At 56.2% G+C, this 109,319-nt stretch overlaps 2 protein-coding genes across 12 annotated transcripts; both read left to right on the forward strand.

Annotated features, from left to right (window-relative positions):
• Window positions 1-1,710: 1,710 nt before the first annotated feature.
• Window positions 1,711-37,232, forward strand: ADGRB2 (adhesion G protein-coupled receptor B2). 9 transcript variants are annotated; one of them, XM_081308361.1, is made up of 30 exons: window positions 1,711-2,169; window positions 8,821-9,634; window positions 20,242-20,325; window positions 20,617-20,781; window positions 21,907-22,071; window positions 22,684-22,848; window positions 22,932-23,099; window positions 23,176-23,277; window positions 23,420-23,526; window positions 24,240-24,434; window positions 24,590-24,658; window positions 24,751-24,859; window positions 25,164-25,497; window positions 25,757-25,862; window positions 26,055-26,098; window positions 26,359-26,485; window positions 26,897-27,000; window positions 27,090-27,192; window positions 27,897-28,047; window positions 28,196-28,265; window positions 28,681-28,747; window positions 28,905-28,990; window positions 29,288-29,386; window positions 31,429-31,600; window positions 31,917-32,012; window positions 32,333-32,372; window positions 33,021-33,640; window positions 35,768-35,803; window positions 36,098-36,196; window positions 36,757-37,232. In XM_081308361.1, the coding sequence occupies exons 2-30, from the start codon at window positions 8,836-8,838 to the stop codon at window positions 36,940-36,942; spliced, it is 4,668 nt and encodes a 1,555-aa protein (XP_081164487.1). In that variant the 5' UTR covers window positions 1,711-2,169; window positions 8,821-8,835; the 3' UTR covers window positions 36,943-37,232. The 9 variants fall into 9 exon arrangements, with proteins under 9 accessions (XP_081164487.1, XP_081164488.1, XP_081164489.1 ...); XM_081308362.1 differs by having other exon boundaries at window positions 36,101-36,196; XM_081308363.1 differs by lacking the exon at window positions 29,288-29,386.
• Window positions 37,233-55,757: 18,525 nt separating this feature from the next.
• Window positions 55,758-105,687, forward strand: COL16A1 (collagen type XVI alpha 1 chain). 3 transcript variants are annotated; one of them, XM_081305136.1, is made up of 72 exons: window positions 55,765-56,053; window positions 57,633-57,739; window positions 59,695-59,769; window positions 59,875-59,992; window positions 60,772-60,895; window positions 61,156-61,422; window positions 62,002-62,082; window positions 62,235-62,360; window positions 63,099-63,152; window positions 63,415-63,441; window positions 63,993-64,028; window positions 65,065-65,091; window positions 66,160-66,222; window positions 66,446-66,487; window positions 66,593-66,637; window positions 66,735-66,770; window positions 67,137-67,199; window positions 67,518-67,562; window positions 67,641-67,736; window positions 67,929-67,967; window positions 68,536-68,580; window positions 68,734-68,769; window positions 69,447-69,557; window positions 69,946-69,981; window positions 70,210-70,245; window positions 70,319-70,429; window positions 70,746-70,781; window positions 72,646-72,681; window positions 72,834-72,878; window positions 73,193-73,324; window positions 74,070-74,105; window positions 74,305-74,412; window positions 74,692-74,814; window positions 74,919-74,972; window positions 75,149-75,190; window positions 75,548-75,583; window positions 75,713-75,766; window positions 75,915-75,983; window positions 78,027-78,080; window positions 78,167-78,193; window positions 78,874-78,933; window positions 79,121-79,168; window positions 79,307-79,360; window positions 82,343-82,396; window positions 82,621-82,653; window positions 85,183-85,299; window positions 85,383-85,424; window positions 85,510-85,596; window positions 86,251-86,295; window positions 87,083-87,127; window positions 88,801-88,854; window positions 89,356-89,409; window positions 89,929-89,982; window positions 91,322-91,366; window positions 91,479-91,532; window positions 91,699-91,734; window positions 92,064-92,126; window positions 93,856-93,927; window positions 94,098-94,151; window positions 94,756-94,800; window positions 94,993-95,037; window positions 95,209-95,262; window positions 95,574-95,627; window positions 97,598-97,648; window positions 97,986-98,075; window positions 99,487-99,522; window positions 102,100-102,144; window positions 102,963-103,151; window positions 103,484-103,550; window positions 104,213-104,389; window positions 104,526-104,603; window positions 105,335-105,687. In XM_081305136.1, the coding sequence occupies exons 2-72, from the start codon at window positions 57,667-57,669 to the stop codon at window positions 105,535-105,537; spliced, it is 4,869 nt and encodes a 1,622-aa protein (XP_081161262.1). In that variant the 5' UTR covers window positions 55,765-56,053; window positions 57,633-57,666; the 3' UTR covers window positions 105,538-105,687. The 3 variants fall into 3 exon arrangements, with proteins under 3 accessions (XP_081161263.1, XP_081161262.1, XP_081161264.1); XM_081305137.1 differs by lacking the exon at window positions 87,083-87,127 and having other exon boundaries at window positions 55,758-56,053; XM_081305138.1 differs by lacking the exon at window positions 79,121-79,168 and having other exon boundaries at window positions 55,766-56,053.
• The last annotated feature ends 3,632 nt before the right edge of the window (window positions 105,688-109,319 follow it).

The raw sequence follows: 109,319 nt of genomic DNA on the forward strand, positions 1-109,319 counted from the left end.
CCTCCTTGAGACCCCAACCCCAGCAACCCTATTGTCTCTCACAGCAAGGAAGGGACCCAGTATCTCCTACTGCACTAGGGTGGTTCCCAACCTGTTTTGCAGCTGACCAGGCCCACCTGGCTCAGCTTTTGTAGTGCAGCTGGGCCTTCAGACCCAGATATGCTGGGGTGTGTTTGAGGGTGCTAGCAAGAACCCAGGAACCTTCCTGCCAGTGCTAGGCCAAGGCACTGTTTTCCCGGGGCTCCCACAGGGAAAGAGAAGATGTCTGCCCAGCCCTCCTCCCTGCTTCCTATAGCTCATAAATTACCTTAAGGTGACAGGTGAGATTCCTTCATCGCCCCTTATTACCTCCTTCCATTATAGTTGATAATCTCTCACAATCGTTCACAACACCTGTCACTGACTGTTGAATGGGGAGGGACAGTGGAAAGGAACCAGGGAGAGTTGTCTGTCCCTTCCTGGTACCGCCCCTGGGGATATGTGAGCTCTTCCATCTTGCCCCAGTCTTGAGGGTGACACAACTCCAGAGATAGTATTGGGAAAAGTGGGGTTGGGATTGGGAGGACCAAGGAGTCTCCTCCCGGCCCAGGATTGGTCCCCTCCTGGCTAGAGAGCCTTCAAGAAGTTTGCCGGGAAACCATCCCACCCTCATTGCAAAGCTGCCCCCTGCTGGCTTCTCAGACCAGAGCCATCAGATTAACCTACTTGTTTTGGCTACCGTGGTGTGTCCCCAGTCAGCCCACCTTCCTGGTGGCATGATGCCCAGGCCACAAACTGCCTGACCAGGGCCCTGAGCCATAGGCCTCTCCTGGGTACTGCCTGAACCATGTGGGCTCAGGCCCCACCCAATGGTTCCTGGGCACCGTGCCAGGATGGGGAAGGGGTGGGTCTGTGCAACTCTGCTGCTTTTACACAAACAGATGCAACATGGGGGCGCCCCTGGCACAGGGAAAGGCACTTGTGGGAATAGATAGGGACTCAGGAAAACATGTAATACACTGCACACGTGTAGCATCCCCGTGCCTAGGGACATGCAACATTGCAGCGTTTACGCCAGAGTATGCACTGAATATGCCACACTGCAGTGTACATATGTGGCTCCTTCGTGAGTTACCCACAGCATTCAGCACACATGTGGCACCTGTAAGCTTGTGCACGTATAGCATCCCACTGCACAGGAACAAGCAACACGCGATCAGAACCAAAGCCTATGTTAAAACACCGTGCATACGTGTAGCATTTGCATGCACCGAACCAAGCAATGTTGCAGTGCACACGTAGGGCACCTGTATGCATATGCAAAGTTCAGGGCACAGGAGCGGCGTCTGCATGCACAAGGACATGCAATATACGATGCACTCGGGGTGGTGGCGCGGGGAGCAAACGCTTCAGCTTCCAGGGCCCAAGAGACCCTTGGCTGCTCTAGATGCCTCTGGCCTGGGGTATCGCTGGAGGGGCCTCGCGGATCGCCTCACTCTGCGGTCCAGGAGGCCACGGGCGGGGCGGGGGCTTACCCGGGGCTTCTCCCGCGCCGGCGCCTGGGGCCCAGGGCGGGGAGGGGGAGGGCGCGCTGGGCTCGGCTGGCGCTGCTCCCCCTTTAACAGGAGGCGGCGCGCGTCGCCCCCGCCCCCCCGCCCCTTCTCCCGCGGCTCCTCGCGCCTGGCCCGGCGCGCGCCCCCTCCCGGGCCCGGCCCGCGCAGGCGCCGCGTCCCGTCTCGGCCGTCACTCGGCCCGGCGCGCGCTGCGGGCAGCGGCCGGAGCGGCCGGAGGAATCCGGTTCGTCGGCGGCGGCAGCGGCGGCGCTCGGAGACCGAAGAGGATGCGGCATGGGTTTTTAGAGCTTGGGGCTGCGGCCGCCGCCCGCGAATAGGAGGCGGCGCGCGGCGCGGGCGGTGCTCGGGGCGGGGGAACGGGGGGCGGCGCGGCGAGGAGGCGGCGGTGGCGGCGGCAGGAGCCCGCGCCCGGCCCGTCGCCCGCCCGCCCGCCCCGCGCTGTTCCACGGCGCCTTTCTGCACCCGCGGCTCCGCGGAGCGGGAGTCCCGGCCCTCCGCGCGGCTGCAGCGAGCTGCCCTGCGCCCGGCCCGGCCCCTGCCTTAGGGATGGCAAACTTGCGCCCCGTGGCCGCCTCCGCCAGCGCCGGCCCCCGCTCCTGCTGCTGACAGCGCCCAGGTGAGTGTTCGGCCCCAGACCCTCACCCGGCCTCGCACCGAACCCTCCCGGCTCGGTACTGAGTTTCCGCACCAGCCCGCACTCGGGGCGCTTTTCTAAACCCATTTCGGCTGAATTCTCCCTCCGCCTGAGAGTCTATTCAACGCTCACCCACCCGTCTTTTTGGGAACTCCCAAGCCTGGGGTCTAGGCCCCCTTCATTTCTGGTGAGTCCTTTTTCTGACCCCCTCCCCCAGCCTGGATCCGACCCTTTTTGGTCTATGTTAAACTCCCTCCCCCCGCCCCGCCTTTAGAATCCTGACCCAGACAGTCCCCACATCGCTGTCTCGAGTCTTTCCCTGTCTCGGCCCCGATCCGGGCAGCGCGCCCCCTCATCTTGATTAGAACCCCTCTCACCAACCTGCAGCTCCACTGTCTTCCCCCTCCAACTCCCCTCCTAGTCTGGATGCCAGACCCTGGTCCTCTCCTCCACTTCATCTCTGCCGAGAGTCGTTCCTGTACCCTGATCATGCTTCCCCTCTATTTCTGTCCCGAGTGCCCCCTCCCCCATATCTGCCCAGAGTCCCTCCTTCCCTCGCCAATCTCTGCTGCAAGTCCCCTCCCCCCCAGCCTGGAATTGGGGCTGTGTCCCCCATGTTTTCCCCAAGACCTTTCCCTCTGGCCGAGATCTCAACTGGACCGGCATTCCTGACTCCCATGTTCATCTTTGGCCGGACCCCTCATCTCTCTTCTCCCAATGCTGGGCAAAGAGCCGGGCACCAGACGCACCCTCTCGCAACCCCGGGGGCCGGCATGATTTGTGGATTGTAGGCTGTGAAGTTGGTGGCCACTCCCGCAGTGGGCTCGGTCGGGGAGAGCACAGCCGCGGGAAGTCCTCCGCGCCGCGGCCGATGCAGAGCGGGCAACCGGGTCTGTTGCCCGCGGGGGGAGGGGCGCCCGGGCCCAGAGATGCTGCCCGCCTGCCCGCCTCGCCAGCTGCCGGCCGGGCCCCTTGGCGTCCTCTGGCGCCCCCTGCCCGCAGCCCAGGACCCGCCGCCCCTTCTCCTCCCGCGGGCAACCCCGGGTTTCCGCAGCCAGAGCATTACAACGGCTGCAGGACTGGCTCTGGGAAGACCCTGGGGGATAAGAGTGGTGGGTAATGCTGGGTATCCCCTGGTGCTAGCGCTGACCAAACACTCCTGAGGTCAGGTTCTATGCTTTGAGGATGGGGAGGGGTGGCGGGTTCATCCCAGCATCAAGTCAGGAGCCCCTTGAACGTCAAGCACAGACCGGCTGGACTGGCCCCTGGCTTCAGGACTGTCTGGATGGGCTTGTGTGGGCTTAAACAGGGGTCTCCAGGGATATTCTGTCCGTCTACCTCATGACACTCCCCAGGGGTGGCGTAGAGGCAAAGGTGGGCTCTGTCTGATTTGGGCACGAAGTAGGCTTTTGGGGAATCCACCTGACCCTGGGACAGGGTAGGCATCTGGGGAGCGTCCAGAGCTGCACTGCCACAGGGGTGGGAGTCAGTGTGGGCACTGCACAGGGTATGTCCTGGTGAAGGTGGTCAGGAGATGAGTGTCTTCCTCATCTCCCCACCAAGTGTGCTGAGTTAAGGCAAGGGGTCTTCTCCTCTCCTGCCCTGCTTAGCCTGTGTTCCACCTCCCTGATGCTCTCCCCCTGTCATTTTTCAGAAAGGGACTGGTGTTTGTGTGGGGTTGGGATGGGGGTAGGGAGGTTTGCCCCATGGGCACTTCCCTAATACAAAGGACTGTCCTAGCTGGTCTCTGCTCCCTTCTCTACCTCTCAATCCCCATGTCATGAAGCTGAGAAAGTAGTGAGGAACTCCGCTTTTGGTCAGATGGCTGACTTGGGTTCAAAAGCTATGTGACCTGGGCAAGCTATTTAACCTTTCTGAGCCTCAGTTGACCCTCTGTAAAATGGGTCAGTGTTCGCTTTCTCATATACTTGTTGAGAGAATGAAATTAGATTGTTCGTATAGTGTCTGGCACCTATCAATTAATAATGGTAGGTGTGTTGGGCGGTTTGTCTTCACTCCAATCCCCAGGATAATAAAGACAGAAAACACCTTCAGCAACACCCTCCACCCGCTATGAATCCATGGGGCCTGTGACTGTTAGTTACCCATCTCTCCCCAATAGTTCTGCAGCATTCCACTGGATCTCTCTGGCATCAGCTCTGGCCATAGAGGCAACCATGAACACCAGGCCAAGGTCTCTGAGGTCTGGGTTCAAGTGTAAAGGCTGGGAAGGTGGCATCAGTACAGAGAAGAAACCCATCAGGACTCCCAAAGGCCCACTGTGGGAAATCAGCCACTCTGGGGCCAACAGGAGCCTCTACTTCCTCCAAGACGATCAGACACCACCAGGAACTTTGCAGGGCAGTTAGCATCGCAGGTCGCAGTTAGGGAACGACCTGGCCTGAGGGTTCAAGGAGTTTGAAGAGACCTGGCTTTGGCCTGAGTGCACAGTGAACAACCGGCAAGGGAAAAGGAGGGACGGAGGGGGGCGAACCCGTGGCGTTCTGCTCCACTAGAAGTCCTCTGGGCAGTGTGGTCGGACCTGGGTCCCACCGGGGAGTGGCAGCTTCCCAGCCACCCGCCCGCCGGGGCAGCCCTGACACGGGGAACAAAAGCTTTCGGTTCCTGTAGCAACGGCGGCTCCAGCTGCTGCAAAGTTCCGGGGAGGCGGGCGGAGGGCGGCTGAGTCACCGCCCCCTCCCCTGCCTCCCGTGCAGCACCGCCCCCGGGGTCGCGGCCGCCCCTCGTCCCCTCGGTCAGTTTGCCTTTCAAAACCTCCTTAAGGCGTTCAGGACGCCCCCCGCTGGAGTCCCGCTCCTCGTGGCAGGAGGACCCCGAGAGTGGTGTGGAGCGACCCTCGGTGCCAGTCAGGGGCAGAGGGCCGCCCCGAGGGCACCAGCTCCCCGCGGTCCCGCCCACCAGTTCCAAGGCAGGATGGCGGGTGCACGCCTTCCTGCGTGCCACAGCTTCGGGAGAGGAGTCCCTGAGCACCCTGCCCTCCGGTCGGTGCTTGGGCAGGGGACCAGGAGGACCCGAATGGGGGTCCCCGCCTGCGTAGTGGCCCGGGGTCGGCCGGGCAGCAAGAGCACGAGAGGCGGAGGGTGAGTGATGGGCGGGCGAATTGGAGCTGCCAGGTGGATAAACGCGACGGATGTGTGCGTCGCCGTGCCCCTCCCCCGCCCCTCCCCCTTCCCCGCCCGCGGCCGGGGCTTGGGGCTCCCGGCCGCCCAGCATCCCGGTTCACAACTGGCCTGGCAGACCCGAGTCAATCTCGGGGATCCCGGACCCCGAGGCGCCCCTTCCCTGCCTCTTTATGCAACACCCCGCCTCCCGCCCCAGCCTTATCTTGGCCATTTAAAGCTGTTGCGAAGCCTAGGATTCCTTTTTTGGTACAGAAGGGGAATTTAAGGCTGGGCGGGCCTGTGGAGTCTGAGAGGAAGGGGACCCGAGTGTACTTGGACAGAGTGGGATTCTGAGCTTGCTGGGGTTCCTGAACTGGAGGACAGGGTTCTTGAGATTGAGATTGCTGCAGGTAACTCCTCACCCATGTCAGCCCCGAGAGGTCCCAAAGGAGGAGGCCTTTTGACCCTTTCCATCAGCCTCCTCTGACCTCAGGAAGTTCTTCCTTGTAGCTAACTTCCCTGCTTCTCCTCTCTAGCTCTTGTGCCTTGGGTGTTTGTTGTCTTCCTGGGCTCAAAGTTGGCAAAGCCACTGTTAGGGTTCAACCCAATGAGCCTTCCCAGAGGCAGTGACTTGGCCCTCAGCAGGCAAGAGGAGCGCTTCTGTGAGGTTCTGAGAATGGGGGTGGGGCAGGAAGGGAACTCCCTTCTGGGGGTGGCTAGGGGGAGGACTCTGGGCCAGTTGCCCCAGGTCAGGCCCTTGCCACACACACACATCCTGGAGGGTCTTCAGTGAATCAATGGCTGTCTTTGACTCAACTTGGAATTGGATCTTTGTCTTATTTTGAGGGGTGGGAAGAGACATATAAGAAGCCAGCCGAGCACCCCCCACCCCCGCAGCAGGATGAGGGTCACACACACCCAGGGTGAGGTCTCAAAATGCTGGAAGGAGACTGAGTGGATGAGGAGGCTTGGGCAGCGTTTACAGGTGGCTCAGTTCTGGAGAAGCCAGGCGGTGGCTCTGGAGGTGTGGATCTCATGCTTCCTGATGGGTTGGCGGCAGCAGAGGTACCAGGCTTCAGAGACACGGGGAGGGGCAGATCCCACCTGATCCTTAGCTGTCATATGCTGAACCTGTGTGTGTTCACACTTGGGAGTATGTGTACATCTCTCTTTATGTGTGCAGGTGTGTGTCTCTACATTGGCACATGTGTGGGCATTCCTGTGAAGTGTGAGATCACGCATCTGTGGTTTTCACCAATCTGTGTATGTCTGTGTGTGCTCATCCATTACAGCACCTATGAACGCCTGCCTACACACATGCCTGTGCTTGCATGCTTTTGTGTGTGTCTTTAGGGCACAAGGATGTTCAAGCTCACGTCTGCTAAGGTGCGGGTGCAGAGTGGGGGAGGTTCCCTGCCCTCTGGGAGAGGGGAGGTCAGTTATAATGAGCCCCCACCTCTTCTCTGCTGAGCTGTAGCCATGGCCTGAATTTTGCAGCCTGCTTAAAAATAATTGGGGGCAGTGGGGGGGATTGGATGTCACTCATCATCAGCCGCTGGCTTTGCTGGTGCCACAGTATGCTGGGTGGGTTGAACAGTTTGGGACAGGCGTGATGTGGGATAGGGAAGGTCATGGTTCCTCTTTTTTTTAAAGCTCTGATGAGGAGTGTTGGGGAGACCCCAGACTATTCTGGTTGCTGGTGGCCTTTGGAGGAGGGTGGTGCTGTTTCTCCTCAGTGCCCTAAGCTGGCCTCCACCACCCTCCTCCCACCTCCTGCATGGCTGGGGAGGGGCAGGTGCTTGTTTGTGTTTGTGACTGGGCTTAGGCCTGGCTCAGAGGAGCAGCATGTGGGGATCTGGGATCTGGGGCATGGAGGAGTGTCGCGGATGCTGCAGCAAGGGTTGGAATGATAATTGCTGCCCCTCCTTCCTACTGCTTAGAACTGCCAAGGGGAAATCTGTCCCCAGGGAGCAGCTGTGTCTTGGGAAAATCTCCCATACCTGTGTATTATCCTATACCTGCCACTCAGTTCCCAGAGTGCATAGCTTGTCTGTTTGGCTTGAATTGTGAGCAACAAGCAAAGGGAGGGAGCAAGGGACTCCTGGTGGGAGAAATAAGGGCTGGAGCCTCAGGTCCTGGATTCCAGGCCCAACTGGCCCATTCTTGTGTCATCTTGAGCAGGTGGCCTTCCTTCTCCAAGCCTCATCTTTTCTTCTTTGATGTGGAAGAGCTGGGCTCTCGGGACCCATTCAGGGCTCTGAGCTATGCTGTGACTGGGAACAGGGAACTCTGTGGGTCACTTGTGGGGTAGGCCTGGAAATGAGGCAGATTCAGACCTCACTCCAGGCTGCATTTGCCGGTCAGTGGGGAGGAGCCTGGGAGACTGTGGGCAGTGGTTTGGCCTGGCCTGGTGGGTGGGAGGGCACCTGCATCTCTCTCCTGCTCAGCTCCTATCCCCTCTGGCCTGACTGCCCTGGGATAGGGTCCTGGACACCATCCTGAGCCTAGAGTACAGTCCCACAGCTTAGTGCAGCCCCTTTAAGGGAAGGTACAAGTCTATAAACTCTGGTCCCCACTCAGTAGATTGAAGACTATGAGGTGAACCCCAGGGAAATAGCAAAGGATAGGGGTCATGGTAAGCTGGTGGCTTTAACAGGGGTAGCAGTCCTTTGCCAAGCCTTGGAGGATAATCCCATGGAACAGGAGGGGAGGAGAGAGGCTAGAGGGGAATTCCTGTGCCCATTGTGCAGATGAAGAAACTGAGGCTTGCCTGGTCAGTAGGTGGCTGGTTGGACTGTGGCTTAAGCTCAGCATGCCTTTGCGGGATGTCTGTCCTCCATGTTCCAACCAGGAAACCCACAACAGTGACATGCTTGATGTTCACGCTGCCTCCCATGGGCTTGGCTGCGTTGGGCATGGCCCCTGCATATTGGCTAACTCCACCCCTTTCTTCCCACTCAGTGAAGCACGAGTGAGAATGACATCGTTCCGGGAATAACCTTGAATTGCTCTGATTTATAAAAAAGCAAATCGTTGTCAAACATCAGCACTTTGACAATTACTGTTGGATTACGAATGACACTCCTCACAGCTGATCACGACACACTGTGACTGAGAGCAACAGTCATGGGGGATAAAGGTTGGGTGGTGGGGATAGCGCTGGAGCCCAACGTCTGGCCCAGATGCTTGTGGTTGATGAGCTCCATGGGAGGAACCGCAGGATGACAGTGACAACACTAAAGCCTTAGGTGTTAAGATCTGACAAGGTCCCAACATTCTCCTGAGCCCGCCCTCATCTATTTTACTTCACCCTTGTAGGAAACCTGTGAGGTAGGTACTGCCACCACTCCATTCTACAGGTAAGGAAACTGAGGCTCAGAGAGGTCAAGTCCCTTGTCTGAGATCACACAGGTGGACCTGAGTGACTGACCAGATGCCCTCTGTGTTCGATGGCCAGGGAGGTTCAGAGCCGGCTATGTGGGGACCCACTGACCTTTGTCTTTCTCCACAGGGCAAGGGACATAGGATGACCCCAGCCTGTCCCCTCTTACTGTCTGTGATTCTGTCCCTGCGCCTGGCCACCGCCTTCGACCCTGCCCCCAGTGCCTGCTCCGCCCTGGCCTCGGGTGTACTCTACGGGGCCTTCTCGCTGCAGGACCTCTTTCCCACCATCGCCTCGGGCTGCTCCTGGACCCTGGAGAACCCTGACCCCACCAAGTACTCCCTCTACCTGCGCTTCAACCGCCAGGAGCAGGTGTGCGCCCACTTTGCCCCCCGCCTGCTGCCCCTGGACCACTATCTGGTCAACTTTACCTGCCTGCGGCCTAGCCCTGAGGAGGTGGTGGCCCAGGCAGAGTCAGAGGTGGGGCGGCCAGAGGAGGAGGAGGAGGCAGCGGCCGGGTTGGAGCTGTGTGGCGGCTCAGGCCCCTTCACCTTCCTGCACTTCGACAAGAACTTCGTGCAGCTGTGCCTGTCAGCAGAGCCCTCCGAGGCCCCGCGCCTGCTGGCGCCTGCCGCCCTGGCTTTCCGCTTTGTTGAGGTCTTGCTCATCAACAACAACAACTCCAGCCAGTTCACCTGCGGTGTGCTCTGCCGCTGGAGTGAGGAGTGTGGCCGTGCTGCAGGCAGGGCCTGTGGCTTTGCCCAGCCAGGCTGCAGCTGCCCTGGGGAGGCGGGGGCTGGCCCCAGCACGACCACGCCTCCTGGTCCTCCTGCTGCCCACACCCTGTCCAATGCTCTGGTGCCTGGGGGCCCAGCCCCACCTGCCGAGGCCGACTTGCACTCGGGAAGCAGCAATGACCTATTCACCACCGAGATGAGATATGGTGAGTCTGAGCAAGGGCTGATGGGATGGGGTGCCTAGGGTGCGTATAGTGTCTGTTGGTGTTCATCCTGGCAGATCCCAGGCCATTTGTGCAGTCATTCACAGATATCACCTTTGCTCAGCCTTGTCTGGATGTTGGGGTCATCAGAATGGATCAGGGTCAGACCTCAGTCTGGAAGAGTGTGCAGTCTGGGTGGATGAATGGGTACAGATGAGACAGTGCAGTGATATTGGAACCCAGGAAGGGACCCCCTAGCTGGGCAGCCAGGGGCGGCTTCCTAAAGGAAGTGGAGCAGGAACAGAAACCCAAAGGACAAGTGGGAGATGGCAAAGGAGTAGTGAGGGCATTCCAGGCCCCAAGCTCGGAGTGGCCGTGGCAGGCCCTGGCACTGCAAGGTGACAAGTTTGCCTGAAGGCTGGAGTAGGCAGGAGCAGAGACGTACTCCTGCCCACACGGGTCGGTGATTTTTGGCAGTGTCCCAGGGTCAGGGCAGAAGGAAACGAGGAAGAGTGTGCTTGGGTGAAGAGGCCTGAGCTTCCAGGCTGCCTTAGAGGGCTGGGCTGGCTCTGTTCCCAGCATCCCCTCTCCCCTTGTGGGCCCATGTCTTCTGGGATGGAGGCCGCCAGCTGCTGGAACTTCCTGCTGACTGGGCAAAAGCTCTGCAAGCCCTTGAGTCCTGCCTGCTCCCGCACCACCCCAGCTCCTATGGCCATGACCACTGACCTGCTTCCTGAAGCTTCAAAATCCCCAAGCCCCTTGTCTGGATCCTGCATGCCTGCTGAACAGTGCTGGGCTGGGGACTGGTCAGGGGGCCTGGCAGGGAACAGGGGTCAAGGACATGGGGGTGGGAGGGAGGCAAATCTGGGAGCTGGTCCACATAGAGGGTGCCCCTCTCCACCCTGAGCCTCAGTTTCCCCATTTGGATAACAAGTGCTGGTCTACCTGCGAGGGGACACAAGGGTGGAAGTCAGGAGGGGCATCTGGGTTTCATGAGGGGTCAGGGGCTTCATGTGAGGGCTGCAGGGAGGTTTGGAGGGTGTGGCCTGTCCCTATCCCTGCTTTGGAGGCTAGAGCCCTGGAGCTGGGCACTGCTTTTAACTCTTGGCATCAGTTTTTTTGTCTGTAAAATGGGGAGATATCCCTGAATTAGTTAGAGGAGGTGTTATAATGACAGTAGCCTCTCCCAGTGCTTTGGAAGGGGGACTTCTTGGTTACCCCATGAGACATCTGGCATCATGCCCATGAATGGTGAGTGCCCAGTGGCCTTGCTGTAGCCTTTCCCAGGCCAGCTTGGCCTCTTAACAGCAGTCGATGAAGCCGTCCGAGTGACAGCCAGCCTGTGGGCAGGTTACGGGCCCTGGAGGCTGGCCTGGGATTTAGTGCCTGCAGGAAGAAATTGAATTTTGCTTCTTTGTCGAACATCGGTGGAGAGCGCCAGGCATATATCAGGAGGTTTATGGCTCTTCCTGAGTGGCCGCCACTGCCCGTCACTCTTGGGGGCCTTCCCCATTCTGCTTGGCAGAAGGCAGGTTCTTTTGTCTGCCTCTCCCTGTGGTCCACTGGTCCAGTGGTCTGCAGTGGATGAAGCAGGGCTCTGCCCTCATGGGCAGGCACCTCTGGGCAGGCTGCCATGTGGAGCCTGAGCCAGGAGCCGCCAGCTGGGTTTGGTTAAAGCCGGAAGCAGGAGTTGGTTGGAAACTGGGGTACCACGAGGGGTCAGAAGGGCTGGTGGTGGGAAGGGCATCATCAGAGCCTCTGCAGGGACCTTGGGGACTGGAGGTAGATGGAGATTAGCTGGCCGATTGCTCTTGGGCATGAGGCCTGGTGTCATCTCTGAGCAGGGAGCCCTGAGCTGGTGCTCCAAGCTGTTCCCAAGCCTGACCTGTGCTCTTTCCCCATCCTACTTGGCATGTCTCCATGTGGTTGCTCTTAAGGAGGGCTCCTCTCAGGAGTTGGCATGGGACAAAGTGGCATCAGCCGGCATAAGTGACCTCAAATTGCACCCTGGTCCCAAGAGCTGGCTGGCTTAGCCCCTTCCTCTCCCCTGCAAGCAGGAGGCTCTTCTGCTCCGCCACCTCCTCCCTCCTGTCCAACCTTCCTGATGGAGAGACAGCAGGCACATGACTCAGTTTGTTGCCCATGTCAGGGTGTGTCTGCAGGTCTGAGGCATCCTCAGGACCTGGAGAATCCTGTGTTGGTGGTAGTGCCACCTTTGCCAAGCCCTTGGACCCTCTCCACATCCTCCATCCGTGTCTTTTACGAAGCTCCCTGAGAGTGGGCTGGCTGATGGAGCTGCCAGATAGTGAGACTTGTGGGAACGGTGGTGACAGAAAGAACGAGACCTTCACGCTACCCCTCTTCCAGCCAGGGGCAAGGGAGCTGGGTTTACCTACCTGGCACACCTGGGAGCTGCTCAATAGCAAGACCACGGAGGGTGAGCTTGGGTTGGTACTGAAAGAGCAAAGAGGCTGGGGACTACGGGCAGTGACCGAGTGAGGTGCTTGGCCCTCCTCAGAGCTGAGTGCGTTTGACAAGAGGGTACAGGCGCCTGTTAATTTCACGCAAACTGCCTTTGATAGATCTCTTGTTATTTTTGGTGAGTTGAGCCATAAATTTGTGCCATCTTGCTGCCGCAATCTGTTAAGTGTGGGGAGAGGAAGAAAAGGAAGGCAGGCAGGAAGGAGCTCGCGCAGCACTGGCACAGAGGCTGGCTGAGGCTGAGGCTGGAAGGCGGGTCACAGAGGTGGCACCAGCTGCGGAGCCCAGCTCCTGAGGACTGGCCACCAGCCTGTAGTTCCGTTCCAGGCTTGAGGAGGCACCAGCTCCTGGGGATGGCTGTGCTGAATGACACTTGGAGGAAGAGCCCCCATGTGCCTCCCTTTCTTCCTCAGCTGTCCTCTCTGTCCCCTTGGGGCACTCTCCCATCCGTGACTGGGTGCTGCTGGCCCGTCTGCTCCATCATCCAGGTTCTATTCTTGAGGTGTGGCTGTCAGGTGAGCCTGGGGTCTCCTGGGAGGTAAGAGTGGGTTCAGACCCCTACTCTGCCTCTGTTGGTGTGTGACCTGGACAAGGTGCTATTCGCCTTGGGACGTCAGGATCCCCTGTTCTCTGTGCATCATTTCCCTGGTCCAGCGTCCCAGGCCTTCCCAGCTCTGCCAGAGCTCTGCTCAGCCAGATGTTTTAGCCCCATCCTGGACCCAGCCTTCCCTCTACTCTCCTACCCTTCCAACCTGACACTCCTCCTTGTCCCCTGAGCCCCTACTTTCCAGTCTCCTTGCTTTTGCTGGGGCTGTTCCCCACCCTGGAGTGCCCTCTGCCCTTAGTTTTTCAGAATGCCTCATCCTTTAAGCCCAGCTCAACTACTGTCCCCTCCAGGACAGGTTCCATTGCTCCTTTTGGCTAGTCTGGTCTGGTGCAGGAGGTGGGGTCCCCTGCCTATTCAGGGGACAGGCCTGATAGTGAGGAGACAGGCCCCGTCTCAGGACAGGGTGGGGGAGGCCTTGCACATGGTGGCAGCGGTGTTTCCTGGAAGGTTCTATTTGCCCAGGTGTGTGCCACCCGAGCACTGCGTTCTACCTGAGAACGAGCAGTGCGGCTCAGACTCCCCCAGGCCTCTCAGTGGGGACTGAGTTCCAGCCAGTCCTCACACACGTGGTCATGTCTTGATCAGCATGGAGGCACACTTTAAGCCCTGCAGTGCAATGGAGTGACCACTAGTGTACACAGATTTGAAGTGGCCCAGCCCTGGGTTCAATTCCTGACCTCACCATAGCCTTCCTTTGTGTCCACGGGCAAGTTATATTTCACCACCTGTAAAATGGCGATAGTGAGAGGCATTCCGCCATCAGGAATAGTGAATGGAGAGAATTACACGCAGGAGTGTGGGGAGTGCTTAGCACAGTGTCTGGCTGCCCCGGTCTGTCTTCTGTTGCTAATGACACAATACCACAGAATGGGTAAGCTGGAAAGAAAAGAGGTTTTTGGCTCACAGTTCTGTTCCAAGGTCAAGGGCTTACATCTGGTGATGGACATCTGGCTGGCAGAGTCCCTAGGTAGTGCAGGGTATCACATGGCAAGAGACAGGGTGTGCACAGGTATAGAAAGCCACCAAGATTCAATCCTGGGGGCTTCACCCTGATGGCCTTTCCTAACCCAAATCACCTCCTAAAGGCCCCACCTCTGAACACCATAGTGAGATTAAGTTCCCATCCTCTTACAACCTCCCAATGGGGATTGAACATCAACACACAAAGCCTTGGGAGACATGCGAACCCCAGCACTTGGCACGTGGTAGATTCCTGACAAATGGCTGCTGTGTCATCATCATTTAGTGTAATAGGTCCAACAGTGCATGGGCCAGATGTCAAGGGAGGATCAATGGGGGACTGGGCCCCAAAGGGACGAGAAGGCAGTCTACAGGAGGTGACTCTGAGGTGGGTTTTGAGGAATGAATAGGAACTCACTAGCCTGTGACATTTCTCCTTAAATTTAATTACTTTGTAAATTTAACATATTAAAAAGAAATTTCATATCGTTAATGGAAAGAGAATCACTTATCTGAAATAGAAGATAACCAAAGAAGCAACCACAGTGAAAACAAAGAGAGTTATTCAATTTTAGCTGGCTGTTCTTCCTGACTTTCCTTTTGTTAGAAAGAGAAATTCGCACGGGGTGGGGACGTGTGAGAGTCTGGGATTACACAGAGACTTTATCTGTTGTGGGATTGGAAGGATTAGAATCAAGGTGCCTGTATAACAGGTCATCTCAGCTGTGTACCTGAGGGTTTGACGGAGGGGTGGGCACTATTTATTATATCTGGACAACAGGCACAAACCCCACCATCCAGACAGATTAGCCACTTGTCACCCTGATTCAGAGACCTGGGAAGGGGCTAACTTCCCCAGTCTGGATGTGGCGTATCTTCATGGCTCGCGTGTAAGCCGTCCCACGTCCCCCGCCCCAGGCTTCGGGAAGCCTCACTCGGGAGGGCTTAGAGGAGAGGAGACTGCCTGTGCAAGGGTGTGGGGGTACCAAACTTGCCGGTAGGAGCTATAAGAAGACGAGTTGCTGGGTGACATCCCGAGTGCTGGAGACAGGGCCAAAGGCTAGGACTGCCATCTCCAGACACTGGGACCGCATCCTGGTGACCCGGGGCTTGAGGCAGTGAGAGAAAACTGGGCACTGTGGAAGAGGCAGACTGAGTCAGATGGTCCCTGTTCTCCAGGGGCTTCTGGCCACATGGGGGAGGTGGCAGTGACCCAGCCAGTCCTGGTGGGGGGCTGGGGGTAGGTTCATGGCCCGAAGAAGAAGAGTCATTGGAAGGGGACTGGTTTTCTGGCTGGGTGCCTGGTCTCGCAGGGATTCCCAGTTACACTAGACTGCAGTGGGGGAGCCTGGAGATTTCAAAAGCCGCCTCCCTCCCTCTCCCGTGTTTCAGGGGACCGGTTGGTGCCCGCGCAGGGTTCTGTGGCCAGCCTCAGGGAGGATGTGAAGAGCCTTGGGAAGGGAGTGGTGCTTCGTAAATCGCCACGCTCTCTTCCCGTGGAAGTGGTGATTATTGTGGTTATTTTTAACACATTCATGACATGGGAGGCTGAGGGGGCTGGACTGCATGGATTTGGGGGAGCACAGCATGGCAGGTATCTACTGTCCTGCTCAAGTGGCAAAGAGCCTGCACACCCTGCCTGCTGATACCAGCGGTGAGTCGAGGGTGGCTCCTGTTGGCTGGGGTGGAGGAATCCCCAGGAATATCTGGCCACGGATGTCTGTATCATGCCTGGCCGCCCAGAATCTAGGCCCTCTGCGCAAGAGGGGCACTGGAGATGGAGGCCCTCCCTCAGGGAGGAACCCAGGATACGTAGAGCTGTCACAGGAGCCAAACTGGGGACGAGGCCACAGAAGAGGGGGTCAGCATACCCAGACCCCTGTGTGGCTCCAGTCTGCCCTCCCCTGTCCACACGGCCTTGCAGAGTGCCTGGTGCCTGGCAGACAGGGGAGGACAAGGGCTGGAGGGTGGCTGCTGGCTATAGCAGCAGGGAGCCACTGAATGCTCCTCAGCAGGGAAGTCTTGTGGCCAGGCTGGGATCCCAGAGGATCATTTTAGGCCACAGAAGAGATTCAGGCTCACGTGGGAAGAGAGGGGAGCAGATGCACAGAGGAAAAATTAGACACTGTATGAAAGCAGGGTAACGGAGGCAAGGACCAGGGTCCAGTGGGGTGGGAGCTCAAGATGAGCTGCGTCGGTCAGTCAGAGCCGGTCAGGCCTGCAGAGTCAGCAAGCCCACCCCGCCTCTCCCCCATGTGAGACCCTGTGCCTTGTTCCTCCTGAGTGAAATGGCGGCACTGCTTCTCACGAGGACCAGGCGCGTGGTGACTGGCACCTGGAGTTGTTTAATCAATGTTACCTTTACCCAAAACAACAAAAGAGGGCGTCAGGTGTCGAGTAAGGACACGTGTCCCAGGCAGCGGATCCGCGTGGGCCTGGGCCTGGCAGCTGTGGGGATGGCTGATAGATTGCAGGTCTGTGAGCGCCAGGGCCCTGGTCCAGCAAGCCTGCCAAGCAGAGGGGCTGGGTGGGCCACTCAGGGTCCTTGGGTGCTCATACCCTGCTGGGCCCTGCTTGTCCTCCGGGACTCTGCCTGCCTCAGCTCCTCCACAGGCTCATCCCTATCCAGGCGAGTTGCCTGGGGCCTGTGCGTATGTGTGAATGAGTGTTTGTTGCGGCAGATGCCACCTGGCCTTATCTGTCTTCTTTCCCTTGAGGGAGAACTGGCTTTCCCCTCTCGAGGAGTAAATTGCTGGCTTCAGCTGAGGGAGCTGGGGTGGCGGGTCGGGGGAGCCAGCCTGTGTAGGCCTGGATTGTGCCTTCCCCTCTCTGACCCAGCCCCAACGGCTGGGAGAGGGACCCAAACCCTGGGCCTGGGGCAGTTTTCAAGTAGGGTAAATTCTGGAAACCACCAGTCCTACTTCTGGGCATATCGTGGGGCTGATCAGCAAGTGGTTGGGAGTGGAGGATATGAAGGCCACAGGGAGCAGGGCACACCGTGACAGGCAGGTCAGGCTGGTCTCTGGCATGTCCTAGTTCAGTGGGCTGTGGAAGGGGTGACATCTAGATCTGGTGAAGGGCGGGACACCTAACAGGAGCCGAATGAGAGGAGGGTGCCACATGGTCACAGGCTGAACAGTCTCTAGAGCGCCTACTGATAATTGGGTGTCGCCTCAAAGGTGTTCTGGGTGGAGGGCTTGGGGGCCCTACCTGGAGCCTGTCTTAGACTCCCTTCAGTAAAGGCTGGCATGTCAGGCTGTGACGCTCCTCCGCCATGAAGCTTTGTAGGGGAGTCGAAATTACAAATATCCGTTTCTAGTGACCCCTGCTGGGGGGAGCCAGGGGCAGGGCATTCGTTGGTGTTTGTTTATTGACATTTTCTGGGCCAGGCTCTATTCATGAGGTTAGGGAGATGAATCACAGACAGCTTCTCTCAAAGGGCTCATGGTGGGGAGAGGGGGCTACTCAGACAGTCAGAAAATGGAACCAACTGTGACGAAAGGGCAGGTAGAAGGGGCAGCAGGAAGGCTTCATAGAGGTCATCTGAGGTGGGTTTTAAAGGCTGAGTAGGAGTTTTCCAGGCAGAGAAGGTCGGGAACAGAGGTGGAGATTGGAGAGGAGGTGAGGGTCCTACTCTGGACGAGCTGAGTTTGAGGGTTAGGACAGCAGTGGCGCCTGGGCGAGGCTGGGCTGGCCATGGTGACTGGGAGCGTTGGTTCAGAGGGGTGCTTTAAGCTGTGGGGGTGAACATGCAGTGAGAACAGGACAAGTGTGGCTGCCTGCTGTGGGAAGTGGCAGGAAAGTAGACTGGCCCAGGAGACCAGAACAGAGTAGTCTCCATAGAGAGGCGGGAGGGAGCCGGAAGAGTCTGGGAGGTGAGCATCGGAGGGCAGGAAGGGTCGACAGGGTCCAGTGAGAGGAGGCCTGTGAGGTGTCCATGGAAGTCAGCAGTGAGGAGGGCGTTGATGACTCTGTCAAGAGTGGTTTCAGCAGAAAGATGTGGGCAGCAGCCAGACTGCAGAGGATCGACAGGGGAGGTGACATTTGAGCCAGGAAGTGAGTGGCAGGTGAGAAACTGGCGTGCCAGCTGGGGACCACTCACGGGTGGTGGAGGGAAGCCAGCGGACAGTAGTCAGAGGTGGAAGGAGGGTGCAGGGAGGGCCTTCCAGGACGGGGGAGGTTGGGTGGGGTCGTGGGCTGCCATAGGGAAAGGACGGGAGGGAAGCTGAGAGAGGGGACAATGGAGGAGCCCTCCCAAGAAGGTGGATGTGCAGGGGCAGGCCAGGCACAGGTACTGGCCTTTGCAGGGGGTGGGCTGCAGCAGAGCTGGGAGGTGGAGAGGTGGGGCGGGAGATCAGGGCTCCTACTCTGTATGGCATCATGGCTGAGGGAGTGGGAGGAGGGGACTTGAGGGAGGTCACTATGGCTGCAGAGGGGAATGAGGAGGGGACAAAGAAGGAACGAAGCCGAGAAGGGTGGCCGAGAAATCCTGGGCACCCAGAAGACGTGGAGCCCCTGAATCTGTCGCGGTGCCAGTTGGCACAGCTGTAGATCCTTCAGCCAGCCTGGGAGTGGGAGTGGAGGAGGTGGCTTGTCACAGGCTCCAGGCTGGGAACTGCTGAGCAGGCGTGGTAGAAGAGCTGGATGGGGGAACTGAGGAGCTGGCAGGCGTGGCCCGGCACCTTCTCTGTGGTCTGGTAGGGTTCACAGTGAAGCCGGGGGGACCACAGATGCTGTTCTAAAGGAGACCTGGTGACCTGGTGGGGGCAGAGGGGGCTTAGTGAGAAGAGGGGAGATGACAAAGATACACCAATCAATATTCCTGCCTTCTGGGCATTCGCCACATCCAGGGTGTGGGACCAAGCACTTCACAGCCTTCTGTCAGAGGGCCCCTAAGGTGGGGCATTATGAGCACTGGTTTCCAGAGAAGGCAGGGTCAGAGAGGTGAAGAGACTTGCCCAAGGCCACACAGCTGGTTAATGTCCATGCCAGACAGGATCCAGTGTCGCTACCCTGAGGGGTCTGGGTTTCAGGGGGTGGTGGAGAAGTTTCAGGGATGAAGTGGCTCAGGTCCTGGGACTGGTGGTTAAAGTGAAGGGAAAGGCCCTTGATGAGACTGGAAGCAGGGCTAGGGGCCGTCCAGAGCTCCCTGGAGTTTGCTGGAGGGTGGGTGGTCATCCTTCAGGGCTTTCTCTCGGCTGTAGAGCCTGGTCTGAACAGCAGGGGGCAGGAGGAGTCCAGCTCTCTGGGGTCCCTTCAAACTCTGGTGCCCATTCTGTGCGGATCTAATTTTCAGAAACAGGTGAAAAACTGGGGTGGGGAGGGCAGTACCTTCGAGTCTGGGAACAGCATCAGCTGAGTCCTGTCCCGAGGTTCCAATCCCACCTGCCCCACAGTCTACTCGGGCTGGATCTTTCCCCTGCACTCCTGTCTGTCCCTTACCTCCACTCCCTGGTCTGAGGCTGTGTTAGTCATCTTCCCGTTACTGTAACACATACCTGAGATGATCATTGTATAAAGAGGGAAGGCTTATTTTGGCTCACAGTTTTGGAGTTTTGGGGCACAGCACATCCTGGTGGGAGTGTGTGGTGGAGGAAGCCCAGGTGCCTTGTGTCCAAGAAGGAAACAGGAAGAGGAAGGAGCAGGAATCCCATCATCCCCAATTACCTCCTTCTATGCACACCTCTTAAAGTCCCAACAGCACCAAACTGAGTACTAAATTTTTAACACGTGGGCCTTTGGGGGACATTCCAGATCTGAATTTCAGCAGAGAGAGAGGCCTGGAGGAGCCCCTGTTCTGCAGGCTGGGAGAACTTGGTGGTACTGCCAAGACACACAAATCCAGGCCACCTGGAGCTCGGCTGAGGCAGCAGCAGGCTCCTGGAGCACCTGCTGTTTTCCTGGCTGCAGGGGCAATGGGAAGAGGGTCTGTTGGGTATAGGCCCCTGCCTCAGGCCCTTTGGGTCTCAGGGGAGTGGCATTCTGACCTGTGCCTCCAGGTCATGGCCCATTACTGCTCTGGGAGAGACTGGTTCCTGGGCCCAGCCTCAGGCCCAGTGTGAGTTGCAGGTGCAGGGGAGAGTTGCATCAGCCCCTGAAGGGAGAAGGCCTGAGCTTCAGGCTCACTGGACCCTGTGCTCTTTGACAAGTCACTTCCTCTCTGTGGTCCTCAGTTTCCACATCTCTCAGCAGAGATGAGAGTCCCTTCGTCCCACCAAGAGGCTTAAAGGGGATAGGTGTGGGCAAGATTTGACACAGGCACCTCCCCCCACCTCCTTAATCTGGGCAACCACTCTCCTCCAACCTCCCTGTCTGGCTGAGGTGAGAGGTGGATGAGATGATTGTGAGGCTCTGGGTGAGTCTTGGGTGGCCTTCTGAGCTTCAGTTTCTTTATCTGTAAAATGGTGGTGTGGGGAAGGGGGCAGGATATGATGCTCTCTGCATTGCCCGCCATTGGCTCCAGAACCTCAGGCTGAGGACCAGCAAGGCTGCCCTCTCTGTGCCACTGTGGCAGGACCAAGCTGGCTTCTGCTGAGCCCCTGCCACTGCCTCCGTGTTCCAGGTGAGGAGCCGGAAGAGGAACCGAAGGTGAAAACCCAGTGGCCAAGGTCTGCAGATGAGCCTGGGCTATACATGGCGCAGACAGGTAACTCGGGCCCGCCTCCTTTGCTCCTTGGCGGGGCCCGGCTGTGTGGCGTCTGGTGGCATGTGTGCTTGGCGTGTGCCCGTCTGTGTCAATGTCCTGGAGCTCAGTCGCGTCTCTGCCATGTGAGGCCTGTGGGCAGGGCTGGGTTGCCTTCCAAAGAGCCTGCTACTTGGGGTCAGGGTAGGAAGGTCCCTCTGATGCCTGCCCCCATCTTGCTGGTAGTCCCCCAATCCCGTGAAACTGAGTGCCTGGGAGGTACCCCCTGCCGCCGACGCTGTCCCTCTCTCGTAGGCGACCCAGCGGCTGAGGAGTGGTCCCCGTGGAGCGTGTGTTCCCTGACGTGTGGGCAGGGTCTGCAGGTGCGGACCCGCTCCTGCGTGTCCTCCCCCTATGGGACCCTGTGCAGCGGGCCCCTGCGGGAGACCCGGCCCTGCAACAATTCAGCCACCTGCCCAGGTAGGCCCATCCCCCTCCCTTACCCATCTGCCTGCAGGGTTAGGTCCTGCCTGGGACTCAGGCACATGAATCTTCCAAAAATGCTTGATTGCCCCCTCATTCCATTCAACTAACTTGCCTGTCCCCACACCATGCCTTAGGCCCCACATGCTATGCCAGTCCAGTGCAGGGCACTGGGGTCACAGCAGAATCCCACCACACCTGGCTGGGCTCAGTTCTGGGCACCTCCCTCCCTTGATGCCTGCATCCTGGTAGGCAAGGCTCATCCTCACCTGCACTGCCCCCTGTGTCTCCCCAGTCCTGGCCTCGCAGCACCCGCTATACTTACTACCTCCCTGCATTTGCTTATTCAGCCCATCCTGCAGGGACTAAGATGAATGCTACTTTCACTTTAAAATGAGTCCTCTGTGACTGGTCCCTTCTCTCTGGACTCTGCATCCCACTCCCCAGAGAGGTTTCATAGACCCTTAAGCCTTCTTCAGTTGAGCATGTAGTTGTTGAGGAAATGCATGTGCCTGCCTGGGACAGGTGGTGACTGTGAGGGGCAGAGCCCGATAGTCCTGCTCCTTGCTTCCTGATGGAGAGAAGTGGTGCCTGGCTGTGAATTTAGAGTAGGGCTTATTTGGGGAGGGCTCCTGATACTGGGTTGTGGCAGGTGCTTGGGCTGGGGCAAAGCTGTGTCCAGCGTGTGAGCTTTGTGTCGGTGTCCTTGTAGAGGTTCATGTCTATTTGTGTGTCCATGAGGTTGGGGCTGGGAAGGGCACTTCTGTTGCCCCAGGCCTGCCATGTTGGATTCAGGCTGTGATCTGGGGGTGGGGAGGCCCGATGGAGTGGATCTTGGGTCCCTTCCTGAGTTTTCCTGAACTCATGGTTCTTGGGTTGGTCCTGCTCTCCCGAAGTGTCTACTGGGGCTGTCCTGTGTGAGTTGGGACCAGAAGCCTGTGTTCCCTCAAAGGGCGGAGTCCTGGGGCCCTGAGAGCATACCCTGGCAACAAAACCCAGGGCAGAGCCAATAAGGAACTGCCGCTGAGTTGCGGAGCTCCTGATTGGTGGGCGGATGGGCAGGCGCTGGCAGTGGGCGGGGCCAAGGTGCGGCCCAGCCACCAGCCACGTGCTTCCTTGCAGTGCACGGCGTGTGGGAGGAGTGGGGGTCCTGGAGCCTGTGCTCCCGCAGCTGCGGGCGGGGGTCCCGGAGCCGGATGCGGACCTGCGTGCCCCCCCAGCACGGCGGCAAGGCCTGCGAGGGTCCCGAGCTGCAGACTAAGCTCTGCAGTATGGCCGCCTGCCCGGGTCAGTAGCACCCAGGGGCTTCTAGGCAGGCACTGCCCAGCCTGGGGGCGGTGGGGGGGGGGAGGACCCAGGGGAGGCAGTCAGGACCAACACTCTGCGCCTGGGGGCCCTATGAACTTGACCAAGCATGAGGAGACTGGAGAAGTATGCCTGCCAGTGTGGGAGGTGAGCCCCAGTTTCGACTTGGGGTTGGCAGTGTGACCCTATCAAAAGGGAGCTGCTAGCCTCTTCCTCTAAGTCCTGGGCTGCCCTTTTTGATAATAGTACTTTGGTGCCGGTGGCCCGAAGGAATGGGAGAGGACAGACACTAAACTGGGCTTAAGTGTACGCAGAGGTCAGAAGGCACCCATGCCCTCAGCCAGAAGAGCACTCACACTTGGGTGCTGAGTGGAGAGGTGTCCTATGTTCCTGGAGCTTGTGACAGGCAGGCAGGGTGAGGCCCAAGCACCACCTGCTCACTGCAGTCCCCTTCACACACCCTGCTCTAGTGGGTCTGGCCTGGCACAGGTCTGAGTGCCTAGCAGGCTCTACAGTTTCCCAGTGGTACCCTGTCCTCACCAGCCCGCCCATGCTCTGCTCAACGGCCACCCCTGCTTGTGTCTCCCCATGCAGTGGAAGGCCAGTGGCTAGAATGGGGTCCCTGGGGCCCATGCTCCTCGTCCTGTGCCAATGGGACCCAGCAGCGTAGCCGGAAGTGCAGCGTGGCAGGCCCTGCCTGGGCTACATGCACGGGTGCCCTCACGGACACCCGAGAGTGCAGCAACCTTCAGTGTCCGGGTGAGTGCTCAGCGTGAGGGTGGCAGGTGGCAGCTCTGTCCCTGGGGGCTCCTGCAGATTTTCACACTCCCCCTTTCCCACAGCCTCTGATGGCAAGTGGGGGCCATGGAATGCGTGGAGCCTGTGCTCCAAGACGTGTGACACAGGCTGGCAGCGGCGCTTCCGCATGTGCCAGGCCACGGGCTCACAGGGCTATCCCTGTGAGGGCACTGGAGAGGAGGTGAAGCCCTGCAGTGAGAAGAAATGTCCAGGTACCACTGCCTGCACAACCCTGGGGACCTGGGGGCACGTGTGTGAGCCTGGCTGAGCCCCCCACTGTACCCACAGCCTTCCATGAGATGTGCAGGGATGAGTATGTGATGCTGATGACGTGGAAGAAGGCAGCAGCTGGCGAGATCATCTACAACAAGTGTCCCCCCAATGCCTCTGGTAAGGGGGGCAGCTCTCCTTGCAGACCACCCCCCACCCTTCTTGCTACCCACTTCTGGGCCCCCAGCCCCCATCCTAAGGTATGAAGGGAGTGGGTGAGACTTGGCCCCCATCCTCAGCCCTCTGTCTTGTCCCCCTGCAGGGTCTGCCAGCCGCCGCTGTCTCCTCAGTGCCCAGGGTGTGGCATACTGGGGACTGCCCAGCTTTGCTCGCTGCATCTCTCATGAATACCGCTACCTGTATCTGTCAGTGAGTGTGCCCTTCTGGGTCTGGGTGCCAAACATCTGTCACAGAGCCTGGTAGGGAGTGGAGGGAGCTCAAGGCTCACTCATTCCACACGCCTTGGAGTATGCTGTGCCCACTCTGCCTGGCTACACCTCTCCTTGTCTGGCAAACTTCCAACTCAGACCTCAGTGCCTGACTCTCCCTTAGGATGCTCATCTAAGTGTCTGTGTACTCCACTAGACTTGAAGGCAGGGGTGAAGTTGAATTTTTGTGTGTGTCCCCAGTGCCCAACCCAGGGCCTGCCATGGTTAAGGGTGGTATCAGTGAATGTGACCTGTGTGTACGTGTTTCTGGCTGTTTCGGGTATTGGTTGTGTGTGTGTTTTAAGGAGCATGGGTGACAGAGCACACACGCATTGTACTTCAGGATACATGTGACCCCTTTGGGGTAGAAGGTGCCCTGCCCTGTACTGGCTTGTCAGCTTTTATACGCACATCTGAGCACTTTTCTTCTCCAGGTGTTTCTACTACAGTCTTTTTAAAGTGTCTTGGGGATTCTCATTCTCTGGGTCTCTTTCTTGGACTCTGTCTCCACCGGGAGCCCCTTTGAGCCTCTCTGTCTGACCCCACATGCCTCCTCTCCTGGATGCAGGCAGTGGGTGTATGGGAGTGGGATAGGCCAGCGTCTAGTCCCAGCTCCCAGTGCCCCAGTGACAGGGGCTTTCATGTCCCCTGCAGCTTCGAGAGCACCTGGCCAAGGGGCAGCGCATGCTGGCAGGTGAGGGCATGTCACAGGTGGTGCGCAGCTTACAGGAGCTACTGGCCCGGCGCACCTACTATAGTGGGGACCTGCTCTTCTCCGTTGACATTCTGAGGAATGTCACTGACACCTTCAAGAGGGCCACCTATGTGCCCTCAGCTGATGATGTGCAGGTACCACCCTGTACCCCTGAGGGAGGAGGGCTGGGGATGGAGAAGCCTCAAACAGAAGGGGGAGTCAGTACCTTGGCAGGTCTCAAGTGTGGCTGTACTGGGAAGCCCCCGTTCCCCAGGGCCGGGATTCCTGACCCTCATTGTTCTTTCCCCAGCGCTTCTTCCAAGTGGTGAGCTTCATGGTGGATGCAGAGAATAAGGACAAGTGGGACGATGCTCAGCAGGTGAGGGCCCGGCTTCCCGGCTCCCCAGCTCCCCCCCCCAGGTCCAGTCGCCACCTTGGACCTTTACACCTTCAGTGCTCTTCTGTCTCCAGGTGTCCCCTGGCTCTGTGCACTTGCTCCGTGTTGTGGAGGACTTCATTCACCTGGTGGGCGATGCCCTCAAGGCCTTCCAAAGCTCTCTGATTGTCACGGACAATCTGGGTACAAGGAGGCAGGCCGGGGAGGGGATGCTGGGTGTGATAGAACCCAGACCACTGTGGCTGGGAAGGGTTCCCAGGGGCTCTTCCCTTTTTCCTCTCGTTTCTGGGCCCCATCTTTCCCCCGTTTAATCCCATGCTTGTGTCTTTCTCTCTACATTTCTTCCTCTCTCCATCTCCATGTTGTCGATACCAACCTCTGTGTCTGCATCTGCCTTCCCTGGTGTGTGTCTTCCCCATGTCTGCCTCTTCCCCTGGGTCTCTCTGTTCTATCTCTGGTGCTCTCTGCCCACCCTCAACCCCTGCAGTGATCAGCATTCAGCGAGAGCCTGTCTCTGCTGTGTCCAGCGACATCACATTTCCCATGCGGGGCCGACGGGGCATGAAGGACTGGGTACGGCACTCAGAGGACCGCCTCTTCCTGCCCAAGGAGGTGCTCAGCCTCTCCACCCCAGGGAAGCCAGCTGCACCTGGGGCAGCAGGCGGTAGCCCTAGCAGGGGGAGAGGCCCAGGAACAGTGCCCCCAGGCCCAGGCCACTCCCACCAGCGCCTCCTCCCAGCAGACCCTGAAGAATCTTCCTCTTACTTTGTGATCGGTGCTGTGCTCTACCGCACCCTTGGCCTCATCCTGCCACCCCCCAGGTAAGTCCACCTGAGCAGAGAGATCTGCCTGTAGTCCTATGCTCTCAGGAACCCCTTGCTTGGCTCTGTTTCTCAAAAACATCCATGTAGCTTTCAGAGGCTTGGCAGATCCCCAGCTCTAGACCTCACCCCAAATCCTGGGCCCACTGAGCCTCAGGGCTTTCCCTGGTAACCCCTACCCCATCCAAGGCAGCTTCAGAGTTTCTGAATGGGTCTGGGCACCCGCTGGCAGGAGCTGACCTCAGTGCCTGTCCCCCAGGCCTCCACTAGCTGTCACCTCCAGGGTGATGACAGTGACTGTGCGGCCTCCCACCCAACCTCCAGCTGAGCCCCTCATCACAGTGGAGCTCTCCTACATCATCAATGTGAGTAGGGGCCCCAGCAGGGGCCTCAGGTATCCTCCATCATGGGTGGCCAGAGGTCTGGCCGATGGGGAGGTGGTCCGTCCCCAGTGACAGGGAGAACCTCTGCCCTGGGTGGATGGCAGCTGCCATGCCAGGATGGTCAAGGGTGGGAGCTTCCCACCCTGGACTGCATGCATGTCTTCTGCTCCCCAGGGCACCACGGATCCCCATTGCGCCAGCTGGGACTACTCCAAAGTGTGAGTTGGGTGGCAGTCCTGGGTGAGGAAGGGTGCAGCCCCAGAACCCCTCTTCAGAAAGGGTCTCCTGCCTGGAAGGCAAGAAGGTTCCTTGTGCCATCCTTGGTCTGAGGGGTCAAGAGCATATTCTGGGATTCCCTGCTGTCACCTCATGGATGTAGTTTTGCCCTGGATTTCACCTGTCCCTGGGCTATGGCCAGCACTGGGGGCAGGGCTGTGGAGCTGGGCCCAGGGCTCACGCCACCTCTCCCCCACCCAAGAGATGCCAGCTCAGGGGACTGGGACACTGAGAGCTGCCAGACCTTGGAGACCCAGGCAGCCCACACCCGATGTCAGTGTCAGCACCCGTCCACCTTTGCTGTCCTGGCCCAGCCACCGAAGGACCTGGTGAGTGGGGGAGAGGTGCCTGGGCTGGGCAGAGGAGGATGGCCCTGGGCTGCCAGGGGCTCTCTGTGACAGTGCTTGTCAGGAGCCTGGATGATCCTGAATGTGTCTCTGTGCAGGTGCACTTGTGGGATTGCTCACAGAATCCTGTGCCCCTGGGATAGTGCTCAGCCATGACACCTGCCTGGGGGTGTGGCCACGGGCGCCATGTGCGTGTATGTGCACACATGTGTCTGGTTGTATGTGGAAGAACATGGGTGACTGAGTGTAAACATGTCTGCGTGTGGGACTGAGTTTGGACTGTGCACATGTGAGAACAACAGAGCCCGCCTGCACGTGGGTGTGCCAATCTGCACTAGACAGCAAGGCCAGGCGCCCCACTGCTGCCCTCTCTCAGCAACTCATCTCCCACAGACCCTGGAACTGGCGGGGGCCCCTTCAGTCCCCCTGGTGATTGGCTGCGCGGTGTCCTGCATGGCCCTGCTCACGCTGCTGGCCATCTATGCCGCCTTCTGGAGGTAGGTTGAATGTTGTGGGGGGTGGTGGCCAGCCACCCGGCTCGGGCAGGCAGCCAGCGTCTCTGCCTCTGCCCACTGTGCCCTGTCAGGTTCATCAAATCTGAACGCTCCATCATCTTGCTGAACTTCTGTCTGTCCATCCTGGCTTCCAACATTCTGATCCTCGTGGGCCAGTCCCGGGTGCTGAGCAAGGCAGGTGCAGGCTCCAGGGGGTGCAGGGGTGGGTGTCTGCCAGGAATGGGAGGGGGCATGGGGGTGGAGAGCGTCTGCAGGGGAGGGGGAGTGTGTTCCTGTGGATATCCGTCAGGGACGGATATGGGTACAATGCAGCTAGGTGTTGGGGTGTGTGTGTGTGTGTGTGAAGTGGTGTGTGAGCCTACGTGAGGGTGCTGGGGGTGTGTGTGTACTCAGTGATGAGTGTTTATGTACATCAGTGAATGTGTGCGTGAGCTGAATGCCTGGGTGCACGTGTTGGGCGGGTGGCATTGGGCCTCCTCCTGTCTGTGAGGCCTCCTTTGCCACCTACTTGTGGATGACCTGTGCTGACTGTCCCCCATGCCCTGTCCACCTTCTCTGTACTGTGAGGGCCAGGCATGGGGCTTACTTGGCCTTGACATGGCAGGTGCTCTTGTCTGTCCCCAACCTGCCAGCCCAGTCTATGTGGGGGTGGCCTGCCCGCCCGCCTTCCCGGATGCCGAGTGCTGTGTGCATGTCACCAGGCCTGTGTCGTGCTGTGTGTGGGTGCAGGAAGGCGGGGGTGCCTGGCAGGGCTCAGTGGGAGGCGGGGCTCAGGTGGGCGGCTGGCCGCTGCAGCGCCCAGCACAGTGTGGGGAGCCTGGCCCCTCCCGCCCTGGCTGCTGCTCAGGGCCACTCCCTCCTGTTCCCTCTCCCTGCAGGGCGTGTGTACCATGACTGCTGCCTTCCTGCACTTCTTCTTTCTGTCCTCCTTTTGCTGGGTGCTTACTGAGGCCTGGCAGTCCTACCTGGCTGTCATCGGGCGGATGCGCACCCGCCTCGTTCGCAAGCGCTTCCTCTGCCTGGGCTGGGGTGAGCAGGGCCAGTGCTAGACTCTGCTGGTGGGCACTGGGGGCAGGGGAAGCAGAGAGGCTCAGCTCTGACCCAGCCCTCTGAGCACCCAGGTCAGCTGGGCCCTGAGCCCCAGCAGCCATCTCACTGCTGTCCTTCGTTCCCCCAGGTCTGCCTGCCCTGGTGGTGGCCGTGTCTGTGGGCTTCACCCGCACCAAGGGATACGGTACATCCAGCTAGTACGTGGGCCTCCCATGGCAGCTTGGGGTATCGGTGGGTCTTTTGGGGAACAGCCCTGGGCATTAGGCCTTCTCAGGCTGAGACTGTGGCTCATACCTGTTGTGGGTCTTGGGGCGAATTCTTTCCTATCTCTGAGCTTCAGTGACCCCGACTATAACAGGACTTGCTGGGCTTGGACAGTCTCAGAACTCTTGAGCTCAGGGGTTGGCCTTTGTTCATTCCTACGGTAGCCCCAGGGGCTAGGCCTAATGTCCTTGACCTTTGTTGGAAGAGAAGTGGCTCATCTCCCTCTGTCTAGGGCTCAGTCTCCACTGGTGATGTGGGCATAGCAGCCAGGGGGGTTGAGGGTACTAGGGATGGTGAGGGTGGGGAGGGAGCTGCGAGTGTCTGATGCCCTGTTCTTCCCCGTCCCAGCTGCTGGCTCTCCCTGGAGGGTGGCCTGCTATACGCCTTTGTTGGTCCGGCAGCTGTCATTGTCCTGGTATGTGTCCCTTTCGTTGTCCTGGGAGGGATGTGGCCCCAGAGGGTCATCTTGTCACCTGTGCCACCTCCCTGCCCACCGGCTCCCACCAGGGTGCTTCCCTGCCCAGAGGGCAGCTGGTGACCCTGTCTTTCCCGCCCACTCGACTGGGCCCCAGGTGAACATGCTCATCGGGATCATCGTCTTCAACAAGCTCATGGCACGTGATGGCATCTCGGACAAATCCAAGAAGCAGAGGGCCGGGTAAGGGGAGGGTCTCTGCGACTTGGCCTTCCTGGGAAATGTGCAGGGAGGGAGGGCTGAGGGCACTCTTGGAGGTTCAGGGCTTCAGGGTGCCAACTGGGACTCCCCAACCTTGGTGCATCAAGGGTGCAGGCAAGGTGGGCCCCGGAGTGCTCAGCTGCAGCCCCTTGCCCACCCTAACCCAGCTCTCTCTCTCTCATCTGCCCTCCCTCCCTACCCCTCTCGGGGCTCATTTTGCCCCTATCTCCCGGCTTCCCGTGTGTTTCCCCCTTCTCCCATGTCTGTGCCGCCCCCGAGGTCGGAGCGGTGCCCCTGGGCCAGCCTGCTCCTCCCCTGCTCAGCGTGTGGAGCGGTCCCCAGCCCCCTGCTCAGCTCAGCCTCGGCCAGGAACGCCATGTTAGTCGTGCCCCCTGGGGGGCGGTTGGGGTGGGTTGGGGCAAAGGAATGGGGGGGCAGTGCCCATGGTCGGGGGGAGGAGGGACTGTCAGCCCAGTACCCTGGAGAGCTTGCCCTGCCCGCCAGCCGCCACTCAGTCTCTAGGGCTTGGGATGAGGTGGCAGAGGATGATGGGGAGTGACTGTCCTCCCCCAAGGTGCTGGGTTCATTCGCCCACCCTTCCCTCTCACCCCTCCCCCAGTTCTCTCTAGGCCCAGCCATAGACTCCTCCTCCTCACACCGCCAACCTCCAAAGGCTCAGAGAGTCTTGGGCCCTTAGAATTTTTGAGCTATAGAACCTTGGAATTAGAATGATAGAATCTTAGAATAAGACAATCAGAAGCTAAGAATTAGAATGAGTGAATCATAGTCTTATCATCTGTCATAGAATCTGAGACTTAGAATTCCAGAGGCATTGAAATCTCACAATCAGAGACAGAATCATGGAGGTGGACAATTATTTCACCCAGGACATCCCCCCCCCCCCCCCCCCCCGTCCCAAGCAGCTGAGAATCCTAAAATCCTGGCTCCGTAGGAGTGAATCTGCTAGAACCTCAGGGTCAGCCTCCCACCCCGGGCTGGAAATCCAGCTGAGCCTCCCTGACCTGTGAGGTCCAGCTTTATCTCGCACACCCCCAGACGCCCCTGGAGGTGGCTAGTGCCATCACTGTGAAGCTCTGAGGAGCAGAGAGCTCCCTCTTCTTTGGGCTGCCATCTGCCTCTGCCCAAGTCTGCTGAGCCAGCAGTTAGAAGTTTGGCCAAGCTGGATTTGTGTCCCAGCTCTCCTCTCTGCCCAGCTGGGTGCACTCCAGTCTCCTCATCTGTGAATTGGGATACTAGCCCCCAGTTTTGTTTATTGGAGTTGTTTTGATCACAATTTGAAATAATGTATGTAAAGTGTTCAGTGCAGGGCCTGGCAGAGAATTGATGGTTAATCAATGGTAGCTCTTATTACTGTGATTAGACACTCTTGATCTTGGCTTCGCCTCCGGGGGCGACAGAGACCACAGTGCCCGCCCCCTGCTGGGCTGAACAGCCCTGAACCACTCTTTCTAGGACAGGTCTTGGCCCCCTGCCCATATCTCTGCCTTGGCCTTTCTGGCTGTCTCTGCAGAATGGTGCCATACTCTGCCCTGTCTGGAGCTGTGCCTGACTCTCCGTGGGGGGTATTGTGGGTCTCCATGGGCTGAGTGTGGTGGCCCACCCAGTAGGGCAAGGCCGCCCTTCTCTCCGTAGTGGGCTGTAGCAGGTGTGGAGGGCAGACCTGAAGGCCAGGGCCCACCTGCCTTTTTTCTCTGCCTTCCCCAGGCAATGAGGCTGGGGAGATGGAGATTTGGCCCCGACCCCAGCTTTCACCCCCAGCACCAGCTAGGATCCTAGGACTCTGAGCAGCCACTGGGAGCCTGGCAGCTCCTCTGTGGGGAGCTGGGGGACAGCCTCTGCCTCACAGTCCTGGCCCCATCTCCTCCCCAAGGATTTGTGCTCTGGCGTCCCCCCATGCTCTGCCTGTTTAATCTTTCTGTCTGGTGTGTCTGTCTGTCTCGTGCTCTCTCACTGTGGCCGTCTCTCCTGGTCTTTCTTCCTCTCCTCCTCTCCTCAGCCTACCCAGCTGGACTCTGGGGATGTGGCGGGCCCTGTGTATTTTAAAACTCCAGTTGCTTCTGTGCGTTGGTTCTGAATCTCCCTGTGCCTGCGTCTGTCTGCCTCAGCCTCTCTCCCCTGTCCTCTTTCCCTTCCTCAGTCTCTGTCCCCCGACATTGCCTCTGGCTCAGTCCCACTGTGTCTGTGTGTCTGTCCCTCCCCCTCTCCTGTTCCCGCTCTGGCCTGCAGTTCTCTGTTCTGTCTCTCTGGCTCCAGCTCCTCAGCCCGTCTCTTCTTGGGGAAACTATTGAGGTCCTAGAGTTTGAGACCCTGTGGGTCCCTGAGCCCAGTGGAGGCCTAGGCTTCTGCCACCTGTCCCCTGGAGTGTCACTCTGACAGACTCTCTGCCACTGTCCCCTCAGGGCCTCGCTCTGGAGCTCTTGCGTGGTGCTGCCCCTCCTGGCACTCACCTGGATGTCTGCTGTCCTGGCCATGACAGACCGCCGCTCAGTCCTCTTTCAGGCGCTCTTTGCCGTCTTCAACTCCGCGCAGGGCTTCGTCATCACTGCCGTGCACTGCTTCCTGCGCCGAGAGGTGGGCTGAACCGCCCACCCCGTCCGACCGCCATGCCGGGCTCTGGCTTCTCCCTGCTGTGCAGGCCAGGGGAATTGGGGACAGCCCCCTGGGGGTAACTCTTGGTGTGGATGCTGTTAGCCTGGGCAGCCGTGTCCTCAGCCTCCTGGCCAACTGGGGGTCCTTCTCCCCTCTGGCCCAGGCTAAGTGTCCTCACCTTCCCCGAGGCCAGATGCGCATCTTCCCTTTCACACCTGCCTAGGTGCCTGGGGTGGGAGGCACAGCCAGTGGTTGTCAGGGCCCTGTGGCAGGCCCAGCAGGTGCCCTCTGCCCACAGGTCCAGGATGTGGTGAAATGCCAGATGGGCGTGTGTCGGGCCGATGAGAGTGAAGACTCCCCTGACTCCTGTAAGAATGGGCAGTTGCAGATCCTGGTGAGTGAGGAGGCCTGAGCGGTCTCCCTCCTCGTCCTCCTGCCCTGAACTACTTGGTTTCCCTGTCCACGACAAGGAGTGGGCAGAAGCTGGGTTTAAGTCAGGCTCAGCCACTGATAGTGGGGTGGCATTGGACGAGTTCTTCCTCCTTTTGGTTTCCCACCAGTCCCATGGGGCTCTGTTGGGCAGTACAGAGGGGGCGGGGCAGTGCCTCTGGTACACAGACCAAGCAGAGCTGGGCAGGAAGGGGCCTGGGTCCCCTCCCACCTGATGCACCGATCCTCTCTCTGCCCACCTGCTCTTTCCCTCTCGGCCTATAGTCAGATTTTGAAAAGGACGTGGATCTGGCTTGTCAAACAGGTGAGTCTGCTGGGCTAGGGCTGAGGACAGCCCCAGGGATGGGCATAAAGGGAGACCCCACTTCCTGTCTGGGAGGCCCTGATGGGGGCCTGGCTGCTAGAGTCCAAGTTAGACATCAGACAGCTCTAAGTTGGATTCAAGTTTGTGATTGCCACCTATTGTATGCCTTTGGGTCAATACCTTCCCTCTCTGGGCCTCCCCTCGAATCTCTGCACAAGAGACAATGCTGCCTCCCAGGGAAGCCCCAGGACTTGGGGCCTGGTGGCTCAGGGGACATGTGTGCCAGCAGGAGCTGGGCACATACTGGCTGTTACTTTATCACTTCCATGATTCTTACCAGAACCTTTTTTTATTCCTGTTTCCTGGGGAGATGCTGCCCAGGACACAGGGAGAAGCAAGGCTCTGTGACAGACCTGGGGCTGTGGGGTAGAGGTCAGGACATGCGCAGAGCACCGAGGGGGCTGCACCTTGGCGTTGTTTCTTGCCCTGCCTCCCTGTAGGCCTCTGAGCCAGTTGTCTTCTCATCCCTCTGGTGACAGCTTCCTTCCCTGTCCAAGCTTAGGGGCTTGGTACCTGCCCAGCTGGGGCAAGAGCCTCTGGGGCTCCTCCTTCTCAGGACTCACCCCTTCCTCCCACTCCTGCCCCCAGTTCTGTTCAAGGAGGTCAACACTTGCAACCCATCTACCATCACGGGCACACTATCCCGCCTGTCCCTGGATGAGGACGAGGAGCCCAAGTCCTGCCTCGTGGGTCCTGAGGGCGGCCTCAGCTTCTCACCACTGCCTGGGAACATCCTGGTGCCCATGGCAGCCTCACCAGGGCTGGGGGAGCCGCCGCCCCCACAGGAGGCGAACCCTGTGTACATGTGTGGGGAGGGCGGTCTGCGGCAGCTGGACCTTACGTGGCTGCGGCCGGCAGAGCCAGGCTCTGAGGGGGACTACATGGTGCTGCCCCGGCGGACTTTGAGCCTGCAGCCTGGTGGTGGGGGCGGAGGGGGTGAGGATGCCCCCAGGGCCCGGCCTGAGGGGACCCCCCGGCGGGCTGCCAAGGCACTGGCCCACACTGAAGGCTACCCCAGCTTTCTGCCCGTGGACCACTCGGGCCTGGGGCTGGGCCCTGCCTATGGGTCTCTACAGAACCCCTATGGGATGACCTTCCAACCACCACCTCCAACACCCAGCGCCCGACAAGTGCCCGAGCCAGGGGAGCGCAGCCGGACCATGCCCCGCACAGTGCCCGGCTCCACCATGAAGCTGGGTTCCCTGGAGGTGAGGAGCTGTAGGGAAGGGGGAGAGGGGTCTGCCCACTGTGTGCCTGAGGCCAGGCCTAAGTCACAGGCTGCAGTCAGGAAGGGGCATTCCCCTCCCCAGAGCAGTACCTACAGCTGGTCTTTGTGCATTTCTTCCTCTATCTGGCCTCAGGCAGCTCCAGGGAAATCCTGGTGTCTGAATTCTTCCCATGGCTGTGGACTTCGTGCACTGAGGGCACACATCTGGAGTCATTCACTTTTGCTCTAGTACCTACTGGTTAGGATGAGTCCTCCTTCAAGGAGACTGGCTAGGGCCAGGGGCTGTGTTGTTAGGGAAGCTGCAGAGTAGGGCTGAGCCTGGGCCTCCACGTCACGTGGATTCGAGTTCCAGTTCGTGGTCTGCTGATCAGCAATGAGAGATTGAGCACGTGGCTTAATCTCCCAGTGCCTCTGTTTTCTGTGTGTGAAGTGGGGGTAACATTTGAGTCTCTTGGTAGCATAGTTTGGCGGATTGAGTGATGTAAGGCATTTATTTCTGTGTGGAGCAGTAGAAAGTGCCACAAAATTTGGGTTTACTGCTGTTATCATCCCTGAAATCAGCCTCAGGCACTGCCCATGGCCTATGACAAGGGACCCTCTGTTCCCCTCGGTAATCCTGCCAGATATTTCCGTTTGATGGTCCTCCTTTCCTGCAGAGTTTCTGGGACAAGCAATTGGTAGAACTCTAGAATATTCTAGAACTTGTTGGAAGAATGAGAGAATGTGGATAAAGAAAGGGCGTGGAGTCACAGCACAGACGTGATTGACTGCTCACGTTTGGCCTCAGAAATCGCTCCCAGTGCTCTGCACAAAGGGAATTGAGTTAGTGACTAGAGGGGGCTTCAAGTTTAGCTTTTTCCTAAAATGTTTCTTGAACATTTGGTGCCTGCTCCTGCCACAGATGGAAAAAAAAAAAAAAAAAGGGAAAAAGGGAAGGCCTAACTAAGAAAATGTGACAGTGACGTTAGAGAGGGTTGCACTTAGCATTGTGGCAGGTTTGCTCTGTGGACACCTGCCCATGGTTGGGCCACTGTGGGAGGTAGGAATAAATGTGGTAGCAGTTGGAGGGGTCAGCGATGACGTACAGAATTGTGTGGGCAACTACTGCGGTGGGCGGCAGTGGAGGTGGCGTTGTGGGGCAGGGCAGAGAATTCCAAGCGTATTCCACTGGTCGCAGCTGTGTGTGCAGTGCCTCTGAGGCATCAGGGGTCGAGGAGAGGTATCCTGATGTCTCCAGAAGGAGCTGTGGCCAGGAAGGGAGGACACACCTGTGTACAGTAAAGGGCAGTAGAAGGTCCAGGGCAGAGGGCAAGCCTAATGGCAGAGAAACTAGGGTTGGGCATGGAGGCAGAGCAGGCAGCAAAGAATGAAGATTGAGTGATGTCATGAGCCAGTGGTGGTGAGTGTGTCCACCAGGTCAGGACTTGGGAGAGCTAGATCATGGTTTAAGCCTCCCCTGGGAGGGCCTTAAGGCAAGTGGAAAATCTCTTTCCCTCCCTGGGCCTCAATTTCCCTGTTGAACCTGAGAAAGTTGGCCTTGGTCTCTAGAGTTCTAAGACACTCAGGTGTCCTCCTGATTGGCATTGAACATGCGTAGCTTGTCAGGACCTTGAGGAGGTCTTGGGCATGAGGAGTCAGGGAGACAGGGCCTGTTCGGGCAAGAAGAAGCAAGCCCAGATCAGAGGCAGGTTTTCGAAAGCCTGAATCCCTGTTTGCAGGATGAATACAGGGTTCCAGAGAGAGGGGAGCCTATGCCTTACAGAAGGAAAGGGGCAAGATGGGGCAGGAGAGGTGGGGCCTGGGGTACAGAGGACCAGTGTCGGCTCTGTGGGAGGCATTGGAAATCTGCTGCATGTTGACCTGTGTGCGTGCCTCAGCGTGCTCCCTGGGAGTGTCTATCCACGTGTCCTAGCCTGTGTGTGCATGGCAGGCCTCAGCTCCTGTTCCCACAACCCCACCGGCTGCCCCATAAGGATTCCATCTCCTGGGCCTGGGTTGGGGAGGGTACTGTAGCCAGACCCCAGGGACCAGGTTTCCTGTCCCTGAAGTCCTGCCTGCGGTAAAGAGGTCTGCTTTCCTTCATCGTCTCCCTGTTGCTCCCCACCAGCGAAAGAAGTTGCGGTATTCAGACCTGGACTTTGAGGTAAGTGCTGTGTGTGTGTTGGCAGGTGGGTCATCTGTCCCTAAAGGGACCACTCTTAAAGTGGCCAAGCTCCTTTGAAAAGCCTGACCGCCCCCCCCCCCCCAGGATGTCAAGCCTGTAGTTTCTGTGGGATCTTCCCACTATCCTCTCCTGTCCAAGCAGAGCTCTGAGGCAATGGAGAGCCAGCCTTGTCACAGAGGGGCCCAGAGTACTGAGTGGTCTGGGCAGGGGAGACCAAGGTGGGTCCCAGGGCTGCCCCAGGGGAGCATTCCCCTGACGCCCAACGGCTCCTAGAAGGTGATGCACACCCGGAAACGGCACTCAGAACTCTACCACGAGCTCAACCAGAAGTTCCACACTTTCGACCGCTACCGCAGCCAGTCCTCCGCCAAGGTGAGGGCTCCTCAGGGCCAGCTCCTGACTCAAGCGCAGGGCCTGACCTGGTGCGGTGGTCCAGGGGTCAGACCCCAGGGTCCCAGCGGCAGAAGGAGATCCAGAGGGTGTGTCCTCTGGCAGGGTAGCCCGAAGGAACATAGGCAGCGTAAGTCCCCCTGGGCTAGGGGTGGGGTAAGGCCAGCTGAGGGACTCCTGCCCTCCTGCCCTGCTTCGCTGCCTGGCAACCTCAGCCGGCTGCCCTGATGACCTGCCCATGGCATGAGCAAAAGTCCTGGAGCTGCACAAGGGGTGGAAAGGCACCGTGGACAGTGACCATTGACAGGGTCCACCAGGATCAAGAGGGACACGAAGCAGATCAAGGACGTGCTTTTAGGGCGGCCTGAGCACAGGGGTCAGGAGCCCCAGCTCTGGAATCGGGCAAATCTACATTTGAACTATCTTTGACACCTGATCACTCTGTCACTTTGGGCAGTACTGGCTGTCTCTGGGCCACCTCAGTTTATGCTGTGCACCGGGTGAGAAGGCCCTGGCCCATGGCTCTTCTGCTCCCTCGACAGGAAAAGCCCAGCCCCGGGGAGCGTCCCAGCCTGTCCCAACATCGGCGGCATCAGAGCTGGAGCACCTTCAAATCTATGACCCTGGGCTCGCTGCCTCCCAAGCCCCGAGAACGGCTGGCCCTGCACCGGGCAGCAGCCTGGGAGCCCACGGAACCTCCGGATGGTGACTTCCAGACAGAGGTGTGAGTGCCACTCTGGACTGCCCACTGCACAGAAATATATATCTCTATTTTCACACTCCGCTTTGGAACTACCCAGGAGCCAGCGCCCCCTCCCCCTCTCGAGGGCTGGGCAGGAGGCGCAGAGGACTCAGCTGGGCTGGGGGAGCCAGATATGGCGCAGCCTGGGGGCCAGGGCCCCTCCTTGTTTCTCAGAGGCCCCTCAGCCACCAGAGCCCCATCTTCGCCCCGGGCCTGTCTGTCCCTGTCCCGGGCTGGGGAGGGGGGAGGGGAACTTTGTTGAGAATAAACTTCAATCTGTGGACTTGTCTGCTAAGCTGTTTGCTGTCCCCCATCCCCACCCCCGGTGAAGGCCCAGCCCTGGCCCCCACTTTGTTCTTCCATCTCCTTGGTCCGCTTCACTTGGTCTTGGCAGATGGTATGGTGGGTGCAGGTCAGCCCTGGCTGGGCAGGCCTGGCTGGCTCTGACGCTAGCTGCTCACAGCAACCTTGCCAGAAGATTGTAGGTTTTCCATTTTATGTAGAAAAATGATGCCAGAGATGGGAAGTGACTTGCTCAAGGCCACATTCAGAGGCAGAGCTGGGACTTCAGACCCAAGCACTCCAGCCAGGCTCCTTGGGACTTGACTTTCATGGCTGCAGGGTGGCCGCAGGGAGCCGGGTTGTGGTGGAGCCTCGGGGTCAGCCCAGGGCAGGACTTGGAGTAGGTGGGGTTGGCCTGAGAGCTCTCATTTGGGCTGATTTCTAATGACCATTCATTCCCTGGGCATAGCTTTCTCGCCTCTTAGTCCTCCTTGTGTCTTCTGCTTCCAGCTTTAGTCCCTTGTCCACATGGCCCAAGTAGGATCTTTCCAAAATGCAGATATGGTGGGGCCACCGCCCTGCTCAGATGCTTTCTGTGGGTCCTAGAATTAGCCTAGAAGGCCAGACCCTTAGTGACATGGCCCTTGTCTTCTTCCTCTCCTGGCCCACCTCTCACCTCTGTGCCTGGGTGCCCATGCTCCCCTCGGCCTGAACTCCCTCCTGATGAAGACCCTCGTCCCTCCAGGCCCAGCCCCGGCAGCCCTCTCTGTGATGCTGACCCTGAATCCTCTCAGCCCAGCTGTTAGCACTCATTGGGCCCCCACAGCCCTTGGTACAGATGTCACTGCCCTGATCAGAGCGGCTGCCATCTGCGACCAACTGGTTCAGGTGGGCATTCAGCTGGGTCACATGCAGCAGGCATCAGTGACCCAGCTGATCACCTCTACAGAGTGAAATGGAATAAAGCTCTTTGAGCCTTGGTTTTCTCATCTGCAAGACGGGGATAATGGTAATGCCTACCTAGTGTTCCTCACTGGGTATCTGGAGCATGACTCAAGATGACTCTCGTGTGTGCTAGGCAAGGGTTCTGCCAGCTGGGGACGCAGCTCTGTGGTAGGGCCCTTGCCTGGTATGTGTGAGGCTCTGGATTCTAGCCCTAGCACTGGGGTTGGGGGTGGGGAAGGTTGGGAAACCCTTGTTGGGTTCTATTTACTCCTCTGCAGTTAATTATTACCTGCCCCAGCCTCAGGGCTAGTGCAGGTCCCCCTGTGGGGTGCTGTCCGGGGTGCTGAAAATGGCTGATCCTCTCCCAAGAGATGAGGCTAAACTCCAAGACCTACCCAAGGTCAGGTGCAGTCTCTCCTTGCCTTCCAGGCTATGTCATCCTGGGTCCCTGCCTTCACAAGGCCAGCAGGCCCTGAAGGATGTCCAAAAAATGTAATGTAATCCACATACATAATTGAAAATTTCCTAGTAGCCATTTTCTTGTAATTTTTAAAAATTGAAATTAATTTTAATAATATATTTAACCCAATATATTAAAAATATGATCATTTTGACATGTAATCAATATAAAAAATTACCAAGATGGTTTACATTCTTTTTTTGTATTAAGTCCTTGGAATTGAGTGTGTGTGTATGTGTGGGTATGGGTGTGTGTTGTGCAGTCCTAGGTATTGAATGGAGGGCCTTGTACATGCTAGGCCACTGAGCCACATCTCTGGCCCTTTGTGTGCATGTTTTTCTTTTTTTTTTTTTTTTTTTGGTTCTGGGATTGAACCCAGGACACTTAATTACTGAGCCTCATCCCCTGGCCTTCCTATTTTTATTTTGAGACGGGGCCTCACCAAGTTGTTGAGGTTGGCCTTCTAACTTGTGATCCTCCTACCTCAGCCTCCCAAGGAACTGGGATTACAGCTGTGTGCCACCGTGCCTGTCCATGTGTATTTTACACATACAACACAGCTCAATTCTGTCTCATCACATGATGTGTGCTCAGTCCACATGTGGCTGGTGGCTACCGCACTGGACAACACAGCTCTAGGCAGAACAAAGGCAGTGCCTTTGGGCAAGTTCATTCAGTGTCACCTGTGAAAAGGAGGCATCTCTCTACAACCTACCTCACCTGAGTCACAGAGAGGGCCCCAGGGGGGTGATATAGGAAAAGTTCCCCACAGTGACAGCTTGAAGGAGGTCCTAAATCAGTGATCCTGGAACCTAGACAGGTGGACATGGAAGGGGCGTGGGGAAGCAGAGGACAGTCCTGAGGAGTCCTGAAGGCTGATAACAGGCCTGTCTCAGCAGGACTGGGGGAAGGGTATGTTGCCCACCTGACCCCCAACGCCTGCTTCTTCCCTCCCACCTACAGCCCCAGACCCAGGGAGAAGGGGAGCAGATTGGGGCAGGCACTCGAACACACACATTAAAACTCAATTGGGTTTAATTCACTTTCATTAAGCACCAATTAAAAGGAAATTAGGTGACCTGGGTGTCCTCGGAGGACCTGGGGTGGGAAGTTGCTGGCTCCTGCCTCACTGGGCTCATTTCTCTCTGGCTTCCTCATGCCCACCCTGGCAGCCGCCCAGGGGCCCACAGTTGGGATTTTCTAGGGCCAGTGACTAGGACGCCCCCATATTCCTTCCACTCCTCCAAGGCCACCTACTCCAGGAAGACTGCCACCTTCTCAGGCCCTCAAGATACATGCTAAATGTCCAGGCCAGGGGACACTCCACTGAGGATTTTGGCCTTTAAGACCAGTGAGAAGCCAAGGAAGGCTCTGGCGGAGGGTGGGCAGGATGGGATTTCACATCAGAGGGGATCTCGGGTGTGTGAAATGGAGGGGGAGAGCACCGAAGTGAGAGTAGACGCAGCGACCCAAGAGACCATCCAGACCAAGGAGACCTTTGAGGGGTGCTATAGAGGAAGAAGCGGGTGCCAGCCCCAGGGGTGGACTGGGATTAGGTGAAGAAGTCAAGGATAACCCTTGGGCTTCTGTCTAACCCTAACCCTGCCACTGGTTTAGGGGCACAGGAAGAAGACCAACTTTGGGGAGGACAATTAAGAATTGGCCTTGGGGGGGCTGGGGATGTGGCTCAAGCGGTAGCGCACTCGCCTGGCATGCGTGCGGCCCGGGTTCGATCCTCAGCACCACATACAGGCAAGGATGTTGTGTCCGCCGAGAACTAGAAAATAAATATTAAAAATTCTCTCTCTCCTCTCTCACTCTCTCTTTTAAAAAAAAAAGAATTGGCCTTGGGCATATTAACTTTAAGATGTTAAGCAGAAAGTAGGTGGTAGGATACCCAGGGCTGGAACTCAGGAGAGGGCCCAGCTAGAGTCACTGACAGGGCAGGAAGCAAGATTGGAGAGTAGTAGGCTTTTGAGGAAGTGGGAGGTGAAGAAATGAAGGCAGTACAGACAATACTTGAAGTGGAGCTTTGAGAGAGGGAGAGAAAACCCTGGGCCTACTGTAGTAGGTTCTGAAGGTGAATTAGCTGGAAAGGATGTCCTTACCCTGTCCCCAGCATCCTACAAAATGACAAACCAAAAATAACCAGCCCTGCCACCCTGGGAGGCAGGGTCCTGAGACCCAGTAATGGATATCATCACAGAGATTGATTCTACTTATCTGTTGGGCTGTGGGCCAGCCAAAGTTCCTGGATGGGATGCAGGGAGTATTGTGGGGGGTGAAAGGGGTGCTGGAAGGCACTCCACGAAGCCTGACTCCTAAACCTTCAGGGAGGAGACAGTTTTGGACTCCAGGAGGAAGCTTCCCGGCACAGATAGAGGTGCCAGCGCAGTGCCCAGCACCCCCTGCAGCCCTCACCCCAGGCACGGGCAGGGGTGAGCCCGCCCTGCAGGGTTCAGCTTCCCACAGGCCTGCTCCAGGCTGGTATGTCCCCATCTCCTAGGGTGGCACCACTGGGCCCCAGCCATCAATCCAGGCATCCCTAGAGTCAACCAAGAAAGTCAATATTTAATTTGGGCACCATGTTAATGCTATCGATCGCCACCCCCTCCCCCCTGACTTCCTCAGGCTCATTTGTCACTTCCCACTCACTGCACACACTGGGGGTGGGGTAAGGTGCTGAACCCAGTGGAGGCAGAGACAGCTTGGGTTGGAGTTGCCTTGGGGGAACTGGCCGGTGAGTGGGGGTGCTTGCTCCAGCTGCCGCTTCCTGTTTCCCTGCAGAATCACTGATCGGCGGTGCTGGAGGTTCCCCAGCCCTGTCCCTGAGGAGGGCAATGCGGAAGGGGACAGGGGGATCTTTCCTTCCACCTGGGAACAGGGTCTAATTCCCTTCATGTCCATACACAGAGCAGCTATTCCTGGGGATTGAAAGGGTGAGGGAAAGAGGGAGACTCACCTTTCCTAACATAGCACTGGGGGACAGGGGTGAGGACAGTCCCTGAGACCCAGAGCCCATAGGCTGTGCAGGCTCAGGCTTCCTGGGTCCTTCCTTCCTTGGTGCCCAATGTGTTTGTGTGATGCTACAGGACAGGGGGATAGACCTGGATGAGGGTCTATCTTTAGGTCCTGGAGAGGGACCCAGAGGGACCTGGAGGGAGCAGGGAGCTTACAGGCTTGAGCCCAGCTGGGAGCAAAAGGGAGGATGGGGGAAGGGCGGCCCCGGGTGGAGGCTGGGCGTGGCCGAGCGCCACTTTGTTCTTGTCAGCTCCATGCATCAAGCGGTGGGCTGTGCCCCTTGGGCCAACATCCTGTCACTGAGTGGACAGTCAGGGGAACCGTGATCTATAGCACTAGACCACCCAAGGGAAAGATTGAGCCCTGCTTGGAACACCAGCAAGGCAGCAATAGCACAAGTGTACACGCAAAGAAGCAGAAAGGAATCCTGCTTCAGTGAATTTATCCAGACATTTGCAATTGAAAAGCCAAAAAAGTCATTCTTTATTTCATCACATGTGGAAGTATGTGATGCTTCACGGAATAGTGGGATTCCCATTATCAATTATGCATGGAAATGTCAGACTCTTTTAATGGGCACCTACATGTCTTCATCTGGCTCAGATGACCCCATCCTAAGCTGCCCAAGGATCTTCCAAGCCACCCAGGTGACCCATTCTGAGCCATTGAGTCCAGCCTGGCCTTGGTCATTCAGTAAGCACTATCTGTGCTGGGCCTTGGGCCTTAGGCACTGACAACCTGAAACCAAGGAAGACAGAGTCTGTAAAGATACCAAGGTGGAGGAGCTGGGAGAAGAGATTAAACTTCTTTCCCAGAGTCACTAATTGTTCTTTTTGGGGGAGGGGGTACCAAGGATTGAACCCTGGAGTGCTGAACCACTGAACCACCTCCCCAGCCCTATTTTGTATTTTATTTAGAGACAGGGTCTCACCGAGTTGCTTAGTGCCTTGATTTTGCTGAGGCTGGCCTTGAACTTGAAATCCTCCTGCCTTGGCCTCCCAAGCTGCTGGGATTACAGGCTTTCGCCACCATGCACAGCCATGATTGCTCTTTGAATGAAGTTAAGGCTCCTCTCATGGCTCAAAAGGCCAAGCATGATCTGGCTCCTCCCTACCACTCCAAAGTAATCTCCTGCCACTCTTCTGCTCACTGACTGAGCTGCAGATACATGGCCTCCTGTCTGATCTTAAAACTCATTTCATGGTTTCTTCCACCCCAGGGCCTTTGCATTGGCTTTATTCTTTACTTGAAAGACTCTGTCCCAGTTTTCTCCTTCGTTGGCTCTTCCTCTGTTGATTACTGCTCCAATACTCCCCAGAAGAGCCTTGCCTGCCTCTTGTCTTCTTGGAATAATTTGTTTTAATCACATCATCTTAATTTTTCCATTGTAGTGTTTCTCCCGATCTGAAATTATATCACCTATTTCCTGTTTATATATGTCTCCCCGCTGAACTGTGAGCCTCTGAGGACAGAACAGGGTCACATTCACTGACATACATACTGTTGCCTGGCACATGATAGGAACTTAATAGATGCTGCCAAATTAAGGAAGGAAGGAAGGAAGGAAGGAAGGGGAGATATTGGGGGACAGAGGAATGTCCAGGAACCAATTGGTGCTGAGGTTCTGGGCCCCACACCCAGCCCAGAGCAGACTGTATCTGTGTTTATGCCCAGGGTGGGGTGGGAGCCCTTGCCTGTGCAGGCCTGGAAGGGGGAGAGCCCCCAGGACACCAGCCTCAGGGCATGCATATTGCAGAGGCTCATTCCTTGAATATTAACTCACCGCTGGACTGGCAGCCCTGACTGTTTTCTGAATTTTTCACTGTCAGGGCCAATAGCTGACTGGGGATGGGGGTTGGGAAGACAGAATCTGCTTCCAGAAGGCCACATACACTTTTGTGTGCAAGTGTCACACACAGCTCTTTTTCGGCAGGGGCTTGCTCCCAGGTGGCTGTACATGGTGCTGTGTACAGCGGTATTTCTGGGCATGTTCTGCCTCTAACTGGCCTGCAGGGTGCACAGATTGGGTTGGGCTTAACATGCCATCACTTCCGAGCTCAACTGAGAGACAGAAGGGCCCTTAGAGACCATGGACTTTCACTCCCCCATTGTGCAGAGAGGAAAACTAGGTCCAGAAAGGAGAGGAAGCTTGATGTCATATTAGATGCCACGGAGGCTCAGGACTCCAGCTCAGTGAGCAGTGGGTATGTGCGGAGGGAGCCTTTAGCGTGTCCAGTCCTACACCGGGCACTAGGGACTCCCTACACCAGAAAAGCCAACAGACAATGAGCGGGGCTTGGGGTGAGGGAGACAGAGCCTGAGCAGCAGGCTCTGGAGCAGGAGGGGCTCTCTTCTGCCTGGCGGGGAGAGAGGCGGGAAGACAGAGAAGGAAACACTTGCGCTGAGCTTTGAGGACTAATTGAAAGCTCAGCAGGCAGAGAGAGGGGAAAGGGCACTCCAGGCTGAGGGTGCCACATAAGCAAAGGCACAGAGGCATGAAACAACCTGGCAAGTTTGGGGAATTGCAGATAGTGCGGTTGGGCTGGAGAGCAGCGTGCAGGGAGGATGGACCGCAGAGCTGAGACGGTGAGGGGCTGGCTGACATCCCAGCGGGCCCTGGGGGCCACAACAGGGGGTTGGACTTTTATTCTGAGGGCTATAGGGGAACCACGGAAGCAGACAGGTTCTAGAAGAATTTCTATAGCTACCAAGGAAAAGTGCATTCAACAAATACATTTTGAGCACTTATTTTTGTGCCAGGTATCACTCTGGGTCCTCAGGAGACAATCCTGAATGAGGCACACACAGTCTCAGCTCTGAGTTGGAGACGTACACAGACAGGTGCACCAGGTAGGAATCTTGGCAAACGAACAAGAAATACCCTGTTTCTATACTCTCTTTAAACCAGCTCCAGTCTGATTCAACCTAAGCCCTTTCCTACAAGTTGGCAGAAAATTCCAAACTCAATTGTAACTGGGGATACCCCCCCCCCCTTCTTCCATAGGTGTGCAATGACCTAATGGTCCCACCTCATTTAAGTGTGGAGGAGGTGCCTCCTGTCCTGGGTCACAATGCTCACAGAGTCCTAGTCCATGTGGTTCCTTGAGACTCATGACTCAGCTGTTCCCCTGGGGCCTCTGGTACCTTCCCTCCCCACCCACAGCTCCCATCACCGGTCAGGGAGGGCGCCACTCCTCATAGGACCCTCCCTCCTGCCCCCTGTACAGCTAGTTGCCACTCTCCTTTCTCTGTCCTCTTCTCTTTGTCCCTTGGGAACCCCTAGCACAGTCCCTTCCAGAAGGTTAGCTTTTTTTAAAAGTCAGAATGAGCCATCAGACTTCAAGCAGCTTTTGTGTTCAGCCCAGCACAGTTCCCCGAGGCTAGGAAAATCAAAGGCTGTGGCTACCAGCTTGGAAGGGGAGAGGGGAATACAGGGAGGCAAAGCAATTCACATCTCAATAAGTTGTCCTGCCTCTAGAATGACGGTGACTAGAGACCCAGGTGTGCACTGGAGGTGGGGGCATGGGGTTGCTGTAGAAGCTCAGACAAGGGCACCTGACTCCCACTTGGGATCAGGAAAGGCATCCCAAGGAGAGGAGCTTCTGCCCGACTGAGCCCTGAAGATGGTAGGAGTTGAACAGGAAGGGTGTTCCAGGAAGAGACAGGAACTAACACCCTGGTGGGGTGGAATGCAGAAGGAGCCTGTGAGTGACTAGGGGCTGGGTGGTGAAGAGCCAAGATTTGGAGTTATCAGGACCATGTGAAGCCATGGAGATATTTTAATCAAGAGAGCGACACAGCCAGAATTCTGTTTTAGAAACAGGCTTGGCTATGAAGAATGGATGAGGGAGAGAGTAAAATCGGAGGCAGGGAGAGCAGTTGGCAGATGCTTCAGGAACCAGTGGCTGGGATGGAGAAAAGGCAGGTTCTAGAGATATGAGGAGGACTTGAGGCTGGGGACGGGACAGGAGGTGACCTTAGGATGGCGCCGATTTCTATCTGGGGAGAATTCTGGAGTTGGAGCACATTGGACAGGAGGGACATCCAGGGAGAGGAAGGATTACCCGCGCCTCCCCACCTCCATTTCTGCGCTGCGCGATTCCCAAACTTCCCACTAGATGGTGCCGGGAGAACGGGCTCCGCCTCCCATCCTCCACGCATCTCCCGCAGAAGGATGGGCCTTGACTTGGGCCTCCCCAAACGCAGGTTCCTGAACTTGCCACGAGATCATATGTGTTTATCTGCCCTCTCTTCCTAGGAAGTGGTTTCATGGTCCAAGGATTATTAGTAGGGAATCTGATGAGATACCTCTGCCCAAGTGCCACGTGTGCCTCCTGGTGCCCACCTGTCCAAGGTGGTTTCTGCGCTCGGTTCCTCTGGCCTCCAGGACTGCCTAGGTTCTGCAGTTTAGAGGCTTCTAGTAACCGCGTCTTCCCTCCCTCCCTTCAACACGCTCCTTCTCCCTGAATCCACGCGGGGGGATAGGGCCTCCTTCCCTCACGCCTGTCCCACCTCCCTGCATCCATGCCTCTCTGGACCTTGGGATAGGATCGAAGGTTGGCCAGGGTTGGGCGGTAACGCCTAGGAGGCGGGATCTAGATTTCAGTCCGCACCAGGGCTATGGGTGGAGCCCAAAGTGCTTCGGGGGCGTGGCCAATGGGGGCGTGGTCAGGGTAGGCTGCAGGCGGGGGAGACCGCAGGGTGGGGTCGGGATCCCGCGAACCTGGAGGGTCCCTCCTCTCTCCCACCCTGGGCAGTTCGGTCGCCGGAGCCCCGCCCACCTGTCCTGCAGTCCAATAGACAGACACTGACCATCTGGAGGCTCCTTGGCCCCACTTAACAGAGGTCGTTCCTCAGGAGGTTGCGCCCAGCTCTCTGGAGCTGCCGGACCATGCAGGGAGGGAGAACGCGGGACGCACCTCTGGGCCTAAGTCGTACCCCGGGGGCAGGTGATGACAGCCCTGCCCGACGAGCCTCTGCCCTTTTCTAGGTGGACGGCTGGAGGGCATGGAACTTGAAGCCCGAGAGGGAAGAGCTGGTCAGGCGCTTGCGCCCCCACGAGGCCCCCCTTCCCAGCCATTCAGCGCTCCAGCCCCGAGCCGGCTCTAAAAATAGCCCGGGGCGCCGGGACCTGCCCACCCAGGAGCAGGTCAGGGAGGCCTGAGTCACCCAGTCAGGCCTACCCCCGCCCCCCCCCGCCCCCCCGGGAGTGGAGGCCGTCTTGATGGCCGGGCATCACTCCGAGTCTCTTGGCTCGCCTCCGCGCTCTTGGCTGTGCGGTGCCCTCCTCCCAGGCCCGGCGAGCCGGTAGCAGCCACAGCCGGGAAGGATTAGGAGTTCCTTGGCCTGATTTATTTGGTTGTTTTTGTGTGTCTGGCGGGCGGCGCCCCCGCCTGGCGGGACCATCACGTCTGCACCTGCCCTTCCCTAGAGCCTAAGCTCACCAGTGTGTTCTAGGCTTCTGGGTGGAGACCTGGACTGGGACCAAAGGTCCCTACTGGGAGCTTAGAACTTCTGGAGCAAACATCCCTATTCTACAGGTAGAGAACAGAGTTCCGAATTGAGGAAGGGGCCATCACACAGGAGTGTGCTGTGATAGCCCTGAAGTCAAATCGCAGCTCTGCCTCTTGCAGAGAAATGTTAAGAGGGCCACTTGCCTAACTTCTTTAAAAGCCTGTTCTCTCATGATTCCTATTCTTATTTTCAGTACTGGAGATTGAACCCAGGGCACTCTACCACTGAGCTAAGTCCCCAGCCCTTTTTCTTTCAAAACAGGGTCTCACTAAGTTGCTCAGGACAGCCTGGAATTTTCAGTCCTCCTGCCTCATTCTCCCAAATTGCTGGGATTGCAGATATGTGCCACCAACCGAATAAAATGACTTTTTTTTTAAAGAGAGAGAGAGAGAAATTTTAGTATTTATTTATTTATGCCAGCGGACACAACATCTTTGTATGTGGTGCTGAGAATCGAACCTGGGCCACACGCATGCCAGGCGAGCTCGCTACCGCTTGAGCCACATCCCCAGCCCCTAAAATGACTTTTAAAAAAGCATGTTGCAGTCACACCCAGCAAGTTAGTTACCACCTCCAGCACCTCTTTTCCTCACAGTACCAAGCAGGATTAATGAGTGTGGTGTGCGCAGCTCTCCACCTTGCAGCTAAGGTGGTGTGGGGAAACTGGATGGACACGGAACCGCTGGTAAATTGTGAGGGGTACACTAAGCCTCCGTGGGGGGAGAGAAGGGATGGCATCCTAGGCCTCACACAGGTCTGGCTTTACCTCATCCCATTCCCCGTTCCAAGGCCGGGGCATGTTTGGACCATTACAGGTTTAAGACCCTCAGACTTGAGGAATGGAAGGGGCTCAAGCGTTCCCAACTTCAAACTCCCCTAAAATCAAATGCATCTAGACAGACCCTGGCCTTGAACCCAGGTTCTTAATCCTAAAGTCTTACCCCACATCTTCCAACCAGCTTTCCTCTTTTGCCTCAAAATACCAGCATCAGGCCTTTCTGAATGGTCAAGGAGGACAAATATTCCAGCTGGTTTTATTTTTTTACTTATTATCTAGGCCACTCCACAGAAAATTCTATCTTATATCTGTCAGAAACTATATGACATCATCTATGTAAATAGTGAAATGGGGGGGAGGGGGAAATATCAGAGATGAACATGGATGTGAGCTGCAGAGCAAGAGTCTCTGGTAAATTACTAGCCCTCTCAAATGATAATAATTAACATCATTGAGTGTTTCCTGCGGGCTTGGCTCAGTCTTCATGCATTATCTCATTTAATCCTCACTACAATTCCATGTGGTTCGATATCTCCATTTTACAGATATGGAACCTATGGCTCAAAGAGGTAAAGGGAATTGTCCTAAGAGATCAGTGCCAGGAAGTAGCAGAGCTAAGGTCAGACCCTCTCATATCTTTGATTTTATTTTCTGCCTTGGTGAAAAGTTGGGTTTGCACCCTGAACATTCCCTAGCCCCGCTCAGGCAGCCCATCTTGCTAGCCCGGTTGTCAGGCCTCCCTAGCTAAGGCCCAAGGACTGACTCCTGGGAGGAGGTGGGCAGAGCAGCATCCAAAGCTCCACTCCACCCCAAGATCCCAGGATTCTAAGAATTATCAGTTCAACAGTCTGAGGCGCTTGCGTGCAAAGAAGGAATCTGGGGTCCCCTGGCTGCCCCTCTCCTCCCCAAGCCTCACCTGGAGGCTCTTTGGTTTGCATTTCATGAAGGAGATGCTGAGTGTCCCTTTCACTCACATGGCAAGTATTTATAAAGTACCTGGACTCTCCAGGGCTCTTGGAGAAATGGTAGCAAAAGCAGGTCCTTCTGTGCCTTATGATCTGGCAGAGCACCAGAAGCCTGACACACCACTGACCAATAACTGATTATACCCCTCCCTCCTCCAAGCTTCTGCTCAGATCTACCCACTCTGAGAAACTGGTCCCTGCTGCCTTTCCTACCCACAGAGCAAAGACAGTCTCAAAACTAAATGCTGTGGGGAGTTGGGGGCGGAGGGGAGCCAGGCACAGACCGCATGTATTGTGCAGTGAGGGTTAGACACACTCACTGTCTGTCTGGGGTAACTGGCATCTGTTGAGTTCCAGGAATCAAGCTCAGCACTTTACATGTACCCTCTCAGTGACCCTACCACATCCTTGTGAGGAGGGATGAATCCATTTTACCAACAAGAAAATTGAGGCTCACTCCAGGAGATGCAGTAATTTGTCAAAAGTCCACAGCTAGTAAATGGTAAAGATGGATTCAAATTCAGGTATTTCAGGGCTGGAGCCCCCACATTTAGCCACTATGTTATGCTCTTAATTGACTTATTATAAAATTCTATTTGAAATGTTTCTCTTTTTATTGGCTCATTATAATTTTATATAACAGGGGGATTCATTGGTACATATTTGTACATGAACACAATATCACAGTATAACCCTTACTTAATTTTTATAGAATAAACTAAGGTCCAGAAAGGCCTAGGGGTTGACTCAAGGTCACATAGCACAGCAGGACTGACTTGAGTTGGTTGGCAGCCAAAGGGATGCTTGAGTAAGGGTACAAACTATGACAACAAAGCCCTGGGAGGCCAACTCTTGCCCTGACAGATTGAGGTTCTTAGGGGTGGGACCAGGCAGGCCTAGGGGACCTCTATGCAGCCTGTACACCACCCTCACACCTTCTCTAGGAGACCTTGTTCTAAGGAACAGAGGCCCGCCCCAAGGGGTGCCTGAGAAGACCTGGCCTATATCCCACTGTCCCTCCTGTGCTTATTTTGCAATTCAGTGTCTTCTGTGCCCTGCTCTTCTGTGGCCACAGTCAGGAGAAAATGACGTTTTAGTCTTTGCCTTCTGGGAATTTATGTCTGGGGAGGAGACAGTTGGCTGTGCTGCAGGTCCTGGTGTGGGACAGCAGGAGCATTCCCTAGGTGCCAGCACCAGGAAGGGGGCTTTCCCTTTGTCACCATCTCCTTTAATCCCTCAGCAACCCTAAGTGTCAGATAACTGTTAGAAGAAGAGAAGTGACATCCCCAAGTGACAGGGTGAGCAAGAACAGGAGTTGGGATCTGAACCCAGGTACCAGGGTCTACCACTGTGCCTGCTGTGGGTTTCTCAAATGTGCTCCTGGGGCCAGCATCACCTGGGAACTTTGTAGAAAAGTGAACTCTACAAAACCAGAAGCTCTGGAAGGTTCATGAGGCCAATTGGGCTGGGAACTTGCTCAGTGGTTATTTGCCTACCATGCACAAAGCCCTGGGTTCAATCCCCGACACTGCAAAAATAATAATAAAAATAATAAAAGCTGTATTCAGAAGCCCCAGGGATGGGGCCCGACGACCCTCCATGTGTACCAAGTCCTCCCAGTGTAGGAACTACGCCCCTGCCTACAGTACTTGGGAGTCTGTGGGTGACCTGGTTGCTTGAGATCACAAGCCACGGAATGAGGCAGAACTGAGTTCAGATCTCAGCTCCCAGCCCCCGACACTGAGACTCTGATCTTGAATCCTGGCCTTCCTGATGAAGTGGAGGCCACAGTGGCATCTGACCTCCTAGGATTGTTGTGGATTAAATTAGATGGTGAATCTCATCAGACAGAAAGCGTGGCCCAGAGGGGAAGGATTCACCCAGGCACCTTTGTGGGCTCTTTCCCAGACAGTACTCTGTGGACCTGTTCCCAAGTGACCAGTTCAAATCCAGGCTCTGTCTGTGTCCTCTGTGTGACCTTGAGCTGTTTCTTCCTTTCCTGTTTCCTCACCCTGAGAATGGGGATGGCAATAGTGCCTGGGCCTCCCGTGGTTGTCATGAGACTGAATTGAGTGTCTTCATGAATGGTGCCAGCCGGCATTCAGAAGGGCTCCATAAATGCTAGCTGCTGTTATTAAAGGCAGAGCCAAGATCAAACTCGGTGTCCTGAGTCTTCTAATGACTCCCACCCCTGGTCAGAGTATGATTAAGAGTTTAAAGGAGGACACGGAATGTGGGATTCTGTAGAGCCAGAGCTTCCTCTGGGAGCAGTGCAGGGCTTCTTTGCCTTGGAAATACTGACATTGGAGCCAGCAATTCTTCACTGAGAGAGGACTTTCCTGTGCTTGGTAGGATGTCTTCATCCTGGCCTCCACCCTCGAGATGCCAGCACCTCTTTCCTCCTCTGTTGTGACAATCAATAATGTCTCCCGACACTGTCCAGTATCTCCTGGGTTGGGGGGAGTATCGCCTCCCTGTGGAGCACCACAGGGATGGAGTGAGCAGGTGCCCTGCTTTCAGATGCTTTTAACACCAGGCAAGGTGGGTCAAGCTGGGATCCTACAGGGTCAGAGGCCCAGGCTTACACAGTGGGTAGAGGGAAGACTCTTGTGCCTGCCACTTCTCCATAGTCCCTCAGAACAGGTGGCAGAGCCCAGAGGATAACTGAGGTGGGGCCCATGATAACTGGAGTGTCGCCCTCCCCTAGCCTCTCCCCACCCTGGCCATGGCCATGTCCACATCCACGCCCAATAGTGTCTGGCTTCACCTCTCCAGCTGCTCTAGGGTGGTCAAACCTAGCAGGTGCCTAGTAACATGAATGACTTGAAGTAAAATGTGGTAACTGGGCCTGGGTGATGGATGACCATCACTAGGGCTCAGGGTGTCTGTGAGGGGCTTGCCAAGGCCTTATAGGGCAGATGGGGCATGAGCAGGGTGGAGCGCTGGCCCTCCCGCTAGGACCATAAAGCTGCCAGCCAGAGAAGAAAGATGGGTCTCCCTGCCACAGGAACGCGGACAGCTGTGGAGACGTGGTGGCAGTGCTGATTTAGGGCAAGGAGCATGGGAATGAGAGAGAGAGAGAGAGAGAGAGAGAGAGAGAGAGAGAGAGAGAGAGAAATACAGGGCCAGAAAGATGGAGTCCTAAACAGAAACAGAGACATGGGAAGACAGAGATAGGGAGAGATACCACTGAGAGAAGAGTCAGGGTAGAGCTAGATACAAAAGCATAGAGATGGCGGCATGGAAATCAGACATAGAGACAAAGACAGAGACACAGACACAGAAAGTGAAAAAGACAGAGACAGAGAACAGAGACATAAAGAGACAGAGATACAGAGTTGGCGTCCCGGAGCAGAGGGAAACGGGTGTCTGGGTGGGTTCCAGGATCAGTAGGGCATTAGTAATGGTGGCCAGGGTCACTCAGAAGGACAACACACACACACACACACACACACACACACACACACACACACACACACACAGGGTTTCCACCAGAGCCATGTGGTAGGGAGTGACGGGGGCTTCTTGTGCCTAGAGGTCAGGGAAGACCACTCTGAGGAGCTGGCTGAGGAGGGGAGCTCTGGACAGCAAGGAGCCAGCCTGGCAAAGATTGGGGGTCCAACCTAGGTAGAGGGAAAAGCAGGATCAAAAACCCTGAGGCAAAAACAATGTGGTAAATTCAGGGCTGAGAAAGGAAGTGGGGGTGGAGGGGGGAGGCACAGCTTTGGGGGAGAGGTGGTCAATGGGAAGGCAGAGGCCAGATCATAAAGGTCTTGGTGAGGCTGAAGGAAAGGTCTGGGGTTTTATTCTGTGTATACTGAGACCTGGAAACCCCATAGGTAGAGGTCAGGGAGTGTCTCCCTGACTGCAGGGCAGGTGCAGAGCAGTGGTCCCCACCAGTGGGCGGAACAGTTGGGAGCCCCTGCAGTGGGCTGCATCAAAGATGATGGTGACTCCAGCCAGGGTGGTAGCAGCGGAGGTAGGGAGGAGTGCTCGGATGCGTCCTGTGTTTTGGGGTAGAAGTGACAAGATTGGATGGGACTGTTGGGGGAAGGAAGGAGCCAGGCTTAGGTTTTCAGCCTGTGCATCCAAATGAATTATGGTGATACTTACCAGGATGAGGAACCAGGGAGGGACAGATCTATAGAGAGCAATCCATCATGTGTGACACGTCTGTGTGCACACCCGTGTGCACCTATGCCAAATCCTAAGTGTGTGTGTATGCTTGGAGGCCTAGGACCACTGCAGGCCGAGGGCGTGTGGGCCACCTCTGCTTGGATGTATAGGGGCTCCTGGGTCTATCCTGGGACCAGGCCCTACTGGGCTCTTTACTCTCCCCACTGCCCCAGGGTCTGCTGCTGCCAGATGGGGATTCCCAGAGGCCAGTGGGAGTACTTGGGGGGGGGGGGCCTGAGCATTGCCAACATCTGGGCACATTACCCAAGGCCCAGGAGGCCCAGGAGTTCTACCCGGCAGCGTCAGGCAGGCTCCAGGGCAGCTGGTGGCGATTAGCAGCGTTGATTATCTTGTTGCGATGCCATCTGGGGTGAGGGCACTGAGCCTGGCCCCACGGGATACCCCACTTGCTGACTTTCTGGGACTGAATGCATGTAAATGTGTCCACATCGATACATGGACTTACATACACACGTCAGTGTGTGCATGACTGGTGTTCTTGTGGGGACAGAGTCCATGTTGCCACCTGTGTCTGTGTGCACATGTGTTTATATACCACAGGTGTGCAGGGGTCTCTGCTTGCACAGCTGAGTAATTATGCCTGCAGGTAAAATTCTATGTGTATGTGTGCACACGTCTATGTGTACACACGTAGCTGTGTCTGCACATTCAAACACACGCAGTGTTGTATGCATACATTCTGAGAATGAAATGCCTGTCTATGTTTGGATATGTCCAGGGATATATTTCTGTGAGGTCCCCTGGTTCCTACCTATGTCCTTGTGTATCTGTTTAGGAGGGCATATGTTGTGCGTGTGCACACCTATGTGTGAACATGAGTTCTATGGATGCATGTGGAGTGTGCAACCCAAGTGCTGCGAGAGAATGCATCTGGCTGTGTGCACATGGTCAGGGTGAGGAAGGCACGTGGCACATTTTTACATTGCGCTTATGATCCAAGCAGAGGGTGTGTCCCAGGTTTGGCTGTTGTGAGTGCACTTGGGGTGTTATGGGAAGGCATCTGGACTCCCCCTTCTCAGGTTCCTGGGTCCCTGGCTCTGGCTGCTCTGGCCCAGACACCCACTGCTTGGGGCATGAGCAGGGTAGGGGTGGGAGTGGCCAGGATGACACAGGATGGTGTTCAGGCTCAGGGATGGTGGTCTCTGCTGCACCACGGACTAGCTGCATGATCCTGGGCTAGTTACATTGTTCCTCTGCTTCCATTCTCCAACAGCAAGATGGGGTTGAGCATAGACTTTTGCCTCACAGAGTTGCTGTAAAGATGAAGGACAGATGTGGGATTGTTCAAACAGCCTGGCCCATACATTTTCCCCAGTTCTCCTAAGTGCCCAGCCCTGGGCAGTACTGCTGGTGGCTGGGACTGTGCCTGCCCACTCCTCAAGCCAGAGCCACAGAAAGTCCCACCCCCTGCACTTCCTGCCTGCTGAGCTCAGCACTTCCCAGGCCCCACCACTGTCACCACCACATCTGGGCCCAGCTCCTCGCAGGGACCACAGTGGGGCGCCTCTGTGGCCTGAGGTAGTTGGGGTTTCCACTGACTCAGCGCCTCTGAGTCTAGAGGCGGGAAATCCCAGGCCCGGTCTCTCCCTGCCTGGGTTAGACGGAGCCACAGGCCTGTGGCTACATGCTGCTGCTTCAACAGGAAGCCCACTCCCCAAATCAAGGCCCTCCAGTTACTCCCTGCTCAGCCCCACGTCATTCCTTACCACTCCTGGACTTCCTGAACCCATTTCTCTGAGGCCCCTCCATCTTGGTGCCAAGAAAGTTGTTGGCTGCCCCTTGGGGGAGACCCTTCTGCACATGGGCTCACCTTAGTCTGTCTCCCCGGCTTCTCCCTCCTCAGAAGTCTCATCTTTCATCCAAACTCAATTCCTTTTGCTTCCTTAGAACCTGGATATAAAGCAATCACCCCACCCCCACCATCCTCTGCCAAGGATCACAATAATGAAAACAGCAGCAAATATCTCTCCCCTATGTGACAGACCATGTCTAAGTGCTTTCACAGACTAACTCATTTCCTTTAGCCAAGGTAAATGAGGCAGATACTATGGTGACCCCATCTCACAGACGGGCAAGTGGAGTCCAGTGCATTTGAAGTGCATTTGAAGCCACAAACCACAGCAGAGGACAGGGGTGTGAGCTCTCCTCCTCTGGACTGAGAAGGAACAGGGCATTCCTCAGTTTCCCTTCTCTGCGAATGAGGCCAGAGCAGAAGGGGTTAATTTAACGCAGGGGTGGGGGGCTGGGGGATCCTCTGTCCCGTTCCAGTGCGGACAGACTGGGAATGTTAGGCCGAGGAACTGGAAAAAACTGACCACAGAAGCCTGCGCAGCAGCCACGTCACGGGTTCCAAGATCTTGGGAGGAGGGTCTCCGCCCCCCAGCGGGGAAGAGGAAGGGGGGCCCCGGAGGCCCCCAACTCCAGGCCTGGCTCTTCAGGCGCTGGGCCTCCCGCCGCCCGCAGGAGCCCCTTCCAGGGCAGCTCTGGGCACGCAGGTCCCGGCTCGCTCGCTCACCTGGCGGGGAAGCGGGAGGGACGGGCCCGGGCGCTTGGCCAGGCCGGGAGGGAGCGGGTGCGCGTCCGACCGCGGCCAGCAGCCGCCGCCGCCGCCGCCCCCGCCGCCCCTCCCGCCTCCCTCATCCTTGGGCCCGGCGGGCTGGCCCAGCTGGGAAGCATTAGCCGCGCTGGCAGGTCCCCAGCCCCTGGAACCGCCCCTCTTCCCCCACCCGAGTGGCCGGCAGTCCCGGCAGGCGTGTGCCGGCTGCACTCAGCCCGGAGAGCTGGGGCGCCGGGAAGCTGGGGACCGGCCCTGCAGGGAGAGATCGAGGAACCCCAGGTGGCCGGTGGAACCCAGCCCCTGCTTCCCCCAGCCCGCTGCCCTGAGGCTGCCTGGATCGCTCAGCGAGGGGAGGGCATACCCGGCCACCGGCCACTGGTAAGTGGGCACGGACTGGGCTGCCTCCCTGCTCTGGGCTCAAAGGCCCTTTCTGCCCCTGACTTGCTGTGTGTCCTGGGGCAAGTGGCATCCCCTCGCTGAGCTTCAGTCCTCTTTGCTAGGTAGGAATGAGCTCTAATCTCTATTCTGGTTCTACTTTCCCTGCCCACAAATCTGTTCCTCTGTGTTGAGGTGGACATTTCCTTGAAAGCCTGTCTCCTTCCATGCCTGCTCCCTGTAGCTCTCCAGTCAGACTAGGGCTTGGAGTGGAGGTCAGAGATTGGGAGCCGGAAGAGGACAGGAACACATCCACATTCACGCCTCCACATGTACCCACATGCCACCCACAGTTGGCAGCTCTGCCATTGGCTGGCAGAAGCGGAAGGCCAGAATGGGGCTTGAGAGGTGGGATGTGCACACCGGTACGGGCCGGGAAGAATAGGGTGAGGGCACATTTCTGTCCTAAGGAAAAGGGACAGGAGCCTGCCTCCAAATATTTTGGAACAAGGGGTCCCTTCTATTCTCCTTTCCTATCCAGGACCAAGGGAGGGAAAGTAGGATTCCAATGGAAGGAATGAGGTCAAACTTGCATAAGAACTTCCCAACAGGAAGGCCTACTGGAGGGGTGGTCACAGGCTGGCTGTGTGCATGTGTACATATGCAAATTGGGATGTCTGGGTTTATCAGGTGTCACACACGTGAGCATACCTGTGTGCAGGTAGGCTTGTATGCACTCACCCGTACCACGTGTGTGTCTGTGCTTGTGCATCTGCATGCGTTGAGCTGACACACACTTGGCTCTGTGCGCATGAGCTGCCTGTCCTGGGGGAGGCCGAATGATGTATGGCTTTGAGGGCTGCTTGCTGAGCCTGCATTGATTTATCTGGGCCCATCCATCAGGGTTTAATAAAACTAAAAGACGAGCATCCATCAGCAGGGGAGGTTGGCACCAAGGTCCGGAGCCCTGGCGACCTGCTCTACGGCCTGCTGTACCCATGGGGGAAGTTTCCTTGGCCCACACACAGCCCTGGAATACCTGCCAGGAGACTCATCCCAGTCTCTAGCCCCTGACCTTGTGGGTGCCTGGCAGGGCTGTGTGCGCTGAGCCCGGAACTGGAGTTAGGCAGGTACCGGGCTTCTCTCTGCCAGCGCGGTGCTCAAATACCGAATTGCTTCTCACTGTTTTGATAAATAGCCTTTACCTCAAGTTCCATCACTATCCCAACTTTCCTGGCCTCCTAGGACCTTTCTAGAGCTCTCTCAATCCAGAAAACTACCAATCCCCTTTAACTGGCACAGCCAGAGGTTGCCAGGGCCTGGTTTTAGTGCTCTGGCCAGTATTCTGCTCTGGCTGGCCAATGTTTGTGCCATACCGGTGGTTAAATATTTTGATTATCATCCTTTCCCAGATGCTCACCCCAAGCTGTGGTTGGGCTCCTGAGAGAGACTGATGCCTGGCTAGACTTCTCGCCACCCCAATTCCAGAGCCAGGGCACCAGGGGCTGTCAGGATTCACCCCCGTGTGGAGTTATGCTATGGGAATTCAGGACCTTGCCTTCCTGGTCTCTGTGGTTTTCAGGTGCTGTGGCTGTGGCTGACCCCTCTGGACCAGGATGTGGGTATCCTGGGCTCCTGGTCTGTGGCTGCTCAATCTCTGGGCCACCTTCAGCCATGGGGCAAATACAGGTGAGCTAACACAGGAGGACTGGGGTACCACAGGTCTGCAACTGGCTCCCTGAGGTGCGGGGACCTTTGCACATACGTGATCATGTATGTACTGGTCACGTGGGCATTCATGGGAAAGTCTAGGGGCTGGGCTTAGGATGGCCTGAAGCTTTGGCAGACTCAAGCCTGGAGAGTGAGCTGGAGAGTGTGTGTGCGTGTGTTTCTGTGTATGCTTCTGTCCCTGAGCACCTCTGTGTTTGCATCTTGGAGTGGCTCTCCGTGTATACACAGTCCTGGGCCTCTGGGGGGAGAACAGCCCCCTCTCCAGTGCATAAACCCATCTTTGCATGCCTAACTGGGGCCAGTGGGGTGGGGAGGAGCCAGCGCTGTGTTCTCCTGCAGAGAGCAGCTGCAGCATCCTGAAAGTGCCTCTGCTCCTTCTCATGGTGGAGAATTCATGCTCCAGCCCCATGCTCCTCCTCCACCCCAACCTGGGTCTCCCACAAAGGGCTGCCCAGAAGTAAAGTCTGCCCCAGACTCTGGATAGAGTAGAGGGGGGGCACTTTCGAGGGTTCAAAGCCAGGGGAATTTGACGTGGCCAACTGCCCAGCCCTGCTGGGTGCCCTCTGGGCTTGGTGGCTGCACTGCCTAGCCAGGCAGGAGCAGAACTCCTAGAGCCCAAATCCAGCCAGCCAAGGGGATAGAAAAACCAAGGTGTGGAAGCAGAATAAAAGGGGTTGTGCAGCGGGGTAGGTGTGGCTGCCAATCCCGTGTGCTCTGTGGTGTGCGTGCGTGAGAGAGGGCATGTGCGCGCCCACACGTGTGTTTCTGTATATGTGTACAGAGTTGTGCTCTCCTCTCCCTTATTAGGTCCCCTGGGGGGCTGGGGCAGAAAGTTTCAACATCTGTAAGGAATCTGGGCCCATTGCCAAGGGGTGAGTCACCCATGGCTGCTGCGATGCTGAAGACAGTGATGGTCTTTCTGTCCAGACCTGGGGGAGGGAGACGCCGGTGGGGTCACCATGCCCAGGAACACAGGATACCAGGGGGGTCGCCGGCTTCTGGGAGCTGACTTTACTGTCTTGCCCCAGCTTCCCCACCTACCTTGATGGTAAGGCCCCTTTGCTTCTAGCCTCTATGTCTCTGATATAGCACCTCCTCAGTACTCTGCCCAGAGACAGGGATCATGGCCGCCCGCCTGTCCCTTCAGGGCTTTGGAGACTTGCATTAAATTATCCCCTTCTTCTGGAGCCTTTACCCACTTAGTGTTTCCTGCCTGGGACCCGAGGCCCTGGTGGTGCTCTTGAGCTTGTGGTCCTCTGCAGCCCTCTGTCTCTTCTCCCTGTTTTACTAGATGGTTATCTAGGTGAAAAGTCATTCTGTTAGCTGGGACTTGTGTCTGGCCTGCTTGTCTGCTTTGGATGTGGGAAGCGGAACCCCACCCATTACAGAGAACATGTGTGCCAGTTGCACATGGCATCCCCAGTGGCAATAGTGTCCACAACTCACAAATGTGCAGATGAACACAGGCACTCTTATACAACATGGAGTGTGCGCACACCTGACCCTTCCTCACCCTGAGGTGCTCCTCTGCTCCCGCCTGGTGTATATCGTGGAGGGAGTTCATGGATATCCCTGGCTCCCCACTCCACCTGTGCTCTGGGGCTCCCCAGAGTTTCTTTTCTCCCCTGACTTGCTGGCTTACCCTGATGGGGTGGGGGGTGCTGGGAGGTTCAGGTTCCTGGAGTTCTGGTCCTGTGGTCAGTGGCCTTGGGCTGGGCCTCAGTCTTCCCAGCTGTACACTGGGCTCCTCCTGGGCAGCCAGGGTCGGAGTGTGAGTATGGCCTCGAGGCAGGACCAGGCTAAAGGTCCAGAAAGAGGTCTCTAAACTTGCCCCTTCCCAGGTTCTCCAGAGCCCAGCTGGCCCGTACCCCATCCTGAGTCCCCCTAAAGCCCTTTGGTCCCTTCTCTTCCAGGTGAGCAATGTCCACCTTCACAGCAGGAGGGACTCAAGCTGGAGCACAGTAGTGACCTGTCAGCCAACGTGACTGGTGAGTGTCCCTCTCATCCCACTCTCCCCCTCCGACGTCTTCCTGGAGTGGACTGTGCCCTCTTCACCTGCCCACTGAGCTTTTCCTCTGGTGTCTCCCCTGAAGGCTTCAACCTCATCCGCCGGCTCAACCTCATGAAGACCTCTGCCATCAAGAAGATCCGAAACCCCAAGGGGCCTCTCATCCTGCGGCTGGGGGCAGCCCCACTGACCCAGCCCATGCGGTAAAAGCATCAGTGTGACCACGGGGAATCGATACTGACCTCAGCCACACCCCAGCCACTCAATGTGGGGCCTAAGCCCAGGGGCCTTTCTGGGGGTCATGTCATCCAGGAATCAACCTGATCTCCACCTCTGGGGCTTGCAGGGTGGGCTGCAAGGGGGCGCCTGGTAGACCTACCTCCATCTCTGGCTAGCAGTGGGTGGGGCCAGGTCTGCAACCCTTGGGCACCATGAGAACACCAGGATGGAGGCAGGACTCTCTCAAGTGTCTTTGCAAGTCTGTGTGTGCGCGTGCGTGTGTGTGCCTGTGTGTTGTGTGAAGCCCAAATTCCCACCAGTCTCTGGGTGTTCTGGCCCCTGCTTACCTCCGGTTCCATTCCCTCTTTCTTGCTGCTCTGGTCACGCTGAGCCCTCTCCATGTTCTTTTGTTTCATTTTGGTTTTGGCATCTCTCCTTCCACCCCTGGCCTAAATCTTTACCACAGGGCGTCCTGGATTCCCCAGAAGCCCTCACCCAAATCATAGTGGAGTGAAATATCATTTTCTGGGGATTCTTTGTGTATGTCTATCCTCCCCTCCCCACCTCCCCACCACCATCAGCCTTCTCTGTATTTTCGCCCCTTATCTCCCCAGCAGTCAGTCCCGCGTCTGGCATCTAGAAGGCTCTCAGTAAATGTGCGAGGAGGGAAGGAGAGCCGTGTGTTTGGAGGTGTGTGCCTGTGTGTGTGTTGGGTGGGTTTTTCAGTCCTGAGCCTCAAGCACCCCCTATGTTCCATCCCCAGACGAGTATTCCCTCGGGGCCTACCCGAGGAGTTTGCTCTGGTGCTGACGTTGCTGCTCAAGAAGCACACCTACCAGAACACGTGGTATTTGTTCCAAGTGACCGATGCCGATGGGTACCCACAGGTGAGCCCAGCCCCCTCCTCCGCCCTCTTGGCTCCTTGGGGCATCAGGGTAGAGCCAATCCAGAACAGCTTTTAGCCCAGTGTGTGACTCCTGGGGCTTTCCTGCTTCCCCCCACCTGCACCAGAGTCCACCCTATTCATTTAGGATGTACTGCTCCGTTTCCCCCACCCCGTGAAATAAACTTGAGGACCCTTGGCTTTGCTGTACGGTGGTTCTAGGGCTCAGAACCTTTAGCCTGCCCCTTTTCCGATTCTGCACAGATTTCCCTAGAAGTCAACAGCCAAGAGCGGAGTCTGGAACTCCGGGCTCAGGGTCAAGACGGCGACTTTGTATCCTGCATCTTCCCAGTGCCGCAGCTCTTTGACCTGCGTTGGCACAAGCTGATGCTGAGTGTGGCTGGACGCGTGGCCTCCGTCCATGTGGATTGCATCTCAGCCTCCTCCCAGCCTCTGGGGCCCCGGCGACCCATGCGACCTGTGGGCCACGTATTTCTGGGCTTGGATGCTGAGCAGGGCAAACCCGTCTCGGTGAGTGCTGGGTGGGGCCCTGGCTTCTTCCACCTTCTGGGACCCTGAGTGAGCGCCCTGGAGTCTGTATCTGGCCAGGTCCTGCCCTTGCTCAAAATCTTCCCTGGTTCCCCCGGGACCTCCAGATGCAGCCTAGCCTGGCATTCAAGCCCTTGGCGTCCTGGTTTCTGCAAGGGTCCCCGGCACCATCTTCCTTTACATCTCTCCATGAAGCTCTGCTCTGGTCTACTTCCTCCTCGTCACCCAGCTCACCTAGTGCTTTGCCACCTCTGTGCCTTTGCCTGCGCGGGGACCTCTGCTGGCACGACTTCCCTTACAGACCGTCCTCTGCTGAGCCGGCGCAGCTTGCATGGACCTCCTCTTGCCTGTCACTCTGAGCCTCCTCTCCCTCTTTCCTGTATGTGCAGTTTTGTTTTGCTTTTGGTGACAGCTCTATTCTCGATGGTCTCCCAGGCCAGACTGGACTCACACTGAGGTCATATTGTGTGGGGGGGACATCTTTGTGCCTCATGGGGGAGCATGCAGGACCCAGAACTAGTTGATAAAAGAAAAGGAAATTAACTTGTGTATTCCCTGCAGTTTGATCTGCAGCAGGCCCACATCTACTGTGACCCGGAGCTCGTGCTGGAGGAGGGCTGCTGTGAGATTCTGCCGGGAGGGGTGAGTGGTGGCCAGACACAGCCGCTGGGGCTGGATGCTGTCCAGGGGCACAATGGGCTGAAGATGTGGTGGGGGTCTGGAAGGGGACTTGGGGAGGTCTTAGAATGAGCCTGCCTCTGTATTGACCCCAGTCCTCCCCGTACACTGAACAGTGCCCCCTGGAGTCCTCCAAGGCCCGCCGGGACACCCAAAGCAATGAGCTCATCGAGATCAATCCACAGATGGAGGGCAAGGTCTACACTCGCTGCTTCTGCCTGGAGGAGCCTCAGAACAGCAAGGTCGGCAGGCAGGGCGGGCATCAAAGAGATGCTCCTCCCCTAACCTACTGAGGTCACCACCACAGTCAGTTAGTCACATGCCAAGCAAGGAAGGGCACTGGATGCCCTGTCCATTGTATACCACCCTGTAGGGTTCAGGGAGGCAGCCCACTGGGTGACCCTGGCCCCTTCTACCTGTTGGGGTTGAGAGCTTTGCCAGTCTAGCTCGGGCACTGCTCAGACCCTCACTGATGCCACCCAGACCCTCTGGTGAGGCCAGGACCAGTCTTGCTGCCCAGGTAGTTTGTCCAGAACAGGGGTACCTGGGGTCAGAGTCCTGGTTGCACTGTTTCCCCCCAGGGCTCCCTCACTCGCCCAGCACCATGGCCAGCTGCCCTGTCCACTCCCAGGGTCCTTGGAGGTGGCAGGGAAGCCTGGTTCCTCCCTCAGCCCCGCCCCCTGGCAGGGTCCTTGATTCCCATCCACCCGGGCTGCATGCCAGCCTTTGACTGCAGGAACACAGGATCCCATTGATTCACAGCCTTATTTTCTCCGACATCACATGGGCACCAGGGTGCGGGGGGGAAAGGGGCACCTGTAGGGGTGGCCTCAGGAACCTGAGTAGGCCCTTATACCCTGAGGGGTGCCAGACGCCAGGCTGAGGGGGTACCTGGGGCCCACGTGCCCTCCCTAGGTGTTCCTTTCCAGCACAGGCCCAAGAACTGCCTCAGGGGGTCTCCCTTTGCTCTGTCTGTCCAGGTGGATGCACAGCTGACGGGAAGAATCAACCAGAAGGCTGACAGGGGAACGAAGGTAGAGATGGTGGGCGGGGGGAGGAGCCTGCGGTGCCCTCTGTCTGCCCTGTAGGTGCCCTGTGTAACCCCTTGGAGAAGACACCCCCACTCCTCCTGCCTGGACAGAGCCCAGGTTGCGTAGGTGCCAGCTCTGAGCAGGAAAGAGACACAGTGCCTGGCCCTCTCTAGAGAGCCCACTCCTGCTGGCTCTTGGGCAGGGGTGTTGGAAGAGTGCTAGACCTCTGAGTTCCCTGCCCACTCCCATGTTCCACTCTTCCCAGGTCCACCAGGAGACAGCAGCCCATGAGGTAAGCCTGCCATGTGGGCTGGCCAAAGAACTCAGTTGAGGGGTATCACATGAACCTTTGGACAAGGCCTTGGGGCCCAGAGCCTGGACACTGGGGTGATGGAGGCCTATACAACCCCACATTCCTCAGAGATGCCTGGCCTGTCTGTACACTGCCTCTTCCTGGGTTGTGGGTCAGTAGCCCTGGAGGGCGGCCTTGTCCATGGAACCCCTGATTTCTGCTCTTCACTCTGCCTTGTCATGCAGTATGACCCAGGGCCCACTACTGTTCCACTCTGTCCCCTCATATGGAAAACGACAAAATGGCTATGGGTCTAAGTGGGTGGGAAGCGAGGGGCAAGTCTTGTTTTTTAGGATTTCTGTCTTCATGCTGCTCTCAGATCATACCCAGGACATGTGTGATGCTCTATGGGTGTGGCATGTGCTATACGTGTGTGTGTGTGTGTGTGTGTGTGTGTGTGTACGCGCGTGTGTGTGTTAGGTAGGGGTGGGGTGCAGAGGGCTGATCCCCAGGGCTCACAATTGACCTCCAGGCCTGTTCTCCCCTTTCAGTGTCCACCCTGTGTCCACGGAGCCCGAGAGAGCAACGTGAGTGAATGGAGGGTGTGCAGGATGGGGTGGGTGAGGACTGGGCGTGGATGTGGCCTGGAGTCGGCTGGGCTGCCTCCTGGTTGAGGACAAGGGGGTCTTTGTGCATGTTCGCACTCCCTCCCTGCTGTCTCCCTGAGCTAGGCCTGACCCCACCCCCATCCCCACCAAGCCAGGGCTGCGTAGAAGATGGCCTCCTGCCCTGTGTTGGGGTCCAGGGTGGAATGGGCATGGGGTGGTGGCTGGCAGGATGGAATCAGGACTTGGCTGCTGATCCCATCTCTGCACTCCCCACAGGTCTCTGGCCTGCTCTGTTTGGAAGGCTTCACGCGTCACCTTGCAGGCCTAGGGAAGGGGCGAGCTGGCTCAGCTCACACAGCCCCGAGCCGCATAGTATTTCAGGGCCTGAGCAGATTTTCCTCTTCCCCTTTGATAACTGGCTCTAGCCCAGTTCCCTTTGGGGGTCCGGAAGGACCAGGGAAAGGGGCTCTGTGTGAGCCCAGCTGGTACCCAACTGTGCCTCTTCCTGGGGCGGCATGAGTCACTGCTTTTCCATAGTTTGACATTCTGACATGTCACGCCCCACCTCCCTTCAGCTCCACGCCCCCTGATTTTGAGGGACACATCAGGAAGCACCCTCTCTGCTGCCTTTTCCTCTTCCTATCCTGTCCTCCACCAAATCTAAGGCTGATGGTCCCCAGATGTGCAGGGGTTACCATGGCAACTGAGTGCCATGTTATCCCAGCAACTGGGGGGTGGGGCTAGCCAAAGCCAGGCAGTTAGAGAAAGTAGATTAGACCCCTCTGAACGATCCTAGGAAACCAGCCTTGCCCCTCATTTCCCACTGACCCAGTTTTAAAGCCATGGAAATAGAGTCAGCATACTGACCGGCCTGGGAGGCAGAGAAGGGGCTGAGATTCAGGTTATGGGGTCCTGACACTATACTGTGTGACCCTAGCTGAATTGCTTGCCCTCTCCAGGCCCCTGGTTTCCTCCCCTGTCCCAAGGCATAATACTCTCTTCTTTGTCCCCTCAGGTCACACTAGGTCCCTCTGGCCCCAAGGTGAGTCTTGACAGCGAACAAGGTGGTCTTGCCTTCTTTGGTTGGCCCCATCCCATCCCTTAGTGTGTAGCCCTGTGGTTGTCTGTTTATGTCAGGACTCTCAACGGTATGAGTGTGGGGTGATTAAGTGTGTGTGTGCTGGACAGAGCAGGGACGTGTGTGTGTACAGAGAAGTCAGGGCTGCCCTTCACTGATGCCCTATTGTGCACTAGGCCTGGGGCCACACGTGGGCACATCTATTACCTTCTTGATCTGCTTAGTGCTTGTTCTGCAGGGTGAGTGCTCTCATTTTCCTCCAGGGGAAACAGGCCTTGCTGTGCCTATGTGTGTACGACTGGGTGTATCAGAGCCGTGTGTGTGGACATGGATAGGTGCCTCTCTGGGACACATGTTTGCATGTGTGACGAGGGGTTGAGCTGAGTACCTGTGCCCAGGGGACCACAGAGCTGTGGGTGGTGGGGTGGGTGGCACCTGCCTATGCTCACGTGCGGTGTGACTCCTGGAGCCAACTTCAGGGACAGTGGACTGTGTGCCAGGCTCTGTGCCACCACCCTGCCTGTAGCATCCCACTTCTTTCTTGCCACAACCCTCGAGGCAGGAGCTGGCATGAACCCCATTTTATTGATGGGGAAACTGAGGCTCAGAGAGGTGACACGACTTGCCCTGAGTCACATGCTGGCAAGATGTGAACTCAGGCAGCCTGATCCTCAGCCATGGTGGGCTTCTCCACCCTGCGTGTGTGTGACTGTGCATGTGTGTCTGTGTACTTCTCCGGATGTGCTGCATGAGCTGCACATGGGCGTGGGGGATGTGATACCCTTGCCATGAGACTATAGGTTTGCCAAATATAGCCTCTCGGGGTGGGAGGAGCATGTGGACGGTGTGTATGGAGTCCATGTGCTGTGTGCACGGTGGGGGTTGTGGTGGGGCTGGATGCTGGCCACGCACATGTGTAGGGGGTGCACGTTCATGGAATGGGTGGGTGGAGGAGCCCAGGAATGGGGAACACTTCCTGGAGGCTCCCACATGCTCCCTCTGGTCACAGACACCATCTGGCTTCCCCCACAGGGAGGGAAAGGTGAACGAGGCCTGCCTGGTCCATCAGGCTCCAAAGGAGAGAAGGGAGCACGGGTAGGTGCCCCAGCTGGGTCCTGGGGGTGGGACAGGATGTGAGCCATCACCCCATCCTCTCAGCATCAAGCCTGACCCAGCGGAGGCTGAGGGCAGGGTCCCTCTAGGGGTCAGCGTGTGGAGTCCTCTGTTTTCCAGGAATACCTGGGCCTTTCCTCATATAGCAGGTCTAGGGTGACTCCCCCAGGAAGCCCCAGCTCAGATCCCTGTTCCTCACCCCCAGGGTAATGACTGTGTTCGGATCTCCCCGGAGGCTCCACTTCAGGTAAGACCTGAGGTGAGGCCCACTTGAGGGCCAAGACGGGGTCAGCTTCTCTGCACCCCATCATGCCAGCCCGGGGCCCTCTCAACACCTTGTCTCCCTGTTCAGTGTGCAGAAGGCCCAAAAGGAGAGAAGGGGGAGTCAGGAGGCTTGGTGAGTGTGGGAGCAGGGAGAGGGCAGGGGCGGCGGTCAGGGCCACCATCTTCCTTCCTTCCTCATCGCTTCTTTTGTGTCCCCCTCCTTGCCTCAGGGACCCACAGGACTCCCTGGCTCCACAGGCCAGAAGGTAACAGGCTAGCTTTGGAGTGGCGGGTGGCGGGGTGGTCTGTAGGCCCTGCGGCAGCAGGAGGGAGGTGTCCAGAGTCTTCCTGGAGGATGGTGACAGTGGGCAGAGTGGGTAGTCCCCTCCCACTCCTCCCAGCCCCTGCACCTTGTGCCAACACCCACCCCATCTAGAGGAAAATGTCACAGACTCCCTGAGTAAGTGGCCTGGCTGGTTTTGAAGCTCCTTCTGTTCTCTGCTCTCCTGTGGAAGCCATTCAGTTTCAGGGAAGGCAGAGACAGGGCTCTGGAAGGCTGTCGCCCCTTCCCCAGGTGGAGCTTCCAGGGTCTTCCAATCCCTTCCTGGTCACTTTGCCTCTTCTTTCCCCAGGGCCAGAAAGGCGAGAAGGGTGACGGAGGCCTCAAGGGCTTGCCGGGAAAGCCAGGCCGAGATGTATGTTGCTTGGGACCCTCCCCCACGACAGCCCCCAGCCTGGGATGGAAATGCTAAAATTTAGCCAGGGCATGCCCCCCACCCACCCTTGCTCAGCTGGGAGGACAGGGCCCAGGGAGGGGAGCAGCTGTGCTCAGGAGGCGCAGCAAGAATGGGGAAGAAAAGGCCCGGAACCCAGGCCTATAGACCCCGCCTCAGTGTCCTGAGGATGACATTTGACAACCTGGAGTGGGGCCAGGGGGCAGGCCGTGAGGATGGACCTACCGTCTCAGTGGGGAGGTGTCAGACTGTCCTTCCACCCTGCCCTCCTCCCCACAGGGCCGGCCTGGAGAGATCTGTGTCATTGGGCCCAAGGGGCAGAAGGTGAGTGAGGGTCTGGAGGTGCAGAGGGCAGTAGGGCTGAGGTGGCCACTGTCTCACACCCACTTGTGTCTGTGCCAGGGGGACCCTGGCTTTGTTGGGCCTGAAGGTCTGGCAGGAGAGCCTGGACCCCCTGGTCTTCCTGGGCCCCCTGGGATAGGACTGCCTGGAACTCCAGTGAGTACCCTGTTGTCTCTCCTGATGTCCTTTTCTGAGACCCCCCCCCCCCCCGTCTCGCCCTGGCCATGGCTGGGGAGGGTAAGGCCTGCCCCGGGGATCCTGGTTGGAAGGGGTTTAGGGTGAAAGATGTCACTGTGCAACAGTGATAGGTCCCTGGGAAACTTCCTTCCACCCTGTTTCTGCCCTCAGGGGGACCCAGGTGGCCCTCCAGGCCCGAAGGGAGACAAGGTAAGCCCAGTCAGGGTGTGGGCACGTGGAGAGGGGCTCCTGCTCAGTGTAGAGGGGAGGAAACGGGGAAGAGGGGTTCCTGCAGCAAGCGTGTCCCAGAGAGGAGGCCAGGCATTTGACTGAGGTGGCTTAGTTCAGCCTGGCCAGGCCCTTGGTGCTCACTGAGGTGGGCCTTGGCCTGTGTTCCAGGTAGGGGACAGGCAGGGGACAGTCAGGCCTAAGCCTGGTAATGACAAATTGGCTTTCACTGCAGGGCCCAGGCTCCTTTTTGATGAGCAAAAAGCCCTGAAAATATCTGTCCCTGAAAATGTCTGTTTGTCTGTTTGTTTCCTCTGGGGTCACTCAGGTCATCTCTTCACCTATTACCTCAGGGAAAGGCACACGGCGGCCTCCTTTTCTACCTTCTTTTGTTTGAGTTAGACATGGAGAAGAACAGGGAACAGTAAGGGAGGGTTTACTGAACAGATGGGAGATTTGGCAGAGAGTATCCTGCCATTCAAAGAAGGGACTGGATGGGGAAGGGGAGATTGGGCTGAGGTCACATCTTTTAACCTTCTTCTGACCCTAGGGCAGCTCTGGCACGCCGGGAAAGGAAGGCCCTGGTGGCAAACCTGTGAGTGACCCTGATCTGGTGGGGGAGAGGAGAGGGTCCCTACCCAGCATGCCTGGTCTGTTCTTTAAGGCCTCTGAGGGTGGGGGCTAGGTCTTTTCTTGGCCCCCAGTGCCCCCACCCTGTCACTAATGCCCCCTGCTTCTTCTCCAACAGGGGAAGCCAGGGCTACCAGGGATGAAGGGAGAGAAGGTGAGTCCCAGGCCTGGTTGCCCAAGGTTGGGGTGGGAGTGGGAGCCCCTCTCTGCAGATAACACAGCCTCAAGGCCCTGGGTCCAGGCTGCTAGGCCTTCCTCAGTGGCCCTACTCTTCTTTGTTCCTGTGGAATGCACTGTGGTATGTGGCTCTGCCATCCAGCTGGTCTATGAATGAGGCAGGTCAGTGAACTAGCTCCCCTCAACCCAAGCTTCAGCGGGACACATTCATTCCTTATGGCTTGCTGTGGGGTGTAGTTGTGTGATGTCCAGGAGGTGTGTGTGGGGTAAGAGGCCCCTGCAGTGTTCCTGCTGTCCACATTTTTTTTTTAGTTCCAGGGATTGAACCCAGGGGTGTTTAACCACTGAGCCACATCCCCAGGCCTTTTTATTTTTTTATTTTGAAACAGGGTCTTGCTATGTTGCTTAAGGCCTTGCTAAGTTGCTGAGGCTGGCTTTGCACTTGTGATCCTCCTGCTTCAGCCTCCCAAGATGCTGGGATTACAGGCATGTGCCGCCACGCCCAGCCTTTCCGTCCACTTCAATGTTGGGGACAGTGTGCTGGCCACCTACCCAGTGTCTCTAGAGCCGGTGCAAGCAGGAGGCTTGCACCACTTGACATTCCCTGGGGTCTCAGCCCCATCCTGTGCTCCTGTGGCCTTTCCTTTCTTCTAGGGTGACCCCTGTGAAGTGTGCCCAACGCTACCTGAAGGGTTCCAGAACTTTGTGGGGCTCCCTGGAAAGCCAGGGCCCAAAGGGGAACCTGGTGATCCTGCACCAGCCAGGGTAAGTGCCACAAAGGGACACCCCTCAAACACACATCTCACACACAGAGACCAACCTTGGGGGCATGATCATAGAGAGGAATGGGGCAGAGGGACTGGGTGCCTCTCATGGCCACAGAGTTTGTGGGCAGAAGGTCAAGGCCATAAGGGGATATGAACCATAGAGCTTAGGGATGAACTAGAGTGTCACCCCAGGTCTCCATGGCAACCTTCTAGGACTCTCCAAGAGACTTTAGGATGCCTTTTGGGGAAGCTGGGGTGGATCCAACCCTTATTGTGGGTGCCCAGGCCTGTTATTGGCCAGAGGCAAAGGAAGGGAGAGGGCTGGGCTGGGCTGGGATCTTGGCCTGGTCTCCCCACCCCACTGTCTCACAGATCCTCTGTTTCAGGGGGGCCTGCAAACTGTCGGACAAAAAGGTGATCGGGTATGTACAGGAGCTTTCCATGGGGGTGATTTCTCCTGGCCTCATTTCCCTCATTTGTTACATGGGCTGGCTGACAGCCATCCTTCTGCGGTGCTGACCTTGAACCCTGGGACCCCTGGGTGTTTGAAGAGCATGTGTTGGGTCACCTTGCTGTCCTCATATATGGCCGTGAAATTTGGGGTGCCCCGACACGCCCAGTCTCAGCCCATAAACCATTATTCTCTGCAGGGAGACCCTGGCATCCAAGGCATCAAAGGAGAGAAGGTGAGGGAGCCCCTGCCCTGGCTGCCCCTCTGCCTTCCAGGGAGCCTTTCTGAGCCCTGCCTTCCTTCCCCAGGGGGAGCCGTGTTCATTGTGCGGCTCAGTCGTAGGAGCCCAGCATCTTGGGCCCTCTACAGGGGCTAAAGGAGATGTGGGCTTTCCTGGCTCTGGTTTGCCTGGCCTTCCGGTGAGTGACCCACCCTTGCCATGCTGGTGGCCTTCCTGGCTATTCAGGCCCTAAGTCTTGGGGCAGGGACCAGGAGGGGGGCCATGAGGCAGGTGTCCCAAGCCTGTATCCTGATCCCTCCCTCCATCCCTGTGCTGCCCTGGGCTGTTTACCTGGGGTTTCCTCTGAGCCCCTTGAGGTGCCATTTGTATAGCAGAAGAAACTGTCCAGCTGCCTGCAGGGTGGGCATCAGACCTTCCTCTTTCTGGCTGGACACTGGGACACTGGGGTCTTGGGAACAGGCAGGTGCTGTGACTCTGTCTTGGTTGTTTTTCAGGGGAAATCTGGGGCTCCAGGGCCGAAAGGAGAGAAGGTGAGACCTGGGTTTGATGCGAGGGATGCCAGGGCTTCTTGGCAGGGAGGCAGGGCAGGGGTGGCCCTGGGAAGGGCACAGGGGCAGAGATCAAGCTGTAAATTCACAGTGAAATGCATTCATCAGTGTTTTGCAGACCAGAGACAAAGAATTGATTTCTGAGAGCCTTCATGTTCTCCAATAGAATTCTGTCGTGTTTGATGATAATCTAAAACCCTTAAGCACATTCAAGACTATATTATAGTAAAATAATATTTAGCATTTCTTTTCTGCTGAGTATGTGTTGGGCACTGTTCCAAGTCTTGCACATACATTAACTTCTTTTTATTCTTCCTACACCTTATGGGGAAGGTGCCCTGTTTGTTATTCCCATTTTAAAGATGAGGAAAGGGAAGCAGAGGAAGCTACCCAAAGCCACACGGGTGTTTGTAGACCTGGGATTTGAGCCCAGGAAGTCTGGCTCCAGAGTCTATAATCTTCACTACTCGGCCGAGTCATTCAATTTCAGTGCCCATGTTAACGTTTGTATTTATGATTATGTGGGAGACAAATGACAGCATTGAACTTCTAATGGGGTGTTACTCAAATGAGGGGTTCTGTGGGCCTACGAGCACCCAAGTGTGAGAAATACCTAGCTACATGTGCAGACTCCACTCAAACAGGCAAATCTCATGGCATTTCTCAGAGTTTCTGTGCGCCTCCCCGCCTGCCCCGCCACCTGCTTCTCTTTCTAGTCTTTTCCATGTCAGCAAATGTCATGTATTCATATCCCCAAATCCCAAACCTGGTGTCATCTTTGACTCCTCCTTTCCCTCTGTCATCCTCCCCACCATCCCCTCCAGCAGGTCCTGTCAGCTCTGCCGGCAGCTCCTCCCTCAATGCCCCCGCTTCTCTCTACCTCCGCTGCAGCCACCTCAGTCTGGGTCCCCATCATTTCTCACCTGGATGGCGGCAGCTCCTCTGACCTGCCTGGGGCCTCTTCAGCCCTTCAACGGTCCATTTATCATCCAGTAGCTAATGTGGCTTTGTAAAAAGGAGCTCAGATCACATTTTTTTTCCCTGCTTACAATTCTTCAGGGACTTGACTTTGTGCCACAGTCCTACTGGGCTTCACCCTGGATGACCCCACCCTGCCTCCCTTTCCAAATTCGTCTGGGTCTTGCCCTCCTCTGCTTTACTGTGCTTTAGCCATACTGGCCCTCCTTCCATTCTGGAATACCTCAAGACCATTCCCACCTGTTAGATTCTCTACTGGTGGCTCCCATTAGAAACATCTAGAACATTTTTCCTCCTTACCTTCCCCCTAGTTTTTTTTTTTTTTTTTTTTTTTTTTTTTTTTTTTTTTTTAACCAGCTGATCTTATTTTCTTCTCTCTGGCAATATAATGTGTTGTTCCTTCTCTGACCACCTTCCTGTCTCATCATCCTGGTTGTCCCCTTCATAGCATTCATCACTGTTTTTGATTATTGTTTAAAAAGTTCCAAGTGTGCAGGCTCCACAAGGTGTTTTGTCTGTGCTGCGCACAAACCCAGCACCCAGCCAGTGCCCAGTACAGAAAGGCATTCAATAAACAGCTGTTGGGTAAATGAATTGATGCCCTCTGGGTGCTGGATCCCGGGCAAGGGTGGAGCTGGGCTCTGAAGTGAGACAGGAAGCAGAAGCATAGCTGCTAGCCTGTGGCTGCCACAGGCTCCCTTGGGGACTTGGGGAACTCCTTTTCCCTCTTCAGGCCTCTGCTTCTCTGGGCAGGAGACAAGAGGGTGGCCTAGACATCCCAGGGGGCTGCTCCTGCAGTTCCAGGCTCGGGATCGCCCTCTGCCACCTCCTCCTGCCTTTGACCATTTGTTCTCTGTTTGACCCTCAGGGTAATTTTGGGGAGGCAGGGCCAGCCGGCAGTCCGGTAAGGATGGTTTGGATGGCAGCAGCTCAGGGCTGGGCAGGGGGAGGACAAGGTGGGGGTGCTGCCCACTGACTGGGAACTGATAGGCCTGGGCTGTGCCTCAGCATGGCCCAGGGTGAGGCTGGGCATCATATTGGCTCCTTCTTGTGTAGGGGCCACCAGGACCAGTGGGACCAGCAGGTATCAAAGGAGCAAAGGTGAGTCGGGGGCATCCCCTGTGTGTGGTGGGCATCCCCTCCCCTGGGGTGGACACTCATCTCGCTCTGCTGTTCACCCCGTGGGCTCCTCACTGCCTGCATGGTAAATCCAACTCCTTAGCCCGGCGTCAAGACCCTGATGACTTGGTCCCCACCCAGGTTTCTCTCCTGTGTTCCCACTGTCTCTCCTAGCTGCCCCCTGCCCAGCAGAGGTGCTGCGTCAGCTCTGGCTATATTTCACAGTGCCAGATCCCAAGGGGAGCCCTAGGGCTCCAGGGCCTAGGGGCCCCTAACCCAGCACCCTTGCTCTGCAGGGGGAGCCTTGTGAGCCGTGCCTGGCGCTGTCCAGGCCTCAGGAGGGGGATGGCCGTGTGGTGCACTTGCCTGGCCCGACTGGAGAGAAGGGGGAGCCTGGGCTTCCCGGCTTCGGCCTACCAGGAAAGCAGGTGAGTCTGGGGGCCTCTGGAGGTGGCTGTGGGCAGGGCTGGAGAGAGCAGAGAGTCCCTCTGGCGTCTCTTGACTCCCTGGGCAGAGTAGAGCACTGGAAATACCTGGAGGGGTTGGCGCCTCTGTCTTTAGCAGAAGGTGTCGTGACGAGCTCTGCCTGGGACACAGCAGGGCAGGCAGGAGGGGCACCACCCTTGGACCAGATGGACCTGGCTTCTAATCCCAGCTCTGCCTTTTCCCGGATCTTTGTCTTGAGTGCATCAGTTCTGTTCTCTGTGCCTCTGGGTTCTGCCTGTAGAATGTGGTCAGCTGCCCGTGTGTGAAGCCGTGAGCAGCAGGCACAGGCACGGCAGAAGCGACACTTATGGCCCTGAGCATTACTCTCCTCACTGCTTTAATAGTAACATTAACATTGAATGGCAGCCTAGGGGACTCTATGTGCCATGTGCTGCTCCGCACACATCAGCTCATCACATCTCACAAGAACCCCATGGGCAGAAGCTCTACTAGTTTATCACCCCCCATTTGACAGATGGGGAAACTGAGGCACATAGGTAAGGTAATCTGTCCATGTCACACAGGCAAGGAGTGTGGCTCAAGGCTCCTCGCCACCTACACAAGATTCCTCCACTAGCTGAGAGCAGAGAGTGCTTTTCTTTCTGTCACATCCTCTGGTCTAACAGGGCTGGGTGCTCAGGAGTGTCCAGCGTGGGTGAATGGGTGCTGGGAACGCTCTCTCCTCAGGGCAAGGCTGGAGAGCGTGGACTGAAGGGGCAGAAGGTGAGAGAACCTGGGCTGGCATGTGGGGGGTGGGGGCCAGCCCTTCTCGGAGGCCCTCTTTTCCTGGTTGCCTTGTGCCCACTCTGTACTCCCTTCCCAGCCCTAGCCCCAGTGAGGGACTGTGAGTGCCTGAAGGTCCTAAGGGGCAACCTGCCCCCAACTGGGCCACCCCACACTCCTTGAGCCCCACTTCTTACAGGGTGATGCTGGGAATCCTGGAGACCCTGGCACTCCAGGGAGCACAGGACAGCCAGGGCTGTCAGGAGAGCCTGGGGTTCGGGGACCTGCAGGGCCAAAAGGAGAAAAGGTCAGTCAAGGGGCGCAGTTTGTTGCATGGGCAAAAAGAAACCGGGTGGAAGCGAGTGAGGAGGGATTGCAGGGCAAGCATGAGCCTCCAAGGAGGCCGGGATCACCGGGTGGAAGCTCTGGAGCTCGTTTTAGCTTGGAGCATTGGGGACCCATTTTGATTTCCCAGGCTGACGTGGGGGCAGTAGAGAGGTAGGACTTTCGAAGGGGTGTGAGAACACCTTTTAGTGCCTGTCAGCCTGGTTGCTAGTCCTGGCTCCCTGGCTCCATCTCTGAGCAGGGTGATGGCTGCACCGCCTGCCCCAGCCTGCAGGGGCCGCCGACCAACATGGCTGGATTGCCTGGGAAGCCTGGCCCCAAAGGAGAGCAGGGCCCAGAAGGTGTGGGCCGGCCTGGCAAACCGGTGAGCTGCAGCTGCCTGCCCTCTGGTCCTTCCCTCCTGGGCTTTGCCTTCTCTTCCTCCTGCCCCGCTCCCCGGGGTGATTCCACGGGCCCCTTGTCTTTCAGGGCCAGCCTGGTCTACCAGGAGTTCAAGGACCCCCAGGACTGAAGGGCATACAGGTGTGTGTGAGTCTGGGGCCTGGACTGCCGCTGTGTGAACCAGAGTAGGGGACTTTGGGGGACAGGTGCAGAGTGGGGAGAAGGTGAAGGCTAAGGAGGTAAAGGAGAAGGGGCTGGGAGGAGGGTGAAGGGTGAGTTACGAATCTTGAGCCGGGGATGCACTTCTGCCTCTTCAGGGGGAGCCAGGTCCTCCAGGAATAGGAGCCCAGGGGCCCCCGGTGAGTCTCCAGCCTTATCTGTACCCTCCCCCTTCCCTCTCCTGCCCGTACCTACTCTCTCTACCTCCTGTCAGTAGCCCACTCCCTCCCTCTCCCCAAAGCACAGAGCTCTGCCTCCCCCAGATACTCAAGGGCCACCTCTGGGACCAGGGGTGGGACAGCAGCCCTGGCCTGCTGTTGCTCTCGGGGTCATGGCTTTAACCCCCATGTCTCTGACCCTCGGGGTCTTCTTGGGGAGCTCCCCTGACTTTGAGCCAGTAGATGCCCCCCACCATGGCCAGGTCTGCCAATGGGATGGGGCCAGCGGGGCAGGTTGGCTGGGCTGCCCCGCCTCAGTCTGCCCTTTCTAACTTACAGGGAGAGCCTGGAGCCCAGGGTGTGCCCGGCATGCAGGTATGTCTGCCTTGGGCCTGACGGAGACCCTGACGGAGACCCTGACGGAGACCCTGATGGAGACCCTGACGGAGACCGGCAGAGGAAGGGACAGTCTGGGATAAGAAATAACTGTGTTTCTATCTACAGGGATTTCCGGGACCTCGAGGACCACCTGGCCCCGCTGGAGGAAAGGGTGACCAGGTGAGCCTCTGCCTCTGTGGGCGTTGGACCCAGGGGACACAGAGGCGGGGGCTGAGTGATGGTCCAAGACCCAGTCTGATGTGTCACAGCTGCTGGATGATGCAGCTCTGATCCTGTCCCTGCAGTCTTTGTGTCCTCTCTTCCCCAGGGATCTCCAGGGCTGAAAGGAGCCACCGGACCCATGGGACCCCCTGGTGCCAGTGTTTCTGGACTTCCGGTAAGAGTCCCCTCTGTGCTCTATGCTGGGGATATTGCTGGAACCAAGACACTGCTGCTGGGAGGAGGGCACGGAGCTGACCCTGCCTGTCCCACAGCTTGAGCAGGAGAGGGGAGCATCCCTCAGCCTCAGGGAAGCAAGGTGCTCTGGGGGAGAGCTCTTGCGTTGTAACAAAAACGATCGCCACAATCTTTTTACTCTCCTCTGTTGTTTTTTAGAAATATTTTTAATTAATTTTTCCTTTTAATTCACGTGTAGTGATTGCACATATTTATGGGGGACGGCGTGATAATTTCAATACACGTATACAACGTGTAACGATCAGATCAGGTACTTGGCATTTCCATCTCATATCATTCCTTTGGGTTCAGTGCCTTCAGCTCTTCTTCTGCTTCTTCTCAAATGTTTAAAAGGTCATTGTAAACTGTAGCTGTGGAGCACTAGAAAGGGTTCCTCCTGTCTACCTATGTCTCGGTACCTGTTATTCAGCCTCACTCCGTCCTTCCCCCTCAGCCTCTAGAAATCACCTTTCTACTCTCTTCAACTTTTTTTGGGGGGGAGTGAGGATTGCTGGGGATTGAACTCAGGGGCACTTGACCACTGAACCACATCCCCAGCCCTATTTTGTATTTTATTTAGAAACAGGGTCTCATTGAGCACCTCAGTTTAGCTGAGGCTGGCTTTGAACTCACGATCCTCCTGCCTCAGCCTCCCGAGCCGCTGGGATTAGAGGCATGTGTCACCGTGCCCAGCTTACTCTCTTCCACCTTGAGATCAACTTTTCTAGTTTCTGCAGAGGAGGGAACGTGCCCACCACCGTGTTGTGAGCAGCAGCTGTGCTAAGGCCCCGTGCTAAGCTCCGAACACACAGCCTCACTTCCTTCTCCTAACAGCCCTTGAAGGGAACTGTTATTGTCCCTGTTCCCTAGATAAGGAAACAGAAGGCCAGAGAGTAAGGGGCAAAGCCGAGAACTTGAAACCTGACCCTACTTCCAACCTTGGAGCCGCTAGAGACCGTCTATACCAGTACTCCCTGGGAGAATGGTCGGACCCGTGCTGCACTGCCCAAGAAAATGATTCCCGGTCATAAAGACATTTCCATTGAACAAATTACATAGATTAAGTCATAATAAGTGCATTTTCTCATTTTAGTCATCAAAGACCTGTCTAATAGTCAGCTTCCACTCCACATGAACCCACTAGAACTTTACAAGATGATATAATTTTAGCCTAAATCAAAGAAATGCTACCTTTCAGCTGGCTCAGGCCATGCTGGGTCGTGGGCAAATGTATAATTTTTCTTGAGCTTTTGGTGATGTTGAAAATAGCCCAGTGAACCATATCCTTTTCTATCTTTGTGGATCCCTAGAGAAATTCATGTTCCAGTTTGGGAATCACTGATGGATTCCTCCTGAGGGGGTGCCGAAGCCCAGAGGGGGTGGGGACTTGCCCAGGGCCACACGGCCAGTCTGTGATGCTCAGCAGAGCTGGGCAGCCAGGGCTCCTCCCAGTCCCAGGGAGCCGCAGGGTGAAGGCAGAGATGGGTCCTGGTCTTGGGGGAGCTTTGAGTCCCAGGTGTGACTATCGAGGGTCCCCTAGGAAGGCAGCCCTATCCCACACTCACTAGCTGTGTGACCTTAGGCAAGTGACAACACCTCAGAGTCTCCAGTTCCTTGGTAATGAGAATAGGGGCTGAAATTCTCTTCTCCCAGCTCAGTCAACTGAGGTGACTTTCACGACAGGGAGACGTGTACCATGCACTCAAGTGAGGAATGGGGAGCAGGGACTTGGGGCCCCAGAGCCTGGGTGCTGTTGTGCTGTCGGATTGACAGTGAAATTTCTCCAAGCCTCGATTCCTCACCTGTGGAAGGGAGCAGTGCCACCAGCCAGCCTGCTTCTCCTTCCCTTCTCTTTTGCTCCTGGCCTCAGTCTCCTCCAGCAAGACCGGCTGCTTCTCTTTGTCCCCATTGCCCTTCTCTGAGGCGGCTGGATGGCTGGCCGCGGTCCAGTCTCACCCACTCACTCTGAGCTCTCTCCCTCCAGGGCCTTGATGGGCAGCAAGGACAGACTGGACTTCCGGGGGCCAGAGGAACGCCGGTGAGTGTGGGCTGTGGGCAGCAGGAAGCCCCGGCTGGCCCTGCCTCTGCGCCCCTGCTTTCTCACTGCCTGCTCCTTCTCTGCAGGGCGAAAAGGGATCTCGAGGAGAGAAGGTAAGTTCCAAGGACCTGTGGCCACTGCTCTGGGGGAAATAGCAGCCCCTACAGTCCCACACCAGGGGAACCTGTGCACATGGTAGTGTCCCCAGACCGGAGGACAGGAGCTGAGACACCCTGGACTCCTTGCTGTCCAGAAGCCCCAGGTACTTCCCACTCTACATATTTGCCCAGGACTTAACCAGGATCCCAGGAGGCCAGAGAACTCCAAGGCCCTCTTAAGAAGGAGCTGCAGTTGCAAATAGGGTCTGAGTCAGAGGATGCGGCAGGAAGTACATTGGAAGGACTAGAGGTGAGAAGGCAGAGAGGTGAGGGTCCAGACAGAAGGGTCTGGAAGCAGAACTGCAGCAGGAGGAGCTGCCGTGAGAATAGCTGTGTAGCTACAGGGATGCGACTAGGTGACAACAGTAACAGCAGCAGCCACCCGTCACTTGCTGAATACCTGCCAGGTGACAGGACTGCTATACACATTAATCCAACCTCATGAGAGCCTCTAAAGTCCGAATCGTTATCCCCATTCTACAGATGAGGAGACTGAGGTCCACAGGTTGCCCGAGGGTAATTATGGATTTAAGCCCTGGCCTCTCCATCTCTAGGGTCCAGGCTGACTCACAGATGTCTGTTTCTAGAGAGCCCTCCATCCTTGCCGCCTCTAACCAAGGCTCTTGTCTTTCCAGGGTGAGCCAGGGGAGTGCTCTTGCCCCCCTCGAGGGGACCCCATCTTCTCTGGCATGCCGGTAAGTGGTGCTGAGAGCCTTCCCCGCCGGGGGAGAGGCCTGGCCTCCAGCCTCGCCTGGTGCCCAGTGTGCAAGGGCCCCGCAGGGCTTTGCGCCCCAGCCAGCCGCCTCCCCTCGCAGCCCTGCGCTTGGTGTAGACGTTGCCTGTAACCTCTCCCCTTCTTTTGCGACTCCCACTCCCACCCAGGGTGCTCCGGGACTTTGGATGGGCAGCTCCTGGCAGCCGGGCCCGCAGGTGTGTGTCGCTTGTCTCCTCTGTCTCTCCTCTTGTCCGCCAGCGCCCCGCGGCTTGCCCACCTGGACTGGACACTGCTGCCCCCAGCAATGGGGTGAGCTCTCTCTTCTGGCTCTGATTCTATCGTCTCTCCCTCAGGGTCCCCCAGGTGTCCCTGGACCTCCAGGCCCCCCAGGAATGCCTGGGCTACAGGTAAGGGGGAGAAGAGAATGAGGAGTTTGGGGGCCAGGCTCTTGCACTCTTGGTGGCCACTCCATGCTGGACCCTGAGGACACTGATCCCCTGCACTAGCCACCATGTCTTGCTGGTCATTTGTTCCTGCCTGCCAGGGTCACATGGAGGACACATGGATGCCTCAGGCCAGGCCGTGCGCACACTCAGCCCTTTTTAAAGGAATGTCCAGGTATCTCACCAATGGGTACCAAGCTCAGACCTTGGTCAACTCTCAGAATCTGGGTCAAGTCAAAGCCCTGTACCCTGGTACAGAGCTCTCCATTTTGGAGCAGAGTTCGACATCCATTCATTCATGCAACATACATTTTGCACATCTTCTATTTCCCAGGCACTGTTTTAGGTGCTAGGAGACAGCGGCAAACAAAAATGAAACCCTCTGCCCTCTCGGAGCTCACATCCTAATAGAAGAGACAGGCAATAAGCAGGATAAAGAAATAGAATATAGTGTTTTGTAGCAAGTGGTGTATGCCAGGGAGAAAAATAAAGCAGGGTGAGGATAGGAAATAGAAAGAGGGCAGGAAAGACGTTTGTGAAAAGAAGTGGACATTTGAATCAATACTTAGGAAATGCAAAATGAACCCACGGGGGAAACTGCTTCTGGTAGGGAAAGCAATCAGTGCAAAGGCCCAGAGGTGGGAAGGTGCCTGATGGGTTTGAGGAACAGCAAGGAAGCCAGAGATAGGGAGCGGCGAGTTGAGACCTGTGCGGCATTTTGATTAGAATTTGCATTTTGGAGCCAGGCATCCTGAATTGGAATCCCAGCTCTGCCATGTACTCGCTGTGTGATGCTGGGCAAGCTACTTAACCTCTCTCTGACTCAATTCCTTCATCTGGGGATGATTACAACACCCACCTGATAGGGCTTTTTGTGGGTATTAAAAAAGAGAATCCATGTGAAGTATACACTGTTCCTGGCACAGAGTAAACATTCAAGAACATCAGCTATCATAGCTGTCCCGATGGCTGCTTTTATTGTTTTACATCCATTTTTTTTTTCATTCATTTGAGCCTCACATCAGCCCCAAGAGGCAGGTGGAGTCATCCCAGCTGGGCAAGCTGATCTGAGAGTTGCAATATAGTATCCAAGGTCACACCCCCAAGAATTGGCAACCTGGACTGGGGCTTCCCCCTGCAAAGCACTTTCTGCTCCCGCCACTGCGTCTCAGGACAGTGCAACCAGGAGCTAGAGTCACGCCATGTGTCGGCAGCCCCACAGTTGCTGAAAGTGTCCAAACTTCCTGTACAGTGCCAGGAAGTAGTAATTTGTCTGCAGGGGGGCTTGCAATTGCTTGGGGAGGCTGAGAATCATTTCTTGATGACCCAGTAACAAGGGAGGGCTGATGTGGTATGAATCCTGCTGAGCTGTGCTGGAGGGTGGGCGGTGGGAAAGTCAGAATGCTGAGTGGTCCCAGGCACCAGTGTCCTCCTGTGGTGCCAGTGACTGCGACCAAGCCCAGGCTGCTGCTGACAAGTGGGCCAGGCAGAGTGCAGGAGGGCCGAGCAGCTCCTCCCTTTGGGTTCAGAGAGAGGCTCAGAGATGCATAGTCCTTACCGGCCCAAGACTGCATAGTCCTGGTGCCTAATTACTGCATTTCATCCCAATCCACTTCATAGATGGGGAAACTGAGGCACAGAGGGTAGGAAATGTGCCTAAGGCTGTATAGCTAGTAGGCAGTTGAGCCTAGACTTAAACTTGGGCTGCATTACTCTCTTCTACAGTAGAACAACACAGGGACATTGAGTTCTAGGAAAGCAGGAAAAGAATCACAAAGTCTCAGGCTGGGACTAACAGACCAGCCGCTGAGAATGGAGCAGGGGGTGAATCACCGTGGTCACCACATTCAAGGCACTTGCCCTGTGCCCGGCAGGGTTCTAAATCCTGATCGCTCTGGGCCACAGAGGGGGCTGGGTGGAGGCTGACTCAGGGCTGACCCAGGCCTGGGAGAGCCTGCCCTGGATAGGGAGGGCTGCTCTGGAGGAGGAGATGTGTTCCTTTCTGGAAGCTGGGACTTGAAGGGAGGCCAGATCTCAGAGTGGGCCAAGGAAATCCTGCACAGGGAGGAGCAGGCTGAGCGGCGGTGCGTTCACTCAACACATATTTAATGCGCACTCCTCCATGTTGGGTGCTGGGGGATTCGCAATGGAGTATACTCCCTGCCTCTGTAGAGGATTTAATATGCAAATGTGAACTGCCAGTCTGCAAGGGGAGCTGAGCGCTGTCTGGTGCTCACTTAACAAGAGTGTCCCGGTGCGTCCCAGGCTCTGTACCAAGCCCCTCACAGCCACTGTCTCCTTGAAGCCTTGCTGTAAATTATCACTGTTTTGCAGATAAGGAAACTGCAGCTTGGAAGTATTCTCCCCCGCCCCCAGATAACCTGCCCAAGTTATAGGTGTAGCCAGGTTTGCTCCTAGACGGTACTGATTGGCCAGCATCCGGTATTCTGGGGATGTCTTTTGAGGGATGACGTGGAATAGTGGGAAAGAGGGTCAGAAGCCGGTGGTCCTCACTCTGAATCTCAGCTCCGCGGTTATCTTGAGTTGTGGTCTTTTACACACTTTCTCTGAGGTCTTTCTTTTGTTTCTAAGATGAGATAAAACACCGAGTTCACCACGATAGCTGTGGTTCAATGAGAAAATACCAAGAAGCTAGTACAGAAAGAAACAGTTACTCTAGGGGAGACCCGCTGACCAATTGCTGACTTTCCCTTGCCGCACAGGGAAGACACTTCCAGTGGGGCTGGTTTCGGTGGTCACTCCTCTGAGCTCCTTGGCTCCTCTTTCTGAGCTGTCTGGAAACTTTTGAGCTAAGAATAGAGGCAGACTTGTGCTATGCTGGCCGGGGCTCTCAGTTCTGCAGCATGAGGGAAAGGGCTGAAGACAGGGAGCAGGGAGAGGGCCAGAGAGGCGCCTGCTCACTCGTGTCTGTGTCTTCTTGCTCAGGGAGTACCTGGAAACAACGGCTTGCCAGGACAGCCTGGGCTCACGGCAGAACTGGTGGGTACCAGCCAGGACTCACCGCCCATCACCCTCCCTGCCCTTCCCAGGCCTGAGCTGGCCATGCCCACCCCTTTAGCAGCTGTGAGGGGTCCCTGTTTTCTCCCCCTTCCAAGGCTGGGAGAGGCCCAGATGGCACGATACATCCTGAGACTACACCTGATCCCATAAGTCTCCTTCCCCTTTCTCCCACCTGCTAGAACCCACACATCTGTCTCTTGCAGGGCTCCTTACCCATTGAGAAGCACCTTCTTAAGGTAAGAGGCCACGGGGGCGGGGGGGGGGCAGGAGCTGGCTGGGTTGTCTCCCAAGGGAATTCTCATAGTAAACCCTCAGCTGTGTGCACCTCATGGAGAGCACAGATTGAGTTTGCTGGTTCCCTGTTAGTAGGGAATGCATTCCAAGCATCTGTCTTAAGAGGGCCTGGCTGGTGCCTGGCTTGTAACAGACCCCCAGGCAACATTTGTTGAATGAGTGCTCAAAGGAATCCTGTGAAGGTCCCCACATGGTGGATGCTGGTGGCAGAATCCAACCCTGAAGCCTGCTTGCAGCAGCTGGCAATGAGCTCCTGTAGCACTCAGGTCACACCAGGGCAGGGCCCGGCAGCTTCCAGCACAAGGCACAGTGCAGTGGTGGGAGGCTGTGAAGGTCAGGTTCTCTGAAGACCCTGGGTGGGCCAGACTGGGTATTCCAGGGAGGAGGGGGATTTGGGGAACAATTCTAGCAATAAGAAAGGGGACATGATGCTTGGGAGGAGAGTCGGCCATGTAAGGCCTCTGAATAGCTGTAAAACCCAGCCCGTGGTAACTCAGGCTCCTCCAGTCCTGCCTTGTGCAGTTTCCTCGAGATCTTAGAGCACAGTCATTGCTAAAGGCTGCCTTCTGGAACCTGGACTTCCTCCTCCAGACCAGCAACTTTGGACCCTGCCTGTGCCTTGGCCTCCAGGGTCTCCCCCAAGCTCCCATCCTGGCCACCCTCTCCTGGTACTGGCTAGCTGGTCAGTGTCCTGGACATCCCACTCCTGGGTGGGCCTTGGTCAGGGCGGAGTACGGGGACTGTCTCTAGGAGGACTGTTGAGGTCCAGAGACCTGGGGAGCCTCTGAGGAGCAGTGGAGGGAAGGTCCATCCCTGCTCTAAATTCAGATGTTTCTGGAAGAGGAGGTTGGCTGACCTGGCAGCCGCCACATGTTGGATCATAGTACATTTGTGCCACTAAGGCCCCTGCTCCTCTCTCTAGGCGGCAGCGGCGGCTTCCTCCTCCTCCTCCTCCTCCTCCTCCTCCTCCTCCTCCTCCTCCTCGTCTTCCTCCTCCTCCTCCTCCTCTTCCTCCTCCTCCTCCTCCTCCTCTTCTTCTTCTTCTTCTTCTTCTCCTTCTCCTTCTCCTTCTCCTTCTCCTCCTCCTCCTCCTCCTCTTCCTCTTCTTCTTCTTCTTCTCCTTCTCCTTCTCCTTCTCCTCCTCCTCCTCCTCCTCTTCTTCTTCTCCTTCTCCTTCTCCTTCTTCTCCTTCTCCTCCTCCTCCTCCTCCTCCTCCTCCTCCTCCTCCTCTTCTTCTTCTTCTTCTGCAGTGCTGGGGATTGAACCCAGAGCCTTGCACATACTAGGCAAGCATACTCTACCACTGAGCTGCACCCCCCATCTGTGTCCTAAGCGTCTGTCAACCCTGGGTTCTGTTAATCCTGCTCCTGAACAGAAATCAGGCCAAACCCAGGATCTGACATTGCTTCTCATAGCATCTCACTTGTGGGCTTCATAATCAAATGCCCAGCGAGGGCCCCAAACAGGATCTGAACATGGCCCATAGAAGAGGTCAGGTGGCAGCCCGGGTGCCTCCAGGAGCCCTGGCCATGGCTGTGTCCACAACCCAGAGGAAGCTTAGACTTAGCTGCAGACAGCCGGGGCCAATCCAGGCTCCCACTTACCTAGAAGAAGTGCATCTCCTCTTTCTCAAAAGAGAGGCTCCCCCAGCTCCACAATGCTCAGGAGATTCCCCACCTGGCTGCGCCCTGAGGATTGACTGTGATAACGCTCTAAGGCCTATTAGGAGGGCCGGCCTCGTAGCTGAGTAAATGACAGCATTATCCTTGGGCAATGCAGTGAACGGTGAGGTGAGATGGGGCTCCTGTCTGGGGTCCCCGACACCATGCCAGGCCAGAGAGAGGCTCCAGGTCTCCAAGTCCTTTGAAACTGCAGGCTGGTTTTACAGGTGGGTTTTAGTGTATGGAAGGGAGGACCAGAGAGGTCTGTGAAGGGTAGGAGGAAGCTCTTCCTTCAAGAAGCCTGTAGAGGCCCAGTGACCTGGGGAGCCTCTGACAGTTGGTCTCTCTGGGCAGCGGAGGGCAGGCCCTCCCCAGAGGTCGGCCGAGGGCTCTGCTGCTCCTGCACCGGCTTCCCTGGCTCCCTCAGGCAGGGGAACTGGCTGTTGGAGCCAGTCTTTCCAGCCTAGATTCTCGTGGCTTGTCCTCACGGTGGGTGCAGGTTGCAGGAACAGCCGGGACAGATGGTCCCTCTGTGGGCCCCTGCGCCTCCTCCCACACGCCTGTCTGCAAGTGCTGTGGCTTGGCCCACCAGAGCTGCTTCCTGGAGGAAACTCAAAGCCAATTGTTGGGATTGGGTCCCCTGAGGATGGAGCAAAGCTGCCGCAGGGACGTGGCTGGGGAGGGAGAGAGTGTGGGCAGAGAGCTCCTGGGCAGGGTGCCCCAGCCCTGGGTTCTGAGTGGAGTTCCCCATCTGGCCCATCCTGGCCGGCTCTGACCCAGGCCCCCCCACCCTCCCCATTTTCTCTTCAGAGCATCTGCGGGGACTGTGTCCAGGGCCAGACGGCCCACCCAGCATCCCTCCTGGAGAAAGGAGAGAAGGGAGACCAGGGCATCCCGGGTGTGCCAGGCCTGGACAACTGCGCTCGGGTAGGGCCTGGGCTGGGGTAGCGCGTGTGCGGCTCGGGGGTCTCCCAGCTGCTCCAGCTGACCGCCTCCCTTGTCCTCTGCAGTGCTTCTCAGAGCGGGAGCGCCCGAGAGCTGAGGAGGCGAGGGTGAGTGAGCTCTCTTCTCCTCCTTCCTCTGGCCTCATGAGGAGAGGATCTGCTGCTCACTCTACCACCTCCGTCCCACCTCCAGGGAGACAGCATCGAGGGCGATAATGGCTGTGCGGGCAGCCCTGGCCTCCCTGGTCCTCCAGGACTGCCAGGCCAGAGGGGAGAAGAGGTAAGGAATCAGGCCCTCCTCTGGGCAGGGGTGGGAGCTCCCGTTTCCCTGGAGAGCTCCCCGGGGCCCTTCAAGGCCCCTTGTGGCCCGGAGTGCCCCCTGCTCCCCTGGCACCCTGGCTCCTTGCTGCTTCCTCTGCCCACACTTCTTCAGCAGTCAGGTCCCATGTCCCCTCAGTAGACTTTCCTAACCACCCTCTTTAAAATGGAAGCTCCATACAACTGCAGCACCCCTGGCACCTCGCCTGTACCATCCTCACCGTCCTCTGCCACGCCTTGTATTTACCTCATTCAGGAATATTCTACGGATAGCGGCTGAGCAACAACCATGTGCCAGCCCTGTTCTGTGTGTTACTGTCCACCTTGCCTAGATCTAGGATATAAGTGCTGCGAGGTAGGGATTTTTGTGTTTTGTTTATGGCTGTGTTCCCAGCTCCTGGACCAGTGCCCAATACATAATAACTGCTCAATAAATGTTTGTTGGGTGACTGACTGAATGAACCAAATGAAAGCCATTTTATGTCAGCTGAATTGTCCTGTTTTGACATCGGCCCTCTGTTGCCTCCAGCTGTGGCAAGCTAGGAGGAAGGCTGCTGTGACCTGGGGCTCTGTCATCTGTTTCCTCTTCATCTGTTTCCCTTGACTTCCTTTATAGGGTCCGCCTGGCATGAGGGGCTCCCCGGGTCCTCCAGGCCCAGTTGTAAGTATCTGTGGTGCCCTGGCCTGCTTGAGAAGCTCTGCAAGGGGTCCTAACGCTCAGACGTCATTCTATTGCCTTGTCCAAGAAGCCCAGCAGGGCACAAAGAGAGGACACCCACTGCCCTTGCCTTTCCCTCCTGAGAGCAGCTCTGGGGACCATGCTCTCCACCGTCAAGTCCCCTGGAACTGCCCAGCTCTTTCCTTGGGCACGTCTTCACCTCTGCACCCAGGGAGGTCTGTGTCCTTCTGGCCAGATCTCTCTGTGCCCTTGTGGGGCTGAGACAGAGCTACCTTGGGTTGCTGTACGGAGCCATCTCTAGGACAGGTCTACAAAGCCCAGCCCTGGGGCACCCCCCCAGTGTCCTCCGTGGTGTTGATAAGGCAGGAAAAGAGAAATGATTAGAAATCTGGGAAGGCCCGGCACTGTGTTCTTTGGAGAAAAAGAGCTGGTGGGATCTACCCACCGGAGGGTGGGCCAGCGGAGGGCAGGTGGCAGGCAGGCTGGGCAAGACCAAAAGGAACGGGCTTCCACTGCAGCCAGGGCATTCAGGAAACTCTGGAAAACTGGGGAAGGATTTGTGGACTCTGGGGCTGTTTTGCGTCTCTGCCAATGAAGGGGCCATCCTTTCTGGGGCCACGAGGAGGAGCAACTGCCTTTTGGGCCGCGGAGGTCCAAGAGTCTCTTCTTCAGCTGCCTTCAGAGCACCCCCCGGACCTCCTCTCCCCATGGCCCCCCAGTTCCAGGGTGACTGTGCTTGTGAGATGTGACCTGCTGTTTCTCCCACCAGGGCCCCCCAGGCTTTCCTGGTGCTGTTGGCTCCCCCGGATTGCCTGTAAGAACCTAGTGCTGCTCCGGCTCCCCTCCCCACCAGCCAGGTCTCTGTGGCTTCTGCTTGTGTGCCCTCACCTCTGTGTTCGTTGTCCCATGCAGGCACGGTAGCTAACGACACAGGTTCCCTGAGGTCCCAGCAGTTGGACGTCCTCCGGGTCGCTGACTTCTTCCCACTCTCCCTTCTCCTCCTGCTTTGCTTCTCATCTTCTCACTTTCACTTCTTTCTGTTTTCCTTTCCTTCTTCTCTTGCCACGCTGCGTCCCTCCCCCTCCATCCTCCGAGCTCTTCCACCTTCTTATTTGAAGCTGGTGCCCCCAGGAGCCCCTTTATTCCGCCCTTCTCACTCCTGCCTCCTGCCTCTCACCACCTGCCGTGTGGACTGAAGATTTGCTGAAAGTAGTTCTTGGGGCCTTGCCAGGCACCTGGCTCTGAGCCCGGCAGAGATGCCAAAGCTTTAGGGCTTCACATTGCAGGCTGGCACAGGTTTGCTGCCCTGCTGCTTGGCAGGGCTGTCCAGTGGCCCCCCGGGGACTCAAGGCAGCCCTGCCTGCACCCTTCGCTCCTGCTGGAGGAAACCCTCAGCTTCCTCCTCCTCCTCCTCTTCCTTGGCTCCAGCCCCAGTTTGCTCTAAGGCTGGGCATGTGACACCAGCCAGTTAGGTTTCTGGGTGTCATGGGCCTCTGCCCCTCTTGCCCGGTGCCCTGGTCCGCTCCTTCTGCCAGGTGTCGTTAATTGCTCTGCCTTCGTCATCGTCACAGGTGTGTTTAAGTCACCCCCATCCTCGCTGTTGCTCCCTCCGGGGTCACGGAAGCTAACCTCCTGTTTGTCAGATTCGTGTTCCTGGGGCTTGGCTCCTCTCCTCCCAGGCCTGGTGACGGAGGCTCGGGAGCAGGGCCCCTCCTTGTTGCAGTTCCATCTGTCCCCACGTCCTCATCTCTGGCCGGGCCGTGTCTGTTTCTGCTTGCTTGGGTGAAGGGGCCATCTGTCTGTCTAGCCATCTGTCTTGTGTTGTGAAAAAGTTTGGGCGCCGTTTCTGGAGGGCACGAGGGACAAGGGACAGCAAAGGTGCACTTAATGTCGTGGCCAACCTACCAAGGCCAGGGTGAGGAGTGAGGGCTGGGGCTCTGGCTCTGATCGAAAGTGACATTCCCTTACACGTTACTGAGTGACAGGGGTCACTCTGGAGGGAGCCCTCTGTGCCTCTTCCCTGCGTCCCTAAAAGGAGGTGATCTGGGGCTTGGTGGGGACAGGGACAGGTAAGTGGTCTGTCATGGTACACTTCATGGGGAAGTCACTCTAGGTGCACCTCTCCTGACAGCTGCCCCTCAGAAGGAGATTGTATCTGATTTGTCATCCTTTTAAATGTGTACCCCAGCTAGCTACCATGGTAGGACACATCGGTGACACCCATGTGACACTCAGGTGAGAGGTGCCATCTGAGAGTCACGCACTTCAGGGGCCATTCTCCAGAGCCACCTGTCTTGAGGGCATGCTCCTATGGGCACCCATAGGTAGGGGTTGAGAGTCAACCTTCTGGAGCACAAACCCTGAGTGCCGTTAGTGATGTCCGTCCACCTTTGCCGAGATTGTGAACAGAGGCTGCAGGGCAGGGGCCATCAGGGGCTGGGCGGGGACTGCCCTCCTCTGCAGTTTCTCATGAACTTTCTCTCCAAGGGCCTTCAAGGAGAACGAGGTCTCAGGGGCTTGACAGGAGACAAAGGTGAACCGGTAAGAAGAGATGGCATGAGCTGGGGGGACAGGAGCCCTGGGAGAGAGGTCGAGCCCTGAGGAATGGCCGCTGAGCAGAAACTGGGTGGTGAAGCCCTAAGGCGTTCAGCGTGGGGTCTTGGCACCCTTGGGGTCAGAGGATCTGGGTGTCATGGGGCTCTGCCCCTCTTGCCGGGTGCCCTGACCTCCATGTGCCCGACTCCCGGTGAGGTGCACGGCTCCGTCCTGCCCTCTCCACATCCCCGGGAGCTCTTCTCTCCTCGGCCTGTCTGGGCCTTCTCTGGCTCAGCTCCCAGGGTTCAGTTCAGCCTGGGCTTGTCATGGCCGGGTCGGTGGTGATGGTCATGTCCAAAAGAACCTGGGGCTTGGGAAAAGGCCTGAGGTGGTAACTGTCCCGGGCTGGTATCACCTGCTAGATGGCAGCTCTGGATATTCTGGCCACCTTTTTGTCCCCCCAACCAAAATGGGAGGCTTGTCCATTTTGTCTGCCTTTCTTTGCAGGGTCCTCCAGGACAACCTGGCTACCCAGGTGCCATGGGCCCCCCGGGACTGCCAGTGAGTAAGGGGGTCCTGTCTCTGAGGGTGCGGGGGGCTTGGGCTGGTAATCAGGACAGGACCGGGCTGGCATCCCTTAGCAGGCTCCTTCTTTCGGAGCGTTTTGGCCTGGGCCTCTGCCAGGCCGGTGGTGTAGTCCCCTGCATGCCCGACTGTAGCCCCTTGGCAGCATGGTCTGTCCCACTCTGCCTGGGGGCCAGTCTCTGTGAGCACGCTGGGAATCCCAGATATGGCAAGAACTGAGATCTACCTCCTGAGGTTGGGAGAGTTGGGGAGACAGCTGGGAGGTGCCACCGCCTCTCAGGTGGATAGGCGTGTCCCTGCTTTCCATTGAGGGCCAGCCACAGTGGCAGGTGGGGAGGACACTGTGGCCCAGGTCTCTCCTCCCCCAGCCATCTCTCTCCGTGCCCTCGACCTCCAAGTGCCAGTCTGGGTGCCTGCTGCAGTCTCCACCCCTCCTATTAGTGCCGTGACAGGCGGGCCGCGGGCTAATTCTGCTTTCTCTTTGCGGATTGTCAGGGCATCAAGGGGGAGCGTGGCTACACAGGGCCCGCGGGAGAGAAGGGCGAGTCGGTGAGTAGCGGCTCCCGCGGGGGCGGAGGAAAGGCTTCAAATGAGCCGCCTCCACCAGGCCACCACCTCGGCTGGAGATATTCCTAGCAGCCATGAGGAGGAGCCCATGACCCCTGCTGCCCCTGCCCCCAAATGGCTCCAGCTGTGTCCCAGCGCCTGCTGGTGGCTGCGGAGGCGGAGGCTGTGAGGAGAATCCCAGCAGGTTTCATGCAGCCAGGCTGCGGGAGGACGAGTCAGCTGGCAGAAGAATTCCTCCCTCCCCTCCCGCTCCTGCCAAGGCAAGCTGGCCAGGGCCAGCCTGAGAGAGAGAGCCAGGCCTGAGTCTCTGTCCCCAGTACAGCCACCCTTCACAGAGGCCCCACGCCGAGCACAGGAGCCAGGGGGCTGCTATCACATGAGGACAGGCTCGCAATGTCATGACTCATCCAGGGTCCTGCAGCCAGTTAGCGAGTTAGTGGCGGAGCCTGGGCTGGGTCCCAAGTCCATCTGGTGACAGACCTCAGATCTGGGATCAGCCACGCGGGGACTGGAGTCTTACCCTCTCCCCCTCACAAATTTCAGTGAGACCTCAGTGGGATTCAGCCACACTTTTATTCAATAACAGGAAGTTCTTTGGGCCTGCTGGGTGCCAGGCCCTCTTCTGAGGATACCGTGGTGAGCGAGCGGGCAGCCCTGCGGCATAAACATGAAAGCCGCGACACAGGAGACCCACTGAGCACACAGAGGGGGAGGGGCCGGAGGGGAGGTCCCCACTGAGGAGGTGCCTTTGAGCTGAGATCTGAATGGAGGGAGGGGGAGTCACATGCTTGTCCGCAGGGGGAATCCCAGAGGGAGAGGCCACGGGTGGGGCGTGGTAGGAACAGCTTGGAGCCATCCCGTGATCCCACACAGTTTCAGGAGAGTTAGAAGGAGAGGGGGGAATGGTGGTCATTCCGGGCAGAGGGGTGGCCACACAGAGGTCCAGGTAGGAACAGATAGAGCAGTTCCAGGAATAGTGATCTCCCTGAGCAGAGTGGAAATGGGAGAGACAGACCTGAGGTGGGAGAAGGGAGCCCCGACTCCCAGTTGGCAGAGGGGAGCCATGGAAGGTTTTTGAGCACGAGAGTGACTTAATCAGAACAGTGCTGGAGGAAGAGAAGGTGGTAGCCATTTGCTGGATTGGGGTGAGCTGGGAGGTAGCAGGACTAGTTACAGGGCGGGTACCACAGCTCACACAAGAGAGGAGCCCAAAGAGACCAGGCAGAGGGTCCTGCCAGCTCAAGGAGCCTCCCACCACATGCCCAGCCACCCCCAACCATCCTCATGTCCCCAGAGTGATTCTGCTTCTTCCCCTCTCCAGGGCCCGCCGGGAACAGAAGGCCTCCCAGGTCCCCCAGGCCCAGCTGTGAGTGAGGGAGGAGGCCGGGAGATGTGGACATGGGCCCCTGCTTGGCCCACCCTGGGGTCTGAGGACAGGAAGACTGGGATTCCAATTTCATTTTTCTCTCTGGTGATAGGGTCCCCGAGGAGAGCGAGGACCCCAAGGGAACTCAGGTGAAAAGGGAGACCAGGTGAGTGAGGCTGGGACCTGGCTGGGGTGCAGGGATGACTGGTCCTCCCAGAGCCTCACCTGCTGGCCCATGGGCTTGAGGCTGCCTCACCCTGTCACTCTTTCCACCTGGGCAGCCAGGCGGAGAGAGGAGTGACACCCACACTATCCCTTGCGTCTTCTCCTAGGGATTTCAAGGCCAGCCGGGCTTCCCAGGCCCACCGGTGAGCAAAGACACAGAGCTGTTCTGTCTGCTGTGGACTCTTCTTCGGGGAGGGGCAGGGCAGGCCTGACCAGGCTGGGCTTGGGGAGGGGAGGGAAGAGCAGGGGAGCAACAGCCTGGGTGGCCAGGCCTGATTCCAGGAAGTGGGACCTGGAGTTGGGGCTTCCTGGGTGGGCCCAGTGGGCCAGGCAGATGTAATGAGCACCGGGTGGTGTTTCTAGGAAGTCAAAATCCATCCCTTGACAACAGTAAGATGTGCACGCAAGGGAAAGAAGGGGTGCTGCCCACTGTAGCCTGCGTTCACTCCTGCCTGCTTTTCTGTTAACACAGGGTCCCCCTGGATTCCCAGGCAAAGCTGGAGCACCTGGCCCACCTGGGCCCCAAGCAGAGAAGGTGAGCAGGACCCCCAGGGTGGCCAGTCGTGGATCTGAGCCCTGTAGCCTCCATGCCGTGTCCCACCCCTCACATCAGGCCCCGGGGAAGTTCAAAGACAGAGTTTACAGTATCAGAACCTGTGATTGCTGGACACAGACAGAGGATGTGGCAGGCCAACGGTCCTTGGATGGCCCTGGGCCCAGCATGCCTGCTGGCCTCTGAGCAACCCTGGCTCCTATCTGCTGGGAGAGGGGAAAGGCTGGCGGAAGGTGGGGAGGGGGCAGAGGGTATGGTGGAGGCAGACACCTGGAATGTATCAGGCCATCCTCGGGCCAGCCGGGGAGGAGATGCACATCTGAGACCAGGAAGCCCTGGAGGAGGACACCAACCTGGAGGGAGACGGGCCTCTCCCTCAGACAGCCATGCTTGGGTTGTCCCCAAGGGCCCAGAGAGGGCAGAAGGAGCCTGCTGACAAGTGTGGGGAAGGGCAGCAACCTGGGGATCCTCACACTGGCTGCCTCTTAGTTTGGCTTCATGGATTTTGGAGACACAGCTCTGCTGTGGTTTGGGGCTTATATCCCTGTGTCACCGAGCCTCTGGCCTCCCTCTATGTGATGTGCTGGGTGGGTGGCGTAAGTGGCCCCAAGATTGACTTCTGAGCTTAGGGTGGAGGCTGGGGCCCAGAGGGAGGGCAGGAGACTGCAGATTTGGGAAGCTTTTTCCTTTGAAACCACGAAGTCCACCTCTCACTGTACAGGCAAGGAAAGACCCAACAGCAAGGGGCATCCCAGGGCACAGCGTGTTGGCAGCACCAGCACTGAGACTCCCCCCACCTCCTCGCTCAGGAGAGGCCCCAGCCCTTCCCAGCCTCCCCGAGCTGTCAGTCAAGGTTGGGCACTGGAGATAGCCAGCTCCCTTCATCTCCCTTCTCTGTGGAGGACCCAGGAGGCAGCTCCTGCCCAGGCGGGTTGCAGCAGAGAATCCCAAACTCTGGCCAGTGGTTCTCTCTCAACTCCCAGTGGGGTCTGATATTGACTTGGGCTGTGCTGACCCCTTCTGGTGACTGGTGGCATTGCAATGCCCCCCAAGAGCTTTTCCCTCAGCTAGGCAACCCCCACAGCCAACCCAAGACACCTCCCTCTCCCCACAGCAGCAGTCCTTCCCTCTAAGCCTCTCGCCACCCCCTCTTTCTTCAGTAAACATTCCAATTCACACATCTGTTCTCATCACCTCCCTGCTCTGAACCGTCAATGGCTCCCCAGTGCCTCTAGCAGTTTTGAGACTTAATTTTAGAGTCCCTGAGCCTTTTTCCACTCAAACCTCAACCTATAAAACAGAAAGAATCTGAGCTGCTGTGGCTAAGACAAGGATAGGGTCCTGGAGTTCCACCTTCTGGGTCCCCACTTCATTCCCAGCTTCCAGGGTCCCCCCAGTCGCCCCCAGAGCTCTGAGAAGTACAGATTGGAAACCACTTGCCTATTTGGTGAAGTTTAGCATGGCGTTCAGGCCTTCAGTCAGGCCGTGACTCCTCCAGCCCCCTCTCCTGCCCTGCCATCCCGCAGACGGAGAGCCTGGTCAGTAGGTGTGTGATCATTTCCAGATCTTCATCTTTCTCCCGAGTGTGGACTAGATCAGTTAGGTCAAAACAGAATGAGGACTAGAAGCCAGAGGTCCTTGAACCCTGGGCCAGGCCTAGTCTCTGTGGGTGGGGCCAGGCCCTGCTGACTGTTGGGGTGCTGCTTTCCAGGGCAGCGAAGGGATTCGCGGCCCAGCAGGCTTGCCTGGTTCCCCTGGGCCACCAGGACCCCCTGGGATTCAGGTAGGTGTGTGCCCTCAGCTTGGAGGCGAGGGCTGTATGCATGTGTGTGTGTATGTGTGTGTGTGGTGGGGGTGCGAATGGGGTGAGGAGCAGGGAGTCGGGCTGGGTCAGCTCTCCCTCCTCCCAGGGCCCTGACACAGCCTGTACAATCGCCTTTTTCCTGTCTCTAGGGCCCCGTTGGCCTGGACGGTCTAGACGGGAAGGATGGCAAGCCCGGCTTGAGGGTGAGATGGTGGCCAGGGAGGGCAGGCACCTCTTCCTCTCCTTCTCTAAGAGCCAAAGCCAAGGGAGCCCTGGTGAAGGGAACTGAAGTGCCCCTCCCCTTTGTCGGGGATGTCCATTCCCCCCTTGCTCTCTCCTGTTGCACCCTCCCCGATTTCTCAGATCAAATGGCCTTCACCAGGCTAGACAAGGTTCTGAGCTGGGGCTCACCAAGGCAGGACAGTGACATTTTAAATAGAAACTCAGACAACTAAAGAAACTAGGCTGGCTTTCGGAGAGAATCCAGCTGCAGACATGGAAGGCCTTGAGCAAGCCCTTCTCCCTGGGCGGAGTTTTGCGGGGATGGGACCAGGCAAAGGGCATCAAGATCACTGCCCCCCACACTGTACCCAGAAGAAGGAAAACTAAGGCCCAGAGAGGCCTGGATTCTCTCAGGGTCCACAGCCAGTGAGAGGTCGAGCCAGGTCGATTCCTCCTCTGCACCACGTGACATTGCCTCCACGCTGGGCTGGCCCAGGGAGGGCTGGAGCAGGGATGGCAGCGGTGAATGAGTTGGGTAGAGGCTGGACAAAACCCCTGCCACAATGCTCTGGTCTCTTTCCCTAGGGGGACCCTGGTCCCGCTGGCCCCCCTGGACTCATGGGACCCCCGGTAAGTTGAACTGCAGGAAGGGGCTGAGCCGCTGCAGCCTCAGCCTGGGTGGGTGGGCAGCTCCCATCCTCCAGACCCGGTGCACCAAGTCATGACTGGATTGGTTCCATTTGTTTAACCAGAGGAAGGAGGCTCTGGGAGAAGTCTCTGGATGAGGTGAGGGAGGTGATCGCTCCTTGCTTTTTCTTCCAGGGTTTCAAGGGGAAAACTGGACACCCTGGCCTCCCAGGACCTAAGGTAAGGGTGACTTCTGGAGAGCAAGTCTTCTCTGCTCTCTTCTTTGCCACCTTCTGACCTGAGGGCACCAGAGGGACTGTGGCTGGAGATAGGATAGGTGGCAGGGTGCCTTTGATGAGGGATCCATTTGGGGTGGGTTTCCCAAGCTCTGGCTGACCCTCTCTCTTCTAGGGTGACTGTGGCCAACCAGGCCCCCCTGGTAGCAGCGGCCGGCCCGGAGCGGAGGTAAGGTGGGATCTGTGCACACAACGGGCTTTCTGAATCTGGATGCAGCTGCTTCCTGCCACTCCTGCCCAAAGTGGCTGCCTTCTCTCCTGGCCTTCTGGGGCAGAGTTTCACCCACACTGCACATCTCCCTCTCAAGTGTTGTAACTGGTCCCCTCCCAAGAAACAGCTGTGCCACTCACCTACAAGAAAAGCATGCTCCTCTGGCCATTGGCATTCCCACCTCCCTGCTCACCCATCTCCCATCTAAGTAGCCACAGGTGTGCCAGGCAATCTGTGTCTGTGTCATCTTTTTTCTCTGTCTCCCACAGGGTGAGCCTGGTGCCATGGGACCCCAAGGACGACCTGGCCCCCCTGGCCACATTGTGAGTTAAACTGTTTTTGTCTCTGCTTCTTGGGTTGTCGGGAAGCCACTGTGGGTGGTGGTGGGCAAGTCACTGATGGCCTGAAAGGGCGCTTTCCTAGACATAGAGAGCTACAAGGGGCTGTGGGCTCACCCGATTCAGCAATCCCCAAGCTCTCCGCCTCTTGTTTTCTGGGTACATCCATGTTCACTTATCACAGAGGGCATTCGGTTAGTCAACAAATAATTATAGAGCACCTGCTCCCTGCCAGGCACTGTTCCAAGCATTGGGGCGACAGCAGTGAGCAAGACAGACAGCCCCCCCCCATCTCATGGCACTTCAAGGCAGGCACCAGACTGGTGCAAAAGCATCAGGCAGAGGTGATATTACAGAGGGGCCAGGAGCTGGCTTTGGAGGAACACTTAGTGGAGAAGGGACATTCAAGCTGAGGTCTGAATAAAAGGACGAGTCAGCTCTGAGGAATCCAGGGGAAGAGCCCAGGGCAGAGGGGTCTGCTGATGCACAGGACCAAAGCAGCGAGAAGCTTGGTGTGTCTGAGGAACCCTGGGAGGGCTGCATGGCTGGAGTGCCATTTGAAAAGGGTGGAGAGTGGGGTCAGAAAGCTGAGCCTTGAGAAGGACACTGCGACATACTGGAGGCCCTCAGAGGTGCTATCAGGAGCATGGGAAAGTGGTGGATGGGTGGCTGTAGTGGAGAGGGGACTCAGGATGGATCTAGGATGTGCTTGGCGATGGCAGTCTGGGGCAGAGGCAGGGTGGAGTGGTAGAAAGAGCAAATAAGGATGACTCCTGAGTTTGGCCTGGGTGAGGTAAGTAGGTGGTGTGTTTACAAGATGGAGAGACTCGGAGAGGACATTCATTAAGCAATAATGAATTTCCCATCTACTTTACTCATCGGTAGCACAGATAGCTGCCAATTGGTGCCTTTGATCAGTGTGACGGCACCAAGCTGATAGGGCTCCAGGGACAGCAAATACACTGGCATTTCTTGCAGCCCTGTTGTGCTGGCTGCATAATCTCCAGGAAGCTTTTAGAAATGTTAAAAATAGTTCATGACCAAAAAAAAAAAAAAGGAATTCTCAAGTCCCCATCGATGTTTTAATGTACCTGAAGGGGTCCAGAAGCCCTCTCCTGGGGACCCCAGATCTAGACCAGTTCCTCCTCACTTTACAGATGAGAGGAGTCTCATACTCTGTATTGTGGCCCCAGTGGAGACTCAAGGGACAGGGGTCAGGGTGTTGGGGGGAGGAGGTGAGGGCTCCTCCTCCTGTTCCTGTACGTGAAGCCCAGGTCCCTTGCTGCATGAGAGTTCCAGTGCTGGACATTTCTATCCCAGGAGTCTTAGATGAGTGGAACAGAGGCCATGGCTTCTGGAACTTTCCATCTGCGAAGGTGGATGAAGGTGCTCTGAGAGAGAACTGAGTTCCCTGGGGTTCAGAGGTGTCACTGTGACCAGAGAGGAGACATTTGAGCTGTGCCTCAGAAACAAGGATATGGATCATCAGAGATGGGACAGCCCAGAAGGAAGGAGCATTCCTGGGGGTTCCTCACTGTCCCAGGGTTAGAGGGTTCCAAGAGACTGGGCTTGAGTGCCTGGCTACTGAGCTTCTTCGTGTGTGTTGGGTTGGTGCTGAGCCCCCACCCTTCGCCCCCTGCTGTGTAGACCCCAGATCCTGGTCTTCCTTCCTCCTTAGAATAGCAGGAGGTGAGGCTGCCTCTGGGAAAGCAGGGGTCTCAGAAGACGCCGCCACTAGTTCATTCTCTTGGGCCCTTTGCCTTTGGCCTCTGGCCATAGGTCCCAGGTGTACCACTCAGTGGGTATTAGCTGTGAGGGTCCTGTGTCCCGGAGGGAAGGAAGGGTTTCAGGAAGAACATGGAACAGGGCAGTTCGGGCCTGCTCGAGCTCTCAGCCCTCTGCCCCTCATCTTGAGAGCCTGTTTCTGTCCCACTGAGTCCATCGCTTCTCTTTAGGGGCCTCCGGGGCCTCCGGGCCAGCCAGGTCCAGCTGGGATCTCTGCGGTGGTGAGTGACACTTCCCATCGTTTCTCCCTCCCAGGAGCGTTGCCCTGTTCTGCTGTGGGTTCCTTCTGGAGGTATCCAGAGGATGGAAAACAATTTGTCGCATCCCCACTTCTGCCACCTGCCTTACCTACCTCCAAAAATCCCCACTCTGGGATGAGGCTAGGGCTTCAAAGGCTGGAGGCCATCCCAGGGCCCTGCTGCAGATTCAGGCAGCAACCCTCCTCATGTGGGGCCTGGGAGGTGGGGACATGGTCCCTGGTACATGGTGGACGGTCTGCCTCTGGCTTGGTGGGGTCCACTTCTACCCCCACCCACCATTCTCCTTCCTATTCTCTAGGGCCTGAAAGGAGACCGGGGAGCCACTGGAGAAAGGGGCCTGGTGGGCCTCCCAGGTCAGCCTGGCCCACCTGGACACCCCGGTCCCCCGGTAAGACCCCTTATCTTATAGCACAGGTCAGAGGAAAGGGTCAGCTGGCTTTGCCAGTTGGGCTCAGCTTTGCACACCTGGGATCTCCAGCGGAGGAGAGGCGTTAGTATAGCAGGACCACAGCAAGGAGCCCATACCTGGGACAACTGCACACTGGGAGTGATAGGCCCTGCCAGCCAGTGCACACAGGTCACTGCCTCTGAAGATGTGCCACTGACCTCATGCAAATTCTTCAATGAGTTATCAGACAGAGGAGACTCTGTCCCTGTCCCACCCCCACCCCTGCCCTAGGGATACTTGCCAGCAACCACAGTCTTTGAAAATGTCAGGAACCAGAAATGCAGTGCTATTACTGTAACTTTCTGAGCTCCTCAGAAACCACAACGTGGTCTCAGCTCATGTTTAGCACTGAGTGATGCTATATTGGTCACAGACCATGTGCTGAATGGTGAGCTCGGTGCTTGATGCACATTTTGTCTTACTCTGTATGGCAGCCCCACTTGGTCGATCTGGTTGGCCCCGTGTTACAGATGAGGAAACCAAGGCTTAGCCAGGCTAAGCAGGTTGCTCAGAGTCACACAGTGGAAGAGCTAGACTCCCACCCTACTTGATTCTAGATCTTGAGTCCTTACCCAGTCTGCAAATATCCAGACAAGGTGACCCACATCAGCTGGAACTGATTGCTAGTCTCTGGGATGATAGCCTCTAGGAGACAGGGACTCAGGTCTCCTAGCCGCCCCCCTCCCCGCCCATCAAGTTCTTTCCACCATGTGGGCTCTCCTTCAGGTAGCAGTCACAATGACCTGAGACTGGGGGCCTGGGATGGGGTGGATGAGTCCAGTTAGTGTAGAGGTGGCAGTAAGCCCATGTGCCAGGACAGCCTAGGTGGCTTCTGCTGCTTATTCTGATTCTTGCCAAGGATCCTGGACAGGTCCTTCCCTCAGGAGCCCCCAGAACCCCAGAACTCTATTACTCACTGGGCAGTCACAGATTCTTTGTCCCTAGCAGCCTACCAGAAGGCAGATAAGCAAGGGGTGGGCAACCTCTCCTGTTGTGGGGAGGGAGCTGGCTCAGGCTCATCCTGGCAAATCTCACTGAGGACAGAGGCTCACAGTTCATGTGTTCCTTCAGCAAACATTTACCATATACTCAGAGCCAGGGAGTGTGCAAGGTGTGGGATCCCAAGCGAAGAGGCACAGTCTGTTCTTCCCTTGCAGAAATCAGTCAAGGAGGCAGCTGGGAGCCATCAGTGTGGGCTCCCAGACCAGGATGGAGTGTGAGGCATCAGAGGGTGAGGGATGCAAGATTGGCACCTCTTGGTGGAGCTGGGTGTGCCTAGTGGGCAAGGTGAGGTTTGCAGGGTCAAACTGGGTCACAGCTTATCACATGTCCATTGCTCTCTCCTCCCCAGGGTGAACCTGGTGCAGATGGTGCGGCCGGCAAAGAGGTACTGTTATGCTGGCACCCTTACCCTTGGGAATGCTGCTTGGCTTTCTTAGTTCCCAGCTTGCCCTGGTCCCTCCTTTTTTTTTTTTTTATTGGATGTTCACAACATTACAAAGCTCTTGACAAATCATATTTCATACATTAGAATCAAGTGGGTTATGAACTCCCATTTTTACCCCAAATACAGATTGCAGAATCACATCGGTTACACATCACATTTTTACATACTGCCATATTAGTGACTGTTGTATTCTGCTACCTTTCCTATCCTCTACTATCCCCCCTCCCCTCCCCTCCCATCTTCTCTCTCTACCCCATCTACTGTAATTCATTTCCCTCCATGTTTGTTATCCCATTCCCCTCATAACCTCTTATATGTAATTTTGTATAACAATGAGGGTCTCCCTCCATTTCCATGTGATTTCCCTTTTTTTCCTCCCTTTCCCTCCCGCCTCATGTCTCTGTTTAATGTTAATCTTTTCTTCCTGCTCTTCCTCCCTGTTCTGTTCTTAGTTTCTCTCATTATATCAAAGAAGACATTTGGTATTTGTTTTTTAGGGATTGGCTAGCTTCACTAAGCATAATCTGCTCTAGTGCCATCCATTTCCCTGCAAATTCCGTGATTTTGTCATTTTTTAGTGCTGCGTAATACTCCATGGTGTATAAATGCCACATTTTTTAATCCATTCATCTATTGAAGGGCATCTGGGTTGATTCCACAGTCTAGCAATTGTGAATTGTGCTGCTATGAACATCGATGTGGCAGTATCCCTGTAGTGTGCTCTTTTAAGGTTTTCAGGAAATAGTCCGAGAAGGGCAATAGCTGGGTCAAATGGTGGTTCCATTCCCAGCTTTCCCAGGAATCTCCATACTGCTTCCAAATTGGCCGCACCTGTTTGCAGTCCCACCAGCAGTGTACAAAAGTACCCTTTTCCCCACATCCTCGCCAGCACTCATTGTTGTTTGACTTCATCATGGCTGCCAATCTTACTGGGGTGAGGTGGTATCTTAGGGTGGTTTTGATTTGCATTTCCTTGACTGCTAGAGATGGTGAGCATTTTTTCATGTACTTGTTGATTGATTGTATGTCCTCCTCTGTGAAGTGTTTGTTCATGTCCTTGGCCCATTTGTTGATTGGGTTGTTTGTTTTCTTATTGTCTAATTTTTTGAGTTCTTTGTATACTCTGGATATTAGGGCTCTATCTGAAGTGTGAGGAGTAAAAATTTGTTCCCAGGATGTAGGCTCCCTATTTACCTCTCTTATTGTTTCTCTTGCTGAGAAAAAACTTTTCAGTTTAAGAAAGTCCCATTTGTTGATTCTTGTTATTAACTCTTGTGCTATGGGTGTCCTATTAAGGAATTTTGAGCCCGTCCCCACAATCTGTAGATCGGAGCCAACTTTTTCTTCTATCAGACGGAGAGTCTCTGATTTGATATCTAGCTCCTTTATCCACTTTGAGTTGACTTTTGTGCATGGTGAGAGGAGGGGATTCAGTTTCATTTTGTTGCATATGGATTTCCAATTTTCCCAACACCATTTGTTGAAGATGCTATCCTTTCTCCATTGCATGTTTTTAGCTCCTTTATCAAATATAAGATAGTTGTAGCTTTGTGGATTAGTCTCTGTGTCCTCTATTCTGTACCATTGGTCCACCTGCCTGTTCTGGTACCAGTACCATGCTGTTTTTATTACTATTGCTCTGTAATATAGTTTGAAATCTGGTATTGCTACCTGGTCCCTCCTTATTCGTTCAGTCAGCACTCCCTGCGTGTGCAGACCATCTCCAGACAGAATCCATAGCCGCAGGTTCCATGTCTATGGATTCAACTGAGATTGAAATACTCAGAAAAAAAATTGCTGGACTGAACATATATAGATTTTTTTCCTTGTCATTATTCCTTAAACAATACAGTATCCCAGAATTTATAAAACATTAACCTTATCTTAGTATTAGAAGTAATCTAGAGATGATTTAAACGACATAGGAAGATGTGCGTAGGTTTTGTGTAGATACTACCCTATTGAATATAAGAGACTTGGGTTTCCACAGATTTTGGTGCCCAGGGGGGTCCTGAAACAGTCAGGATTCAGGGGAATGACTGTATACAGGGAACTGGTAATTCTTGTTGCCTTGGGGGAGAGGAACTAGAGACTAGGGGACAAGGACAAGGATGGCAGTGAGTCTTGTTTTGTGCTTTTTTTTTTTTTTTTTTTTAACCCTGTAGCTGGTCAAAAAGAGACAGTAATGAGAACAGCGTTCCCTGGGCACCAGGTCTTGCCCGGCCCTCCACTGACTCAGACTGGCCCTCTCACTCTGACTTCTTTTCACTTCTTCTCATCTGTGATGAGGGACCCAGCTAACAGGATCAAACAAGGCCATGCCCCAGGGGACATCATTCTCCCTTCCAGCTGTCAGCCCCTCTGTTGGCAGAGAGACTGTCATCTCTTCTTACACAGAGCCCAGCTAGATGCAGCCTGGGGCCTGGGCCAGTGAAGATGATCTTTTCATTGCATTGACCTCCCCAGAGGTCTCAGAGATGGTGCATAGACTTGACCCCTGACTTTGGTTTCTTCTAGGGACCCCCTGGAAAACAGGGACTCTATGGACCTCCTGGTCCAAAGGTGAGTAGGCAGCGGCTGGGTTTGAGAGGAGTGGCTCATGTATCAATCAAGCCTAGCTCTAAGCTATGATGTTAGTTACAGAAAGGACATAGGAAGGCCAGTGGGCAGAACTGGGAGCAGCCACACCTGTGAGTCCTCCTCATATGGGGCCATTCCAGGCTTCTTAGCTGTGGCTGGGGATGGAAATCTCTGCTTCCTCTCACTCACATCCAACCCCCTTTTCCTGGCCTGGGATAAAAAGAGGCCCTTGAGCAGCAGTGCTCCCTGCAGTCCAGCCATATTGACCCTAGAGTAGGGCAAGTTTTCTACTTTTCTTTTTTCTTTTTTTTTTAATAGAAGACTGGACACAGCACTGTGGGATCTGGGGCTGAGAGAGGCTGTGTAAAGAACAGGGGCATTTCAGCTGGGGAGGAGGTGTGCCCTGGGAAGGGATGAGGGAGGGTGTCCAGGCAGGGAGAACTTAGACAGTAGGCAGGATCAAAGAGTTACAACCAGGGAGGGCTGGCTGGAACTGGAGGTCAGGAGATGAGGCTGAGGAAGGTGTGACCAGGAGCATGTCATGGATGGCCTTGAGTGCCTGGCAGGGAAGTGGGGTCTTTATACCAAGGGCAGTTGGGAGCCACACCATGAGAACTGGTTTCTAGAAGGGTTAGGGTTAGCGTTAGGACTAGGACTGCTCTGGTGACAGTGAAGCGGAGTAGGGAGAGATGCTGGAGACCTGGTGGGAACAAGGAGAAGAAGGGGTGGATTGCTGAGACATTGTGACACAGTCTTGGTGGTGGCTGGTAATGCTGGACTGTGACTTCCTCTTCTTATAGGGTGATCCAGGACCTGCAGGACAGAAGGGCCAGGCAGGAGAGAAGGGAAGATCTGGCATGCCCGGCGGACCTGGCAAGAGTGGCTCTATGGGGCCTGTTGGGCCACCAGGTCCTGCAGGAGAGAGAGGCCACCCTGGGTCTCCAGGTCCTGCAGGAAGCCCTGGATTGCCCGGTGTGCCTGGCTCCATGGTAAGGAGAGGCTGGCAGCTCTGGGCACTGTCCCAGAGCAGGCATGTGGGATGGAGCATGGGTCCTTTTGGAAGCTCTTGCTGACATTCTTCAGGAAAGAGCATGACTCCGTCTAGGTGGTTCTTAACTGCATGGGGAGGGTGGGGGTTACAGGTCCCTCTCCCCAGCCAACTATGCTCTGCACAAAATGCTTGAGTACCATCTCAGGGAAGATAGGACTTTGGATTTAAAATCTGTGGGAGGATTCTGGACCTTTACCCTCCTTTGTTTCCATAAAGGCTGCTCCCAGGAGAGAGTGTAAAATTGAGGCAGGTTTTCTTCTCTTCCCTCAGGGAGACATGGTGAATTATGATGAAATCAAGAGGTTCATCAGACAAGAGATCATTAAAATGTTTGATGGTAAGTGGCAGCCGGCTGGGTGGCAGTGGGGGCCACTTGCCCTTCCCAGCTACTTCTCCACCCAGCCCTGGCCTCCTTTCCCTTAAAGCTTCCATGTCCTCCCCTTCCACCGCCCACACACTTATAGGCCAAGGGGATGACAGACATGTGTTCAATTATCCATCCGACCTTCCTTGTCACCTGCTCTGTTCAGATATAAAAGGATTCCCTCCTGCCCTCCTGGTCTCTACTTGATCAAGGTGGCCGACAAGAAAATTGATTTCAAATGAACCTGCAGGGAATGATTCCTAAACAGAGGGGCAAGCAGCCATTGAAAGATGGCTGCTGTGGTTTATTTTAACTTTTCATCCAATGTTGATGAGCTGGGGGCTGGGGGCATGTGCACACTGTCCTGGGAGGGGGGGGGGCTGGGCATCCTGCTTGGGAAGCATGCAGAGCAAGGAGTCGACTTATTTTGAAGCCAACAGTGAACCAGTGAAGGTTACTGGAGAAGTGAGATGCTGAAATTAGATCTGTGCTCCCCAAAGATCTGGGACCAATCTCCATGTTCCTTGTCCTGATGTCCTTTGGAGAAAGGCTGTTCCATATTGGTGCCATGTCTATGGCATTTGTGGTCTTGAGTCCCTGGAGCCCCCTGTGACCTGCCCTGTCCTTTCTTACAGAGCGAATGGCTTACTACACCTCCAGGATGCAGTTCCCCATGGAGATAGCGGCAGCTCCTGGTCGGCCAGGGCCGCCAGGGAAGGATGGTGCCCCAGGTCGGCCAGGTGCTCCAGGATCACCCGGACTCCCCGGTCAGATTGGCAGAGAAGGACGACAGGGTTTGCCAGGAATGAGAGGTAGTTCTGCCCTCTGGTTCCCCATGGGCATATGCAGCCTTCTGGGGGCTGGCCTGAGCATTGTATTTGTATGTATGTTTCAAGGAATCTATCATTTTTCTGCTCAGAGATAAGACTTCTTATTTCTCTTGTCCAGGGTTGCCTGGTACCAAAGGTGAAAAGGGAGACATTGGCATTGGCGTTGCAGGAGAAAATGGTCTCCCTGGACCCCCAGGTAGGAAAACCCAGCATTTGAGTTGATGAATCCAGAGCCAGCAGAGGTCCCAATTCTTAATGTTCCTTCAATGACAAAGTGTGTAGAACTCCAAATATCTACAGGGCAGTCATCCACCATTTACAGCAATGTCACTGTGTTAAGACACTCTGCTAGGGGTGGAAAGAAAGACCCAGCTTCTGCCCTTAGTTTAAGCTGAGCTAGCATGATGTAGTGGGAGAGAGCTGTACACAGTGGGGGTCAGGAACCCAAGTTCAAGTCTTGCTCTGCATCCTACTGGCTGTGTAATCTTGAAGAGGTCACTTAGGTCCTCAGCGTTGCTTTAAAAAATGCAGGCATGGCAATGTAGCCTGAAAGAGAATAGCCAAATTCTGATGACCTGGCTCTGAGGTCCAACTCTATTACTTAGCTTGAAATGCAACCTCTCTGAGCCTGTGTCCTCATCCACAAAATTAGATAATAGTTCTCTCCTCAAGGAGCTGTTGTGCAGTGACTAATGCATACAAATCACCCAGCCCCCTGCACGGTCACAGAAGCTCTCAATAAAATGAGCCAGTGGTATGGTTGTCCTTGTTAGATCAATGTGAGGTTCAGATCAGATCTTCATGAAAACAGGTTGTGACTTGACAAATATGCATCAAATGTAAATATATTACTAACTATGACCATTATTTCTTTTCTTCTTGTGGTCTGGTCTCCTGATTTCCCTTCTGTGACTCTTCCCTCCCTAGGTCCTCAGGGGCCTCCAGGGTATGGCAAGATGGGTGCAACTGGGCCGATGGGCCAGCAAGGCATTCCTGGCATCCCTGGTCCACCAGGTCCCATGGGCCAGCCAGGCAAGGCCGGCCACTGCAACCCCTCAGACTGCTTTGGGGCCATGCCAATGGAGCAGCAGTACCCACCCATGAAAAACATGAAGGGGCCTTTCGGCTGAAATCACCACCTGCCACAAGATGAAGGACTTCATTGGGAATAATTGGCCAAAGCGTTCAGGACTCTGTGATAGGTTGTGAATGTTTGTGTGGTTGATGTTGTTATTGTTAATTGCTGTTAATATTTTTTTAACAATAAAGAAATAAAACTATCTGCAGTCCCACTTGCAGTGGGATTCCCCTGGTGCTGCAGCCACATCCCCCTGTCATCCTCTTCTTCTCATTTGGTCCCAGAGCCACAAAGGCGTCATTGTCCATGGTCAGCCGAAGGCGTAGTGAGGTGCTGTTGTATAGGTTGTCCCCAGCTTAATTTCCCTCTCCAGATGCTTCTGGTTCATCCTTTGGTCCTCCAGGCCTGTGTCTTATCCTCATGGCTCACTTGCTCCAAGTTGGGGATCTGCTCAGTCTTTTCTCCCAAGGGAACCAAAAGCAGGTTTGAAGACCCCACTTCCAGCTTGTAAAGGACCCTCCCTGTTTCTTTCCTAAGGAAACCAGTGTGTGGTACCCCACCCATCCTTGCCCACCCTCCTCACTTCCTGATCCAGCTGGTATCTTGGGAGGTGCCACCCAGTGCTGAGGTGTGTTCATCCACCTGGAAACCCTCCCAGGCTCTTCTCTGTGCTCTAGTAATTCTGTGATTAGAAATCCTGGCCAACAGGAGAAAAGACAGGTTCCAGCCCCTGCCTAGGCAACCCGGGACTGCTTCTCGGAGAAATGAGACAGAACCTCCCGCCTATCCCAGTGCATGGCTCTGTCACCAGCTCTCCAGCTTCAGGCAATGACTTTCTGGACTGCAAATGGCATCTTTTGTTATTTGAACATGTGTGGTTCTTTTCCTGTACATCTTAGCCTAGGGCTTCAGAGACAGCCAGGCTGGATCAGTGAGAAAGGGTCACAGGCAAGCCACCATCAGATCTAAGCTTGTGGTCCTCAAAGTCCAATGGAGGCTTGGTGACCCATCTGCTGTCTCCTTCTCCATATGTAAAAAGGAAAGGAAGAAAAAAAAAGAGTGAATTGAACATTACAGAAAGTATTCTGTCTCAAGCTTCTTCCTTCTCTACTTTTCAGATCGCCTGTCCTGATGGGCTGTGGCTGCCCTGTGAGAATGCAGCAGGGCACGGCCAGGGGACTTCCAAAGAAAGCTTTTTGACTGGCCCCAGATTTGGGGAAGGTTTATTCAACTTGGATAAACTTCAAAGGGATGGATCACAGAGCAGGCTCAGAAATGTACTCAAAGTCTAGATGTTTATCCAAACTGCCTGAAGCCCTCAAACCGGCTGTCAGACCTCTCCAGAGCTGGCATTGCCCGCACATTTTTGAGTATTCCCTTCTCTGGTTGGGCCCCAAATTCCAGGAGACCAGCCTACAGATGGCTTCAGAACCTTTTCCCTTTTTTTCCCCCCCATCAGGGACAGAGGTGTGCCCGTGGCCAGAGGAATGAAATCAGGCAGACAGACTCCTGAGCATGCCTGAGCGCCTCGTAGGCTGTTTTTAGATACAGGAGGAGTCGATTCTTTTTTCATCTCTCACCATCAATTCTCAGTTAACCCTGGTTCTAACAGAAAACATTAAAAAGCAAATACATCATCTTTGCATTGAAGTATCAGCCAGGTTTTTGGACAGTGGATGAGGACAGATGTTAAATCACTCCCACTAGAAAGCCAGGCTCCACTCTCAGCCCCGTCTGCGAAACGAACTGATGCTGGGACTCAAGATTGGGAGCACGTTGGCGTGAGTAGAAAGAGGGAAGCCAGGGCCAGCTGTTGAACTGAGCAGGTTGGCTCTGAAGGCCAGAGGGGGAAACTGCCATATGGAAACATCAAACTCATCCCCTTAGAGGGTCTCCAGGGAATGGATCCTTATAAAGTAAATGATGTTTCCTTCGCTCTTCTTCCTGAGTCAAATTCATGCTGCTCTTCAGGGACTCTACGACAGGCTAGGTTTAAGCTTTCATGATTTGACTGCTTGTCTCCCCGGAGTTTGAAATTGCTGTATTTTCTTGGACCATGAAGAACCAGATGGGAAGCTGAATTTTATAGTCTCTTCTTCTGTGGTCAGCAAAAAATATCTGTGGATCTTGCTCATCAGTTCAAGAGCTGGATAAGCTGAAGGGAAAAGAAGGAGGGGCACATGCCTCCTGCTTCTCTTAGGCAGTTTCGGCACATTACTACCCTGTTATTCTCCCATCTTCATTTCCTAGTCTATTCCGGGCTTTTAAGGCAACACAGAAATCATTCAGATTGACAAAAGTCTAACTTGAAGAGTCCATTTTCTCTTCTCACTTTGTGCCAGGAAATGTACTAGGCTCTGGGGATCCAAAGGCAAACTAGACATATATGTTTCCTGTCCCCACAGAGTCTACAGGGAGACAAGACAAAGTAGGATGGTGGGGCAGGGGTAAGCATTGCTTGGGGGACCTGTCCATGTCTAGACAGAGAGAAATGGGTCCAAGCAGAGGGAACAGCATGTGCTGTTCAAGGTCTAGAGATGGCTGAGCACAGCAGGCTGAGTGATGGGACTCAGAACAATATGGTTGCTCTGCTGAGTGTTTGCAGGGGAGAAGCCACTGATGGGTACGACACAAAGGCACGTTGACTCTGGTTTGCCTAACGGGGAGTTTGCTGATGGCAATGTGAAGAATGAACTGGAAGGTCCTTAATTTGAGAAAACCTCTGTTCTTTAAGATGGAGAAAAGGCTGTTGCCTATTTCTTCTGCAAAGAAAAATCCCAAATTCACTGCTTTCTGGAGTTTAAATATTTCTCTTTGCCTAATATTTTCTTCTATCACCACAATTCAACAGAATCTAACTAGACTCCTTCACATGTGGTCTGTGAACCCCTTATGAGATTAGATCTTGGTTGTTGCTGACCTGAATCATTTATGAGAATAGAATATATCAAGGTCCTCTGGTTATGATCCCACAATGGAAGGGGAATGTGTCCAAATTGCCATGCCTGTTGTTCTCATTTTTTGTTTGGTTCTGTGAAAATCCAACTAGAATTTAAGTTTCAGAACTGGATCTAGTTGGAGTACAAAGAATTAATTCCATAATCATTTGCTGGGTGTTGGCATTCCTTCTTAGTAAGCCATACAGGCGTGTGGAGCCCAGCCAGGAGGCAGCAGGGATGACATCTCTGGGGGAGGCAATATTTTCCAGTGGCTGGCCTTCCATTACCAAGCTCTGTCTCACCTCTGATGGGTCAACCACAGGGCTTCCATGATCTCCGGAAGGTACTCTGTGCTCTACAAAGGGATGAAATCCAAGTTTCCCCCTTTGGCTGAAACTGAAACAACAACAGGAACACCCCCACTCACCTCTGTCTGCCTCAGGTAGTTGAGGTTTTAGAAATGAGTTGATTGTTTTTCAATCTTTGGAAGATCCTGATCTCTCTTTCATCTAGTCCCCTCCAAAATAAACACACCTGGGCCTGCTGCAGGTCCTCAGAGGCACAGTCCTGGGTGTTGTCTTTGGCTGGTGTCTGACTTCTAACTGCCTGACAGAAGACTTGGCTTCCTCTGGCCCCCCAACAGAAAGTTCTACTAAGCCTTTTGCTTGGCAGAGGGAATGGAGGCGAGGAATTCTCATAGGCGATGAATCCTCAGCACCTAGAACAGAGCCTAGCTAGTGCTAGGAACTCAATAGGCTAATGTGTTTGTGGAGTCATGAATATGCATCATGCTATCTCAGTTTGTAGGTGTCACTATTCTCTTTCTGGGAAAATATCCCCTACATCTTCAGTCCCATACTTTAGAACTTCTTTCTTTCTGATATTTTTTGGGGGG

Source organism: Spermophilus citellus (assembly GCF_964194105.1).
Source record: "Spermophilus citellus genome assembly, chromosome: 9".
Classification (NCBI taxonomy): Eukaryota; Metazoa; Chordata; class Mammalia; order Rodentia; family Sciuridae; genus Spermophilus; species Spermophilus citellus.

Coding starts and splice junctions, on each gene's coding strand:
- ADGRB2 (XM_081308361.1), top strand. CDS start 8,836: ATGACCCCAGCCTGTCCCCTCTTACTGTCTGTGATTCTGTCCCTGCGC. Junction 24,659..24,750: donor AGTGGGACGATGCTCAGCAG/GTGAGGGCCCGG, acceptor TTCTGTCTCCAG/GTGTCCCCTGGCTCTGTGCA. Junction 36,197..36,756: donor GCAGCCAGTCCTCCGCCAAG/GTGAGGGCTCCT, acceptor CTCCCTCGACAG/GAAAAGCCCAGCCCCGGGGA.
- COL16A1 (XM_081305136.1), top strand. CDS start 57,667: ATGTGGGTATCCTGGGCTCCTGGTCTGTGGCTGCTCAATCTCTGGGCC. Junction 59,993..60,771: donor CCACTGACCCAGCCCATGCG/GTAAAAGCATCA, acceptor TTCCATCCCCAG/ACGAGTATTCCCTCGGGGCC. Junction 94,152..94,755: donor ATGGCAAGCCCGGCTTGAGG/GTGAGATGGTGG, acceptor CTCTTTCCCTAG/GGGGACCCTGGTCCCGCTGG.